Below are 144,179 nucleotides of genomic sequence, written 5' to 3'. Positions count from 1 at the left end.
GCGGTTCAAGAAGGCGGCTCACCACCACCTTCTCGAGGGCAATTAGGGATGGGCAATAAATGCCGGCCTTGCCAGCGACGCCCACATCCCGTGAACGAATAAAAAAAAAAAATTAAAAAAGAGAAAATGTATGTTAAAATATTATTGGGGTGAAATTCGACTTGGGCGGGGATGCAAGATTAGCGGTATTGCAACAACCGGCTGTCAGAGGGCTCGTCCAATACTCAGTCCTATTGACTTCAATGGCACGGAATATGGGGCAGGGAGAATAAATGATGGCAGATGCGATACCGCCCGTTTTGCATCCCCGCCCAAGTCGAATTCCACCCCATATATGTTTTCCTGTACATTCCACTGTGTTTTTTTTACTTTGTTAGTCATTTTTCCATATAAATCATCTTGTTCAAAATATCCCAAAAGGTCACTTCCTTCATGAACCTTTCTTGTTGGAGGAAGCAGAAAACCCAATGGAGCTATGTTTATTTTCATCATGATGTCTCGCTCAAGTGACCTGGTGATGCATTTTGAGACAAATAAACATATGCCTAATGAATTTTCAGAAACAAATATAAAAAAAAGTTTGCCAAACTGTGCCCCTTTAAATAATATCAGCGATCGAGGATGTCCCATTGGTGACAATGAGTTAACAAGTGTCGACTTAGGGGTGATCTGATTGAGAGTTATAAGATGATGAAGGGAGTAGATTGTGTTCCAGTTGACAATTTGTTCCAATTAAATGCTTTAAGGAGGACCAGGAGTCACCATTTTAAGCTGTACAAGGCCAGATCTAGGTTAGATGTCAGGAGATGTCTCTTTTCCCAGAGAATAGTGGACCTCTGGAACAGGCTGCTGGCTCGTGCATGGACGCCGATTCGCTGAATTCCTTCAAGCACGAGCTGGACTTGTTTCTGGCTGGGGCGGAGATCACCACTTAAAAAAGGTAGGTAATGTAACACATAGAATTATCAGGGCCAGAGTGATCTCCTGGTCTAGTTTTGATCGCCAAAGGGGTTGGAGAGGAATTTCCCAGATTTTTTATCCTCTAAATTGGCCTGGGTTTTTATCTAGTTTTTCACCTCTCCCAGGAGATCACACGGTGTGAGGTGGGGGATGTATATATTGTGATACACAAGGTATTACAATTGTGTGGGACAGGCTGGATGGACCAGAGGGTCTTTTCCTGTTCGTCATTGTTCGTATGTTCACATGTTATTAAACAACAAATAAAATCAAACAAATAAAAATCAATCCCTGCTAATAACTTGTGTGAGCAATCTCCAAACTCAATGGGTTAACCATTTTTAGTAAAAGCAGTTCCAAGTAATCTGGATGCATTAGAAAGTAAAACTCATCGATTTAAACATATAAATGCAATAAGCATACTTTACTGACAGTTACTGAAATCCTGGACAGCTGTTTAAATACAGCAGTAAAAGTAAGGTTCCAGCCCTAGATTCTTTTCATGTAGGCAAAGATCAAGGTAAGATTAACTTGTTTACTGTTCTGGAGACCCGCCTATTATGAACTGTTACACTGTTTTCAGTCAGCAATTCCAACATAATTCACACAACCTTATGAATAGTGGTTATGGTAGTAGACAAGTAAGCCAGATGGTTGCGAATTCAAATCTCACTATGGTAAATTATGAAATTGAGTTCAATAAATCTGGTAATTTGTGGGCTAGTACTGGGGAAGAAAGTGACTGTTTCAGTGTTTAAAAGCCCTAACTGGTTCACTTATAGAAAATAGGAGCAAGAGTAGGCCATTCGGTCCTTCAGGCCTGCTCTGCCATTCAAAATGATCATGGCTGATCGTCTAACTCAGTACCCTGTTCCCGCTTTTTCCCCATATCCCTTGATCCCTTTAGCATTAAGAAATATATCTATCTCCTTCTTGAATACATCTAATGACTTGGCCTCCACTGCCTTCTGTGGTAGAGAATTCCACAGGTTCATCACCTTCTGAGTGAAGAAATTTCTCCTCATTTCGGTTCTAAATGGCATACCCCGTTTCCTGAGACTGTGACCCCTCGTTCTGGACTCCCCAGCCATCGGGAACATCTTCCCTGCATCTAGTCTGTCTAGTCCTGTTAGAATTTTATATGTTTCGATGAGATCACCTCTCATTCTTCTAAACTCTAGTGAATATAGGCCCAGTCGACCCAATCTCTCCTCATACGTCAGTCCTGCCATCCCAGGAATCAGTCTGGTAAACCTTTGTTGCACTCCCTCCATGGCAAGGACATCCTTCCTCAGATAAGGAGACCAAAACTGCACACAATACTCCAGATGTGGTCTCACCAAGGCCCTGTATAACTGCAGTAAGACATCCCTGCTCCTGTCCTCAAATCCTCTTGCAATGAAGGCCAACATACCATTCACCTTCCTAACTGCTTGCTGCACCTGAATGCTCGCTTTCAGCGACTGGTGTACACGGACACCCAGGTCTCGTTGCACCTCCCCTTTTCCCAATCTACCACCATTCAGATAATAATCTGCCTTTCTGTTTTTACAACCAAAGTGGATAACCTCACATTTATCCACGTTATACTGCATCTGCCAGGTTCTTCCCCACTCACCCAACTTGTCTAAATCACATTGGAGCCTCTTTGCATCCTCCTCACAGCTCACATTCCACCCCAGCTTTGAGTTGTCTGCAAACTTGGAAATGTTACATTTAGATCCCTCATCCAAATCATTGATATATATTGTGAATAGCTGGGGCCCAAGCACTGATCCCTGCAGTACCCCACTAGTCACTGCCTGACACCCGGAAAAAGACCCGTTTATTCCTACTCTCTGTTTCCTGTCTGTCAACCAATTCCCATCCATGCCAGTATATTCCCCACAATCCCATGTGCTTTAATTTTGCACACTAACCTCTTGTGTGGGACCTTATCAAAGCCTTCTGAAAATCCAAATACACCACATCCACTGGTTCTTCCCTATCTATTTTACTAGTTACATCCTCAAAAAACTCCAGTAGATTTGTTAAGCATGATTTCCCTTTCATAAACCCATGCTGACTTTGTCCAATCTCGCTAATGCCTTCCAAGTGTTCTGTTATCACATCTTTTATAATAGACTCTAACATTTTCCCCGCTATGATGTTAGGCTAACTGGTCTGTAATTCCCTGTTTTTTCTCACCCTCCTTTTTTAAATAGTGGGGTTACATTTCCCACCCTCCAATCTGTAGGAACTGTTCCAGAGTCTATGGAATTTTGGAAGATGATCACCAATGCATCCACTATTTCCAGGGCGACTTCCTTTAGTACTCTGGGATGTAGATTATCAGGCCCTGGGGATTTGTCAGCCTTTAGCCCCATCAATTTCCCTAGCACAATTTTTTTACTAATACTGGTTTCCTTCAGTTCCTCCCTCTCACTAGACCCTTGGTTCCCTAACATTTCTGGGAGGTTATTTGTGTCCTCCTTTGTGAAGACAGAACCAAAGTATGTGTTTAATTGTTCTGCCATTTCTTTGTTCCCCATTATAATTTCCCCCATTTCTGACTGTAAGGGACCTACATTTGTAATTATATTCTTCAGGTGAAGAGAACATGCTATCCCACCTGATCAGCCTGCATGTGACTCCAGTTCCACACTACATTGGTTGACTTTTAATGCAATAAAAGATGCTTTGCCAGTATTGCCCACATCCCCAAAATATTTTTTTTTAAATGAGAGGAGTAGGTGGTGCTGATGTCCACTGACCACCAGTATGAACACCCTGTATCACCCATTCCTACAGTGACAAGCAGTAGAGATATATTCACCTTGGTGAGAGGGAGGGAAGTAGGGGAGGGGGTCATTTAGTTTCAGGAGGTAGCACTCGGCACCGAGCAGGAGTGAGGAGGAATTGCAGGAGATGCAAACTGTTGGCTTTAGGGCCAAGCTGTGGACTTTTTCAGCTGCTGTGTCCAGGGATACTGACCTCACAGGGCCTGTCAACAAACTCAACTCACAATCAGCATCTCATGGAGTCATTTGAGTGTGGTTCATGAAGCTTGTACAATTTGGGGGCATCCACAACTTGCATCTGTGTTGTGATGCATGATTGTCTGGTTGAGCTGAAGATCAACATGGAGAACGTGAATGCTTTAGAGTCCTCTGATGCAAAGACTCCACTAAAGAAGGTTTGAAGCTTCAGTATAGCTACCCTCAGGAATACTATATCTGGGGCCCTACAAACCTTGAACAGTCTGTGTTCTTTGGATTCACATGTTGGGGAATCAGATTGAGGCAGACATTATTCAAGGCTCCAATATTGCTGTCCACTGCTCTGTTCTCATACAGATCTCTCGCCACCCTGAGGGAGTTCCCAGCAGTAGAGGAATGGCAGGAGCTGGCACATATGGTGGGGAAGTTTGTGAAGGCAGCATCTGATCTGTGGCTCCTAGACACTCCATTCAAATAACTATTGATATATCACATAGTAGTTAAACTCAGGCAGCCACCACATCCATTCCTGTGTGTCTGTAGTTGCAGGGCTAGCTACTATCTCAGCACAGGGAAGTATTCGATCACCTCTACCTCTAGAGGCATGCACTGACACCCTGCCACCAGCCACCTCACTTTCTCCTCCCACTGGGGTGACTCCATGAAGGAACACATGGTTAGGAAGTAGAAGATAAACGCTAAATATTTTCACCAAGTAAGAGAAAATGCTCGTGAAACAGGCAAAAATGACGAATATAATATAACTTTAAGTAACTGTCAGGAAGCCTCCACGAAGTTTCTCTACCTTCCTTTCTCTAAAAACAGCAACATTGAAGAGAAACGGATACATTTTTGTCTAATTTTAATGGGTGGAAAATCCTGGGGTCGCTGCCGGCACTCCTATCATGCACATGTAGCGAGTGAAGATCTGCAAACCGAGGGTGCAAATTAGTAAAGTTACACCTTATATTTTGTTTGTGATGTATTTAAATAAGAATTCACCTTGTTTATTGCCATGTATTTAATCCCCAAGTGAGGGAAGAGAAATATTTGCTTCTGATGAAGCACAGCCCTTAGACCTCAAAGTAATTGCATTATAAATAATTTTTAATAATTGTTTTCCAGAATTTGACATTCATTTAGTTCATGTTATATTTCCTCATGCTGCTTGGAGGAGGATGCTTTGGGTTTCTTGGCACAGTTGCACATTCCATACCCCATGTTAAAAGGCCACTCTTTTCATATTGAGTCCTGGCTAATCTTGAATGGAATGAAAAATCACTAAGCCACCTGTTCTATTATTACAGTGTTTGGATAAATGCCTAGGTAAAGTATCTTTCCTTGATTTATAGGTACAATCACCTCAATCAAAAAAGATGTACTTCTTGTAACTTCTATTTTTATATTGCACTATTAAAAGAGAAAAGTCCATAGAAATGTTCTGTAATCTGACTATAGTTAAGCAACAGAACAATGTCATTTAACACACTTTGTTTAGGCTGTCTATCTGTTGTGGTACTTGCTAGAGGCCATTTATTTAATATCTGCTTTTACACACATAAAAAGTGAACAACTATTTAAAAGCACAAAGAAAAAAACACTTCAGGATTATTTATTCTGTTTGGATTATGTTATTTTGGTTGTAGTCTTACAAAAGTTTTTTACTTACTTTATCTGTCAACAGACCTTGTAATCTTTGATAGAAAATGTTACTGAATCTAAAATCAAAGGATCAAAATCAGTGGTGACATGGACAAGATCAGCTTCTATCTGCTCTTATCTCTGTTACTGAGCTTACTACACAAAAAGGAAACACAGGCAATGGGTTAGCATTACTGCTGATCTACCATATTAAACGGGCTGCCCCTTTCCCGGAGTCGTGGCATTAACTTGCTACCATTGGTAATCACTGAGATAGGAAAATCTCACACTTTGTAGTAAGATGACTTAACTACTGCCACCTGGGTGTAAACTTCCAACATCACTGCCACCACTTCTTTTTTGAGTTTGAGGGGGCAAAAAATGTGCTAATTAATATAACGCATGCCAGTATTGATACTGCACACCCCAAAATTCGTCAGTCCATTTTTTCACCTTTAATACATTTGAATTTTTATTTTGATGTGAAATGACTGCTTTTGAATTTTTCTTACTTCTCCATCTCCCTTTAAATGAAGTTCTCACATGCCTTGCATCCTCCCTGGGTGAAAGAGAATGCTGGAGATCTGCTTTTGTTTCTGTGCCAATGTCACTCTACAGGGTAGATCTTGACGTTGTGTGATAGTGTAAAATGGGTGATAGTAAGTCGGCAGCCCGATTTTTATTTCCATTGACTTCAATGCCAACTTGCTATCACCCGTTTTACACTATCGCACAAAGTCAAGATCTACCCCAATAAGTGGCCAGTAGGAGAAGCACAACAGTGGACCATGGTGACTTTTCCTTACAGTCTGTCTCTCTCTGAGGACCAAGTGGCTTCTAGATAACTCCATCTGGACTGGCACAGGCAATATTGTAAATCCTAATGTGTGGGGAACTGTGGGTGTGAAACTGCTTCCTATCGTTCCATTACACAACTGGGCTCAAGCTCCAAAGTGCTGTGCACTGCATCACCCCGTTTACCTGCAAATTTATTCTTTTTTGAAAGTTGAAAATCCTAGCTTCACTGCCTTCACACAGGAGGCAGGGATATTCAGGTGAGCTAGCATAGGGTAACTAGCATCTCCCTGTGAGTCAATATTTCAGGAAAGGAGGGGAGAAAATTGGAGAGGAATTGCAACTGGTAATGCATGTGCTTAAATTTCACCCAAAAAAACTTACTGGTCTCAGATGACTGAGCTCTCAGGACTGATTTTCCTGTGCTTTGTTCCCGGGGAATACTGAGCACAGGAAAAATGGACAGGGACCTATGACATCAGGGCCTGGAATCTCCTCTTCGTGGAAGAGTTCCAGCAGGGCAGAATGTCTGCCTGTCCCTCTGGATAAACCCCAATCATTTTTTCTGGTTTGGAGTTCATTCCATATGCACAACAGGCTCCCAGAGGGCTTTCTGCTGTCAAGAGGGAGCCTGCCATGGCGAGGGTGGTCTGCAGCACCAGAAGAGGTGGCGAGGGCCCTTAAAGAAGAAGAAGCTCAGAATCGAGGCTCCGATTGAAGGGCTTGGCTGAGACTGAAGCCTCAACAGGTAAGTGCTGGGCCCACCTTGAATGGAGAGGAGGCTGTTACAAGACTCTCTCCTTCCATTTAGGAAGTTTAGGCCTTTACCACTGCTACCTGGGCTGACCACCACCTTCCACCTGATGGCCGAGGAAGCGGCAGGCAGGAGGGAAATCCACTGGGGACCCAGGCCCTTTCCCCCGCTACCATTTACATGCAGTGGGTGGGGAAGGAGTGGCCTGTGGCTGCCCTATTGTGTGGGGGGACATCCCAGTTGAGGTGGTGAGGTGGTGATAGGCTTCACCGCCTGAATTTTCTATCATTCTTCACATAATCCCACTCAATTTCAAGTAATATGGAAGAGAATTCCCTGCTCGCTCTCCACCCACTCTATGTTCCCCCTGAATTTCAAGGCTTCTTCTGAGGGTTACCTGACAGATGGCTGCAGGCTAAAACCTGCTTGGTAATGGGGCATGAAGGGGTGTTGCCAGCCCTCCTGGTTCAATTTCCTCCCCTAACATTGAATGGGCATCCTTTTTTTAGGGGCACCCAGAAGAACTGTTCCTTGGGCCTTCCGATCGGAAGATAAGAGAGGGGCAGGCAGTGAAGTCATCAGGGTCCAAGGGAAGTCCCTTTCTTTCCCGCAGGCACAGGAATTGGTCCTGGAGGCCTTCCAGCTGCAGTGGCCATAAGTCCCTGATGCCAACGGCCATTCATGCCAGAGGCTGTGCCAGTGCTCGGGCAGCAGCATCTGATCTATGTAACTGACCTGAACCCGGAAAAAAAAGAAGATTCAGGTCATCACATAGTGCACTTCAGGAAAATGGGGCCTTTTATGTGTGGATCAGGAAACCTTAGATTGAAACTCCAATTTAATGGAAAGAGATGAGCTAATACTTAGTGGGTGAACTGTCATTCAGATAAGATGTTAAGGCAAGCTTGTAGTGAGAAAGCAAAGATTTGCAGGATACTAATTACAGAGCAAGGGGCAACTTTGCTGTCCCAATAAGACTCAGAGGTAAAGCATGGAATTACTTAGATTCTATATAAGGCCCCCGTGTAATGAAATGTGCAAACACATTGGGTTGGCCTGTTTCAATATCTTCAAGTGCACAATAAATAATGCTTTGCTACACTCTGTCTAAGAATATACAACTGTAACAAAACATTGCTGGAAACGGAAGAAAAAGGTCACCTTTACTCAACCTGATCATTTAGAATAAATCTGTTAAGTCACAATAATTTGCATAATTTACTTTCTGTATTTAAAGTGGTAAATTACATTTACAGTGACATTCTGTACACAATTTGTGTTTACCCACTGCTCAACATATTGTGCACTTACTTTCACATCAATCTAGGTATATAGTATCACACCCTGACATTAATAATAGTGCTGTGGTTGGCTTGTCCTGCTTTTATTAAAACCATTAAAATGGGTAATAAATAACACAGGTTAAAAAATCCAGGTCATTCAGGGTATGATTGAAGCCAATTGCAATGCAAAGTGTTTACTTTATAATAATGCTCAGAAGAGCATATTAACAGTTTGGAACAAGGTATGTATAACCATGTTAAACCTTTTGAATTAGAGGTAGATGCCCATATCTTTATGTTGTGTATGTTGTGATTGGTCTGTTTTGCAAAATTCCTTTGTGTGTTAGAGTTGTTGCACACATGCAAAGATCATGGCTTTGTGCGATAGTGTAAAACGGGTGATAACGAGTCAGTAAATGGAGTTGAGGTACAATGGAAATAAAAATTGGGAAAGATGTAAAACTGGCTGCCGACTCATTGTCACCCGTTTTACACTATTACACAAAGTCAAGATCTACCCCACTAAGTTGTGCTAAGGTATAGTAACTCGATGTGATAGCAGTAATGTAACATTTGCTAATTTTTGCTTACACCTCTAAATTGCTCCTGGGAGTAATCGAGATTGATATAGGGACACAGGGAATTAGTATTAATGATTCTTTAAGAGTTTGTTAAGCACCAATTAAAAATTAATGTACAGATGAATGAGTCGGCAGCAGCAGCTGCTGATTGTATTTCCAACACACGCTCGCTTGGGTGAATCATCTGGTATTTGTTGGGCTGAGTGCTCGCTCCTGCTCTGCAGCCTCAGCTTACCATTTCACTTTGTATGGGAGATCCGAGTAACAGACCAGGGTGACCTAAAACAATTTAACCTACAACCATTTTTGAAAGAGAGGATATCAATGTATGGGTAGCGAGATTGTTAAATTAAAAGGTAGTATAACGGGAGAGTGAGTGAAACGGAACATGTAACTGCACCATGTTATACCAGTCATCGCGTATAATACTGAATGTGTAATATGTGATTAACACATTGGGGCAGAAATCGCTCGCAAAATAATGGTGAGTTCAACAGCGCTCACTTGAGGAGCAATTTCTGGCGTTAGCACATGTGCAATGAAATGTGGAAATCTGGAGGTTGCTTCTACTGATTCGCCGGCGATATGACAGCTTTGAATTAAAGGAACATCGCACGCTGCAATCAGAGAATTCATTGAAAAAGTTCAAACTTGCTTATCTGCCCAGCTGGAAAGTAACTAATTACGCCACAAAACAGGTACACTTAAAAATAAGTCTTAATGGCTGCCAAACAACTAAAAATTAACTTTTAAAAATGAGGAGTCTTATTACTCCTTATTTTAATTTTTTTTACTTTTTCCTTTTGTCTCTTTTATTTAATTCAATATTTCTTACCCTCTCTTTTTTTCACTGTCTATAACTGTTTTTACAATGATTTTAATGTTGTACCTTTCACTTCCTGGTTTCCAAGCCTGCAGAGAGTTTTGCAGCGGGCCAAAAATGCTGCGATCTGATTGGTCGAGGGGAAAGCGTGATCCTCTCGCTTCTCCCTGGGCCCGAGCTTCGGTTGAACTGATGCTGGGCTCTTCTCCACTTCTTATTTGAGGTAAGTTAGTGAGTTAGTATAAATCTATGGAGCGGCGAGCAGTGTTGGTTCGCCGCTCCGAGCAATTTCTACCCCAATGCACTGTTGGGTTTGTCCCTGATTCTACATGTACTAGTGCATCTTGTTCTTTCTGCAATAGTACTCCTAAGTGAGGCAGTAGATATGGAAGTTTGATGAGGGGGGCCGTTGAAGACCTGTAGCTTGATTGTGACTTTACGTGTTGCAGGGCTTGACAGTCCTGCCCATGTGCCAGAAATAGCCTCTCTTATTCTGGCTGCTTGCTTTGGGTAGATTCTCCTGCCACTTGGTCAGAGTAGGTGCTGGCAAGCAACTGGTGGTAACTTGAGCATTACCTACCTTGTTCCAATGCTTCTCCCTGCACAGGCTTGCTCCTGCTGGAGGCTGATTCCTCTCAACATCCACTGATCTGGGAGAGCACAGGACACTGCGATGCCACAGATATGTGAATGCCATCCCTAATTGCTGTCTCAAATGTGTTACAAAGTAAATGCAAACAGTCTTTATTGCACCTTCGACCGTGGATCTCAATGTCTTGACAGCATCTCTCTGGTACTCACATGCTGTAGCTCCATCAAGGTTAAGAATGGGGATGTTCATGGAGCCTTCTCCTCCTGTTAGTTGCCCAATTATCCACCACCATTCTCTACTGGATGTGGCAGGACAATCGTGAGAGATGCTCCAATTGTGCCTGAGATCTTCCCTGCAGATAAAATACTGCTCAATGACAGTCTGCAGACCAAGAACCCTTGCTGCATGAAGTTGGCCAACTGGGTAACAACTTTTGCAAGTTCAGTTTGCAGTATTGTCTAGAAGGAGGCAAATGACTGGTGCATCCTTTTGTGTTCATGAAGTATCCTCTGTTTCACAGCTGGCCCTGTGAGATCGGAATCATGAACTGATTCAACAGGGACCATGGTGATGTGATGGCTAAGGCCTTCGTTGGCCCCACCTCTACCACTTCCATGCCTGTGACAAATGATTTATTCTGATTCCTCTTCTAAATGATTAAACCTTTCCAGAATGGGTGTATGTGCCAAATGCCTGCTTCAAGTGATGGTGACACTTGGTACTATGAGGTTAATTTCCACGGGGGTTCTCCCACTTGTCTGCATAATGTCTGTGGAAGAGCAGTGGTAATCCCGGAGAAACAGCATAAATGCCAAAGTTATAGTGGATCAGCAATAGAACCCCTGTAAAAATTCACCTCCACGTTGATTTTTGTTGGTGAAAGGGATCGACTTGCTGCTTCTGAAATTGTGAGACATCTATCTATTAAATCTAGTGGTCTTCAATTTCCATAGAGGTTCTCCCAATCTCCTGCCATAACTTTGGCAGAGATCAGTGAAACCCTTGGGAGAAATGGTGCGAATGGCTTAAAATGGGCTCTGTTTCTCTGGAGGTTCTGCTGATCAACTGCCAGAGTTACAGGAAGAGATTCAGATGACTCCAGATGACTAAAAATAAGGAAAGGCAACATGATAAGTACATATGCACGGTTAGGGATGTTGTTGCTGTATAGACAATACATGGCACACTTGACAGGGCACCACAGTCACTGATTTACACCATCTGAAGCACATTTGCAGAATAAAGGTAGGAATTTCTAATCATACAAAGGCTATTTCTAGCACATGGGCTGGACCGTCAAGCCCTGCAACATGTGGAGTTAGGGTGCCAGTGAAGTCACAATCATGGTTCTTCTCCACCAGCTTTCATATTACACACACTGTGTATGGCTTTCCACCCTATGAATTTCAATAGATCCTCCTCAAAGAGGGTGAGCAGTTTCACCTGCTGTATCCTACTATCTATTTGTCCTTGGTGCTTTCTGTTCTAAGCAACCTGCTTCTCACAGGAGAAAACCAATATTCACTGAATGAGAGAACATCTTGGACTGTATATATTTGTTTGGCCATAGCACAGTTTTATTGCATCATATATAGTGAACCTGGATATAAAGTACTTTGTCTACAGATTGTATGAGAGTTGACTGAGAGCATTAGCATTGTCCAATATTTCTGTGAATAATGACAGTCAGTCTTCAATCTTTCCAACTTGCATCTTTCCATGTTTTCATTTTTTGGCCTGCTCTAGAGTTCTCGACTACTTTCATTACTTCCCTGTGTGTTGCAATTCCAGACGTTGCTGGATTAATTTGGGTTAAGTGTATTTAAGCAAACATTTCTACCCTACTACTTATTTTCACTGACATAAATGGCTTCCCAAATGTTTTTATATATGTGTGTGTATATATATACACATACATATATAGAATCATAGAATGATACAACTCAGAAGGAGGCCATTTGGCCCATCGTGCCTATGCCGGCTCTTTGATTGAGCTATCCATTTAGTCCCATTGCCCAGCTCTTTCCCCATAGCCCTGCAAATTTTTCCCCTTCAAGTATTAATCCAATTACCTTTTCAAAGTTATTATTGAATCTGTTTCCACCACTCTTTCAGGCAGTGCATTCCAGATCATAACAATTCGCTGCATAACTTTTTTTATATATGTGGCCTACCTTCCTATATTGCAGTTTATATTTACTCTTGAACACCTTCATTGTTCACTGTAGCACTTCAATGAGGTCAGGTATCTTTCCCTGGATTCTCCCTAAGAGCGATAGGTTTTCATGCCTACTTTATCCTCTGGCTCCTGGCACCATACAGAGCACTTCTCTCAGTGCTCTAATGCTGTCCACAATTAGCCACTCATCTAAAAACTGTGGTTTGTGCTTTCTGAGCTCTCCCTGCATTTTATCCAGGAATTGTGCACTCCACAGCTGGATTGGCCCACCATGCATTATTTGTACAGTTTAAAAGGCCATTTCACGACAGGCGATTTGGATCAGCTCTCTCACCAAAGCAAGACTTTTTTGGAATGTTAAAGCAACATATTTAAGGTATTTAGAAATATTTCCTGCAAAATGACAAATGATTGTTTGCCCTTTTAATAACATTTTACCAGTAACTGGCATAGTAAATGAAGTATATTGATCTATTATCTTAAAGATCGGATGTGTGATGTAAGGTTAATTAAGTGTAAGGAAGAAACAGCTACACAGATTTACTATTCCACACCCAAAGAAACAGTTGAGAGCCACAGAATCCAATATGCCAGCCAACATTCTTTATTACTCTGCGGGTTTAATACTCCAGGTTGATTGTATAGTATTATACAGTTTAAGGTAAGGATTGTGCAGTTGGTCACAATTACAATCATATCAATCACTTAAAATAAGACGAAAACCTTCCATTGCCAACAATTACATTCAAGAGGCTCTGCAGGCTCACATGATGGAATACCAACAGTTTAAATTCTGCATTCTGCAAATAAATAATTGACTAAGTTTTATCAATACTAATATTAACCTTTTCCTTAACTACAGCAAATTAGATCATGTTCTACACAATTCACTGCAATTGTATTAAAACACATTCCCTACTATAAGTCTGCACAATGGATATTTTATGGAGACTTTATTTTATAAGCAGTTTTACAAAGAAATATTCAGCAAGAGTTACATCGAAACTACAGCACAGAAACAGGCCATTCGGCCCAACTGGTCTATGCCGGCATTTATGCTCCACATAAGCCTCCTCCCTCCTGCTTCATCTAACCCTATCAGCATAACCTTCAATTCCTTTCTCCCTCATGTGCTTATCTAGCTTCCCCTTAAATACATCTATGCTATTTGCCTCAACTACTCCTTGTGGTAGTACGTTCCACATTCTTACCAGGGTAAAGATGTTTCTCCTGAATTCCCTATTTGGATTTATTAGCGACTATTTTATATTTATGATCTCTAGTTTTGGACTCCGCCGACAAGTGGCAACATTTTCACTTAGTGATAACTAGATTTCTCTAACTTCTGTTGTTAAATTCTGTTGCGTACAAAACGTGCTGTTGGATAGCATTCACTGACTGTGCATTCTTACATCTTTCTTTATTGTTAAATGTTTTGCATGTTGGTGCAGTCTTAAGCATAAACTGATTTGATAACATGTAAACAACAGCACAATTACAGGCTATTTTGAAATGGACTGTGGTGATGCATGTATCGTTTTTAATGCATGATAGATTACCATTTGTAATTAAGTACGGGTTGTTTGGTCTGCAAACCGTCTTGCTATACTTCCATTCCTTGAAGACATTCTTACATTTAGATTGTCAGGAATCAGATGATCCTTCTGCGCCACCAGATCTAAAACTCAATATTTTAGTGCATTTTCTTTAGCCACGTACATGAGGCATTGCTTAACATGTCGGCATAGAAACTAATGTCAATACAGTACAAGTATTATTGCACACATACATTGGGCTATTTTCTCCCTTTTCACATGCATGCCATCATTATTTAAAGGGATGCTCTCAATTGTATCAAATTTGGACATGTCTAATTTGGGTTGTCTCAGAATTTCTTAATTGGCATCGCCTCACAGCATAATGAAGACCCTTGAAGTTATATAGTTCAAACATAGAATTATTCCTAGAAAGCCTGAGTTGTTGTTGTTTGGGCGCACAGGTACAATGCGGAATACACCACCAAGGTTTAGCTCACCATTAGGCTATTCTTGAGAATAGTGATCTTACTGTCTTTCAGCATGATAGAAACAAAGAATGTTGTGAATTGCTGTCAATAGCTCTTAGGTACTGAAAGGATGCCCCAACTGAGAAGGTTCGAGTCTTTTTACCTGGCACCCATCATAAGTCTAGGTTTCCAGGAACTCTAGGGTAAATTTTGTCAGTCATTTGATCTCATCTTAGTTCTTGGAGTGTCCTATCACATGATATCTACTATAAACAAAAATGGACCAACAGTCAGCAAACCTGTAACTTCCCTAACGGAGAACAGTAGAAATCGTACCATTATTAATTCACAATGCTTAACGAATAACAAGCATGTGGAAAATATTCTAATGTTGTCATATCTCATAATTAGAGCAATTTTGACTGGATAAATTTTCTCATGAGTGTCCAAACTAGGGATGGGCAATAAATGCTGGCCTTGTCAACGACATCCATTTCTTGAGAATGAATTATAAAAAAACACAGACAAGACATAATTTTTAATTTATCTTTATTTATATAGTCATTTATCATTGCATTGTAAGAGTGATATAAAAAAATTCCAGCACTGAAAATCAGTTATAAGACGGTGACTTTCAGAGTTAAATAGAATGTATAGCTGAAAGGTCTTTCTGTAAACAAACTTTTCTGATGAAGTCAACATAGCCCAACGGTTGCACTCATTGCTAATACATGGTTTGTGTCATCACACCCAGAAGCACAACAACACACACAAACACCAGTGACAGATAATTCAATAGAAATATCAATTCACCGTGGCATTTTTTAAATCCAAAAACAAAACAATAAAATAGCTCAAGGTAAATGTTTTTTCAACCAGCTCTTGCAAATAAACCACACACTTTCACCATCCACAAAGCCAGGAACTTATGTCAGAGTATATTTTAATTCATAAACTCTTACTGATACATGAGCATGAACTATAAGAATTAAGGAGGCATATACCGTGCAAAGGATAATAGTGTAGCATAGGGGGCTGCCTATATGAGTAAAAATTTTGTATATTGTGGTACTGAACCATACACATCAGGAAGGTCCCAGGTTTGATCCCTAGTTTGTGTGGAATTAGGTGATTTCAGCCAGGGTGGCACTGGGCTGTGACAATTGGCTTCCTTGACCCTGGGCAAAGGAGGGGAATATGAGCTATGTTTCCTGCTCCTGATCACTATCCAGCATCTCCTGCTGGAAAATACCTATGTGTGGATATCAGGTTAAACAGGATTGGACTTGGCTACGATACCACCATGATTCAATAGACTGCCAACACTCACTTGCTAGCCTCACTTGACCAAGGTACCAGCACCTGAGGAACCATATCTCACTGTTAGTCACCGTCTTCAGGAGATAAGACACAAAGGAAGAAAATTAGAAAAATTAGGAAAGTTAGGCCTGTACACTATTAAAAGCCACATCAGGTAACAGTAGATACAAAAAACTATCCGCAAGGGCACAATTCCAGCAGTCACACCAGGATCATGCCCTCAGATAAACCTAACTGCTGACTCTGCTGTAATTCCCAGAAACTTAGAAGCTGACCGGCCCGGCAGGTGGTGGATCCCCCTAGAGAGCAGAGGATCATGGCCCTGTTGGCCCCCCTGAAAAAAATCAAACTGGTACACCTCATCTCAGTTGGTGTCCTGGCCTTCAAACTTATGCTGGGTCCCACTGCGGCCAAAGAAGCTGGAAACTCTCAGCGTGGGGATTTCCCACCTTGGCTCCAACCCCAGCTTTGTCTTCTGCCCCCTTTGCATCACTGGCTTTGTAAAGGTCTTTCGGAGGCTCTGTCCCTTCCAAGGCCAAGCGAGAGCTCCCAGCGCAAAAGAAAGAACTTGAATTTATATAGTCCCTCTCATGACCTCAGGACATCCCAAAGTGCTTTACAGCCAATTAGGTACTTTTTGAAGTGTAGTTACTTCTGTAATGTAGGAAACGTGGCCACCAATTAACGCACAGCAAGGTCCCACAAGCATCAATGAGATAATGACGAGATAACCTGTTTTAGTGATGTTGGTTGAGGGATAAATGTTGGCCAGGTTACTGGCGAGAAATCCCCTGCTGTTCTTCGAAATAGTGCCATGGGATCTTTTATGTCCACCTGAGTGCGTAGACAGGGCCGTGGTTTAATGTCTCATTTAAAAGATGGCATCTCCAACAGTGTAGCACTCCCTCAGTATTGCACTGGAGTGTCAGCCTAGATTATGTGCTCAAGTCTATGGAGTGGAACTTGAACCCACAACCTTCTGACTTAGAGGTGAGAGTGCATTCATTGAGATACCAAAATCCTGTACATTTGGGTCCTGGCAGTTCCACCAGACTCCTGTCAGCATCTGCAAGAAGGAGAGGATTGCTGCTGTGCATCAGTTTCCTAATCAAGTAGCAACAGTAGAAGCAGAGATCCCTGAAGTGTCAGGAGGATTTGTTGAAAACTTGTGTTTATCGTTTAAACAGACTTTAAAATAAATGGGGTCCATTTTAACCTATTCCGCCCGGCAGAAATCGCGATTTTCCCGCAGAAGCAGGTCTGCAGAGAGAAAAGGCCATTCAGGTAAGTCTAAAACTTTCGCCTGCCCCAGACTTCCCCACTTTCCCTCCCGAAACCCCCTCTCTCCACTTACCTGGAAGCAGGCAGGTGGCCCTGGGCCGCCCGGTCTTGGCCTACTGGCAGCCGCTCTGCACTCTCTTCACGAGCGTATCTGGCAGGAAGTGGACCGGGACATTTAAACGAGGCTCGGCGGTTAAAATCACATCTCCTCCTGCTGCCTCTAGTAGACTGGAAATTAACTCGCAGGTTTCCCACCAGAAGCCCAATCCGAGATAAAATACTCCCGAATATTTTTGTTGTGTTTAAATATAGATTTCCACTGCCCTCTGCTGGGCAATCTTGTATTTTTTTTAGGGAGATGCTCAGAGGGACAACAGAATTTGGGGATCTACAAAATGCAAATTTTGTTTCTATGGAGTCATCTGGCTGGTGCACAACATATGGAAATAACTGTCAAAATAACTGTCAAAACTTTTTAGTTTTTATATTATAACAACACAATCTTCAAGAAAAGACTAACAGGGAAAAACAAATCTTTGCATGTAAACAGATTACCAGCTTGGAAATGAAACAAAAAAAGTGTTTTGACTCTGTGAGAGGCTAACTGAGTGAGATGTTCACTGAGTGAGTTTTTGCTGAGAGGTGGTAAGGAATTGGGTTTGGCCTGAACAGGAGCTTGGCATTGGCACAGGACAGAGTAACCTGAATCTGTAAGACAGGTAACTGAGAGTTCTAATTAATCAAGGTTAGCATAGCAGACAAGTTAGGAGTATAGTAATGGCAGGATTTATGAGCTAGGCTAGTGATGTGTGCGACATACAAGATGTGGGATATCCTGCATCTGCAAAGCATCCAGGAGGAGTACATGACATGAAATGTCAGAGAGTTGTGTTGTAGGAAAAGAGGATCTCTGAACACAAGGGGAGGAAGACAAGTCTCTGGAAGATAAATTTCAATCCAGTTAGAGAAACAGAGGAAAGGAAGTGGGTGACCGTGCACAAGGAATAGGAAGAGACACCTAATAAATGACATAACAAAGAATAGGATGGAGGTCCTGTAGTTAGAGTCTGAAGAGTTAGGTTATAGATTGAAATGCAAGACCTCAAAGATAGCAATCTCAGAATTAACACTGGACAAGTTAGGGAGGAAGATATTAGATGCTTCAAAGTATGGCTAGACAGATCAGGTAGAAGGTAATGTTTCACGTTCCTAGGACACTGGGACAAGTTCTGAAGCAGGGGAAGCCCTGCAAGGAGGATGAGCTTCACCTTATTCAGACCAGTACCAACGTACTGAGGAGAGGGTAAATTAGGCAGCATTGGAGTATATAAACTAATAAAGTAGCGAGAAAGGGCAATCGGAGCAGACCTAGAAAGAGGGAATATAAAAAGTGATGGAGGTAATAAAGATTCGGAAGCCAGATGTTATACTACGTAACATGGACTTGCGGATGTTAATTCAAGTGCTGATTCAAAAGAGAAGGTTCGGTGGAAATATAATTCAAGTCTTCAAGATTCTTAAAGGAATAGATAAATTGAACTGTGATCATTTGTTTGAGTTTGCCACAAACTTTAGAACCAGAGTACATTGACTCAAGCTTAGAAAAGGGAAGATGCACATAGTTTGGGTTTAATTACTTTACACTTAGGGTGGTGAGTTTTCAGGACCTAAATCTTCTGTGCTAATTTTACAAGCTCTACCTTCATAATCCATAGGAATGGAGTGCCCGGGGAGGCAGTAGAGACAGATAGTGTGGAAAAATTAATGGAGAATTAGATAGATATTTGAAGGAGTGAGCAATTTAGGGATATTAGTTTTGGGGAATGGTAGATGGACTGCAGAATCTCTTCCAGTCCTGTACTTTCCTATGTTACTATCCTATGTTTCCAAACACAAATGGAAAAGTATTTTTCGAAAACAACTTTAAAATAAAGGGGGGAGAATTTATATACTGGTGCAATATCTTAGTACCATAGTTTGGTACAGTACTGAAGGAGGCTGTTTGGTCCATTGTGTCTGTGCCAGCTCTTTAAAAGAGCTATTCAATTAGTCCCATTCCCCTGCTCTTTCCCCATAGCCTCATAAATTTTTTCCCTTCAAATATTTATCCAATTCCATTTTGAAAGTTATTAATGAATCTGCTTCCACCACCCTTTCAGGCAGTGCATTCCAGATCATTACAACTTACTGCGTAAAAAAATGTTTCCTCATGTCGCCTCTGGTTCTTTTGTCAATCATCTTAAATCTGTGTCCTCTGGTTACCGACCCATCTGCCACTGGAAACAATTTCTCCTTATTTAATCTATCCAAACCGTTCATGATTTTGAACGCCTCTATCAAATCTCCCCTTAACCTTCTCTGCTCGAAGGAGAACAACTCCAGCTTCTCCAATCTCTCCACATAATTGAATTCCCTCATCCCTGGCACCATTCTAGTAAATCTCTTCTGCACCCTCTCATTGGCCTTCACATCCTTCCTAAAGTGTGGTGCCCAGAATTGAACACAATACTCCAGCTGAGGCCTAACCAGTGTTTTATAAAGGTTTAGCATTTCATGCTCACCTCATGAAGAATTCTCTTATTAGTGATTCCGTGTAATGTAATGGACTCTTTTACAATCCAGTACCATTAATTAGAGTCATAGAGTCATAGAGTTATACAGCACGGATAGAGGCCCTTCGGCCCATCGTGTCCGCGCCGGCCATCAAGCCCTGTCTAATCTAATCCCATATTCCAGCATTTCCTATCCTAATCCCATATTCAGCAAATGCTGAACATTTCTCACAAAATTAGAAAGCAAACTGTATTTTTCTTGAAGCTAATTATCATGACTCTCTAATATTTCTTTTTAGTAACATAACAAGTCTATAATATTGGGTAGAGTATAAAGCAGGAAATTAGAGGAGCATGTAACTCAGGTAATACAATAATCGTGGGGGACTTTAATCCTCATCTATACTGGGCAAACCAAATTGGCAAAAGTATTTTGGAGTACGAGTGCATGGAATGCATTTGAGACAGTTTTCTAGAACAATATGTCGAGGAACCAACTAGGGAACAGGCTATTTTAAATCTAGTATTGCTAATGAGACAGGGTTAATTAGTAATCTTATAGTTAAGGATCCTCTGTGGAGGAGTGATCATAATATGATAGAATTTCATATTGAGATAAGAGTGATGTAGTTAAGTCCGAAACTAGGGCTTAAATTTAAACAAAACCAATTACGTAGGCATGTGGGGCGAGTTGGCTAAGGCAGATTGGGAAATTAAATTAAAAGATAAGCGGGTAGATAAGCAATGGCTAACATTTAAAGAAAAAATTCATAATTCTGGATGAGTATACATTCCCTTGAGGAATAAATACTCCACGGGAAAAGTGGCTAACGAGAGAAGTTAAGGATAGTATTAGATTAAAAGAAGAGGCTTACAATGTTGCCAAAAAGAGTAGTAAGCCTGAGGATTGGGAGGATTTTAGAAATCAGCAAAGGATGACCAAGAAATTGATAAAGAGGGAGAAAATTGAATATGAGAGTAAACTAACAAGAAATATAAAAACAGATTGTAAGAACTTCTACGAGTTTGTAAAAAGGAAGAGATTAGTGAAGGTAAACGTGGGTCCCTTAGGGGCTGAGACAGGAGAAATTATAATGGGGAATAAGGAAATGACAGAGATGTTAAACAAATATTTTGTTTCTGTTTTCACAGTAGAAGATACAAAAAGCATACCGGAAATAATGGGGAACCAAGGGTCTAATGAGAGTGAGGAACTTAAAATAATTAAGATTAGTAAAGAAAAAGTACTGAAGAAAATAATGGGGCTAAAAGCCAACAAATCCCCTGGACCTGATGGCCCACATCCTAGGATTTTAAAAGAGGTGGCTGCAGAGATAGTGGATGCATTGGTTTTGATCTTCCAGAATTCCCAAGATTCTAGGATGGTCCCCGTGGATTGGAAGGTAGCAAATGTTACCCTGCTATTCAAGAAAGGACAGAGAGAGAAAACAGGGAACTATAGACCAGTATTCTGACATCAGTAGTATGGAAAATGCTAGACATAGTAACAGGGCACTTAGAAAATCATAATATGATTAGGCAGAGTCAACACGGATTTATGAAAGGTAAATCGTGTTTGACCTTTTTTAAGGGTGTAGCTAGCAAGGTAGATAAGGGATGTAGTATATTTGGATTTTCAAAAGGCATTCGAAAAGGTGCCACACAAGAGGTTGGTCACATAAGGTTAGGGTTCATGGGATTGGGGCTAGTTTATTAGCATGGATCGAGGATTGGTTAATGGACAGAAAACAGACAGTAGGAATAAACGGGCCATTTTCGGGTTGGCAGGTTGTAACGAGTGGGTTGCTGCAAGGATCAGTGCTTGGGCCTCAGCTGTTTACAATATATATCGATGACTTAGATGAGGGGACCGAGTGTAATGTATCCAAGTTTGCTGATGATACAAAGCTAGGTGGGAAAGTAAGCTCTGAGGAGGATGCAAAGAGGCTGCAAAGGGATATAGACAGGTTAAGTGAGTGGGCAAGAAGGTGGCAGATGGAGTATAATGTGGGGAAATGTGGGCTGTTCCCCTTGGCTGGACAGTCAAGAACTAGGGTTATAGTCTCAAGATAAGTGATCGGCCATTTAGGACTGAGATGAGGAAAAATTTCTTCACTCAGAATCTTTGGAATTCTCTAGCTAGATGGCTGTGGATGCTCAGTCGTTGAATATATGATCGACAGATTTTTGGACACTAAGGGAATCAAGGGATATGGGGAGAGGGCGAGAAAGTGGAGTTGAGATAGAAAATCAGCCATGATCTTATTGAATGGCAGAGCAGGCTCGAGGGGCCTTATGGCCTACTCCTGATCCTATTTCTTATGTTCTTATGAATCATAAAGGTAGAGCTTGTTAAATTAGCATAAAAGATTTAGGTCCTGAAAACTCATAATTCCCTTCCGACGCCATAACAACGGTGGGACGGGACTTACAAAGTACCCGAGATTGAAGTGCCTGACGTTACTGAATTCCCCAGTGTCACACAATTTGTATATTATTGGCTGGCACCCATGACAATATCAACATGACTGGGGCACCTACAGTGAAGTGGGGGGGGCGGTGGGGGTGGAATGGCCGAGTCAGGAAAATGCAACAGGCTGAAGGTCTGAGTGAAGACATGAAATCAGCTCCTTCTAGGAAGGCTGATTGCACTGTGGCAAAATCTACTTTTCCTGAGTAGAGAAGTAACGATAAATTTGTACAAAACATTGGCCAGGCCACAGTTAAGGTGTAGAGTGTAGCTTCACCAGGATGAAGCCAGGGATGGGGAAGTATAGTTATGGGGAGAGGCTTGAGATATTGGGACTATTTCCACTAGAGCAGAGAAGGCTAAGAGGAGATTTAATGGAGGTTTTTAAAATTATGAAAGGCTTTGAATAAGGTTGGGACATCAGTGACAAAGGATCATCAATTTTAAATTATCATTAAAAGGATGAGGAAAGAAATTAGGAGAAGTTTTTTTACACAGAGTGTTGTTGGAGCAGGGAATGCTTTGCCGCAGGGAATGGTTGCGGCAGAGCCTATAGCATCTTTTAAGGGAAAATTGGATAAACATTTGAAGCAGAAGAAGACATAGGGCTATGGGGAGAATGCGGGGCAGTGGGATTAGTTTTAGATTGCTGTGACAAAGAGCCAGCACAGATAAAATGTGCTGAATTGCTTCCTTCTGTAAATTGTTATGCTTCTATGGAGGATTCCAGGCCATTAAACTGGTCTGGAACACTATTATGGGCCCCACCTCCACCGCCGGGGGTACTGTACACCTGCCTCTTACAGGCATACAGTACATTGGGGACATTGAGGGCATCGGACGGAACCTCACGTAATGCCTTCCTCAACAGATAGTGAAATGTTAACTCCTGGAATGCTAATCAACTACAATAAAGAAACTTAACCTGCAACTTCAGGACTACAGAGCCTGGCTGAGAGGTCGCATAAAAATAAGTCCCGCCAGAAGGCATGTGTCCTTTGGTGGTGGATGGTTCTCTCCTCTAAATGTAAAGACAGAAGAAAGATGTGATTGATTTTCCTTGGGTTTGGTGCCATTATAATAGATTTGGTAATTTTTTCCCTGTGCTCTAGTGGCACTAATTAACTTAGTTTCCGTTAACCCATCTTACAATTACAATTCTGTGGAATGGTAATATCTACAATTATCTTACTTTAAACTTGTGCTATACCCAACATCCTTATATTATAGTTTATATTTTGGAGTTATTTTTAGGAGAAGGAGGAAGAAGCTATTTATAGACTGTTATAATGAGGAATTAGTATAGAATCATAGAATCATAGAATCATAGAAGTTTACAACATGGAAAAAGGCCCTTCGGCCCAACATGTCCATGTCGCCCAGTTTATACCACTACGCTAGTCCCAATTGCCTGCACTTGGCCCATATCCCTCTATACCCATCTTACCCATGTAACTGTCCAAATGCTTTTTAAAAGACAAAATTGTACCCGCCTCTACTACTGCCTCTGGCAGCTCGTTCCAGACACTCACCACCCTTTGAGTGAAAAAATTGCCCCTCTGGACCCTTTTGTATCTCTCCCCTCTCACCTTAAATCTATGTCCCCTTGTTATAGACTCCCCTACCTTTGGGAAAAGATTTTGACTATCTACCTTATCTATGCCCCTCATTATTTTATAGACTTGTATAAGATCACCCCTCAACCTCCTACTCTCCAGGGAAAAAAGTCCCAGTCTATCTAACCTCTCTCTATAAGTCAAACCATCAAGTCCCGGCAGCATCCTAGTAAATCTTTTCTGCACTCTTTCTAGTTTAATAATATCCTTTCTATAGTAGGGTGACCAGAACTGTCCACAGTATTCCAAGTGTGGCCTAACTAATGTCTTGTACAACTTCAACAAGACATCCCAACTCCTGTATTCAATGTTCTGACCAATGAAACCAAGCAAGCTGAATGCCTTCTTCACCACCCTATCCACCTGTGACTCCACTTTCAAGGAGCTATGAACCTGTACTCCTAGATCTCTTTGTTCTATAACTCTCCCCAACGCCTTACCATTAACGGAGTAGGTCCTGGCCCGATTCGATCTCCCAAAATGCATCACCTCACATTTATCTAAATTAAACTCCATCTGCCATTCATCGGCCCACTGGCCCAATTTATCAAGATCCCGTTGCAATCCTAGATAACCTTCTTCACTGTCCACGATGCCACCAATCTTGGTGTCATCTGCAAACTTACTAACCATGCCTCCTAAATTCTCATCCAAATCATTAATATAAATAACAAATAACAGCGGACCCAGCACCGATCCCTGAGGCACACCGCTGGTCACAGGCCTCCAATTTGAAAAACAACCCTCTACACCCACCCTCTGTCTTCTGTCGTCAAGCCAATGTTGTATCCAATTGGCTACCTCACCTTGGATCCCGTGAGATTTAACCTTATGTAACAACCTACCATGCGGTACCTTGTCAAAGGCTTTGCTAAAGTCCATGTAGACCACGTCTACTGCACAGCCCTCATCTATCTTCTTGGTTACCCCTTCAAAAAACTCAATCAAATTCGTGAGACATGATTTTCATCTCACAAAACCATGCTGACTGTTCCTAATCAGTCCCTGCCTCTCCAAACGCCCGTAGATCCTGTCTCTCAGAATACCCTCTAACAACTTACCCACTACAGATGTCAGGCACTGTAGTATACTGTATTAAGTTTTCAATTTTATTTATTGAATTACATTGATTTAAGTGCAGATGGTAGTTTAAGAACTAGGAAAATAAAGCACCAAGTTAATGAGTTCTGTTATAATGGTGTAAATTAACTGAAAGTGTGAATGATGTTTCAGCTAAGAAACCAAGACTAAACTGCCAGTCTTGTTATGTACATACATATCAGTGCATAACTCCGTTAATGTTCTGATGTGGTTGATAGTGTCTTTGGCTAGTCACGCTCGTATTTGTAAACTATAGTACCCTTTATGTTTTAAATGCCCTGGTTGATTCCTCTTATTTCTTGGCTTCTAAGCAAAGCTACTATTATACTCACAACTGCCGAATATAATGAACAATGGACAATGCAATTGAAGAATTAAGATTAAATGTTTAATTCCAAATACCTGACATAAATACAAGGAAATTCTGCAAAATTAAATTTACCCTTGAAAAGGGAAAGCATTTGGGAAGAGAAAAAAACCGTTGGAGTAAACAACATTTAATGGTAGTGCAATAATCACGAACTCCTATAATGTGTGTGCTTAAAAGCAACTTACTTCTAATTACTAATCCACGATGTTGTGTTTCAACTCTGACCAGTGTAAAGGAACGTTAAGTCAACTGTCTGCGTTAGGTGTCGAGTGGTGTCTGCACTCAGTCACCTGTAACTGAATTATCAACAAAAAAATGCGATTGTTCGGCAAATTTACAACGGGTTTTTATCCTTTTCATTGTTCTGTTTTTTTTTCCTGATAGGCGTGTTTGCTACCAAGAGGAGAACTGGCAGTTTGGACTGGTGCTGTGACAGCGCCAAGGATGCGGGATTGGCGCTCGATCGTTGCTTTTGAAAGCAGCAAACACATTCCTCGCTTTCCCGGTCCAGGGACCGCAGAAGCTGCAGTCCGCGCGGGGCGTCCTACCGTCTCCAGGGCAACCGTCCGCGCCAATTCCAGCCCGCGCTCCGGGGGCAGGAGAGAGAAAAAGCAAGGAGACTGAGAAACTCAGAAAGGGATAAGCACACTCAAAAATAGGAAAATAAACATTGACAAAAAAAACCCCGAGATTCAATAGATGGAAGGGCTGTTCAACAGAAAAGAATATTAGGGTTGAGGTCCTTTAGTAATGTGTTTTTGTTGTTGTTGCAGACTACAAACTGTCACTTGTGACACTGCAAATACTAATTAAAGGTAGTCCAGATATTAACCAACAACCAAGCAAAAGGATATATAATGTCAGACAACATTCTTTCAAACATAATCACCCCCACCCGCCCTTTCCTGGGCTATGTTCATAGAGGATCTTTAGAAACAAATTCCATGCTTACTAAATTTACCCTAAAGAATTACATTGTGGCGAGAATCTGACAAAACTCATAAAACCCACAAAGCATTGCAATTATCCCTTCCAATTTAAACCTACCGTACATATATGTATTTATGCTATTTTTTTGGAAGAGTACTCAAGTTCGCTTATTAACTTACTCTTTGCTCTCAATTATTTTAACTGCAGTGTAGTCCACATGGATTGTTTCGGACGTTCCCTCCCGACTAAACAAGTTTGCATTTTAATAGTTACTGGTCGAAATTATAACGAATATTTTAAAATATGCAATGTGTAATGCATTTCGTTTTGAAGTTTAACTTATTTGGAGTCATGTCTCATTTTATTATTACTATAACAATTATTACTATAACAAGTTTAGAGCTCCGGGCAATTCTAAGCAAATCACAGCAAGTGCTGTTAAGAAGAAACTATAGTTTGTGGTACGAAGTAGAAGATTAATTGGTACCAAGTTTATCAGCGGAAGGACAGTGCCCTCTCCTTTGTAGCCCACGCTGTTTCATAATGAAGTGCAGCATGACTTGTGAGAACGATAGGGGATTCCGTTGTTTTGCTTTAGGTGTGTAATATAATCCTTTGAGAGCAAATGTCCTGTTACAAATCTCCTCGTATCAGTAAGTGCTGCATTATTCTGTGATGTTCACTTCAAATTCTGTCAAAAACAAAGGTAGAGCTAGGAAAGTGTGTCTCTAATTACAGTTATAATAGATAGCAGTTACAGCATTTCCTATGCATTGAAAGGTTAATTCATATTGTACATTTTGATCGTGAATTTGATTGTGGTAAATAAATGAAAAAAGTGAGTTTCAACAACAAAACAAAATCAAACAAGCACATTCAGTGTAGAACAGCCCTCGTGTCCTTCCCGTGAGCCTTTTAATAGTGTGTAACTTGAAGGTGCTGGTCGGATTGGATGACAAAAGAGATAGTGAGTAAGATGAAAGGGAAAAAAGGGACATATGACAGATGTCAGGTTGATAACACAAGTGAGAACCAGGCAGATTATAGAAAGTTCAGAGGAGAAGTGAGAAAGGAAATAAGAGGGGCAAAGAGAGAGGATGAGAATAGACTGACGGCCAACATAAAAGGGAATCCAAAAGTCTTCTACCGGCTTGTAAACAGCAAAGGGGGAGTAAGAGGAGGGGTGGGGCCAATTAGGGTCCATCAAGGAGATTTACTCATGGAAGCAGAGTAGATGGCCGAGGTACTAAATGAGTACCTTGCATCTGTCTTTACCAAGGAAGAAGATGCTGCCAGAGTCTCAGTAAAGGAAGATAAAGGAAGATAGTTGAGATACTGGATGGGCTAAAACTTGATAAAGAAGAGGTACTTGAAAGGCTAGCTGTACTTAAAGTAGATAAGTCACCCGGTCCGGATGGGATGCATCCTAGGTTGCTGAGGGAAGTAAGGGTAGAAATTGCAGAGGTATTGGCTATAATCTTCCAAACATCCAAACACGGGGGTGGTGCCAGAGGACTGGAGAATTGCAAATGTTACACCCTTGTTCAAAACAGGATGTATGGATAAACCCAGCAACAATAGGCCAGTCAGTTTAACCTCAGTGGTGGAGAAATGATAATCCGGGACAGAATTAACAGTCACTTGGATGAATGTGGATTGATTAGGGAAAGCCAGCACAGATTTGTTAAAGCCAAATTGTGTTTAACTAACTTGATAAAGTTTTATGATGAGGTAACAGAGAGGGTAGATGAAGGCAATACAGTTGATGTATATATGGACTTTCAAAAGGCTTTTGATAAAGTGCCGCATGGTAGGCTTATCATCAAGATTGCGGCTCATGGAATCAAGGGGGCAGTAGCAACATGGACACAGAATTGGCTAAGTGACAGGAAACAGAGAGTAATGATGAATGGTTGTTTTTCGGACTGGAGGGAGGAACAGTCGTGTTCCCCAGGGGTCAGTGCTGGGACCATTGCTTTTCTTGATATATATTAATGACTTGGGTGTACAGAGCACAATTTCAAAATTTGAAGATGACACAAAACTTGGAAGGGTAGTAAACAGTGAGGAGGATAGTGATAGACTTCAAGAGGATATAGACAGGCTGGTGGCATGGGCGGACACGTAGCAGATGAAACTTAACGCAGAAAAATGCAAAGTGATAAATTTCGGTAGGAAGAACGAGGAGAGGCAATATAAATTAGAGAGCACAACTCTAAAAGGGGTACAGGAACAGAGAGATCTGGGGTATATGTGCACAAATCAATGAAGTTGGCAGGTAGGTTGAGAAAGCGGTTAAAAAAGCATATGGGATCCTGGGCTTTATAAATAGAGGCATAGAGTACATAAGTATGGAAGTCATGATGAACCTTTATAAAACACTGGTTCGGCCACAACTGGAGTATTGTGTTCAGTTCTGGGCACCGCACTTTAGGAAAGATGTGAAGGCCATAGAGAGGGTGCAGAAGAGATTTACTAGAATGATTCCAGGGATGAGGGGCTTTAGTTACGAGAATAGACTGGAGAAGCTGGGGTTGTTCGCCTTGGAACAGAGACAGTTGTGAGGAGATTTGATAAACGTATTCAAAATCATGAAGAGTCTAGACAGAGTAGATAGAGAGGACATAGATTTAAGGTGATTGGCAAAAGAACCAAAGGTGACATGAGGAAAAACCTTTTAACGCAGCGAGTGGTTAGGATCTGGAATGCACTGTCCGAGAGGGTGGTGGAGGCAGATTTAATCATGGCCTTCAAAAGGGAACTGGATAAGTACTTGAAAGGAAAACATTTGCAGGGCTACAGGGATAGGGCGGAGGAGTGGGACTAGCTGGATTGCTCTTGCATAGAGCTGGCACGGCCTCGATGGACCGAATTGCCTCCTTCCGTGCTGTAACCTTTCTATCATTCTATGATTCCATGACATGAGCTTGCTGCTTTTGTCCTGCTTGGTAGTGGAGGTTGCAGTGATGGGAGGTACTATCAAAGTGAGCTTGGTGAGTTGCTGTTTCCTATAGATAGTATACACTGCAGGCACAGTGTGCTGAAGATGGAGGAGGTGTATATCGAGTCCAAAGGTAGGGGGACAGATCAAGTGAACTTCTCTGTCCTGGAGGGTGTCGAGTTTTTTGAGTGTTGTTGCAACTAAAAATGCACGCAGTTTGGGTTAACAATACTAATATAATTCCCTGAAAATATGAGTGCAGATAGACAAAGCTATAAAAAATGAGTTTTATAAATAGGGTTGTAATGATGAATAGAAGTAATGATGAATTTATGCAAAACATTGGTTAGGCCACATATAGAACATAGAGTACTGTGTGCATTTTTAGGTGCCCCATTATTGAAAGGACATTAAAACCATGGAGCGCATCCAGAGTAGATACACCAGGACGATGCCAGAGATCGGAGACTATAGTTATAAGGAGAGACTTGACATAATGGGACTATTTCTCTGGAGCAGACAGGAATTGGAGACAATTTACCAGAGGTTTTTAAAATTATGAAGAATTTTATCAAAGTGAGTAGAAAAAAGATTGTGGAGTCAATGACGAGGAGTCATCAATTTAAAATTATTACTAAGAGAATGAGGAGAGAGGTTAGGAGCAATTTCTTTACACAGAGGGTTGGACTGCTTTGTCACAGGGAATGGTTGAGGCAAAGACCATTTCTTCTTTAAGGGAAAGTTGGATAAATATTTGAAGCAGAGGAAGATTCAAAGATACAGGGAGAGAATGGGGCAGTGGAATTAGTTTTGTGTTACTCCAGCGGAGAACTGGCCAAATGACCTCCTTCTGTGCTGCAAACTTCTATGGTTCTGTTGACCATTTGGAGGTGATTTTTGACTTCCATCTGAAACGGGCACAAAGTCAGTGGAGCAGCTGTGCCACCTGCCTGAAGCTGGCATCAGGAGGCCCGAACTATTTTTCAGTTTAGGTGCCATTTGAATGCAACCAGTGAACTGCAAGTGCTCTGCTGAAGCTCGCCAGATGTGGGAGAGTGGGAAATTGTCTGGCTCCCATGCTGAGCCGGCTGGTAGATCAGGCCTGGAAGGGGTGTGGGGGAGGGGGGAATCCCAGGGGATCCTTAGCCCTAACCCTGATCCTAACCTGGTGGCCTTACAAAAATAAAAATTAAAAATTTCTTTGGCCGATTTTGTCTGGCTTCTAGCTAGTTAGGCCTCTTGATGACTGGTACAAATGGGCGGAGTTTGCATGGCACATGCTCTGCCCCATTGTACCTGAAAATTGCATTTAAGTTCATACATCCGGCATAAGACCCTTATTTGCCTATTTAAGAAGCCTCCTGCCAGAAACAGGCATGTGGGCTGCTTGCTTGCACATTTACAGACCCTGCTGACCATTGTATCAGGCAGGCTTTATGCATCAATGGGGTGGCCAAGGTACCCCCCTCCCCCCCCACTTTTCAATTGCCAGCTGCCTGTTTATCAGGCAAGAAATCCTCATATCCCAGATCCTTCTTTTGTATCCAGGAAGAGATTATATTATTTCTGCGGCTATTGGCAGTTGGAGTCCTGAACCTGGCTCCAGCTCTCCGTGGGCTCATTTGAACTTTTACTGCCGGGTGAAAAATAGGTGATAGTGAACCGGCAGTCTGTTTAACACTTCCCCCAATGTTCTTTTTCATTGAAATCAATGGAAAAGAAACTCAGGTGAGATATAAAATGGGCTGCTGATTCACAATCATCTGTTTTTCACCCGGCAATAAAAGTTAAAATTACCCTCCATGGGTGAGATGAAAATGAGGGAGTAAGAGATAGACAGAAATAAATAGAGGGACATAGAAACAGAGAGAGAGACAGAGACAAAAAAGAAAGCCATACAAAAAGATAATGAAACTGCGTGAGGGCCACATAGACAGATATGGAAAATATTTGCAATATAATTTTTAAGTGCATGTACTGTGGGTGGAAGGGAGATTACGGGCCCGATTTTAGCACCGGGTTTCAGGTGCGTTCTCCGCGGGGGGGCCTCGAAAATCCCGATATCCAGGTGCGTGACCGGATCGCGCCTCGATCCCGCCCACTTCCAGGTTCTGCGCTGACGTGCGGGGGTGCGTGGGCAGCCCCCGCTGGTGGGAATCCCGCAGGCAATTAAAGCCAGCGGGATGCCACTTGAGTGTATTTACTTTGCTTGTTCAGGTCATTAAATGACCTGATTCAGCTGTCTTATTAGGACGTGTGGGATTTTACCTTCAACTCAGACTGTTTCACATACTGGGGGAAACAGTCTCACTCCAAACGGACGTGTTGCAGCCAGCAGCCTGTGGCAGCTGCCAAGGTGCACTCCACAGGGGGGAGGGGGGACCCTTCATCGACGCAGGAGGCCACTCCGTCACATAGGGCAACGCCTGCCCTCCACAACCCCCCTCCAAGCCAGAAGATACACAGCCCCAGTGTGAGGCTACACCTACCTACCGTGCACAACCCCTCAGACCAACACCTGCCAGATGGGGGCCGCTTCGACATCCTCGGAGGACGAACAGCATCACCAGCCTCAGCAGCCTCGCAGTCCACGCCGTCCGCCTCAGCGACGTGGAGCCCCCCAACACGGTGCTGTGGCACACCCACCTGCACAGCAGGAGGGAGGGCAACCGCAGAGAGAGATGCGTCGCAGGAGGCACTACCCTCCGCACAGGGTCTACAGACCGAGGCTCAGCTTCATGGACCTCTCCGAGGAGCAGTGCATACGGAGGCTCAGAGTCACTCGCCAGGTAGTCGCCGACATCTGCAGCCTCCTTAATGACGAGCTGCTCCCGGATGGACCAAGCAGCATCTTCCTACCCGTCGCCGTCAAAGTCACCACTGCCCTCAACTTCTTCGCATCCGGATCCTTCCATGGTGCCACCGGGGACATCGCCGGGGTCTGTCAGTCCTCCGCACACAAGTGCATAAGGCAGGTCACCGATGGGTTGTTCCATAGGGCCTCGCACTACATCAACTTCGCCATGGACGAGCGCAGCCAGATGGAGAGGGCGGTTGGATTCCATGCTATGGCTGGCTTCCCAAGGGTGCAGGGTGTAATCGACTGCACCCACATCGCCATACGGGCACCTCCGCATGAGCCAGGGCTGTTCATCAACAGGAAGGGGTATCACTCCATGAATGCCCAGCTCATCTGTGACCACCGCCAGAGATTCCTACACGTGTGCGCCAGATACCCCGGCAGCTGCCACGATGCCTTCATCCTCAGGGAGTCCACCGTCCCGCCCCTCTTCCACGCACCCAACACCGGCAACGGCTGGCTCCTCGGCGACAAGGGGTATCCCCTGCACACGTGGCTCATGACACCTCTGAGGAACCCCATCACCGAGCCGCAGCATCGATACAATGACAGCCACATTGCTACCAGGTCTACAATTGAGCAGGCCATAGGGGTGCTCAAGATGCGCTTCAGGTGCCTTGATCGTTCTGGGGGCGCGCTCCAATACACGCCATTCAGAGTGGGACGAATCATAGTTGTCTGCTGTGCCCTGCATAACATGGCCCAACAGAGAGGGGTGCCGCTGGAGGAGGCCCCATCCACACCCGCCACCCACATTGAGGACGACGATGAGGAGGAGGAGGAGGAGGAGGAGGAGGTGGAGGAGGAGGGGGAGGAGGAGGACGCGCGAGATGATGATGAACGACCCATGGGCCGAACACCGGCTCACCGGGATGCTCGCCAGGCCAGGGAGGCACTCATATGTCAACGGTTCTCCTAGAGTCAGACAGTCTGAGGCGTTCACATCTCATCACGTGCACATACGAGGGGCCATACCATCCCCCCCCGCAGAAGAGTGGTGCCAGTACTCCTGCACCCACAGTAGTGTGCCAAATGGGCGGCAGCAGGTGTTCGTCGTCATGATGGACCTCACGGAACAGACCTATTGCACAAGCCGCAGAAGAATGGACGAGAGGTGGCAGGAGTGGTGAGAACGATTGCGTTTAATATGTACATAGTGAACGACTATAAACAAAAAGATTACAAATTAACAGACACCCTAGTGCATTCCCTTTGTGCTTATAACGCCCTTGGGTTACGTTTACGGGTACCCCTACGTGGTGCTACCCCTGTGACTCCAGCAGAGGTAGTGGCAGGTTGCTCGTCTTGGTGCCCTGACCGGGTAAATGCTTTCGGCCGACGCCCCCTGGGTTTCGGTGCCCGTGAGGGCACCTCCACAGACTGCTCCTCCTGCACCTGTGCAGGGGCAGACTCGGCCACCTGGAGAGGAGGCACCATTGCGGGTACTGTTTGAGAGGGGAGCAACGGGTGGGATGTGGGGGCACCTTGAGTAGCATCCCCGCTTCCATGTCCCCATTCACCATCATCCCTCTCGTGGCCTCGGCCCACATCACCCCTTCCACCTTGCTGGACAACAGTTTGGATGGAATGTGTGAGGCCTTGCAAGGCCACCCCTAGTGTATCCGTCAGCCTGTTTATGTTGGCGGAATGTTGCTTACCCTGAATCCGTACAGCCGTTGTCAGGGCCTGCATGGACTCGATGTGGAGCTGTGCGTGTCGCTCGAGGGAGGCTAGCCTGTCCTCCACCGCAGACGTTCCCGCACCTACCCGCGACACTATGTCGCCGATACCCTCCTGTACCTGTGCCACCAATGCCCGCATGCAGGAGTTGGACTCCTCCATCACCTGCGTGATCGTGGACAATGCACGTGGCACCTCTGCCAGTACCTCGGCAATGTGCTGGTGCCCCTCGACGATGCTCCTTTTGACTGGTGGCCCCCTGGGTTCAGCATCTGGGTCCGGCTGAGCAGAGCCTGGAGATGAGTGCACCCACCGACGCGGACCCTCCGCGGCTGCCCCTGCCACCAGGGTCTGCTCATGCTCACACGTGCGCGGTGAATCACCATGTGCAACCCCAACTAGTTGGCGAGGGGGACCCACCGAGGTGCGTGTCTCTGCGCTGGTGGATGGTTGGCTCATATGTGACGATGCACCCTCAGAGACCGGCATGTCCTCTGAGGAATCGCCCTCCTCACACACAGTGCTCGCAGACGGCCCTGCAAGAGAACAGAGGGCAATATCAGGCATGTGCACAAACGTTGCGGTGCGGCAGATGCCAGGTGATGCTAAGGTCATTCGCGATCATGAGTGGTGAGTGTCAGCTTTTCCTTACCGGCCGTTTCTGCAGCGCCAGACTCACCATCCGCCACGGAGAGGCAATGTTGCGTTCCGCTGATGTCGAGCGCCTCCACCTCTGCATCCGTAAGTTCCAGCACGTGCGGCGGGCCCCCTCCAGTGCGGGCCCTTTCTCGGTCGTTCTTGCATCTCTTCTCCTGTCAAGGCAAAACACAGATGCGTGAGTGAGTGCAGATTGCATAGTGAGACGCCTCAAGCATCGGTGTGGGTGGGTTGAGCGTGGGGCAGATGGATGGGAGGATGCGTGTGGCTCATGCCCATCCCATTGCATGGGGATTGGGGTGTGTGGTAGTGTTCGAGTGGGGACAGGGACGGTGGGTACTTGCGGGCACGGCGAGGATGGTGAGTGAGTGTCTGTGAGGATTGCTGCGGCAGCACTGTGGTGGCTGTGCAGAAGGGGTTGTGATGTGTTTGGCGTGATGTTGGAGACGGGTTGTGGGAGGGTGCGTTAGTGTACTCACTTTGCCGGACCTAGTGAGGTCATTGAATTGCTTTCGGCACTGCTCCCATGTCCTGGTGGTGTTGGCCCTGCTGCTGACCTCCGCCGCCACCTCTGCCCATGTCTTCCTGGTGACGGAGCCAGGGCACTTGCGTCCGTCCGCCGGGAACAGCGTGTCCCTCCTCCTCCTCACACCCTCCAGAAGCAGCTGCAGCGCGCAGTCGGAGAACCGTGACGTAGCCTTGCCCCTGGGGTGCGCCATGCTGTGATGCCTCTTGCTTGCAGCAGGAGGGGCTTTGGGGGACTGCCCCTTTAAATAGAGCTCGCAATATTGTTATTGTTTTAGAAGTGATCTAATATAATCTAATCCATGTAATATTTTAAAAGATCTGTTTTTCAACTAATTTTATTGTTTCAGGAATATGTAGGTCACTTACAAATTGTGTATTTCACTCAAGACACATAGACAGCCACAGTTGTTTGTTGCCCATATAATCTTACTGTTCAACGTTATTTTCTACAGTTCAATTCAATTTTTTATTATATGTTCCACTTTTGAATGACTAAAAATGATTTCCACTATTGTGTTCAACAGTCTTGAAGTGCTAGTGTTGTAGGTAAGAAACATCTGTCTGGAAGAGAAATGGAATAGTTAATTGGCATGTGAATTAGACAGTGTAATTACTAAGTGATACGGCAGCACTAGATATGGTACCATATGGCGGTGGCATCTGCTGTATTAAATAAGGAAAGCACCAGCAGGTTTTATAATTCACTATACTATTTTTTTCTGGAGTTGTATAGTTTTCTTTCTAATTTTCAACAGTTTCAAAGGGAATAACAACAACTGAACTACGTCTAATTAAAAGGTCCAGCAATTGTAGACTATTAAGAAAGGCTTATGCAGTACACTGTATAGTGGTTCCATTGAAAATATATATGATTTTTAATTGTATTAGAACCAAAGTTTATTTGCATCGGATGGGGCAATTTTAAGTATCTCCTATCCTGCGTATATTCCTGAAAATGGCATTGTCACTTATCGGCCTGTTACAACTGGCCATCAAATCCAGAGTTTAACCATGTAGAAAATTGTTTGATTGATGAGTTCTTCAAGCAGCTTTAGATAATTTGTAAATAGAATTAACATACACACTGTTAAACTAAAAATATAGTTATTACATTCTTTAAACAGCAACCCTTTAGTTACTACTCCATAAATGTTGTACATATTTTAAAATAGCAAACAGAATAAGTTAAATATTGCAAACATTGTAAATATGGGCAGAGAGGAGATATGAGGGTAGAAATTTGTTATGGTCCACTTTTGGGTACATATTGACGGCATGCTTCCAGCGTGTGCTTGAACCAGGAGGCCCGAAAGCTAGCCCAAAATTGAGCCTCGGGTTTCATTTTAATAATTGCGGTGAGCTGCCAGCATATGTTGCACCTCCAGAGGCAACTCGCCCATTTGGCTCAAACCAATTTGGGCCAACTGCCTCACTGGCAGCGGCCCTAAAGTAAGCCCTGTAAGAGGTGGGGGAGGAAGAAGAACGATAGGAGGTGATCACAGGCCGGCAGTGGGCCCTCAGGCTTGCTGTGAGCTGTGAGGAGCCTGCTTCACTCAGCTTTGATCTTTGTATTACAGGAAAGAAGTCAAATTATTGGGGGAATCCAGAGTTGAGCTACAAGACTGATTCCTGTACTCAGAGGGCTGAGTTATGAGGAGAGATTCCTTATCCAGATATTTTATTGTCTAGAGAACAGAAAGATGACAGGGAACTCAATAGAGAACTTTGAGATTTCCAAAGATGTGGAGAAGTTGGATCCAGAAAGGTTCTTCTAACAGGAGTACAATTCAAGGATTAGGGGACACAGTTAGGAGTACTAACGTTCAGTGCATCAAAGGGAATTAGAAAATTTAGGCAATGATTTTAGAAAGAGGGTATTAGAATTGTGGAACAGATTACTAGTCAGTGTGGTGGAACAGTAAAAAAGGATTGGATGAACTCCTATTAGGAAAGGGGATACAGAGGTATTAGTTCCAGAATCAAGTGAAGGAAATTGAAGGGTCATTTGGAAGGATAGGCCAGTTGAACCAATAACCTTCTCCTGCCTAAAACATTACTATGTTATAAATATTTTAATTATTAGTAATGTTTTATATTTATTTTATTATAATATTGTAGCATAGATAATTATAATTTTCTATATATAGCTTGGAAATAAATGAAAGACTCTCATTTACCTGTAATATTTCTCTGGTTACTTGGCTAAAGAAATTTTGTTTTATCGCTTCATCACCATTTCATTTACAGTTTTGAAATGTGAATGTTGTCTGTTTGTCATCCTAAGCACTATGTAATTGGGAATATCAGTGTGAGAATTGTACGTGGAACATTTTAAAGACTGACTCATTTTGTACTGGAAAGAGTGGCTGAATGCCACCTGTCTCACGGCACAATGGGCATCATAGCAGATTTTTACAAATTCTGCAACTAATGACCATAACGAACTTAGGCTGTAAGATAAAATAGAGTGATCATTTGTGATAAATACTGCATGCAATAGTAGCTACATAATAATAAAGACTGATGAGTATTGTATTTAAAATAAAATGGGTGAATCTCCTTTTGAGATTCAGACTTATTCAGAATGTTGCATGGTTGCCTACAAAGACTAAAGGGGAACATAAATTGAAATGACTTGCTGGGACGCATGAAATCCAAACCAATCTGGACTGAAATTAGTCAATTAAACCTGTAGAATATATTTTCTATATAATGTATTTTCTAATTTATGGAATTTCTATAAACTTCAACATGAATTTACCCAAAAGCACGATACTGCAACTTCTGCTTAGATAAATAATAGTTATTGTATACCTTTAATTTTTTTGTCATCTAGATGTGACACATGTGGAAATTCAACACCATATTTAAGTCTCAAACAAGCCATTGAGAAATCTGTTTCTGTTACAGATAGAATTTCTATTTGTCAATATAAAGTGCACATGCTCTTCCTGTAGGGACACACTCCACTATTTAAATCCACTACTGAGTTAAAACAATAGAATACAAGTCAGAAGTAAGTTTTGATCAATTTGTATAGTGCTCTGGTCGGCCAGACTACAACTTGAGTACTGTGTCCAGTTCTGGTCACTGGATCAGAATTTACATCAATGACTTGGATTCAGAAACTCAATTTAAATTTGTCAAATTTGTTTGGTGTCATCTGCAAATTTGACTACTTTGCATTGAGTTTTTGAATCCAAGTCATCAATGTGAATTAGAAACAGTAGTGCTTGTAACACTGAGCCCTGGGGCACCCCACACATTACCCCCCCCCCCACTCACACATAACTCTTCTAATGAGTACTCACTGTTTTCTATCCATCAGCCAATTTGGTATCCATTCCTAGGGTTTATCCTGAAACATTACAGGTTTGAGCTCTTTGAAAAAGGTCTTGAAAACTGCCTACGACAGTTACTTTTTCAAAAAGCTCAAGTCACAAAGTCTGGACCAGAACAAGCAAGACAATCAAACGGTTCATCCATAGTCTCAAAGGCTTAAGTTATGAGGACAGAAAAAAGCTTGGCTTTTCAGCCTGGAAAGGAGGCATCTAAAGGAGAATTTTACAGAGATACACACGATAGTTAAGGGAGTGGAGAGGGTAGATCCGGAATATTATTTTAAATTCAATTGTGGGAGTAGGACAAGGGAACACAAGTTCAGGCTAATGAAAAGTAAATTTAGGGCTGATATCAGGAAATTCTTCTTCATGCAAATAGTGACCAAGGTATGGAATAGACTTCCAGATAGAGGAGTGGAGGCGAATATCCGGGGATCTTTCAACAAACAATTGAATGCTGAAATGGGAAGAATTTAGTACCTTTCTGGGTAGATGAATTAAGATATGTCGATGGCCTTCATTGTCCTTAACTACCTTGTGAAATAAGTGATCAGGGTTGTTCAGCTAGAAATACCACAGTGCCACCAAGCGAGAATTACCTGTCAGGAAGGCAGGGTTGGGTGGAATTGCAGCCGTAACTAACCATTTGACGTCCCATGACAGATTGTACTTATTACTCAGTTTGTAAACAGTAATCAAGAATCTACGTCTGTTAGTTTCTTAAACTGTTATTGTATTTCTAGAAAGAATCCCATTAGAATAATATTAGGTAACACATCAGCACCACCAGATCCTTTATCTATACTTAACCGTTTAATGACGAGGAACAAGTGAACAGAAATGACATAAATTGTACTTAATTCTGAGTTTAGGTTATATGAGGTTAAATACTTTGGAATAAGTGACAGTCGTAAACAACCCAACCAGTAACCCATACCGGCAGATTTCCACATGTTATTTTATACTTCAACTGTTGCATCGAAACCTCCAGAGGACGTACCGGCAATATTCCGTTCGGCGAGACCCAAAAAGTAGATTGACCCAGCAAACATTTGAAAATGTTTTACTTTGAATAGCTCTTCAATTTTCATTTTGCATTCAGTGTCACAATGCGATAAACAATTTCCCTGTTAATATATTTATAAATCCCTGGATTAAATTATGTTAAATCAAGATGACCCCGTCTTTATAATTCTTCTTTCTGTGTTCCCACGAATCTCCATTTGAGTTGACCTTTGTTTGCTATTAATTTAGACCATTCTGGGTCTGTTCGAATGTAATCACGTTGCACAAGCTGCATTTAAAAAATGTAAACTTTATACGATAAGCAGAACAATAAATGGAAATGTTATTTGTATTAATGCTTGCGCGCCCCCTACAGCAGTGATTTTGATATTTAACAGGCGCGGGACCTCTGCAAATGCTAATACACTTCTAGGGTGCTTGTCTTAATTTTTAAAGACAGTGTCGGTCACCTAAAATAACATAGTGCTATCATAGGAGGAAAAGTGTTCATTAGTATACAACAATAACAATAAATAAAAATAACTGACTGGTAAATCAACAGATACAGAAAGCTGCCGATAGGACAGACAGAAATACAACGACAACAAGGTCGCTTGGTATCTCTTTGGAGATCTTCCAGGGTCAGAGGACCCCGACAGTGATTCAGTTGAACAGCATAAGTGATCAACAAGTTGGCCAAGTGAATTCAAAGGAATTGCTAATATTATAGAAATGCGATGATATTAATGTCATTTATGAAACTAAAAAGTACATAAATCACATCATATGTTTTTGATATCCATTGTGTGCGGGACAGTAGGACTCAGGAATTAGCGTAGTGTACTTGTTATACTGAGTTTTTTTTAAAGGATAGGCCCCCTTAAAATACAGTTAACTCCACTGAACTTGAGAAATAAAATCAATAATTAGGCCATGATCTCGATAGCAAAGTACGACTGCACAACGAACGTGAGGACTGGAAAACGCAGTCCATTTTACTAGGAAAGAATATAACCTGAGTAAAACTCGGTACATGAACCTAAAGAACATGGGCAGCTAAATGGGCTGAATGGTCATTATTGTTTCTGCATTCATGTTCTTATGTTTACTAAGTCTCTTCAGTAATAAGGCAAACAGTCCAATAATGAAAAGATATCACTGGGACAGTTTGTTCAACAACAATTAAAAATTCACAGTTTTTGAAAGCAGCATATGCATAGCCGGTGTGTGAGGCTCCTCCCCACCCCCTTTAGAGTGCATTTTTAAAATTGGCCCTACAGAGTAAATTAAGGAGAAGGAAAGAGATCCAGGTCTTTAAAATGATGAGAAGAATGGATAATATAAGAAAGATTTGCAGTTATATAGTGTTTTGACACATATCTCATGGCTTCATATACATTTGAAGTGCAGTGACTTTTTATGTAAGGAAACATGGTAGTTATTTTATGCACAGCAAGCTCCCACAAATAGCAAATAGACATATGACCACTTAATGTGTTCTTGTTGGTATTGGTTGAGGACGCAATGTTACTAGGGCACCAGGAGAGCATTGTGCTCTTCTTCAATCGTGTGTGTCATGGTTGTGCATGGCCATGCATGCTAAATGTTCAAAGGGTTTTAAGGTTACTTGGCAGTGTTGGGGGGTGGGAGCAACTGTAATACACTTGCAAGTTCCGGGGACACACTTTGTAGCATGGATACCCGGGACAGATACTGCTGGATATCTTTACTTTGGCACATTTCCTTAACCTCCCATTTTCTTCCACATTTGGAACCAGGTCCTCTGGATATTGCAGAGGGCAATCACCCTGTATAGCTCAACTTTCTAGAAAAGGTGTTCTCTAGTGATAACCAACGCAACCTTCCTTTTTCTCACTGATGCAGCAGTACCTCAAGGAAAATATCTGGCAATGCTCTCATGCACTGTCTGGAATCCTTCAGTGTGCAACAATAGTGTAAAGCGTTAATCCCCTTTCCTTCTGTTTATTATCAACTGGGAGCCAACTAAATGGCGGCTAAAGCTCTTTAAATAGCTACAACAGCACTCTAAGTTCCATGCTCAGTTGTGCGAGCTCCAGCGGGCAGCCCATTGCTACTGACTGCACAAACAGGACGTTTTACCTAATGATGCAATAAGTACTCAAGCAATCTAAAACTAATCCCATTGCCCGTTGCCCTCCTCAGAGTCCCAGTATCTGGGGTCTTCCTCATACCTATAGTTTCCCATCTCTGGCTACATCCTGGTAAATCTACGCTGTATGTTCTCTATTGCTTTAATGTCCTTTCTATAATGGGGTTCCCAAAATTGCAAACAGCACTCTAAAGGTGGCCTGCACTGCAACTTTCCATCAAAATGAGGTGCATGCGCAATGCTCGCAGCAGCAGGCAGAATTATTTAGTAATTTAGCAAGATTGAAAAGACAAATCAAGGTTGTGTAAGGCGTATGTGGCTTGGCTCCCTTGAGTCGGGTCCTTTGGTGACTACATGATTCACAGTTCCATAAGATGGACCTGCTGTATACTTGTGTGCATTTTCTGCTTTTATTTCAGATTTCCAGAATTTGCATTTTTGTCTTTTTATCATTATATAATTGCCAGAAATTTCAAAGGCAATCACTGGGAATATTAGGCTGGCTCAGAAACCGGGCTGCCAGTAACTAACTATAGTGAGCCTGACGAAGGAGCAAAGCTCCGAAAGCTTGTGATTTCAAATAAAGCTGTTGGACTATAACCTGGTGTTGTGCGACTCCTTACATTTAACTATAGTGATTAAGTAATTAAGAAATGGAATAATTGAAACAGAGGAGGATTGATATTTTTTCTTAAACAAAGAATTAAAAACTACTGCAAGCCATTCAGCTTTGGAAGGTTATGTACAGTGTACTGACAAGCTTGTCTCAAACAGAATTACAACGTTCCATGTGTTGCTCCAATCAGCTCCAGTTGTGGTCACTGACTGTGCAGAGTTAGTCTCTGGTGAACTATTAAAAAATCTGGCGCCCCAGGAACTCGGCTTCGCGCTCATCCCCCAATCCCCATTTAATTTAATCATATATTAGTCCAAAGCAACTAGAATTATGTATCTAAAGTTGCAGTGATCGCACCTTTATTCAATTCTAATTACTGTCAACTGAAACTCAATGCAATGCAATAATATAAACGTATCGTGTGTAATGGGGAAGCGGCACTGAATCGCATGGCTAGTATTTACTGTACTAACATTAATAAAATATATTGTTGGTCTTCAGTGCAACCTGTGACACCAGAACATTGTTCATAGCTCGAATTATCTAAATTCGTTACCATGAAAAATTAATAAAAACGTTTTCCTTAACATCCATTTTCTATTTTCAGTTTTAAACGTGCTCAATAAACACATTAAAACAAAATTCAACCCAGGATATTGTACAGAAATTATTATTTGCACTCACATTTCCGCTCCTGAAAAAAAGTTTATTTTCTTTTTCAGCCCAAACTTTTTCAGCCCAAGTCGTAAGTAATGTTTGAAAAACGTTTATTGCCTTTGAATGAAAAATACTATCAGACTTTAGTTTTAGTAAAGTCCTGTCACCTTGTCATTTTGTGTCTTTATAGGAGCAGACTGTCAGTAATAGTTGAGCTCGTGTTTTGGGAGGTGAGTTAAAACTATTGATGAATGCTCCTTTTTTCTTCTAAAAACGATTATATTATTTGTGCGTGGGATATACAATAGTAATAGTTTTATTCTGGTTGTATGAGGGATTTATTAATTGCATGAATTTAAGTTCAAGAAGCTTGAGTAACTGTATTTTGGGGTTTATTTATCACTATTTCAATAATTATTTCCTACTTCCTATATTCAGTATATTGATACATTTAATCAATCTTGTTTAAAATTATCTGATACTTTTTTTCCTCCCATTCCGTCCCTCTTCCCGCCTTAAACGGCCCTCTGTTCCTGTCAGTTATTTTTGTTTCTGTTTCTGATCCCCGCCATTCCTCTGTTGCCAGTGGCGGGCCCGCAACTCTCTCACCGGTCAGATCAGGGCGCATTTCCACACCTGATCCCGCGGCTTTCGCTGAGGGAAACCCTTCGGCCTACGTCACAACACAGGGGGCGTTTCCCGCTTTTCCACCTATCAGGTGAGAGGCGAGGTGTTTCCCGCTCGCCCGGGCGCTCGAACAAGCTTTAAAAACAAAAGCTGAGAAACAGTGAGACTCAAAGAAGGAACTGATCCAGCGCTCAGTGTAGACAAGTACTTCTAGAATCAGTCAGTGACAGCATGGTACTTGGTTATACTGGAAAGAAAAGGGGAGACAGAAGGAACCTGCTTTGAGATAAATTGCAAGGATTGCCTTTCTGTTGCTCTGTTTTATTGTAGTAGCTTAACCCTAGTTAACTTTCCTGTGTTGGAGAATGGAGTGGGAATTAGAAAGATTTTTTTCCCGTAAAACCAAGACGGGAGAGGAGATGCAATGGGTAAGTGTCACTTAGATTTAACTCGATTGACACATGGTAATGACTAGGGGATGAATATTTAGGAGTCTGGGTTGAACGTGAAGATGGGAGTTCAGGTGAGCGAACAGAATTTTTTTAAAAGGTAGGTATCAAAGAAAGTAATAGGCTGCAGTTAATAGGACTGTAGCCAGTGACATTCTTTTCTCAGACTTACACATTCATTTACAGATTGGAGTAAGAAATCGAATTTACTACAGTATGTGAGTAAATACTCCGGTTTAAAACTACAGAAAGAAGCAAGTTACTGAATGGGAAAAGAAACGTTGTCTATTTGTGGTCTAGGCTGTGCAAAGTACACAAAAGAAACCAGTTTTTGAGTAAATTAATTCCATTTTATTTCTTAGGAGAAAATAATGAAGAAACTTGCCAATGAAACAAAGTGGAGTTCACAGCAATACGTACACCGACTGTTTAAGGTATCTTTTTATAATGTGAAACGTCGTATCCATATCTTCAGAACTGGGGCTGAAAATTATTGCTTAAACAAGTTGGCAGTAAAAACAAATTCAGAATACAGACAGACTGAGATATTTTATTGGTAATCAATTGCATTGCATCACTGGATCAGTTTGTAAGGATTGAATCACAATTGTTAATCCTTCAACCTGGATGCAGCAACTACATGAAGCCCCAAGGCCATTCATACCTGCCGTTAAACCTGCCACTAGAAAGATAAATGAAACAAATGCTGAATGAAATTGCCATTGTTAACTCTTCAGTTTATATATATATTATTAAAAATGAATGTATGCCAATGATCCAAGGGAGCAATCTCAGTTTGAAGCTCAGTTGAGTTAGAAACTGCTTCAGCTTTACTTATGGTGTGAATGACATTATGCCTTGTTATCACCCTCTGGTATCTATTATCCTCTGCTTATTATAAGCCAGCATGGATTGATATTAACTAACCGACCACTTAAAAAATGGAATATTGCAAGTAGATGAGTTAAATTTGTAACATAGAGTGGCTAAAAATACAACATTTGTGAAGCACTTAACCCAGTTCTTAAGAAGATGTAGAGATGTCAGATTTATAATGAAATAAAAGAAAAGAAAGATGAGAAGGATGTGGCAGTCAGGCAGTGTACTGCTAGCTGGCTGTTGTGTCTGACAGGTCAGCAGCTGCTAGCTACATTCCACACTGCTGCATCTGAGAGCACTAAATCATCTACGGTCTTCAACGGCACACTGACTGCTCGACCTTTGTGCTTAAATACAATTAGGTAGATTATTATTCAGAGACTTTAGGTAGCATTCTGACCACAATACAATTCAAAGGAAATCTTTATACATTTCGTCCCAGTGACCATCTATTGACTTCAAATTCAGTATGTTACCATTTCTGAAATTGATTACATATAGGATGTTCTGGCCTGTATATATTGCATAAAAACATTTCCAAGGTAATTACATAAATTTAAATAAGTGAACAGTGCTACTAACCACTATAGATCGAAGAAAGGCTGACTAAAGGGATAGGAACCTGTAAAATAAAATCAGTGGACTTATAGCCAGGGATTCAAACAATTTTTATTTCGGTGAATTTGATCCTATCAAGAGGAATGGAACATTTTTTGGCACCTTATGTGAACATTAAACACACAGGGGAGTGGGTAGGTATAGCATAGGTTAGATGCAGGACAAAGTTCCTTTTACACTCCCCCTACAATGCCCCTTAAAGTCAGTCTCAGTAGCACATCTACTGGATCGAATGATCAATTTCCCATATCAGCCATGGCCTTTCTGAGTGAGATTGTTAATTCAATACCAATTAGTCCTGCGTTATGTTCCGTTTTGCGCTGTGGAGCTGAATTGAGACTACTCAGCCTCATTTCACTGTTGGTGCTTTTACGTTCTACCTTGCCACTTTTGCTGTATCCTTTTTTGCACAACTCAATGCCACAAATACAGTATGAATGGGCAAATGTACATTGGATTGATAGTGAGACCACTTTTTCCAGGTTATTTCACTATCAGCAGAATGATGTGCATTTTCCTATTTTATTTTGCAAGTACTGACAGTCAGAGGTCAGTGACCAGGCCTCCATGCATGAATAGGATATATATGTACAGAGCTCCTGTAACTAACACCAGATTGAGTAAGCAGTGAAAATGCAGATCTGTATTTGTATCGCTGTGAAAATCGAGTTAAGATTGCACCCTTTGGCGCAGTACAAAAGTAGAAACCTGATAGCTGTCTGTGAAAGGAGACTTTCATACCTAATGGACAGGATTCAATCTGGTGTGAGATATGAAAGGGCCATGCTCTAACCCACTGCCCCATTCTGTCACCCAGTTAAAATACAATTTAAATATATTCTCCAATTAGAACCTAACATTTTGACTAGGGCCTCATTCACCAACACAAAAATGAGGCATCAACTGAGGTATAACAAGTAAGTTCCACAAAGTAAATTCTTTGATGACAATGGATGCTTCACGTAACTGCTTTATGGAAAAATTAGATCAAAATATTCAATATTTTATATAAGGCCTGAGAGAGACTGCTAATTACTTAAGTGCAGTTTTGTGCTGTGAAACCATTCAATATCTCAAGATCTCAATTTTCTGGTTTTATTGATGACTTCAGAACCACATTTGAAACCTGATTGCAGCCCAGTTCTTAACGTTTTCCAACAAAACTGATTTTCCTACATAATTATCATCCTATTGCATCCTAAAATTGCACTAGGGAAACAAGTCATAATTTTATGCCATGGATTTTTTAAAGCTGAATTTTACAATCCTCTCCTAAGTTACCTCCCCTGAACCCATGCTATCTTCCTTGGAAGGTATTGTCCAACCTGTCGACATCTCCACAGATACCATCAAAGCCCATACTATAAGAGACTGCTTACATGATCTAATACATTATATATGCACATACATATCTAGACTGAGAACTATTCTACTAATTCGCTTTCCTGTCATCAATATATAAGTACAGTTTATTAATCTGGTCCAACACTAGCCTTCATGCTAGTTAGAAGAATATTATCATGACAGAGTATTTTTGATACGAATCTCTGAAATATAGCATCTTTCAACTGGAATATTTATCCTTGAGTCAGGTAGGCAGTGTATTGTTAGCTGGCTGCTTATTGTTTGGACAGCAGCCGCTAAGTACTCCGCCACCTGCCGCATGGTCAGTGCTTCTGTTGTTTCAAGACAAGGGAAGGAAACCACCAGATGAACAAATGGTGCTTTATATTTTTTGTGCATGGTGGTAGGGCAGTGTAACGTTAGCTGGTTGTATCTATCTGTGACACCGGTTAGCTTACTGCTGCCCTCCTACCGCGCATGCTTATTCTACCATCATTCCTTGGAGGCAGCTACATTTGAAAATTCAATTGCATTGAAATTGTTCTGTGTGATATTAGTGAACATGTTAGCATGGAATTCTATCATTGGCTACTTTCAATGATTAGTGGCTTCACTAAAATAACATATGAAGGAGTTTCATACATTGCATTAGTGTGTTCATTACTAATCTCTCTCAGTGGAATTCCAACTTAAATGAGATTTCAGAGGCAAATCTGTATGTATGACCCAGTGAAATATGTGTCCTCCCTGCTGCTGGTCTAAAACAAAGTGTCTGGTTTACATTGATGTGGTTTCTGGCTGTTGGAGACCCATGCTACAGGAGCCAGTATGGTAGTTTAGTAAAGATTTTCAGTCAAGAGTTTGATAACTGCTGTAGAACTAAATTAAGAGAAATAGTTTAAATTGTCTCCTCTTTTATTCACTGTTTTTTGTATAAAGTCTCTGTGCCTCTTGTCAGCTGAATGCCTGTTAGCAGATGTCTGCCATTGACAGATATCCAGCTAAAGAGCAAACTACTTACAGTACTTAACACAATAACATTTGTGTGCAAGGGCTTTATCAAGAGCAATGAATGAGAGGTAATCAGGAGTATGTGTGTTGATTAGGCAGTGTAATGTTAGCTGGCTGCAAAACAGGAATCAGCAGCTACATGCACTACCATATTAGCTCATGATCTCACAGCAACAAAAACAATTATATTTATATAGCATCTTTAACATAGGAGAATGGTCCAAGGTGCTTCATGAGCTGCTGTTGCATTGCTCTCCGGGTCTCAAGGAATAAGTTAACTAAGTCACTCTCCTACATATAATTTTGTAATGTGCAGTTGGTTTCCTGGTAAGCTGGCTGCATTATGTGGGACCAACATCCTGTGCATGCACAGGGCTGACCATTACATTTTCCCAGTGTGCATGTGTATAATAGTGAGGATATGATTTTGCATCATGATGCCACAACAAAGATAACGTCAAACTTTGTGCATGATGACGTCATGACAATCCCTGCCGAAATCCACTGTTGCGGTGCAGCAGCTTGTTTATTAGGCCCACTAAGGCCAGTGGAAACCAGAAAGACCCAGTGAAATATGTGTCCTCCCTGCTGCTGGTCTAAAACAAAGTGTCTGGTTTACATTGATGTGGTTTCTGGCTGTTGGAGACCCATGCTACAGGAGCCAGCAACTGAACATTGGTTGGACTTAAGACCTGAGCAGGAATAGAAGGGGGAGGTTAGGGAAAATGGTGAAAAGCACAGTTTTAACATAAGAGTTAAATTTTAATAAGGTTTTTTGAAGGTAGGGAGAGATAGCAAGACTAATGGGTTTAGAGAAGGAGTTCCAGAATGCGGGACAAAATGGCTGAAGGTTCTACCACTAATGGTAAAGCAGAAATTAGGAGAGTGTGCAGTAGACCAAAACTGGAAGAAAAATGAATGAGGGAAGGAGGTTGCAGATACCAGAAGGAGAAAGACTGTGAAGAGATTTGGAGATTTTGAACAGGAGAAGATGTGGGCAGTGGAGGTCTTGATAAAATGAATTTATGTTAGGTGAAATTCCGGAGGCCAGTGATGGGGGTATCGGAAAAGTTGAGTCTAGATGTACCATAGGTGTGGATAAGGGTTTCAGTGACAGTGGGGTTGAGGAAGGGGAGGAGACGGGTGGTGTATTGGAGGTGGAAATAAGCAGTCTTGATGACAGTCTGGGTGGGGATAGAAGCTCAGCACAAGGTTGAGCAAGATGCTATGGTTGCATACTGAGCTTAAGCGACATTGGTGAAGAGGAATGAGATCATGGACTAGGATGTGGTGCTTCAGCTGGAGGGTGAAGAGGATGACTTGGTCTTGCCACTGTTCAGCTTCCAGAAACTCTGGCTCACCCACAAGTTGATGTTGGACAGACAGTCTTATAGCATGGCGATAGCTGTGGAATCAATTTTGTTATAGGAGAGTGCAACATAATAGTACACACCTCCTACCAGTGTAGTAGCAAGTGTGCAATGTAGGCACACACCAAGGGAAACATTTAAATCAATGTTACTGCTCAAAACATAAAAAAGCATCCAAAATAAAGTATGTTTATTGACTTTTTGCAGAGATTATATACAAAGCTCTTGTATTGTAGTCACATTGAGATACACACAAATATACCATTACCCCAAACTGAATCATGCACAACAGGACTGCCACAGAGAGTTTTTCTTTAGATCAAATATTTGACCCTTTAATAAACTGGAGATGTGTTGCCCTTCATGGTTCTTGACCTATTTTTATATCATCACAGCTATTATAACACAAGCATTAGGAATACTGAAATGTCAATCACTATTACTGTCATTGAACAGAAGTGGTGAAAGCTCCAGAACTTACACCACATCTATAGCAAAAGCAAAATACTGCGGATGCTGGAAATCTGAAATAAAAACAGAAAATGCTGGAAATACTCAGCAGTCAGGCAGCATCTGTGGAGAAAGAAACAGAATTAACATTTTAGGTCGATGACCTTTCGTCAGAACTGGAAGAAGTTAAAGACTTGCTTAAAGACTGTTAATTTTTAGCTTCTTCCAGTTCTGACGAAAGGTCATCGACCTGAAATGTTAACTCTGTTTCTTTCTCCACCGATGCTGCCTGACTTGCTGAGTATTTCCAGCATTTTCTGTTTTTATTACAGCACATCTATCCATAGGTTTCACTCACCAGAACTAAATCTCTCACATTTTAAAAAAACATATTAATAAGTCTTTCAAAATTCAATATGGTAATAAGTACGTAACATAGCCACAGTAATTTCTCTGATGTGCGGAAATCATAGAAAGGACAATGCTGTCTTTAGAAAGGAACTAACAGTGGTGACATATACTAGACACATAAGACACATATTAGAACTATTTTGTGAGTAGCATAAAATACTGTGCATCCTTACCTGTACTGTGTGTAATGTTTCTGTGAATTGGTCCAGGGGTCAGAATGTACAATCCCAAGGAAGTTTGGAATACAATTGTTCCATTTCAGCTATTTCAAAGAGTGGTCCATAAGAAGCATCTGATTGAAATGTGCTAGTTATTTAAACTTCTGGAAAATTTAATTAGGGAGTAATTTCTCACTGAAAGTCATGATCCTGTGGACTGGAATGGTGTGTGCATGATGCACTTAGTGAAAAAGACAAGGAAGCCACAAGGTCAGATCATTCTAGAGTGAGTTCCTTAATGTGAAGTGTAGAAATACCATTGGGCATCTGTACCAGCCACAGGCTGGAATTCTAGTCAGTTTTGATTGTAGTAATCTTAATCCATTGCATTTTAAACGATGATGTATCACGTATAGTGCTGTCTGTACTCTAATGAGGAATTATTGTAAGCTATTGTGTAATTTGTTGAAGAGATTCACCGATATTTGAAAGTCACACAATCACCATAATACAAGACCTTGATCCTAAAAGTATCCAGCATTAGTTATTAAAGGTTCTAAATGTATGTATCAGGCCAGTCATGTTATAATTACTAAAGGATAGCCCGAACTATTCCATGAAACACAACCAGATCACACCATCCCATTAAGTAGAAGATAATAATATACCAGTCGACAAGCAAAACACAGTTACTCCCAAAATAAACTGTATGTAGCTTCAATAGTTTATGAAATTGTTCCTTCCTGGTTCACAGCAGTTTGGAATACCACACAACAGAGTGTTTTGTGTGATACTGGAATGTCTGTTCACTTCAAAACTTTTATATTTATTCTTTTATATGAATGTGACTTTCAGATGTTTGAATTTCAATATGACTGTAACAATATTGACATAAACTAATCCAAAGAATTAAATAGATGATACTCTGGCAAGTGTAACTGCCGATCTGTGATATTTAAATCCATACAGTGTGTAAAATCAAAATAATTTAGTTCTGCAGAATGTTTTTCGGTATTTTTCTTAAAATTCCCATCCTTAGGTTTCAGACTAAAAGCCTTTGGGGGAAAAATTGGTTAAGGGTCCGTTCTGGGCGATGTTAGCGCGACACCCTGTGCTCCACGGACCTGGGCAGGCAAGACGCAAGTTTGGTCTCCAGGGAGCACTCACCTGCAATCAGCGTTCCTTTCCAGGCCTTGCACGTGGAATGAATGCAATTCACACTTTCCACCACCAGAGGGAGCTCCATCTCTTAAAGGGAAGATGTTTCTTGGAAATCTCTTAAAGGTAGCCTGTATCTGTTATTTGCTGAAAATAACATCTACTGTCTGCATGGAGTCTGAACAGAGATCAGACATCGCACACGTAAAACATAGATGCAGATCCCATCCCTATGTTTCAACACAGGTGAGTTATGTTAAAACATTGAATAAAGGTTGCGCATTACTAAATCCCACATCCACCAATCTGCCCACCAGACCTCACCGATCTGCCAATCTGAGTTGGTATGCCTGCGAGAGTGCATGCACCAAGGTTCTCTGCTGATGCACTAGAGACCTTGGGTGCAAGAGGAGGTCGGAAGGAGGGACATCCTATATCCACAGTGGGGGGGGGGGGGGGGGTGCAAGAGGCCCTCCAGACATATACTCAAAAGACAGTGGGAGATGAAGTCAATGCCAGGCACACAGCATCATGAACATAGATGCAGTGCAGGAAGAAGTTCAATGCTTTGACACGAGAGGTCAAGATGAGTGAGGTCAACTGTCAAGTGGTGTCTCCTACCAACTGCTTCATGCACTACACCCCCCATACCCCACATACCAATAAACTCTTTCCATCAGTACTCAACTCTTCCCATCAGATGATTCCTCCCGCCCTTACACATTACCACTGTTTCAAGCCGCCCACCCACAACTCACAGGCCACACACACTGGCAGCTATTCATCCATGACGGGCACATCATCCAGGCACACACCCCACTTTCTTGCAGGAGAAGGTGGGGCATGTCAAGAGGCAGCAAGAGGCAGTGGTATTTAGCCCCTCGAGCCTGTTCCACCATTCAGTGAGATCATGGTGGACCTGTGACCTAACTCCATATACCCGCCTTAGCCCCATATGCCTTAATACCCTTGGTTCACAGAAATCTATCAATCTCAGATTTAACATTCACAAATGTGCTAGCATCAACTGTCGTCTGCACAAGAGCATTCCAAACGTCTCCCACCCTTTGCGTGTAGAAGCATTTCCTAATTTCATTCCTGCACGTCCTGGCTCTAAACGTTAGGCTATGTCCCCGTGTCCTAGTATTGAAGTCTAGGAGACCTCCAAAAACAGTTACAAATGTCTCGGCAGCCAGAGGCAATAATCCAGCCACTAACCTGTAAATCCTGCATGGTCCCTTTAAATAGCACCGGTGGGGAGGTCCTCCAGGCACTCTAAGACACGTTCAGATGGTCGGGGTTAAGAATGTGCGTTGAGTTGAGCGTTAAGTCCCAAAATGGTGTCTATCACTTTAAATCAGCGTTGCACACTGATTGAAGCCATTTTCTCCTTACTTTACATGATTCCAGTGTTCGTCATCTGCGCCTGCGCAAACTCCTATACCAAGATGGCATCTGGCGCACATCACGCAGGAAACGTGCGTGAGCATCCAAGACGCCATCTTGGATGTCGGAGAGGCCGTGTAGCGCTGAAACAGCAGGCGCTACACGGCCCAATTTAGCGCCCATGATGTTTCTGCCTCAATACAGAATGATCCTTGTAATCAATCACATTCTAACTTTGTTTTGCTAGATGCCTAAAGCATTTAATGGAATATCAAAAATTCATAACTGATATGGATCTGCATTTCGTTGGCTTTCACTGCAAATTAGCAAAGTTCTGTGAAACCTGTGAAACATTTTTAATTTGCATATCAAGTGAATTTGTTTAAAATGCTTGTTTTGTTTTTACATTTAGCAGACCTCAATTCCCTAGCAATTTTCAAACTTTTGAGAGTTAGCATATGTCTATCAATATTTAAATAATTAAGTTTTGTTTCTGACTACAGTATCTATTGCGAGTACCCATCAGTTTTCTCCTTTCACATTTCTCCTCTTCTACATCCATCGTGTCAATCATGGATAAGGACATCTCTGATCACTTCCTTGTATCCCTCTCCACCCACACCCCGCTTCCCCCTCCCAATCCCACTTCCTTCTGTGCTTGCCCTTGGAAAAAACTCTTTCCCAAGTCACTTACAAATTCCCAACTGCCTAGCCTTTGGTCCTCCATTCACCACATTTCTGCAGCTACCAATCTGCTCAATCACACCCTCACCTCCATCTTTGATGTCCTTTTCCCCATTAAAACCATTACTCTCTCTCACCCTTGTCATTTCCCCTGGTACGGCTCTCATCTCCACTCCCTTAAGTCCAAGGGACGCAGACTTGAATGTTATGGCGGACCACTGGTTTAGCCATTCATCGCCAGATCTGGCTGGACCACATAAAGCACTATCGGGTCCTGCTCTCCTCTTCCAAAACTGTTCACTATTCCAGGATCATCCTGGAATGCAAAGATAACCTCCAGCTTCCCTTCACTACAAACTGTCTTCTTAAACCTCTCTCCCCTTCCTCCTCCACCATCACCTCAAACAACAAGTGCGAGCAGCTCATGGACAACTTTGTCACTAAGATTGAGACCATCTGTTCAGCTGCCTCTGTCGCTTCCCTCCCTTCCCCTAGCCCACCAAGCTGAACTTCCACTACAGATCCCCCCCTGTCCTAGCCCTGAACTTGCATTTTTCTGTAGTTTCTCTCCTATCTCCCCTCAGGCCCTCTCCGAGCTCATCATAACCATGAGACCCACCTCCTGCTCCCTCAACCTATTCCCACCAAACTGATGACCACTTAACTTCCCTTCCTGGCCCCCATGTTAGCTAATATTGTAAATGGTTCTCTCTCCTTGGGTACTGCCCCTCTCCCCTTCAAATCATAAGAAAAAGGACGATACAAGCATTATGATGAGAAAAAGTGCTCGCATTGAGATAGTGCCATAGGACTAGAAGGAGCGCATTTAAAGATTTCTTTTACAGAATCGCAATATCACTATTTGAATACTGAAAGAAACGTATCTGAAGTTGAAGATTTTCTTTAGGTGCACATACTGTCAGTCCTGGGACTGGCATTAAAAAGTATTGGACCACCCACAGAAATGAGTACAAACTAGCATTTAATCAGTAACCATGCAGAATGAATCAGATGACCTGAATTAAGAAGTGTAGCCATCTGCGCTACGGCAGGTAGCACATCTGCTCCAGTGCAAATATTTCCAATAGTCAACATAATGACTCAGAATCTGAGTTTTTGCAAAATTGATTTTGTCTGATCCAGGAGCTGAGTTTATAGACAAAACACTCCAAAACCCTTTAAATAAAAGGCATATAATGCATTTACATATGTGAGACCAGCAAGGTGTTCATTTTAAATCACATCTGATTTATATTACTGTAAATACATTGCAAACCAATTGTAATTGGAAAAGATAATCTGTTCATTCTTAGTGGTTGTTTTATCTTACACCATAAACAATTTAAATCGATTTTACGATTACCACAGCGTGTGATTGTACGTGCAATAGTAGTTCACAATGACCTGCAATGCTGCATTGGTATATTTCAGAAATATTATGAGACAAATATATATCTAGCAAAGCAGGTCATGTAAAGACAGTTTTTAGTTCACTATAAAATGATGACTTCATTCTATTGTAACTAAAAGCTGGAAACATTTGGAAGTAATTGTATGAAAGGCTGGTCACTTGACTAGAGAGTTTTAGGTTTGAATATTCAATACCAGATCCCACAATACCTCCATGTGATTGGATATTTCAGATCTAAGGGAGGGTTCACTGCCAAGTTAAACTGCAACAGTGTGTATGAGCTTTAAGAATGATGATTCTTTTTGAAATACAAAACAAGAGGGAGCTGTCAGACACTGCTGTTGTTTCAAAATTCATCTCTCTTTTTCAGTATAATATTTGCCACTAAGTCTGATACTTGTTGCTTGATGGCTGCCATGGGCTCTTCAGTTCGCCAGACCTTTATCACCTGGCCCTTTGGGTTAATCAGATATTTCCAAAAGTTCCATCGGGGCTCCATCTTTGTAGTGTCTAAAGTTTAAAAAAAAAACACACAAATAAATGTGCTTGCTAATGGAGGTAATGCATGAATAGTTAGTTTTTGAGGTATGAAGGCATGGACCAGGAGGCAAATTTCTGAGGTCAACACAAAATTGGCTAAACCAGAGAAAGCAAAGAAACAGTGTTGAAAAGGCAGGGGGTCATTAGCAGGGTGCCACAGCGATCAGTGCTGTGGCCATTGCTGCTTGCAGTATATATAAATGATTTGAAGAAGGTGACGGAAACAAAGCTAAGTTTGTGGATGACACCAAATTGGGAGGGGGGGGCAGTGTTTCAAACAATAGGGAGGAGGCAAGCCAAATACAGAGGGATCTGGGTGGGTTGGGTAGGAAGCTGATGAGTGGGAAATGGTACCTACTGTGGACAAACATAAGGTAATGAGACTATGGAAGAGAAATAAACAGTGAGAATATAAACCAAATGGCTCTAGGCTATACAACACAATACAGGAGAGGGATCTGTGGAGGGGTATTTGTGGAGATCCCTGAGCACATGAGACAGTCTAGCCAGTGAGGTTGTTGAGGCATATAGAATAAAAGATTTAAGGGAGAATTGGACAGATATTTGAGGAAGTGGAGATGGACTGTAGAGTTAATTCTGATCCTGTATTCTCAAAATGACTATTCCATGCATTCCATTTTAATGACAATTTCTTTTATGTCTGTATTTTTGCTGTTCCAATGCGTTTAAGTGCAGAAAAATTAAGAATAGCCCTTGTGATACAATGTAGAGTATGTAATAAGCAAACGTTAATCAGCTTTTTATCTCTCTTAAATTCTGCTTTCAATATTCAATTGCTAACACAATTTAGCAATGTGCAAACTACCACGGTATATTTTGATCTCTATCATCCTCAATAGCAGCAGTGCATGATTCATGGGAAACACTATTATACTAGGGACAGTATTAATGTGCTGCTGGAAATATCGCAATGATATTGTTTTTGAAGCAGTGCACTGGACTACATCCAGTGTTGCAAATACCTTACCTCAGCAGTTCATCATGAGTACTATGTCAATAGAAAGGTGACTTATCCATATCTGGCCCCAGTACACCAAAAGTCTCCACCGTGCCAGGTGCAGTCGCTCGAGTTTGGGGAGGTAGTGTCCTTTTAAATTTTCAGTGCACTAAGTAATTTTCTTTCCACCGTTCAATTGTAATACTGACATACAAATATGTAAGTGAGCTGACAATTAATTTAAATTATTACAGACAACTTGAATGTAGACTCTAAGAGTTCATTTACACAACACTATTGTCACTGTGAGATGGTTTGTTTACAGTGACAATAAACCTGTAGTGCTGATCTAAATCAGTTGTAAACAATTTTACAACACCCAGTTATAGTCCAACAAATTTATTTTAAATTCCACAAGCTTTCGGAGGCTTCCTCCTTCCTCAGGTGAACGGTGTCAACCCCAGTCCATCACCGGCATCTCCACATCAGATCCAAATCAGGGGAGAAGTGTGAGACTCCCTCAAGAATTTGGGTTTTAAAATTGTGTGAAATGTAACTCCAGGCCGATGTCAAACTGGGTTTAAAATGTGCCGAGTGGGTTCTTTGGCCATCCTAGGTAGTTCATAAACCTACCTAAAATTAATTTAAATGATTAGATATTGTGGATGCTGTCAGCTGTCTCCTTAAACAGTTCGGTGCCTATTTTACGAATGCGTGCTATCAGCGAGTAGCCTCACCTTCTGGCCGTCCAACTCGGGAAATTGTGGGGGCCCTGCTCACGATTTTCTGTTCGTTAAAATCAATGGATGGAAAATCATGGGCAGCAAGCCCAAAACTTCCCAATGTGCACCACTGACAGACAAGATTCCCACTGGTAATGTACATTCATAAAATTGGCCCCTTAAACTTTAGTTGCTGGGAGAAGAGGTTTGCATATGCACGAGAAGTGTAAACCAGTAGTGCCTGGTTTGAACCGATGGCTGCAGTATAAGTACATTGTCAGGTAATGAGTTTTGTCTTAATTGTTTAATTAAAAGTTTAAATAATGTCATTGGTCAAATGCTCAAACTGAACAAATTTGACAACAATGTTAAAGAGTAGACAAGCAGTAAGGGGATCTCCATAGTCTATATTATCCAGCACATCTGTCCAGCAAACGACATCATTTAAGTAATGAATTAAGTGTAGCAAAAAAAACTTATTACCTAAGTCTTACTTAGGGTAAGTGCTTATAATTCCTTGTATTGCCTTATATTACTGCTTTCATTATACACCTTTGTACTGCCAAGCTTTTTAGTATCCCAGCACTGAAGAATAACACCGCAAATGCCAGTCTCCACACCTCAATAGAAAATATACTTAAGAGGTGCTCCTGCATCAGTTTTTCCTTGCAGTAGTGGTGGCCATATATTTTGTTAGGATGTAGAGTTGCCAAAGCAGTTGCTTTATGGAGAACTGGTGGATGGCAGAAGAAAGCAGGGCGGACAACATAAGTTATAGAACTTCTATAAGAACACACTAAAAATTCACTTGAAGTAGTACAACATGGTCTTCGACAATTGTGAAACCCTGGCCACTGACAGATGGCAATGGCGTGCTGAAGTGAGAGAATGAGTGAAGGGCTTTGAACTGCTATGCCGTGCCAATGTGGAGGCAAGATGTGAGAGACAGAAGGATCGGCAACATCAGAGGAATCAACAGGAGAACCCCTCATGGGAACATGGTTATGTGGGGCTTGTGATAGACAATGTCGGTAATGTATCGGCCCACCTAGTCATCAAAATACGCGTCCACGTGAAATTAGGCTTCAGTGTTGGCAGCGAGATCCTCCAGTACAAGGGTCACACAATCTACTACCTAGTGGGCCCATAGCCAATGTGAAGCTGGCCTTTTACTTACTTCTTCTAAAAGTAAAAAAAAATTGTCTGGCTTCTGTAATCCTATACTATTTCCACACACGCCCGGCTAGCTCAGTCGGTAGAGCACGTGACTCTTAATCTCAGCGTTGTGCATTTGAGCCTCACGTTGGGCAGTTTGTGTTTATTAAGGAAAGGCATACTAATTCCACTGATTGAAAAGTAGTAGAGAGATCAACAAAAATAGGAGGGCAGTACATAACATTCCGTACGTGAATTTGTTGGGGGAGGGCAATTCAAAGACAAAAACATGTTTCTGCATTTAGCATCCTTGAATGAAATTCAATAGTTTCAGCAATTGTACATTACATCAGCATTGAAATAGACAAAGTAATGTTTAGCCCTCTTTAGTGTAAATTATATTTATTCTATGGGATTTCTGTCCAAGGCTGAATTGTAAAAGGTCACATCTGGAAGCATTAAATCCTTAGTGAGAGTCTCAGTATATTTCATAGACATATACCATGGCCTGTAATAGTTTAGTTCAGTTTATGTCATATATGGTTACATTGGTCTCCATGTTTTTTGGTTGTGTTTTATGGAGGTAACATCGTAATTTCGACTAAAAAATAGTTTCACAGTGACAACTGCCGAACCACCCTGCTGTCACATCATCTTATTTTCCAGCGAAGATTATTTTTTATCCTTTTAATGACCTACCTAACACGTGGTATAAATAGAGTAGACAATAAGCAGATATAGGAAATTACTGTATTTCTCATTTATTATCCTGACCACAGTTTGCTCAGAATTTTTTTGTTGTTGAGTTGGATCAGCTCACTCATGGAATATAAGTCCTATATCATGGCCCACCAATGCTTATCCTCTATTAGTTTTACAGCATTCTTGTGTAAGAATTAAAGTGGTACATAAAGGATTTATTTACTGATTTAACATTGTTCTGAAATCAAATCATACTGTGGATGTGCCAATATGGGAGTTATTTTAATCATGGAAGAGATCTAACTTTCCCACAGATGGATTTTACATGAGTCTTCCCTCCCAAATTAACTGTTAAAAATATTAATCAAGATGCTGAAGAAAGTTTGATTTATTTAATGATAAATAGTAAAGAGAAAACAAAATTCAAAGATGCCAATTATTTCAAAAGCCACTGTTCACTGGGGGTCTTCCATTTGTTAAGATATTTTGCAAGTGGCGTTTAATATTTTGCAGGGCAAATACAACTTAGTCCAGAATGGACTGTAACATACAACTGGTTTAGTCAGTTACATAAATTAAAATTAAACTGTAGTACTTTCTGACACATTTTCATCAAAAATATTAAAATAAAAAATTACTGTCAGCGATGTTCCTCTATAAATACCAAATCTGCTAGTTCCAAATTCCTCATTTCACTATTTTAACAGAGAGGTTAACCCATTTAAAATAAATGGGCCAAGAAGAAAAACAACAACTTGCATTTATATAGCACCTTTAACGTAGTAAAAACATCTCAAGGCACTTCACAGAACTGTTATCAGACAAAATTTGACACCGAGCCACATAAAGAGATATCAGGACAGGTGACCAAAAGCTTGGTCAAAGGGGTAGGTTTTAAGGAGTGACTTAAAGGAGGAGAGAGAGGTAGAGAGGTTTAGGGAGGGAATTCCAGAACTTAGGGCCTAGACAGTGGAAGGCACGGCCACCAATGGTGGCCTTTAACAACTCGCCTTGTAATGTGGAAAAACACCCCAAGGAGCTTCAAAAGTGTGAGGAAAACAGACACCAAATCAAAGCAGACATTAGGCAGTGAAGAGATAGTACTGGGTGTCAACAGCGTACATGTGGAGGTTGAACACAAGTCTGTCGATGATGTCTCCAAAAGGCAGCATTTAGATGAGCAAGAGGAGGAGGCCAAGGAGGGGTCTTTGGAGAACGCTCAAGGTGAGAGTGCTGAGAGGTAACCATTTTTAGAGATGCTCTGACTAGAATCGGATAGTAAGACTGGAACCAAATGACAGCAGTCACATACAGCTGGACATCAAAGAAAAGGTGTTGGAGGAGGATGGTGTGGTCCACCGTATTAAAGACTGTGGAGAGACCATGGTGGTTAAGGAGGGATAGTGCAGCTTGGTCACAGTTACGGAGGATATCATTTGTCACTTTGGTTAGGGCAGTTTTGGGAGGGTTGGAAATCTGATTGGCGGGATTCAAACAAGGAGGAATGGGCACAAATCTGGGAGGCAATAATAAGTTCAAGGACCTTGGACAGGAAAGAGAGGTTGGAAATGGGAGAAGGCAGAGGGGATCGAGGGTGGTTTTTCTGAGGAGAGGTGTGGCAATGGTAGTTTTGAAAGGGGGAGGCAATACCTGAAGAGATGTAACCATAAGAACATAAGAAATAGGAGCACGAGAAGGCCACACAGCCCCTCGAGCCTGCTCCATCATTCAATAAGATGATGGCTGATCTACGGCCTCAACTCCATTTTTCTGCCCAATCCTCATATCCCTTGATTCCCCATAGAGTCCAAAAATCTATCTATCTCAACCTTGAATATATTCAACGACTCAGCATCCACAGCCCTCTGCAGTAAAGAATTCCAAAGATTCACAACCTTCTGAGTGGTAACCATTTGCTATACCAGCTAGCATGGGGGCCAGGAAGGAAAATTGGGTGGTCAGGGGTTTAATAGAAATGGAGGCAAGGGAGCAGGAGGTAGGTTTTATGGATGACATGTGCTTGGAGTTGGCGGAGGGTGATTGGGGGAAAATAACAACATTTATATAGTGCCTTTAATGTAGTAAAGCATCCCAAGGTGCTTCACTGGAGCATTATCAAACAAAATTTGACACAGGGCCACATAAGGAGATATTAGGACAGGTGACCTAAAGCTTGGTCAAAGAGGTAGGTTTTAAGGAGTATCTTTCAGGAGAGAGACAGGGAGTTTAGGGAGGGAATTCCCTAAACTCCCTGGCGGCCTAGGCAGTTGAATGCACGGCCGCCAATGGTGAAGCGATTAAAATTCGCAAGAGGCCAAAATTGGAGGAGTGCAGAGATCTCGGAGGGTTGTAGGGCTGGAGGAGGTTACAGAGATAGGGAGGGGCGAGGCCATGGAGGGATTTGAAAACAAGGGTAAGAAATTTAAAATCGAAGCGTTGCCGGACTGGGAGCCAATGTAGGTCAGCGAGCACATGGGTGAAGGGAGAACGGGACTTGGTGCGAGTTAGGATACGGGCAGCAGAGTTTTGGATGAGCTCAAGTTTATGGAGGGTGGAAAGTGGGAGGCCGACCAGGAGAACATTGGAATAGTCAAGTCAAGAGGTAACAAGGCATGGATGAGGGTTTCAGCAGCAGATGAGCTGAAGTTGGGGCGGAGACGGGCGATGGTATGGAGCTGGAAGTAGGCGGTCTTGGTGATGGAGCAGATATGGGGTCGGAAGCTCATCTCAGGGACAAATAGGATGCCAAAGTTGCGAACGGTCTGGTTCAGTCTCAGACAGTTGCCAGGGAGAGGGATGGAGTCGGTGGCTAGGGAACGGAGTTTGTGGTGTGGACTGAAAACAGTCTTCCGAATATTTAGTTGGAGGAAATTTCTGCTCATCCAGCATTGGATGTCGAACAATCAACTTGACAAATCAGAGGCAGTGGAGGGTCGAGTGAGATGGTGGCGAGGTAGAGCTGGGTGTCGTCAGTGTACATGTGGAACTTGACGTCGTGTTTTCGGATGATGTCGCCGAGGAGCAGCAGGTAGATAGAAATAGGAGGTGGCCAAGGATAGATCCTTGGGGGACTCCAAAGGTAACGATGCGGGAATGGGAAGAGAAGCCATTCCAGATGATTCCCTGGCTACGACTGTATAGATAGGAATGGAACCAGGCAAGCGCAGTCCCACCTAACTGGATGACGGAGGAGGGGCGTTGGAAGAGGATGGTGTGGTCAACCTTGTCAAAGGCTGTAGATAGGTCGAGAAGGTTGAGGAGGGGTAGTTAACCACAGTCAGTCACATAGGATGTCATTTGTGACTTTGATAAGGGCCATTTCAGTGTTGTGGCAGGAACAGAAACTTGTTTGGAGGGGTTCAAACATGGAGTTCAAAAACAGAGAGATAAGAGTGCAGAGCTAGAGTGGTAAGGAGCCTGGGGGAGATTGGCTTAGAGGGCAAAGGGAAGCAGCAGAGACAGTTGATCAGATGGTCAAATAGATTTGGTTGCTCAACACTTTTTGGAATATACACAGGGGTTTTGCACTGCAACGCCCGTAAATACAAAAGACATTAAAAATAGTTTAACTGCAGTGGAAGTTTCAGATCATCACTGGTGAAGAGATAGGTAAAGGAAAGGTATAATTAAAACATTTCTTCCTTTAAACTCTTAACCATGCAACATAAATATAGACACACAAGTTAAGACAAGATTTGGTACGGGAAAATAAAACGATCAAAGTTATCTCACCTATGAGATATCGGAATGCAGGCTCGCTCTCGTTCCCTAACACTTTGATCTTGCCGAAAATGGGGAAGGTAACTCCGTAACTTGTTTTCGAGAAGCTGTCGATATGGGAGTTAGTGCCGGGCTCGGATTTTCCGAACTGGTTACAGGGGAATGCCAGCACGTTGAAGTGCATGGGCCCTAGTTCTCTCTGCAGCTCCTGCAGGCCCCGGTAATTTTTCTCTGTGTGCTCGCAGTTACTCGCCACGTTTACAACCAGAGAAGCCTGTATAACACAGAAAACACTCACTACTGTTGCAAAAAACCGGCCAACACGTTAACAACAATATCCGCGGCCAATGCTCGGTAATCAATCCTAAAGGAGAATGGGATAATTTTAACTAGTTCAAAAGAAAAGATAACCCGTATTAACAAAGTAAAAGTTAACGGGTGGGACGAAGATGAAATGCAGACATTAATTTCATTCATACAATCATGCATACTGTAAACATACAATCATAAAATAGAAGCAAATACCTACAGATTTACACACTGTCCTATAAACGATTAACGTGCAGTAACTCGTTCAAAAATGCAAAGAAGCCAGGGTTCTGATGCAACTCACTTTGCCTCTGTATTTTTCCAGGGAGACGGGCTTCCCTCTGGAATTCAAGACTTGGAAAGAATAGAAGTCTTTGTTTTTGTGCTTAAACAGTTTAAACTGCAGCACGCATAACGCGGTAATGCAGACCACAATGCATGTGAAGACCGCGAAGATTCGGGCTTTAGGCGTCCAGGATTTCAGTGTGAAAGCGGACACTGACTCCATTGTGCTGAGAGACAGAGAGGAATTGGGCTGGACTGTAAATGAAATGGTGGAGGGGAGGGAATAGCATACATGGCGAATTGGGATGTTCAGCTACAATTCTCTAATCTATCAACCCATGGCTGGCGTCCAGCACCGCTGAGACTTTTAACAACACTTGCTTTAAGGTTCCCATGGGTAATTTTTTTTGAAAGAAATCAACTGAAATATATATCCAAACTGAGCCTTACCTATTGGTACAATTCATGCAAAATAGTATGCAGTGTAGTTACAATTGTAATCTTTTACTTTATTCAATTTGTTGGACCTTTTCTAGCTTCATTTACGGGGGCACAAAATAGTCAATTACATTCTTGTCTATATTTCATCAATTCTGTTTCAAATCATGGAAGTTTGATACAATAGCTGCTGTAATTTGGGTGCATACATTCTTTTTCTACTTCAGTACATTGTTCTATTTTCGTTCATGATTGACAGAGACCGACAGTTGAGTTTCTGGCAGCCACCCCAAATTTCCAACATTGCTCAGCTGCAGGACCATCTCCAACACTTGGTATTCCCACTCATGCCTTCTTGAGCATTGAAGAAGATGCACTATGTTATGCACTGGTTATTAAGAATTGACGTTAATTGGGTTTGTCTCATCTTATTTTAGATGACTCTTATATAAAATTTGTTGTGGGTTGTATAGATTTTGGTCAGCTGGAGGAGCAAATTTTTTGAAATACTGCCATTGCTCTGGCATGCTTAAGGGAAGTCAAGAAGAGGGTGATTTTGACTTTGGATGATAGTGTAAAACAGGAGAGATCGATTCAGCCACCCATAATACATCTCTCCCAATTTTCATTTTCATGTTTGAACTCCTCCAATCAGGTTTCCGCCCCTGTCAGTACTGAAACGGCCCTTATCAAAGTCGCAAATGACATCCTATGTGACTGTGACCGTGGTAAACTATCCCTCCTCATCCTTCGCGACCTGTCTGCGGTCTTTGACACGGTTGACCACACCATCCTCCCCCAACGTCTCTCCTCCGTTGTCAAGCTGAGTGGGACTGCCCTCGCCTGGTTCCATTCCTATATATTCAGTCATAGCCATAGAATCACTTGCAATGGCTTCTCTTCCTGCTCGTGCACTGTTACCTCTGGAGTCCCCCAAGGATCTATCCTTGGCCCCCTCCTATTTCTCATCTACATGCTGCCCCTCAGCGACGTCATCCGAAAGCACAAAGTCAGGTTCCACATGTACGCTGACGACACCTAGCTCTACCTCACCACCACCTCACTCTGCCTCCACTGCCTCTGATTTCTCACGCTGCTTGTCCGACATCCAGTATTGGATGAATAGAAATTTCCTCCAGTTAAATATTGGGAAGAACAAAGCCATTGCCTTTGGTCCCCGCCACAAACTCCATTCCCTAGCCACTAACTCCATCCCTCTCCCTGGCCACTGTCTGAGGCTGAACCAGGCCAGTCTCAACCTTGGCATCCTGTTTGACCCTGAGCTGAACTTCCAACTCCATATCCACTCCATTACCAAGACCGCCTACTTCCACCTCTGTAACATCGCTTGTCTATGTCATCTGCTGCTGAAACCCTCATCCATGCCTTTGATATCTCTAGACTCGTATTTAAAGGCTATCCTGGCTGGCCTCCCACCTTCAACCTCCATAAACTTGAGCTCATCCAAAACTCTGCTGCACGTATCCTAACTCGCACCAAGTCCCGTTCACCCATTCACCCCTGTGCTCACTGACATTGGCTTCCGGTCCATCAACTCCTCTATTTTAAATTTCTCATCCTTGTTTTCAAATCCCTCCATGGCCTCGCCCCTGCCTAACTCTGTAACCTCCTCCAGCCCTACAACTCTCTGAGATCTCTGCGCTCCTCCAATTCTTGCCTCTTGCACATCCCCGATTTTCATCAACCCACCATTGGCAGGAGTGCCTTCAGCTGTCTAGTCCCTAAGCTCTGAAATTCCCTCCCTAAACCTCTCCGCCTCTCTACCTCTCCCTCCTCCTTTAAGACACACCTTAAAACCTACCTCTTTGTCACCTATCCTAATATCTCCCTATGAGGCCCTGTGTCAAATTTTGTTTGATAATGCTCCAGTGAAGCGCCTGGGGTCGTTTTACTACATTAAAGGAGCTACATTAAAGGAGCTAGCAAGTTGTTGTTGTTCCAGTGCCTTTTAATATAGCATTTACCAGGACCTATGGTTCTGTTAGAGGTCACATGGTGTATCGCTGCCATTTGTTTGCAATTCTCAGAATGCTTTCTAAAGACTCTTACTATTGTAGGCTTCCATCTTAACCAGAACTGCCTACATCTATTCGTCTTTTTAACACATTCTCTCTCCTGGTTTGCAGGTGGCAGAAAGAGGAAAGCAGACTGCTTCTCAGTTTAAAACCAATACAACTGGGAACAGGATGAAGTGGGAGCTGCCAAGCCCGGTCGCCAGTAGCAGTCCTGTTGTTGCACGGTGGCAGCACTTACACAGGAGAGAATGCAGAAGTGCAGCTGCTGCAAATGGAGCTCCAGTAGTGACAGTAATAGAGGCAGGAGGGAGAACTAGGACTGGGGCAGTGACAGGGAGTGGGGCAGTGACAGGGAGTGGGACAGTGACAGGGAGTGGGGCAGTGACAGGGAGTGGGGCAGTGACAGGGAGTGGGACAGTGACAAGGACTGGGGCAGTGACAGGGAGTGGGGCAGTGACAGGGAGTGGGACAGTGACAGGGAGTGGGGCAGTGACAGGGAGTGGGGCAGTGACAGGGAGTGGGACAGTGACAGGGAGTGGGACAGTGACAAGGACTGGGGCAGTGACAGGGAGTGGGGCAGTGACAGGGAGTGGGACAGTGACAGGGAGTGGGTCAGTGACAGGGAGTGGGGCAGTGACAGGGAGTGGGACAGTGACAGGGAGTGGATCAGTGACAGGGAGTGGGGCAGTGACAGGGAGTGGGACAGTGACAGGGAGTGGATCAGTGACAGGGAGTGGGGCAGTGACAGGGAGTGGGACAGTGACAGGGAGTGGATCAGTGACAGGGAGTGGGGCAGTGACAGGGAGTGGGGCAGTGACAGGGAGTGGGACAGTGACAGGGAGTGGATCAGTGACAGGGAGTGGGGCAGTGACAGGGAGTGGGACAGTGACAGGGAGTGGATCAGTGACAGGGAGTGGGGTAGTGACAGGGAGTGGGACAGTGACAGGGAGTGGATCAGTGACAGGGAGTGGGGCAGTGACAGGGACTGGGACAGTGACAGGGACTGGGGCAGTAACAGGGACTGGGGCAGTGACAGGGACTGGGGCAGTGATGGTAACAAGTGCACAAGCTGAGGCTAAAGCAGTGACATTAACAGAGACACCAGCAAGAAATAGATATGGGACCGGAGTAGAAGTAGTGATAATGATACAGGCGGAAGAAAGGACTGGGGCAGTGATAGTGGCAGCAGCTGGAGGTGGAACTGGGGCAGGAGCAGAGAATGAAACTGGATCTGTGACTGTTACTGGTTCTGTGGTAAGGACAGTAACAGGGCCAGGAGCAGAGACTGGGCCTGGGATTGAGGCAGTGACAGAGATAGAGACAGGTACGGAGGATTTAGCCAAACTGGAACTCCCTACAACCAAGAACATGGGCTTCCAGTCAGCATGTCCAGGGCACTGTGAGACTCCAGGTATGTGTGTTTTGTAATACTTTAACAAAATAAATATTATATCACTAAAAAGAAATGAAAAACAGGAATAAAAGTGAGCCAACTTTTGTGTGCAGTAGAGGGGACTGTTTCCCAATTTATCTAAGTTTATATTTCAATATAAGAAAAACTGTAAATCTAGCATGCATTTTTTGTCTGTCAAACCATATTTCTGTCACATTTAATTATAGTCAAAGTCCTAGGTAAATGTTCTGTGCCGGTTGATTGGCTCATATGAAAATTTCTTCCAGTTCATTGGGTCAGATGGGAGCTGGTATATCAGTGGAGACCGGCACACTGAGCTGGTTGAGGCCTACGGCCTCCACAGGGCAGATATGGACCCACTGGCGAATGGCCTATACCTCCGAAGAAAAGGATTTAAAAAAAATTGGACAGATCTGCCCCCTTACTAAACCGGGATAACGGGGGTCCTGGACAACCCCCCCACCCACACCTAAGGGCAGTTGTTCACCGTAGATGCCTTCGAAGTGGTGCTTGTGCCCACCTGCACCATGATAATGGGGTGCCCTCTCACTGACCCTGCAAACTCTGGCAGGCACCAGTGGGCGTCATCCTAGTGTAAGCATCGGCATCGCAAACCATGGATTCTGACATCAGGGAAGAGTTAAGGGTGTATAAGCAACTTCCAACCTAAAGAGAAATTTTCCCAGCAAAATAAAAAAAACTCCAATCAACCTCCTGATGTGCCAGTTTAACAACCAAAGTGACTTATGGCCTTGAAGGTCTAGGCCATATTACTCAGTTCTCCCTTAGCAGCAGAATAATACTTTGTGCATTACATAGTCCTTATGGAACTCTGATGTGCCACACGCAAATCGGGTAGAAGAACAGCAATATGTATCTTAACAAAATATAGAAAGGAACAGATTCTCCCTATAATATAATTACTACATTTTTTTCTCTCTTCTTGTACTTTTTTGTAGTATTAATATAATTTACCATTAATCATGGCTGTTTATTTTAAATAAGCAATAAACACCAGTAAATTAATGAAAAAAGAGAAGAATGATGTAGAGGCACTACTCTATACCAAAAGCATTCGATCCCCATGCACACACAGTCCCCAGAATTCCTTGAGTTGTGATCCCGGTAGTTATGCCAGGATTGCACCTGCCAATGACCTCCAGCATGGACCTTGCTGGAGTTTGTGGGGTCAACAGGAGGGTGCCTCATTTGCATGGGCCCAGGTGGATGCAAGCCCCACATTGAGAACATCTCCCATGCCTGTCTGGCAAAAGCCCCTTTTGGAATCTCTTTGGGATTGATTGCCATTTGCCTTTGAACTTTCAGCTGCATTATAGTTCCAGAATGGAACCTGCATCTACTTTCAGCAGACATAGATCCTATTGGGCCTGTCAGGAGTGCAGCTGATGAATTCCCTACCTGGAAATATCCTCCAGACGCACCCACAAAGTGCTGGCTAAATGTGGTTGAAGCAGGCAGAAGAGTCGCCTGACCCCAATTCACAATTACCTGCAACTTTATTATTGGGGTGGAAACTTTGCAGATTCAGGTTCCACCCCATTTCTGACCCACCGACCCCGTCGGAATTACCCGATAATTGTACAATTTAAATTCCGCTGTTTCTCCCTAACATATTTTCTTTTCCTTATCACTAAGGTAACTTTATCACCAGAACTTGTGTGAGATCCACAAGAACCAAAGGAAAAAAATGCACTGAGAGATCCATATCCCGAGTTTGTATTGAGTTGGCTGATTTCAGATGGGCAGTAATAGGGCTGTTACAATTGTTCTCAACATCCTTGGGCTCCCCAGCTGTTTGCTATCCAGCACTGACCCCTACTGGCAGCCTGTCGTGTGGGTGTCAGGTGAAGTTGGCTGTGACCGAATAGCCTCCCATCTGTCACCGTCGAGGCTCATACCTAAACAATGGCCACATAGACGAGATATTGGAGGATGCCTGAAGAGCCATGTCCCATCAAATATTCAGTGCTTTCAAGAGAGCTGGCAAAGGGGGAAAATTGGCAAGAAAACAAAGACATGCGGAAGTCTATATGTGTTGTAAACAATATCAAACTTTAGCGTGTTCCAAAGCAATAATAAGTCTCAGGTTCACGATCACGGTTTCTGATATTATCCCTCAGGGCCTTGAAACATTCTCTGGACTGTGTGTTCTACACGTTAAAGCTGGATTCTTAATGTTTACAGAATGAAATAATCCCAAAGAGAATTAATGTTAGTGAAACTTTTGCTATAAAGCTGCAGCTAGGTGGTGCAATAACATAGCATATATGTATTGACTGTTATTTTCAAACAATCAACCATGGAATATCATTTGATAAACTTGAAATAATTCAGTTATTAATCCTTCAGATTAGATGTCACCTGACATCCACACAACAGGCTTCCAACACTGAGGGCGAGTGGACATCCATCCATTGGTTCACAGTGGGCGTCATGGCAATCACAGTCAACAAAACTAATGGTTCCAGCTATTTCCCATTCCACTCTTTCTTATGTTCTTATTTAAAACAACGCACAGGAAAAATAATCGCTGTATAATTACCATTTTTTAAAGAAAAGTTTAAAATAAACAATCAAACTGTAACATTGCTTAAAGCTGTCTTACAATTAAAGAAGCTGTATATAGTGATATATGCTGTTCGGAACCTTGTTTTTTAGTCCATCATTTTGCCACATTATTTTAAAAGCAAACAATATGCACAACTGCATGTACTTGTCATTATGTACAGCTCTTTTTAATCTTTAGGGCAGTTTTAAGCAATGTCCAGTATTTACAGTCTGTATTATTTATTTTAAACATTTCTTTAAGAAATGAAGTTTATGCTCATCAACATAAGGGATGTTCGTGGAATACATTCCCATTTCAGACACCCAGACTCAGCATCAAGCACTCACAGGTTAGGTATAACATGATAAAACTCCCTTTACTCTGCCCCATTAATGTGCATTAGCCCCAACCTCAGAGAGTAGCCTGTACTGGACTCTAAGGGAATCAAGGGTGATGGGGATCGAGCGGGAAAGTGGAGTTGAGGTTGAAGATCAGCCATGATCTTAATAAATGGCGGAGCAGGCTCGAGAGGCCATATGGCCTACTCCTGCTCCTATTTCTTATGTTCTTATACTGTATAGTGTATACTCAGATTGCCAAGTTAGTACCTAAATAGGGCCAGGTTGTACTGTTAGCCCATGTTCACTTGCAACAATCCCAGCTCCTTTCATGTAGGACCAGACAGAATGGGCTTCCATCCCACTTATCCCATCTGGATTTAATCCAGATTCCAGAGGCCAATGTGCAATTCACTGCACTGCCCTGTCCTCCCTTAGCCTTATTTTTCAGGTCATTATTATACGAAAAGCTTTGGGGATAAACAACATACATCCGTAGATATGATTATGATTTTTTGTTTTCATTTGTACAACATTAACCAGATGCTATTATCTACCTGTCATAGTTTGTAAATGTGTTCACAGCTGTGCTTACTAACTCTTTTTGCTTTTATTGTTGTCCAAAATGACAGAGACTACTAACAGGAAGAGAGTATCTGCAACAACTTTTACTGATTACTGCCGCCCTGATCGTAAGCAGTCACACCAAAACTCTGCCAACCACCTTTTAAACAGCCAGAAAGAAAGCCGCCTTGCAACAAAACAGGTAGGCAAATGCAGAGTACCTTGCAAAGTAATACAGCCATATTGATGATGTGATGTCAGGTATTATTTTAGCAAATATCTACCATCTCGCTTTAATTCAGGCAGTACTTTTTTAAAACTACATGATAGCTTATAAAACTAACAATTATTAAAGACCATAATAAAAAATATTTTGCTTTTGGGATACACATTATGATTTAGCAATCCAGGTGCAAAGCTTCGGATGACAGGACGTTGTACTGGCAGTTCTGGTGCAGAGGTCAGTGTACTTGATTCGTGGCTCACCTGATTTACTTTCCAATAAAATTGAAACCATTAGACTAATATCTTTGTTAAAATAGCAGAGAGAGGAATTTATTGTAATCACATTAAGTGTTAGCATGATACTTAAATTGCCTTCGTCCAGTAATTTATAGGCTATTGTGCATGTATTATAAGTGCATATTACTAAAACTAATATTCACTATAATGTTTTAATATATTTTAAAATAGAAACCCCAGAGAGTGATATCTTCCAGCTTAAACAAGTCCAGAATTGTGCTTATCAGTGGAAAATGTAGCCATACTTCTAAAGGTAAAGTGATGCCATTAATTATCTGTTTGCTTCCAATGTACTGAATTTATACTTTAAAGTGAAGATATATTGTTGTTGTGGCCGATATATAGTCTAGGTCAGAATCCGTCCTAGAAAAGTTTACTGATACAGGGGTACTGGCTGGCTGTGATAGTATACCAAATTAGACAATTTTTGGTTGACAAATTTAGGCATTTTTAGCTTCATGCCCTGTGCAGTTTACAGACTTTTATTTTCTTCCCCCAATCCTCTACTTGTTTCTGATTTTATTCTGTTGCCCCTTATCTATGATTGGTGCTGATTCATGCTGCAGTTTGATTCCACATGTTGATGGCTCCTGGTACATCTTTCAAGTGGCTGCTCATCACATGTGAATCTGGACAGTGAATGCTGGTGGATTTTTGACTGTGGAGAACTTAATAACCAAGCTTATCTCAGACTTTCAACTTGTATGATTCCAGCAGAGTTGCTGCATAGAGATGAAAAGAACTATGGGCAATTTCCCCATTCCACCAGAGGGATATTGATTGCATCATAATTACATAGAATTACAAAGAATGTACAGCACAGAAACAGGCCACTCAGCCCAAAAGATCCATGCCAGTGTTTATGCTCCACAATAACCTCCTCCCACCCTACTTCATCTAACCCTATCAGCATATCCTTCCATTCCTTTCTCCCTCATGTGTTTATCTAATTTCCCCTTTAATGCATCTATGCATTTGGAACTCCCTACCTAACAGCACTATGGGAGAACCTTCACCACATGGACTGCAGCGGTTCAAGAAGGCGGCAAGGGCAATTAGGGATGGGCGATAAACGCTGGCCTTGCCAGCGATGCTCACATCCCATGAACAAATTTTTAAAAAGTTGCTTCAAATACTCCTTGTGATAGCAAGTTCCACATTCTAACACCCTTTGGGTAAAGAAATTTCTCCTGAATTCCCTATTGGATTTATTAGTGACTATCTTATATTTATGGCCCCTAGTTCTGGTCTCCCCCAGAAGTGGAAACATCGTCTCTATGTCTACCCTCCCAAACCCTTTCATAATCTTAAAGACCTTCATCAGGTACCCCTCAGTTCTCTCTTTTCTACAGAAAAGAGCCCCAGCCTGTTCAATCTTTCCTGATAGGTATAACCTACTAGTTCTGGTATCATCCTAGTCAATCTTTTCTGCATATTTTCCAGTGCCTCTATATCCTTTTCATAATATGGAGACCAGAGCTGTTCACAGTACTCCAAGTGTGGTCTGACCAAGGTTCTATACAAGTTTAACATAATTTCCCTGCTTTTCAAATCTATCCCTCTAGAAATGAACCCCAGTGCTTTTGATTGGAAGGTAGCAAATATAACACTGCTATTCAAGAAAGGAGGGAGAGAAAACAGGGAACTACAGGCCAGTTATCCTGACATCAGTCGTCGGGAAAATGCTGGAATCCATTATTAAGGACGTGGTAAGGGGGCACTTAGAAAGTCATAATATGATTAGGCAGAGTCAACATGGTATTATAAAAGGGAAATCGTGTTTGACAAATCTATTAGAGTTTTATGAGGATATAACTAGCAGGGTAGATAAAGGGAACCAGTGGATGTAGTATGTTTGAATTTTCAAAAGGCATTCGATAAGGTGCCACACAAAAGGTTGTTACACAAGATTAGGGTTCATGGGATTAGGGGTAATATATTAGCATGGATAGAGGATTGGTTAATGGACAGAAACAGAGAGTAGGAATAAACGGGTCATTTTCAGGTTGGCAGGCTGTAACTAGTGGGGTGCTGCAAGGATCAGTGCTTGGGCCTCAGCTATTTACAATCTATATTAATGACTTAGATAAAGGGATCAAGTGTAATGTATCCAAGTTTGCTGACAATACAAAGCTAGGTGGGAAAGTAAGCTGTGAGGAGGACACAAAGAGTCTGCAAAGGGATATAGACAGGTTAAGTGAGTGGGCAAGAAGGTGGCAGATGGAGTATAATGTGAGAAAATGTGAGGTTATTCACTTTGGTAGGGAGAATAGAAAAACAGAATATTTTTTAAACGGTGAAAAACTATTAAATGTTGGTGTTCAGAGGGATTTGGGTCTCCTTATCCATGAAGCACAGAAAGTCAACATGCAGGTACAGCAAGCAATTAGGAAGGCAAGTGATATGTTAGCCTTTATTGCAAGGGGTTGGGAGTACAAGAGTAAAGAAGCCTTGCTGCAACAGGCCTTTGGTGAGACCTGGAGTACTGTGTACAGTTTTGGTCTCCTTACCTAAGGAAGGATATAGTTGCCTTAGAGGTGGTGCAAAGAAGGTTCACTAGATTGATTCCTGGGATGAGAGGGTTGTCCTATGAGGAGAGATTGAGTAGAATGGGCCCATACTTTCTGGAGTTCAGAAGAATGAGAGGGCTTTACAGGGTAGATGCTGAGAGGCTGTTTTCCCTGGCTGGAGAGACTGGAACTAGGGGGCATAATCTCAGGATAAGGGATTGGCAATTTAGGACAGAGATGAGGAGAAATTTCTTCATTCAGAGGGTTGTGAATCTTTGGAATCCTCTACCTCAGAGGGCTGTGGATGCTCAGTTGTTGAGTATATTCAAGGCTGAGATCGATAGATTTTTGGACCCTAAGGGAATCAAGGAATATGGGGATCAGGCGGGAAAGTGGAGTTGAGGTTGAAGATCAGCCATGATCTTATTGGATGGCTAAGCAGACCTCTTTCTCAATCCTTTTTCCAATGAATTTTTATATACATGTAATAGTGCTTCTGCTATCTCTTCCCTAACTTCTTTTAATATGCGTGGATGCAATCCATCCGGACCAGAGGTTTTATCCTCTCTAAGTTTGATTAGATTATCTATTATCTCCCCTGTTTCTATCTTAAATGATTTATATCTTTTTGATCTCCTCTTCTAATGTCATGCCCACTATGTTAGGCCCCCAAGGTAAATAATGAGGCAAACTAATTGTTTAATATTTCTGCCATTTTGCTGTCATTACCTGTGAGTTTATCATGTGTATCCTTTAGTGGCTGAATCCTGATTTTTCTTTTGCTATTTCTTTTGCTATTCCTTGTGGTTTCTCTTTGCCTTCCTAATTGTTTTTTTAAACTTCTTTCTTAACCTTTTTATACACCCTTTTGTCATCCTCTCCTTCGTTGTCTATGTACATAGTGTTAGCCTTTTCTGTTTTATCAATTTTGTCCTTATTTCTTTATTCATTTATGGTGTAGCATTACCGGCTAGTCTGTTCTTGCTTTTTAGTGGGATACATTTCTCCTGGACTCTATTGATCACTGTTTTATATGTTTCCCACTGCTGTTCTATTTCTTTGTTTGTCAGTAAGTTTTTCCAGGTTATTTTCCCTAGTTCTAATCTCATCCCCCTAAAATCAGCTTTTGTTCAATTTATTACTTTGGTCTTTGTCTTACTTAGTGTTCTTCTCAATCTTTATCTTAAATCTTATTAGGTTGTGATCGCTATTGCCTAGATGTTCCCCTACACTTACTTCTCATCTCTTCTGGTTCATTTCCCATTACTAGATCCAGCAGTGCTTCCTCTCTTTTTGGGCTTTTAACATACTGGGTAAGAAAGGAGTCCTGCACACACTGTAAAAACTCCATTCCCTGTACCCCTTTACTTACCCTTTCCTGCCAGTTTATTTGGGGGTAGTTAAAATCTCCCATGAGTATTATTCCATGTACTTTATTCATTTCACATATTTGGTTACATATTTCTTCTTCCACCTCCTTTCCACTATTAGGTGTTTTTTTAATTCATTCATAGGATGTGGTTGTCGCTGACAAGGATAGCATTTATTGCCCATCCCTAATTGCCCTTGAGAAGGTAGTGGTGAGCCGCCTTCTTGAACCGCTGGAGTCCATGTGATGAAGGTTCTCCTACAGTGCTGTTAGGTAGGGAGTTCCAGGATTTTGACCCAGCGACGATGAAGTCAGGATGTTGTGTGACTTGGAGGGAACGTGCAGGTGGTGTTGTTCCCATGTGCCTGCTGCCCTTGTCCTTCTAGGTGGTAGAGGATATGATGTGGAGATGCCGTTCACATCGTTCACCTGACGAAGGAGGAAGCCTCCGAAAGCTTGTGAATTTAAAATAAAATTGCTGGACTATAACTTGGTGTTGTAAAATTGTTTACAGTAGAGGATATGGGTTTGGGAGGTGCTGTAGAAGCATGTGTTGCTGCAGTGCATCTTTTAGTTGGTACATACTGCAGTCACGGTGCGCCGGTGGTGGAGGGAGTGAATGTTTAAGGTGGTGGATGGGGTGCCAATTAAGCGGGCTGCTTTGTCCTGGATGGTGTCGAGCTTCTTGAGTGTTGTTGGAGCTGCACTCATCCAGGTAAGTGGAGAGTATTCCATCACACTCCTGACTTGTGCCTTGTGGATGGTGGAAAGGCTTTGGGGAGTCAGGAGGTGAGTCACTCGCTGCAGAATATCCAGCCACAGTATTTATGTCATAGAGTCATAGAGTCATAGAGAGTCATAGAGTCATACAGCACGGATAGAGGCCCTTCGGCCCATCGTGTCCGCGCCGGCCATCAGCCCTGTCTACTCTAATCCCATATTCCAGCATTTGGTCCGTAGCCTTGTATGCTATGGCATTTCAAGTGCTCATCCAAATGCTTCTTGAATGTTGTGAGGATTCCTGCCTCCACAACCCTTTCAGGCAGTGAGTTCCAGACTCCAACCACCCTCTGGGTGAAAAAGTTCTTTCTCAAATCCCCTCTAAACCTCCCGCCTTTTACCTTGAATCTATGTCCCCTTGTTATAGAACCCTCAACGAAGGGAAAAAGCTCCTTAGTATCCATCCTATCTGTGCCCCTCATAATTTTGTACACCTCAATCATGTCCCCCCTCAGCCTCCTCTGCTCCAAGGAAAACAAACCCAATCTTCCCAGTCTCTCTTCATAGCTGAAGCGCTCCAGCCCTGGTAACATCCTGGTGAATCTCCTCTGCACCCTCTCCAAAGCGATCACATCCTTCCTGTAGTGTGGCGACCAGAACTGCACACAGTACTCGAGCTGTGGCCTAACCAGTGTTTTATACAGCTCCATCATAACCTCCTTGCTCTTATATTCTATGCCTCGGCTAATAAAGGCAAGTATCCCATATGCCTTCTTTACCACCTTATCTACCTGATAAGGTGGTAAAGAAGGCATATGTGGCAGGTCCAGTTAAATTTCTGGTCAATGGTGACCCTCAGGATGTTGATGGTGGGGAGTTCGGCATTGGTAATGCCGTTGAATGTCAAGGGGAGGTAGTTAGACTCTCTCTTGTTGGAGATAGTCATTGCCAGGCACTTGTGTGGCGCGAATGTTAATTCCACTTATCAGCCCAAGACTGGGTGTTGTCCAGGTCTTGCTGAATGTGGGAACGGACTGCTTTGTTATCTGAGGGGTTGTGAATGGAGCTGAACAGTGTGCAATCATTAGCGAACATCCCCACTTCTGACCTTCTGATGGAGGGAAGGTCATTGATGAAGCAGCTGAAGATGGTTGGGCCTAGGACACTGCCCTGAGGAACACCTGCAACAATGTCCTGTGGCTGAGATGATTGGCCTCCAACAACCACTACCATCTTCCTTTGTGCTAGGTATGACTCCAGCCAATGGAGACTTTTCCCCCGATTCCCATTGACTTCAATTTTACTAGGGCTCCTTGGTGCCACACTCGGTCAAATGCTGCCTTGATGTCAAGGGCAGTCACTCTCACCTCACCTCTGGAATTCAGCTCTTTTGTCCATGTTTGGACCAAGGCTGTAATGAAGTCAGGAGCCAAGTGGTCCTGGTGGAACCCAAACTGAGCATCGGTGAGCAGGTCATTGGTGAGTAAGTGCTGCTTGATAGCACTGTCGACGACACCTTCCATCACTTTGCTGATGATTGAGAGTAGATTGATGGGGTGGTAATTGGCCGGATTGGATTTGTCCTGCTTTTTGTGGCCAGGACATACCTGGGCAATTTTCTACTTTGTTGGGTAAATGCCAATGTTGTAGCTGTACTGGAACAGTTTGGCTGGAGACGCAGCTAGTTCTGGAGCACAAGTCTTCAGCACTACAGCTGGGATGTTGTCGGGGCCCATAACCTTTGCTGTGTCCAGTGCACTCAGCAGTTTCTTGGTATCACGTGGAGTGAATCGAATTGTCTGAAGACTGGCTTCTGTGATGGTGGCAATATCGGGAGGAGGCCGAGATGGATCATCCGCTCAGCACTTCTGGCTGAAGATGGTTGCAAATGCTTCAGCCTTGTCTTTTGCACTCACGTGCTGGGCTCTGCCATCATTGAGGATGGGGATGTTCACGGAACCTCCTCCTGCCGTTATGTGTTTAATTGTCCACCACCATTCACAACTGGATGTGGCGGGACTGGTTGTGGAATCGCTTAGCTCTGTCTATAGCATGTTGCTTCTGCTGTTTAGCATGCATGTAGTCCTGAGTTGTAGCTTCACCAGGTTGGCACCTCATTTTTAGGTACACCGGTGCTGTTCCTGGCATGCTCTTCTACACTCCTCATTGAACCAGAGTTTATCCCCTGGCCTGTTGGTAATGGTAGAGGGAGGGATATGCCGGGCCATGAGGTTACAGATTGTGGTGGAATACAATTCTGATGCTGCTGATGGCCCACAGGCACCCCTAAAGTGCTAGCTAAATGTAATTGGAGCAGCCAGAAGAAGCAGAAGAAGAAGCAGAAGAAGAGCTGCATCAATCCCATAAAAGAGCAGGGGGAGAGAAAACGCTGGAAAATTTAAAATTAAATTAAACACTAACTTGCCTGAGCAGAAAAATTGGTCTAAGAAAAAAAACAATAAGGCTGTGGAGCTCTCAGAGAAAGTTCACAAATTCACTCCCCATGCCACTGGGTGGCAAGATTGTGCAATGACAGTGTGACAAGTTTACATAGGCAAATTCCATATTAAATGTAGAGACAGGAAATCATGATGGGAAAAATTTGGCAACAAAACTGTGACCAAAGTGTGACAACAGGAAGTTAACAGTGTAGACAGGAAATGCACACAGACTTAAGATTTCTACAATATTTTAGATATAGATAAATCTAAAATTATTTTTGGCGTCAAATGCTGAATTACAGTAGACTTCAAACTGTTCAGAAATGCACCAAATAAGTACCAAAAATCCTCGATGGAGCATTGACTCAGAACTATCTAGGAATTAAATTTTACGCCATTGTAACTACTTCTTTTCATATGTCATAAGTGAGGCCATTGTGATTTCAGTTCTCATAGCAAAATAAACTGAAGGTGGTCCCAAAACACTAATAAAACTCCTGAGATCCAATGTATTAAAAGGAATTTAACTTATTCAGTCCCCTAGAAGCTGAGATCTTGGTTATAGAGCCATAGAGGTTTACAGCACAGAAGGAGGTCATTCAACCCATCATGTCTGTGCTACCTCTTTGCTAACGCAATCCAAAACTAACCCCACTGCCCTGCTCTCTCCCCATAGCCCTGTATGTTCCTCTGCTTCAAATATTTATCCAAATTTCCTTTAAAAGATGCAATGGTTTCTGCCTCAACGATTCCCTATGGAAAAGCATTCCATGATCTACCGACCCTTTGTGTAAAGAAATGGCTCCTAATCGCTCTCCTTATTCTCTCAGTGATAATTTTAAATGGATGATTCCTTGTCACTGACCCCAATCAGAGGAAATACAATTCCTCTATTCATTCTATGATTCTATGATTCTATTAAGAATCTACATAATTTTAAAAACCTCTCTTAAATCTCCTCTTAGCCTTCAAAGTCACAAATGACATCCTATGTGACTGTGACCATCGTAAACCAACCCTCTTCATCCTTCTTGACCTGTCTGCAGCCATTGACACGGCTGACCACACTATCCTCCTCCAACGCTTCTCCTCCGTTGTCCAGTTGGGTTGCACTGCGCCCACCTGTTTCCATTCCTATCTATCCAGTCATAGCTAGAGAATCACCTGCAATGGCTTCTCTTTCTGCTCCTGCACCATTTTGTCTGGAGTCCCCCAAGGATCTATCCTTGGCCCACTCCTATTTCTCATCTACACGCTGTCCCTTGACGACATCATCCAAAAAAACGTCAGGTTCCAAATGTACACTGATGACACCCAGCTCTACCTCACAACCACTTCCCTCGCCTCCTCCACTGTCTCCGATTTGTCATACTGCTTGTCCGACATCCAGTACTGGATGAGCAATAATTTCCTTCAAATAAATAATAAGAAGACCGAAGCCATTGTCTTCGGTCCCCGCCACAAACTCTGTTCCCTAGCCACCGACTCCATTCCTCTCCCTGGTCACTGTCTGAGGCTGAACCGGACCCTGAGATGAGCAGGGTCAAATAGGATGCCAAAATCTGCTGCTGAAACCCTCATCCACGCCTTTGTTACCTCTAGATTTGACTATTCTAAAGCTCTCCTGACTGGCCTCCCATCTTCCACCCGCCATATACTTGAGCTCATTCAAAACTCTGCTGCCCGTATCCTAACTTGCACCAAGTTCATCCATCACCCCTGTGTTCGCTGACCTACATTGGCCCCCGGTCCGGGAATGCCTTGATTTTAAAATTCTCATCTTTGTTTTCAAACCTCTCCATGGCCTCGCCCCTCCCTATCGCTGTAGCCTCCTCCAGCTCTATAACTATCTGAGATCTCTGCGCTCCTCCAATTCTTGCCTTTTGCGCATCCCTGATTTTAATCGCTCCACCATTGGCGGCCGTGCCTTCAGCTGCCTAGGCCCTAAGCTCTGGAATTCCTTCCCTAAACCTCTATGCCTCTTTACCTCTCTCTCCTCCTTTAAGACCTACTCTTTAAAACCTACCTCTTTGACCAAGCTTGTTCTAATGCCTCCTTATGTGGCTCAATGTCAAATTTTATTTGATAATTGCTCCTGTGAAGCGCCTTGGGACATTTTACTACGTTAAAGGCGCTATATAAATGCAAGCTGTTGTTGTTTTTCATCCACGGTGTTGAATGTCTTTCCATTAAGCATATACTTCTATTCATTGTGTGCTCTCTGAAAATGTATTATCTCACACTTATCCATATTAAATGGCATCCGCCACCTGTCTCCCTGTTCCTGTAACCCATCTATGTCTTCCTGGAGTATTTTACAGTTCCCCCTCACTGCTGGCCACATCTCTTACTTTTGTGTTGTCACCAAATTTTGAGATTGTGTTCCCTGCACCCAAGTCCAAGTCATTTATATATACATATAACAAAAATAAACCCAGCACTGACCCTTAGGTATACTACATCCAACCCTTTTCTAGTCTGAGCAACATCCATTTATCCCTAACTTTTTGATTCCTGTCTGTCAACCAACTTTCTATCCATGGTGCTATATTTCTTGTACCATATGCCTGAATTTTTCTAACAAGCCTCTTGTGAGACACCTTACTGAATGCCTTCTGAAAATCCATATACACTACAGCTACTGCATTCCCATTATCTATCCAATCGGTCACTTCTTCGAAAAACTCATACATTTCTAAATGCTTACTAATTTGATCTCAAATTATGGATTCTAAAAATTTGCCCGTAGCTGACATTAGACTAACTTATCTATAATTATTGGGTTTGCCTTTGTATCCCTCCTTGAATAAGGATGTTACATCAACTATTCTCTAGTCTCACAGCACAATTTGCATATTTAAGGAGGATTGGAAAATGTGTGACCAGAGCCTCTGCTGTCTTCTCTCTGACTTCTTTCAACAAGCTGTGGTGCAGGCTATCAGGTCCCGGTGACTGATCTACTCTAAGTTCTGCTAATTATTTCAGAACCAATTCCTTTTCTACAGTTATCTCTAACAATTGTTCCATATTCTCCTCTTGTACACCTTTATTCTCACTGCTACCAACATTTGTAAAAATGAATGCAAATTAGTTATTTAATATCTCCGCCATGCCTTCATCCTCCACAATTCGACTCCTTCCTTCATCACTGAGTGGACCTACCCTCTCTTTACCAATTTTTTTTTATACTTATAAAAAACCCTTACTCTTTCCTTTTATATTTTATACTAGTTGTTTTTTTCTATTCCCTTTTTGTCCTTTTTAATCTCATATTCTTTTTCTTAGTTTTCTCAGTTAATTTTTTTGTATCCCATGTTCTTCTACAACAGTGTGTTTATCTTTCACTACCTCAGAACCTCTTTCTTTTCTCCTTGGATAATATTTTCTCAGTATTGTTTACAGCTAAGTCTGCTGCTTCTATCCCAATAGTTTTATTATTCCTGCTCTCCCTCTCTACTCGAAAACCTAGGGGGATAAAAATTAGATCGGGCCCATTTTTGGGCACTAATAGCATGATCCGCTATTAACCCGCGCCCATGGTCCCTACGCAGGCAGCACGTGAATTTTGAGCTGTCTGCTACTTACCATGATATCTCCGTGCAGCCGGTGCTGCTGAGAGACTGCATGGAGAATGAGGAAGTCGGAAATGGGGTGTGCTCAGCGCACGTCATCAGCAGCCTGCACCTCTTAAAGGTACAGCTGCACATTTTAAATGGGACGTGCACAGCCCACTAGGAGGAGGGAAAGATGGCCGCAAGGATGGCAGGACTGGAGCAAGAGAGGGCCCTATGCTTCTCCAATGATGCACTGCAGGCCCTGGTGGAAGGGGTGGACGAAAGGAGGGCCAATATGTACCTGCAGGGTGGCAGGAGACCCTCCAGACTGCAGCTCCACAGGCATTGGCAGGCTGTGGCGCAGGAAGTGAATGCCAGGAGCAAGGCACCACGCACGTGGGTGTAGTGCCGAAAGAAATTTAATGATTTGACATGAGTGGTCAAGGTGAGTGAATGCAAGTGTCAAGTGGCATCTCCTATCCAACTGTACCCTTGCTCCACGCATCACACCACCTGTCACCCACCCACCAATAAACACCGCCCAACCGTATGCAATGCTGCACTCGGCACGCTACATCTCACTCGCACATAGTATCACATTTGCAAGCCACACAACCACCACTCACAGGTCACACACTTTGGCAGCTATTCGATCACAACAGGCACATCACCCACACACCTTACACGATACTCACTGACACACTGTCCTCTGTCTTGCAGGAGAAGGTGGCGCATAAAAGCCGGCAGCAGGAGGGACCTGATGGTGGACGGAGACACTTACATGTCCTCACCCCCCTAGAGGGGATTGTGCTCTGGATCATAGGGCGACCCGTCTCTGCAGCCGTGACAACATGCCATGCTGGTGGTCCCATGAAGGGGGTCTCTGTATATCTAATGCTCCTTCTCCTTTCTCACATCTCCCTCCTCCCATAATCTTTTCTGACTCACATGTTGCAGATGGTGTCAGCACTCACGTCTCACTTGCTTCTCTCCCCGCTCCACGACCCAACCTGTTTCCCTTTGTCATTATAGATACCCAAGAACATGTGGCAGCACCCTCCGAGGAGGAGGAGGACACTGAAGCCACACTGTCACTCGATCTGATACTTGCATCCACCAGCTCAGAGACTGACACTACGTGTCCTTTAGAGGCTAGGTTAAATGGGAGATCTGCAACTTGTGAGACACCGAGCACAAGTGCGCAGGAGCCGGGGCGGGGGGAACGGATACCACAGGAGCCAACTCGCCGGAGGGCGAGGTCACTGACTAGTTCTGCTGCAGAGGAGTCAGATGAGGACTTTGATGGGCCAGGCTACAGAAGACGGCTGATGGGCATACACCAACAAATGCTTGGGCACTGGAAAGCCTTCCAGAAAGCCTGTGTACAATGAGAAGGGGCATGGAGGAGTCCAGCTCCAACTTGGCACAGGGCTTTGCGCAGAGCTTGGAGCCCATCCTTTTCAACACGGAACGGGTGGTCACCTCCATCAGCGTACCTATGGACCCCACCATGATGCAGCTTCTGATGGCCGATGTCGTGACTTCCATTGCAGCACAAACTGACGTCATCAAAGGTCTGCAAGCTACGGTTGCTGCTCAGACTGCTGCTATGGAAGCTCAGACTGCTGCTATCATGGCTCTGGGGACCACTGTGGAACGGGGCTTCCAGAGCGTCACAGCACTCCAGCAATCCGTTCTCCAGCTGATCACCAGGATTGTGGAGGCGCCGCCCCGGGGGAGTGGCAGTGGCGCTATGGCAGTCAGACCTGCTGTCCTCTCTCAAGACGACAGCATTCCTGCTCCCGCCGCTGCCACTCCGCCAGTGGCCCTGTTGTTGCTGCAGCCCGTGCTGAGATGGTGGAGTCTGAAGCTGGGCCCTCCCAGCCCAGAGCTGCTCAAGGTCAACCACCAAGGCCATCTGCACACTCCTCCATTGAAGGCCAGCAGCCTCCCACCACCCATGGGGGGAAGCACCTTGTAGGAGCACTAGGAAGACACACGAACAACAGGCACTAAGGCAATGCACAAGGATGAATAGTTCTGTTCTGATTCCATAATTTAATTTATTCATTGATAAATGTGACTTTGAGTTTGCATTTGGTGGATGGTTTTTATTTGTGCGATGAGCTGAGAGGGACACCAATGTGTCTTGTGGGAGCAGAAAGGTGAGTTAGTTGATATTATTGATAGCGGGCACAGATCAGGCGAGCTCGCAGAGCCCTTGCAGGCAAGGCGTGTGGTCCCTGTTGCACCCTTGAATCTTACTCCATTTCCTCTTCCGGCTCCTCCCCCTCCTCCTCCTCAGCCTCTTCCTCCTCAGCCTTCTCCTCCTCCAATTCTGGCTCAGGGTCTTCTCCGCTCATTGATGGCTGATCCCTCATGATGGCGAGGTTGTGCAGCATGCAGCCACTACCACGAATCTGCCCACCTGCTTAGCGGAGTAGGGCTCCTTCAGACCGGTCCAGGCAGTGGAAGCGTTGTTTGAGGAGGCCTGTGGTGTGCTCCACGATGTTGCGTGTGGCAGCATGGGTCTCATTATAGGCCTGCTGTGCACGTGTGCGTGGGTTGCTGGACCGGAGTCATGAGCCATGACATGAGGGGATAGCCCTTGTCGCCCAGTAGCCGACCTTTGACTTGCCTGGGCGGGTGAAAGATAGCTGGCACATTGGAATGCCGCATGACGAAGGCGTCGTGACTGCTCCCAGGGTAGTGGGCATTGACCTCCATGATTCGATGTGTGTGGTCGGACACCAGTTCAGGGAGTGAAAGCCCTTTCGTTTGACTGAGTTGATATGCGGGGCGCGCAGTGCAATGTACGTGCAGTCAGTGGCACCCTGCACCATGGGGAAGCCAGCAATGCGGGCGAACCCCCGTGCTCGCTCATTCTGCTTGTTTCTGTCAAGAAGGAAAGTGATGAACCTGTTCCTCATCTGGTACCGTGTGTCTGTGATCTCCCTTATGCAGCAGTGCACTGCATACTGCGAGATGTTGCACATGTCGCCAACAGAAGTCTGAAATATCCTGAGCCATAGAAATTCAGCGCCATGGTGACCTTCACAGCCGCAGGCAATGCTGTCTTTGCCCTGCTCTGAGGCTGCAGTTGTGGCTGCACTAGTTGACAGATCCCGGTCACGGCTTCCTTGGTGAACCTCAGGCGTCGGATGCAATCCCCCTCGGTCATGTTGAGGTAAGAGAATTGGTCCCGGAAGGCCCTCATTGGATATGGCCTCCTGCTCAGTGCCCTGCGCCTCCTCCTCCTCCCTCGCCTCGCAGCTTGACCTGCTGTGTGTGGCTTCTCTGCTTGCTCCCAGTCGTGCGGGAGCCCTGGCAGACCACCCATGGTTGCCAGGAATGTTGCTCAACCATGGTTGTAATTTTCGAACCGTAAGGCAGTATCTGCCAAGCCACTCTCAAATGTACTCTAAGAACTCTCAGTTAATTTAGGGAGCTTCAAAAATACTTCCTATTCCACCAGCAGCCAGAAGCAATAATCCAGCCTAACCTGTAAATCCTGCATGGTCCCTTTAAATAGCACTGGCGGGGGGGGGGGGTCCTCCAGTCACTCTAAACACATTTAGGTGTGCGTGGTTAAGACTGTGTGTTGAGTTGAGCGTTAAGGTCCAAAATGGTATCTATCACTTTAAATCAGTGTTGCAAACTGATTGCATGCATTTTCTCCTTACTTTACGTGTTTCCAGCATTCGGTATTTGCGCATGCACTAACTCCTATATCAAGATGGCGAGTGCCACATATCACGCTGTAAACGTGTGTGCGCAGCCAAGATGCCATCTTGGATGTTCATGAGGCTGCGTAGCGCCAAAACAACGGGTGCTACACGACCCAATTTAGCGCCCCTAGACTTTCCACCTCCTACTGTATTAGTTTAAATCATCTCCCACTGCTCTATTTACTCTCTCCACAATGACATTGGTGCAATTTTGGTTCAGATGAAGGCTGGCCCTTCAGTATTGCCTTCCTTGTTCCAGAAATAATCCTAATTCACCAAGAAAAGGCATTTATTCATTGTTCAGGTATGGTTTTCAGTTTTACGTTTTTGAGCTGTCAGTTTTTTTTGAAGCTGTTCATTAGTTTTAATGAGTTTTCTAGATTGGCACGAGAGCTTCTTTTGATGATAATTGGTGCATGGGAGGGGGAAGGGGACGGAGTGGAATGGAAAAAAGTAGCAACAGAATGAAAATAATCTTTATACAATCTTCTGCAGGATCTTTAAGACCATTGTTCAAGTTGTATCGTTTCCGTTCACAGCCTGTTGAGAATTTGTGTGGTATGATTTGTATCAGTCATGTGGTCATTTCTACTATATACTATAGCTACTCCCTGAGGCAAAGTATTGACCACAGGATTAAAAACCTTGTTGTCTGTATCAGTTTTTTCACACAAGAGTTGAATAAAATATTTTTAGAATTGCTTGCTAAATTGTTAAAGGTTACAAAATACAAACTTTACTACAAATGTAAACTTTAGTTATCAAAATGTTCTATTTTTATTTCTTTAAAGTCCATTTTCTGTGCTTGTTTAACTATTTAAAGAGGTAATTGCTGTTGACAAGCATACCATGTCATGTGCAATTTTGGTCTCCTTATTTAAGAAAGGACATAATTACTTTGGAGGCAGTTCAGGGAAGGTTCACTGATTCCTGGGATGAGGGGGTTATCTTGTGAGGAAAGATTGGACAAGTTGGGCCTGTGTACATTGGAGTTTAGAAGAATGAGAGGTGATCTTATTGAAACATATAAGATCCTGAGGGGACTAGAAGGGGTAGATGCTGAGAGGATGTTTCCCCTTGTGGGAGAGACTAGAACTAGGGGCCACAATTTAAAAATAAGGGGTCTCCCATTTAAGACGGAGATGAGGAGAAATTTTTTCTCTCAGAGTGTCGTGAGTCTGTGGAACTCCCTTCCCCAGACAGCGGTGGAGGCAGGGTCATTGAATATTTTTAAGGCTGAGTTAGATTCCTGATTAACAAGGGAGTCAAAAGTTATAATAGGTCGATGGGAAAGTAGGGTTGAGGTCACAATCAGATCAGCCATGATCTTATCAAATGGCAGAGCAGACTCAAGGGGCCGAATGGCATACCTCTGCTCTTAATTCGTATGTTTATATGTAGGTATGTACACAGGCTAAAAAATGGTGGACTAAACTTTTTACTGGTTCCAGCAATAAAAATGATTTAAACAGTTTTAAAATCTAGACCTTAAAGTGTATAGTTTTTAATTTTACACCGATCGAGAAATCAAGGAGCAGTGCTATTGCCCATAACCCAGGATATTACCAAGATTCTGGCCTCTATAGATAAGCATCCTAGGGTGTCAGACATCCTGGTATATCAGAGCGGGGAGGAAGGAGGGAAAGGTGAAGCATAGCCCTCTCCCAAGCTCAGGACTAGTATCCTCCTACTTGTTCCCTTTTGTTCTTAGTGTTAGCCTTAGCACAGTGGTAGCTGAGTCAAAAGTTATGGATTCAAGCCCACTCTAGGATTTGAGCACATAATCCAGGCGGGTATTTCAGTATAGTATTGAGAGAGTGCTGCACTGTCAGAGTTACTGGCTTTCAAATGAGATGTTAAACTAAGACCCTGTCTGTCTGCTCAGGTGGATATAAAAGATCCCATAGCACTATTCGAAGAAGAGCAGGGATTGATGTCCTTCCTCTCAACCAACATAACTTTTAAAGCAGATTATCTGGTCGTTTATCTCATTGCTATTTGTGGGAGCGTGCTGTGCGCAAGCTGGCTGCTACATTTCCCTATATTGCAACAGTAACTGTACTTCATTGGCTGTGAAGTGCATTGGAACATCCTGAAGACATGAAAGGCGCTATATAAGTGCAAGTTTTTTTCTTCTGCTTTCATTCTCACTTCTACACAGGTGTACACAAATTTAAAATGATCACCCTTGTGTTCAAATCCCTCCATGGCCTCACCCCTCCCTATTTCTGTAACTTCCTCTAGCCCTACAAGCCTCTGAGATCTCTGCGTTCCTCCAATTCTGGCCTCTTGTGCATTCCCGATTTCCTTTGCCCCACTATTAGCGGCCATGCCTTCACTTGTCTAGGCCCTAATCTCTGGAATTCCCTCCTTAAACCTCTCTGTCTCTCTACCTCTCTCTCCTCCTTTAAGACGCTGCTCAAAACTTACCTCTTTGGCCAAGTTTTTGGTCACCTATCCTAATATCTCCTTATGTGGCTCGGTGTCAAATTTTGTTTGATAACCCTCCTGTGATGTGCTGTGGGATGTTTTAGTTTGTTAAAGGCGCTATATAAGTGCAAGTTGTTGTTGTTTTTGAGCATTAGAATGAGAAAGGAGTGTAAATACGTAATACCAAATCTCCACCTGGTTTGTGCATGACACACAGGAGGAAAAAAAATTGATAAGGCCTATTATTGGGTGCGGGTAGCACGATCTGCTATTAGCCTGCACCCAATAGGCCCTGTGCAGGCAGGATGAAAACTTCGTCCGGCCTCAGTACTCACCGTCAAACAGCGTTGAAATCTTGGCCTGCCACGATGATTGAAGTAAATGCGCACTTTCCACCAGCAGGGGGAGCCCCAATCTCTTAAAGGGAAGATGTCGCTTAAAATCTCTTAAAGGTGGCCGGTACCTGTTGCTAAAAATACCAAATATTCTGCTGTCTGCACGGAGTCAGAATGGAGATCAGACATCGGACACGTAAAACACAGTTGCAGGTCCCGTCCCTATGTTTACAAACTGATGGGTTACGTTAAAATATTGAATAATGGTTGCGCACTACTAAATCCCACATCCTCTAATCTGCATGCCAGACCTCACCAATCTGCTGATCTGAGTTTGTACCAGGCCTGCGAGAGTGCGTGTACCAAGGTTCCCTGCTGATGTACTACAAGCCTTGGTGCAAAAGGCTTTCCAGACATATGCCCAAAAGGCAGTGGGAGGCAGCGGGGGACGAAGTCAATGCCAGGCGCACAGCACCACGAACATGGATGCAGTGCAGGAAGAAGTTCAATGCTTTGACATGAGTGATCAAGGTGAGTGAGGTCAATTGTCAAGTGGCTGTCTCCTACCAATGCACTGCTAGCAGCATCCACTGCTCCACGCACTACACTTCCCAATCACCCGCATACCAACAAATTCTTTCTATCAGTACATAACTCTTCCAATCAGATGCTTCTTCTCACCCATACACATTACCACTGTTGCAAGCCAAAACTCACAGGCCACACACACTGGCAGCTATTCAACCATGACAGTCACATCACCCAGACACACGTCCTGCTTTCTTACAGGAGAAGGTGGCGCATAACTGGAGGCAGCAAGTGGCAGTGGCATTTAGCCCCTCAAGCCTGTTCCGCCATTCAGTGAGATCATGGTAGATCTGTGACCTAATTCCATATACCTGCCTTAGCCCCATATCCCTTAATACCCTTGGTTCACAGAAATCTATCAATCTCAGATTTAGAATTCACAATTGATCTAGCATCAGCTGCCATTTGCAGAAGAGCATTCTAAACTTCTCCCACCCTTTGCATGTAGAAGCGTTTCCTAACTTCACTCCTGCACATCCTGGCTCTAAATGTTAGGCTATGTTCCTGCGTCATAGTATTCAAGTATAGGAGACCTCCAAAAACAGTTACAAATGCATCAGCAGCCAGAAGCAATAATCTAGCCACTAGATCCTGTAAATACTGCATGATCACTTTAAATAGCACTGGCGGGGGATTTTCAGGCACTCTAAGACATGCTCAGACTGTGCGTTGAGTTGAGCGTTAGACACCATTTTGGGACTTATCGCTTTAAATCAGCATTGCACACAGATTGTATCCATTTTCTCCTTACTTTACATGTATCTGGTGTTCGGTATTTGTGCATGCGCTAGTACCTATACCAAGATGGTGTCTGGCGTACGTCACGCTGGAAACGTGCATGTGTAGCCAAGACACCATCTTGTCACTTCAGAAGGCCACATAGCGCCGAAACAACAGGCGCTACAAGGCCCAATTTCTAGTCCACAGTTCCAGAGGACAGGAGCCAGGCCAAGGAAGCTTAGCACTTGAAATAGGCAGGAACTTAATTATAATATTTAATATGTGGGAGAGCTGTTCTGATTCCTCCCGCATTGTTTTGCTGTATCTACACCATGTCTATGGCAACGTTGTAACTGGACATCCTGGGTTTCTAGACATTGAGTAGCACATTTAAACCGCCAAATAAAAGAAGTTTCTTTTGCATTATTGAGACATATCTGGCCCAGTTTCTAAAATTTTTTTTTTTCTCCTGGCTCTTAGGTTCTTATGATCCTTTCTGCCAATTGTTTTTTTTTGTCTTTGGTACAATAATAGCCATCAATGGTAATTTCCCAATTGGGAATTCCCCTATGTAAGTACATGCTGGGAAGAAGATAAGGAGAATGGAAAGGATGCCAGGTAGTTCAAGATGCACGAGAGGTGGTCTGTGCTCACCTGCATATCCACATCTGTAGACAGAGGTGGTCAGGCAATTAGTGCATGCAGAGACTCCAACTCTCAAGGCAGATGCGATCAACCATAGTTGTAGTCATTCTTGTACCTATCTCACAAGATTGTGGATAAGTGCCTTCAAAGGGTCTGGGTCACTACACAGCCAGATAAAGAGCTGTGGCATCTATTGTAAGGACACTTGTTAACATGGACCACAGGACTAGCACAGACGGTGACAGAACCAGTCAGCTTTGGTCTCAAGCCTGCTGTTACAAGTTTAGAGTCTTGCCTTAGATACTTTCTCAGGTTCAGTGGTGTCAGTCACTCCCATGAGCAGATCTCACGCTTCTTACATGCTGGAGTTGACTCACACTGCCGAATATCTATTTATATGGTAGTGTAACCCAGGGATGTAACAGTGCATCCCCTTGACATACACACTGGAAATCATGTCTTTCACATGTACCCTTATTTGTGCTTTTTCAATCTTTTTGAAGGCAGACTGAAGAAAGGACTTGGCAAGATGAGGCCAGATATAAATCATTAAGCTGCTTTTAATCATAGCATGTGAACATACAGCGCAACAGTTATGATCACATTCATTTAATTCAATCAGTACAACTTGTCTTCACATAAATATGGAAAATAATTAATTTGCTGCATGTTAGCGGATTTTTCCCGTTACTGTCGCAACAAAAGGGTTGTTAATTCTTCAACAATAACTTCCGCTTGTGATTTGGGCACGAGTGGTTATTAAACAACAAGCTTTAATATCTATTGATTCACAACAGTATTACAACTGTCTTCAGATTACATTTAATGACAAGCAATCAATACAACTTGGTTTCCTGGATTCAAGATGATCAGACATGATCTCCATGGACTACCTGTGGCTATGGATTTCCGACTGCCCTCTCAAGAGCTCTAACCTTTGGGACGGAGCATGCCCTATCTTTGTACTATTCAGCTGCATGTATGCACCTCTGCTTTTATCTCCTGGTTGTAAATCTTCCCGTCAGGCTGACGCCACGTTAGCAACCCAAAAGATCTGTTTTACATTGTGTAACTAATCACCTCAACCTGCATCTCTGTTGTTACAAGCTGTTTGTTCCTTTGAGGAATATGCACCCCTTTTCCTTATCCGTGTTTTTGACCTCGAGTGTCTTGTTTCGCTCCATGACTCTCACTGCCTCAACATTTTCTCAATGCTATCAGTTCTGTGAAATGTTGGTTCCTTGGTCACCACATATCTTGCTTTGGTGTAGAACACCTTCTGACGTTATAGTATGTCTCTGTAATTCTTACTTGTGTAAGCAATCTCTGAATGTTATCTATTCTATGGAAAGTCGGCCTCATACTCCCCACTGTTTAGCCCGTAAGTTGTCCTTGTTCTCACAGAGATGCTAAGCCACGCCTCCCATCAACACTGCCCTCTTGCTAAATGTCTAAGGCGCTATGCGCGACGGGATACTTGACCATGCTTGTTTTTAAACCATATTCTTACATTAAACTTCCTAACATCTGTGGGTTTTCTTACTTGACTTAAGCAGATAGTGTAATTCTGTGACAGGTTCCCTTGTGAAGTAGAGGTGCTGGAAACCAGTCTTCTCTGAGGTGCTCAGGTAGGTATGTAAATAAGGGGTCTCGAGTAAAAATGGGTATGTACATATTGCCTCAGGTATAATTGCACATGCCTTTTTTGTCTTTGTATCAAATCATCTTCCTCATCCAGATCATGCAGTGTGATTGGAATCCCAAATGAATCACAAGAATTTTGTTTGCTGCAAGTGAAAATGTATCTGCAAACAAGGCTTGGAATGAAGGAAATGGAGTGATAATTAAATGTCCTGCAATCAGAAAATTTGGCATATGCCGCAACAAGTATTAATGCAAAATGGGATGAAACTAATCCATAATAAATGAAAAAATTAAACCTTTCAACCAACTGTGAAAACTCCAAAACAGTTTTAAAAAGCCGACTGCTACAAGCCAGCCCTACCAAACACTAATTTATATCAGTGAGGTGTGATATGGGGGAAGAGCCAATGAGAAATTCATGAAATCCAATCTGGGAATCATTAACACAATTTTCAAAGCTATAATGAGACTTGCACTGGTCAACAATGGCCCTCAAAAAACTGAAACCCTTTATTTTGCAAAATACGGCATGGTGTGCATCGGGCACATGGGCAGCCATGCCCAATTCCCCAATGGGCACTGATGGCCAGTGAGACGCTGCCCTGTCCACAGAGCTTCAAAAAATTTTCCCTACAGTCTGATTCAAAGTAGACACACACATACACACAAACTTCCAGCAAGGTAAAATATTTCCAATTAATTTTACTGTGATGCACTTCTGTGCCAATTATTGGTCAGTATTTTTGACTAGATTGGGTGCCTGATAAGAAAGGAGTTACAAGTCCTATCTAACAATTTTGAAATTCCTGTTCTTTGTTTCAGGGTACAAGAACAATCTAGGTGATGCTTTTCTTCATGGTAAATGTGATGGCACAAAAAGCAAAAGGTGTATACCTTTAATCCCTATGAAAGTCTTAGATGCTCCAGGTCTGAAGGATGATTACTGTAAGTATTGTTGTCCATTTATGGGTTTTACAAGCATTGTTATCTGACCTGTGTTTAAAACAAATGTTATGATATTTGATTGCTTTAGGAAACATATATTTCTGAGACTGCATTTTGTACATCCCAAGCCTCATTCACACCAGTTTTAGGACTAAATTGAAAGTAGAAAATGACTGCACTATTCTCCCTGAGGTTTGTTAATTTTCTTTCTAAAAGTCTGAAATACAAGAGTAAAAGGACCAATTCTTCAATAGCTCAGCTTTTATCAATAGTATTGTGAAGAGTGCCAAATCCAATAGCAATACTAACACATATTGATATTGTTGGAAAAGATGAATGAGAATGCAACAATAGTATTACTGAGGAAGTTACATAAAGGTATATTACAACACTTAGGTGTGTGCCTTGTGTCAGATAGCAATAGGGTAGGGAGACGCTACTGGCTTTTGAGGCCCATTTTTAGCTCAGAAAAGTGGTTTCCAATTCCTTCAGCAGTTTTCCTGGCCTGTAGAGAGAATTAAAGCAGGAAATTGTTGCTTGATCACAAAATTCTTTGCTCAGTCTCCTTGATGAGATGGTCTCTCTGCCATTGTCTACCCTGATATCAGTGCTAGCAACCACAAAGTCACAAATGTGATGTGTTATTATCTTGGAGCATATTCCAATTTATTCTGTATGGTACAAAATCATAGAATCATAGAATGGTTATAGCACAGAGGAGGCCAATTGACCCATCGAGCCATGCCAGCTCTTTGTAAGAGCAATCCAGTTAGTCCCATTTCCCTGCTCTTTCCATGTAGCCCTGCAAATTTTTTCCCTTCATGTATTTATCCAATTCCTTTTTGAAAGCTACGATTGAATCTGCTTCCATCACCCTTTCAGACAGTGCATTCCATAAAAAACAACAAGCTGCAGTGCACTCTGAGGCAGTACGGCATTTCAGTTCATGATGTTGTCTCAACTTCCTCAATGTTTGACTGCCAAACTGCAGGTTGTGTGTTTATTTTTTTTTGAGTAACACATTGAGTGACCGGCCTGGTAGCTGTAACATGTTGGGATCTTGACCAGAAGACACAAATTTGAATCCCGGTTTTAGCTGTCATTCACATTCTAGCTTTCCTTAAAAATCTGTTTTAGCCAGGTTATCTAGTGAAGGAGGGAAAATGGGACAGGGAAAGATCCATACTACACTGTTGACAGAAGCATCTCAGCAATTAGCCTAAGGAGCCGCATTGTTCTAACACATTGCTGGAGATGCCTGTGTGCTAAACCTCACTGTAATGAAGATAATTTGGATGAAATTTGCTGAAGTTGGGGTGAAGGAAGTAACTGAGTGAAAGTATTTTTTTTAAATGTTTGAACACAGTTGTGGAAGGAATTAATTTGGATTTTGACTTATTTTAGCTACTGTATTATTTTAGCTACAGACACCTAATTAACTGACACTAAGGCCCTGAATTTCCAAATGGTTTCCCCTAGTTTCCCGCTGTAACTCTGGTGGAATCCAGCATAACTCAGGTTAAGCTGGGTCTCTGCTGTTTTGCCAGGGGTACTGCCAGTCTCCTGCAGGAGTAACAGTGGGAGATCAGGAGAGCCCCTGTGAAATTTCAGGGCATAATAGTTGCTGAGAAAACAGCTCTAAGCACCAGCCTATAAAATCCATGTAAATCTAAGTAATTTCTTTGTCATAACTGTGCTGTCTGTATCCTATCCCACACCAAGTCATGCTCACCCATCACCCTTTTTCTGGCAAAACTGCATTGTTTCCAGTCTCCTAGCATCTCAAATTTAAAATTCTCATTCTTGAGTTTAAGTCCTTCTATGGCCTCAACCCTCCTTATCTATGTAATCTCTTCCAACCCTACAACCCTCCCCACGCCCCCACAAATTCTTTGTTCCTTTGACTCTGGCCTCTTGAGCACTCTCCTTTCTCCCTATCATTGGCAGCTATACTTTCTGCTGCCTGGGGCCCACTTTCTGGAATTCCCTCCCTAAACCCCTCTGCCTTTCCATCTCCCTCTCCTCCTTTAACACCCTCCTTAAAACCTACCTCTTTTGACCAAGCTTTTGATCACCCCCGCCAATCTTTCCTTCTTTGGCTCATTTTCCTCAAGCCTCTGTGAAGCACCTTGGGACTTTTTCTATGTTAAAGGCACTATATAAAATGCAGGTTGTTGTTACACCATTCTGCATTATATCTTCTAGATCTTAATTTGGTTGACTGGAATGCTGCAAATCTTGTAGCCATTGCTCTTTCCAATGCAGTGTATATTTGGCACCCAGAGACAGGAGTGCATGAGGCCATAAATGTGGAATTAGGTTACATCTCATCAGTCGCCTGGATTAAGGATAGAAACAATCTTGCAATAGGAACCAGTGCTGCTGATGTGCAGGTAACAATTAGTTATTGTCATTTCAGTTTGAGTTTAGTGAGCGAGAAGATTGTAGAAGCCATTTATGTTTGTATTAATCAGAATTTCAACATGCTTAAAGTGTCACATATAATAAATTTTGGCTTTAAGAAATAAGCAAAAGATATTAACAACAATGATTGTGTGTATAATTGTAGACATGTAATGTAACAATTTTCTGCTGTTTTTGCTTTTGGCTGAATAGATTTTATTAGTGCTAGGTTTCTGACATGAGAACAGATTATTTTTCATTATGAATTGCACTATAATGGGGCTGTAAATTCTCAGCCCTGCTCCGGCGAGGGAAGTGTGGTGGAGCAGGTGCTGGTTACCTCGGTGACTGACCCCACCAGAGTAATTATGATTAGTAGAAGATAACCTAACTAACATACAAACAGAGTACACCTATGCCACTGTTGGCGCCTGCCAGAGGAGTGGGGTAGGTTGGAGGGGGAAGTGACACTGGAAAGCTGCTTGCTCGGCATCTGGTGGAAAAAATTAAATTCCTGCCCAATCAGCTGCCTTTCTAAGGGGACTGATATTAATATAGCTTTTTTTTATTCGTTCATGGGATGTGGGCGTCGCTGGCAAAGCCAGTATTTATTGCCCATCCCTAATTGCCCTTGAGAAGGTGGTGGTGAGCCATCTTCTTGAACTGCTGCAGTCCTTGTGGTGAAGGTTCTACCACAGTGCTGTTAGGAAGGGAGTTCCAGGTGACAATGAAGGAACGGTGATATATTTCCAAGTCGGGATGGTGTGTGACTTCGAGGGGAACATGCAGGTGGTGTTGTTCCCATGTTCCTGCTGCCCTTGTCCTTCTAGGTGGTAGAGGTCGTGGGTTTGGGAGGTGCTGTCGAAGAAGCCTTGGCGAGTTGCTGCAGTCATCCTATGGATGGTACACACTGCAGCCATGGTGCGCTGGTGGTGAAGGGAGTGAATGTTTAGGGTGGTGGATGGGATGCCAATCAGGCGGGCTGCTTTGTCCTGGATGGTATCGAGCTTCTTGAGTGTTGTTGGAGCAGCACTCATCCAAGCAAGTGGAGAGTATTCCATCACCCTCCTGACTTGTGCCTTGTAGATGGTGGAAAGGCTTTGGGGAGTCAAGAGGTGAGTCACTCACCGCAGAATATCCAGCCTCTGACCTGCTCTTGTAGCCACGGTATTTATGTGGCTGGTCCAGTTAAGTTTCTGGTCAATGGTGACCCCCAGGATGTTGATGGTAGGGGATTCGGCGATGGTAATATCAAGGGGAGGTGGCTAGACTCTCTCTTGTTGGAGATGGTCATTGCCTGGCACTTGTCTGGTGCGAATGTTACTTGCCACTTATCAGCCCAAGCCTGGATGTTGTCCAGGTCTTGCTGCATGCGGGCATGGACTGCTTCATTATTTGAGGGGTTGCGAATGGAACTGAACACTATGCAATCATCAGCGAACATCCCCATTTCTGACCTTATGATGGAGGGAAGGTCATTGATGAAGCAGCTGAAGATGGTTGGGCCAGGACACTGCTGAGGAACTCCTGCAGCGATGTCCTGGGGTTGGGATGATTGGCCTCCAACAACCACTACCATCTTCCTTTGTGCTAGGTATGACTCCAGCCGCTGGAGAGTTTTCCCCCTGATTCACATTGACTTCAATTTTACTAGGGCTCCTTGGTGCCACATTCGGTCAAATGCTGCCTTGATGTCAAGGGCAGTCACTCTCACCTCACCTCTGGAATTCAGCTGTTTTGTCCATGTTTGGACCAAGGCTGTAATGAGGTCTGGAGCCGAGTGGTCCGGGTGGAACTCAAACTGAGTATCGGTGAGCAGGTTATTGATGAGTAAGTGCCGCTGGATAGCACTGTCGACGACATCTTCCATCACTTTGCTGATGATTGAGAGTAGACTGATAGGGTGGTAATTGGCTGGATTGGATTTGTCCTGCTTTTTGTGGACAGGACATACCTGGGCAATTTTCCAGATATCAGTGTCAGTTTCAGCTGTCAGTGTACATGTGGTCAAGGCTATGCCCCAGGCCTGGATCTCCAGGTGGGCCCCATCTCTGCCCCTCCAAGGACCTGTTTGACGGGTTCATTCTGGTGTCTAGGTCACTCAGTGGCATGGAGGCCAGACCTGAAGAAATTCCTGGAGTGAGAATCTTTTGACATCAGAAACCATTTTTGGGATGGACAAAAGCTGCCCCAAGCCAGGCCACTTTGCAGATTTTCAATGGACATGATTCTGAGTGGAGACCAGCTGTCCCCAGGTCCCATCAGATATCCTGCCTACATCAGGCCTCCTCCCCTCAACTTGTAGCATAGGAGTGCAGTTGGGGCCACAGAAATTTGATCTCAATGTATGCATATTTTATGCAAAACCAGTGGCTCTCTCTTAGCTACTAATGGATGGGCTGTGGGTGGAGCTCTGCTGGGGATGGGTGTTGGGGTGGCAGCCTAGATGGGAAGGCTGCTTAAAAGTAGTGGAGAGATTCAGTCATAGAATCGTAGAACCTTGCAGCACAGAAGGAACCTATTTGGGCCACTGTTCCTGTCCTAGTTGAACTGGGTTTGGGAATGGAGAAAGTGACTACCCATGGCCACCACAAAGCTGCTGATACTGTGGTGTTGGGATGGGCAGAGGGGCAGATGTGTGAGCAGTCGGGAGTGGTGGGGTCAGGTGTGGAACAGGAGAACGTGGGCCTTGGGGAGTAGAAGCAGACTAGGGAGTGATTGATCACAGGTGGGGGGAATGGAGAGCAATATGGCTGAATTTAAGTGATATTCTGAAATTGATTCTAAATATACGTGGTTATCACAGACCAATCAGCAACGCTGCCAGGATCCTGCAATCATACAGTTTCACAAAATTGTTAAATATGTAAATAATTTGTTAGCTGCTGTTGGAACAAACTTTGGACACAATCTAAAAGAATGTTCATTTCCTCTTTACTACTGCATACATACATGTCACCTGCGCACATACAAAACTGTTGGGTTTTTTATTCAGCCAACCCACAAGCAGCCTGTAGTCAAAAGAAGAGAGATTGAGTGGAGTTTTACTGTGCTTTGGACTGTATGCAGCCCAAGGATAAGTGGTCTGTTAATAAATACTGATGCCAACTTTAATCAATTTCCCAGTAGGGAAAATGGCAAATGGGCTCCCATGTACGTCATAGGGCCTTGATTTGCATATTAAAAGGGACCTGACTCAGGTGGGCACTCTGGTCGGCCAGCGGTAGGCCAAGGGAAGATTGAGGTGACACCAGTGATGGCGGGAATGGGACGGTAAGTCATTCCCCACCATTTTCGGGGTGCTACCAGCCTGTTTCTACCGGGTGAGAGGCCTCAAAATCTTCCCTGTGGAAGATATTATTTGAATATTGTAATGAAACTGCTACCTCCTTCCAGCGCCTGCCCCCAGGCCCAGCAGAAATATGCGTATTGCTCAATTGGGACGGAGACCAGGCATTGCAGGTCTCCACCTCTTTTTCTGGTCCATTATGTCCTGTGAGCTGGCACACACATGACGTAACCAACTCCAAAACTGGTCCCTTTGTTTCCTTCAAAATTAATATTTACTTCAGATAGCATGATGCTATGACAGTAAACTAGCAAAAAAAAGCAGACTGTAGGAGCTTCTACAAGTATGTAGAAAGGAAGAGATTAGCAAAAGTAAATGTGGGTCCCTTAGAGGCAGAGACAGGAGAAATTATAATGGGGAATAAGGAAATGGCAGAGACATTAAACAAATATTTTGTATCTGTCGTCACAGTAGAAGACACAAAAAACATACTGGAAATAATGGGGAACCTAGGGTCTAATGTGAATGAGGAACTTAAAGCAATTAAGATTAGTAAAGAAAACATAGTGGAGAAATTAATGGGACTAAAAGCCAACAATTCCCCTGGCCGATGGCCTACATCCTAGGGTTTTAAAAGAGGTGGCTGTTGAGATAGTGGATGCATTGGTTTTGATCTTCCAGAATTCCCTAGATTCTAGAACGGTCCCCGTGGATTGGAGGATAGCAAATGTAACCCCACTATTCAAGAAAGGAGGGAGAGAGAAGACAGGGAACTATAGACCAGTTAGCCTGACATCAGTAGTTGGGCAAATGCTAGAATCTAGATTCACTAGATTGGTTCCTGGGATGAGAGGATTGTCCTATGAGGAGAGATTGAGTAGAATGGGCCTATATTCTCTGGAGTTTAGAAGAATGAGAGGTGATCTCATTGAAACATATAAAATTCTTAGAGGGCTTGACAGGGTAGATGCTGAGAGGCTGTTTCCCCTGGCTGGAGAGTCTAGAACAAGGGGGTCATAGTCTCAAGGTAAGGGGTCGGCCATTTAGGATGAGGAAAAATGTCTTCACTCAGAGGGTTGTGAATCATTGGAATTCTCTACCCCAGAGGGCTGTGGATGCTCAGTCGTTGAGTATATTCAAGACTGAGATCGATAGATTTTTGGACACTAAGGATATCAAGGGCTATGGGGATAGGACGGGAAGGTGGAATTGAGGTCGAAGATCAGCCATGATCTTATTGAATGGCAGAGCAGGCTCGAGGGACAATATGGCCTACTCATGCTCCTATTTCTAATGTTCTTATGCAATCTTTCCTTAGCTTGCTAATTAGCAATTCAGGAAGGATGAATATTGTTTGAAGACAGTTCAGACTTAGGCGTAAAGCCTCCGTGGTTGAATAGCCTGCTAACACTCACTGTCTGGGTTCACACATGACAAATGGATAGTGCTGCTGGAATGCATGGAGCCATACTGCAGTTATCAGCCATAGTCTTTAGAAGAGGAGAAAAGGAAATATTATATCTGCCAATATATATTTTGAATGGAAATGCTTAGGCCATTGTAAAGAGGATAAATTTTGTTTACAAATTTTTCTCACAAGAAATGTTTTTTTTAAATCCAAGCTGTGGGATGTTGAGACTAAGAAGAAATTGCGAAATATGCATAGCCATAGCTCAATGGTTGGAGCTCTGAGCTGGAATGACTACATTCTTAGCAGGTATGTCTGCAGTTGTTTGGTTGCACAATCACCATGTAAACATATATACTCACATGTTCCAATCACCATGTAAACATATATACTCCCATGTTTCAATCACCATGTAAACATATATACTCACATGTTCCAATCACCATGTAAACATATATACTCACACAATTCAATGACCATGTAAACATATATACTCACATGTTCCAATCACCATGTAAACATATATACTCACATGTTCCAATCACCATGTAAACATATATACTCACACAATTCAATGACCATGTAAACATATATGCTCACATGTTTCAATCACCATGGAAACATATATACTCACATGTTCCAACCACCATGTAAACATATATACTCACACAATTCAATGACCATGTAAACATATATACTCACATGTTTCAATCACCATGGAAACATATATACTCACATGTTCCAATCACCATGTAAACATATATACTCACATGTTCCAACCACCATGTAAACATATATACTCACACAATTCAATGACCATGTAAACATATATACTCACATGTTTCAATCACCATGGAAACATATATACTCCCATGTTTCAATCACCATGTAAACATATATACTCACATGTTTCAATCACCATGGAAACATATACACTCACACAGGATCGGGATCGAGTAATCCAACCCCATCCCGACCCCATTCCCGGCCATTCAAATTTTTACTGCCCCAAATCAGGCCACCGGCAAAGCTCCGCTAAAGTCAGGTGGGGGCCTAGATAACATTCAAAAGTGATCTTAATGTCGAGTCAGGGGGAGGCACGCATGGTGTGAAACCCGATAGCTGGCGCTGACTGGCCGGAAGAGACCCAGGTAAGTGTTTGCCAACTTTGTCTGTTTTTAAGCTCCTTTTGGGCCAGGAGGAGCACGAGTGCTGCCCCCAAGCCTCACAAGGAAGCCTTCAGCTTCCCCCTCTCCCAATCGCAGCTCCGATGTTGCTGACCCCCACCTCCCGATAGCAGCCTGGTGCCCTCCCCACCCCCCACCCCCCCCACCACTGACAGGCCGGGGACTGTCCCCATGGTCCTGCCAATAATATCTGCTCCCACCCGCCAGCCAGGCTCTTAATCCGGCCGATGTCGGGCAGGAGTCTGCACAAGATTATTTAAATGAAGTCCTGTCATTAAGATTGGCAGAGCTACCACGTCCCTGGACTCTTCGCCCGCTACCGGGCTCCCTATTAATATCGAGGATGTTTTTCAACACATTTGAAAAGTGTAATTACATTTTCCCAGCTCTTCTTTGGATATCTTGTTTTGTACAAATCTTATTGATTTGTGTTATCATTTTCACTTGAAAGGAAAGATTATCTCGGCGGTCATCCTCTATCGAGATAATAGCAAGGATGCTGGACCTTCGATGATTAAACCTAAAAAGCCTAAACCTTTTTTCATTTCAGAAACATAAAGCTCAGACTGAAAATCCCTGCTAGGTCAAATAGCCAATCATCCCTAGTTGTGGTAGCAACATTATCCATGGGCATGGGGTCAGTTTCCACATGTATGATGGAAACATTCATCTCTAACTCTCTGCAACATCCCTCAACTCCATGACCATCTACGTGTTCTCAGAATGCTTATTTGATATGAAGTGGTGGGTAATCCAGCTGAACATTAGGAAGACAAGAGCCATCTTATTTGGTTCCATGAAAAACTCAAAATCCTTGCCACCAGCAACACCCCTACCCCGGATCTTTGTTCAGGGTGAACAAGACAGTTTACAACCTGTGTGTCTTGTTCAACCCTGTACTGAGTTTCGTATCCCATATCCTATCCATCACTAAGACTGCGTACTTGCATCTCCAAAAAAAGAAAGACTTGCAGATATATAGTGCATTTCACCACATCAGGGCATCCCAAAATGCTTTACAGCCAAGTAAGTACTTTTGAAGTGTAGTCACTGTTATACCATAAGAAACGTGGCAGCCAATTTGCACACAGCAAGGTCCCACGAACAACAAAGGGGTAATGAGTAGGTAATCTGTTTTTTAGTGATGTTGGTTGAGGGATAAATATTGGCCAGGACCCCTGCTCTTCTTCGAAATAGTGCCATGGGATATTTTATGTCTACCTGAGAGGGCAGATGGGCCCTCGGTTTAATGGTTCATCCAAAAGACGGCACCTTCTGACTCAAAGGCGAGAGTGCTACCACTGAGCCACAGCTGACTTGACCAATGCCCTCCTCACTGGCCTTGTGAGCTCCACCCTAAACAAACTCCAACTTGTCCAAAACTCCAGTGCCCACATCATATTCTACACCAAATCCTGCTCGCTAGCCTCCATTGGCTTCTCGTCAATGATCGCATCACCCTTCTCTAATTTCTTTCAATGTATGTCAGTCTGTAATGTCCAGTTCTCTGACTCCAACTTCCTTTGCACCCTCCTTCCCCTTCCTCTGTTACACCTTAAGTGGCAGAGCACTCAGCCAATATGGGCCTACTTAATGAAAATCCCTCCAGAAACCCTTCTCCTTGCTACCTCTCTCTCCCCCCTAGTACATCTTTAATTTGTAGATCTACTTCTCAAGTGCCATGGAATGGATTTTAGTAGAACTAGCAAATAAGCTGATTGTGGCAGTTTGGAAATCTTGGCACATCACTGTTGCTTTTCTCTGTGGTGCTGTTTAATGTTGGGATTTCTCAATTAAAATGGGAAAATTGAGGACTAAGGTTGTAGTCTGTGTCACTGTTTGTAGGATTGGGTTTCACAGGAAATTCTATTTGCCTGATTGCACTGTAATTACATCGGGCAGACAGCACTGATATTTGATAGGCAATGTTAAAGCACTGTTAACAGGTGTAAGAGAAGCATTATACAAGCTTTCTATATAATACTGCATACCTTGTTAGAAAAAGTATTATATAGGCTTTACCTGTGAACAATGCTTTCTGTTCTCTGTATATTAGAATCAACAGGTTTTTGCTCACCTTGTGTAAATGATGCACGATTGAGTAATGAGCATCCTGTGTCATTCTTATCACATGTGCATAAGATGGGTAAAGGGAGTTGGCCATAGTTTAAGAATACAGGATGCTTTAGGATAAACATGGTGTCCTTGATAAGTCGGAGACAACTAATCATGTGACAGGCAATAATGTCAGGTATTCAGTTACCTGGAATGTAAAGGGAGTGAAACGGATGGCAGCTCCGTGAGACAGAGAGAATGATTGATGGGAGGCTTCATGTTTGAACACAGCCCCAGTAGAACGTATATAAACAGAATTAAATCGTATTTGTTGGAACATTCTTAGAGGGAGGCTGGACCGCTGAACTGTAATTTCAAGGACCATCAAGAAGTGCACCTTGTACGGTGATGAACATTGTCAGGCTGTATCCCAGCGTCTTATAATTGTACTCTTGTATTTTAACATCTTTGCTACTTATTATAACGTCTTAATAAAGCTATTATACTTTGGAACAAAACACCTCCTAGTCTTTTTGGTTAAAGACCAAATCAGTAAATAGAGCACTTACAGCGGGTATGTTATATTCAATTCAATTCACATCATAAGATACAAATCTGACTCCATGGGGCTGATTTTCATCCCATCCCCTCCCCTGTCTTCAGGCAGGAACGGGGAAGTAACATGAGCCCACCGGCCTGCCCGATTGAAGGGTCAATTTAAAATCGATCCCCATCTTTCAACCACTTACACTTTTATAGAATCATAGAATGTTTACAGCACGGAAGGAGGCCATTCGGCCCATCGACTCCGTGCTGGTTCTATGCAAGAGCAATACAGCTAGTCCCACTCCCCCGCCCTATCCCCGTAGCCCTGCAATTTTTTTTCCTTTCCAGTACTTATCGAGTTCCCTTTTGAAGGCCATGATTGAATCTTCCTCCACCATCCCCTCGGGCAGTGCATTCAGATCCTAACCACTCGCTGTGTAAAAAAGTTTTTCTTCATGTCACCTCTGGTCCTTTTGCCAATCACCTTAAATCTATGTTCTCTGGTTCTTGACCCTTCTGACAATGGGAAGAGTTTCTCTCTATCTACTCTGTCTAGACCCTTTATGATTTTGAATACCTCTATCACATCTCCTCTCAACCTTCTCTGTTCCAAGGAGAACAACCCCAGCTTCTCCAGTCTATCCACGTAACTAAAGTCTCTCATCCCTGGAATCATCCTAGTAAATCTCTTCTGTACCCTCTGTAAGGCCTTCACATCTTTCCTAAAGTGCGGTGCTCAGAACTGGACACAATACTCCAGTTGTGGCCGAACCAGTGTTTTAGAAAGGTTCATCATGACTTCCTTGCTTTTGTACTCTATGCATCTATTTATAAATTGTAAACAATTTTACAACACCAAGTTATAGTCCAACAAATTTATTTTAAATTCCACAAGCTTTCGGAGGCTTCCTCCTTCGTCAGGTGAACGGTGTGGAAATGAAATTTTCGAATCCTTCGCATTTGAAAATCACAGAACAATGCCTGGTGATTACTGCCCGTTGCCAAGGCAATCACAGTGAGCAGACAGAAAGGTGTCACCTAAAAGGCCACCGAATATACAAACCCCCCAACAAAAAGAGAGAGAGAGAGAAGGAAGACAGTCAATGACCCGTTATATTAAAAACAGATAACATTTGTTCGCTGGTGGGGTTACGTGTAGTGTGACATGAACCCAAGATCCCGGTTGAGGCCGTCCTCATGGGTGCGGAACTTGGCTATCAATTTCTGCTCGACGATTTTGCGTTGTCTTGTGTCTCGAAGTAGGCCCATCTGCCACGTGTCCGCCCATGCCACCAGCCTGTCTATAGCTTCTTGAAGTCTATCATTATCCTCCTCAATGTTCACTACTCTTCCAAGTTTTGTGTCATCTGCAAATTTTGAAATTGTGCCCTGCACACCCAAGTCCAAGTCATTAATATATATCAAGAAAAGCAGTGGTCCCAGCACCGACCCCTGGGGAACACCACTGTACACCTCCCTCCAGTCTGAAAAACAACCATTCACCACTACTCTCTGCTCCTGTTACTTAGCCAATTCTGAATCCATGTTGCTACTGCTCCTTTTATTTCATGGGCTTCAATCTTGATGACGAGCCTACTATGCGGGACTTTATCAAATGCCTTTTGTTGCCAAAGCCAGGGTAGATTATGGTCGGCAACATGGTCGATATGTTGATAGGGTGAGATGAAGTAAGGTGGGAGGAGGCTCATGTGAAACATAAACACCGGCATAGGCCTATTGGGCCAGGTGGCCCGTTTCTGTGCTGTAAATACTATGTAATACTATATAATACATTGAGCTATCCATCAGATGCAAGGGATATGTCAGACTGAACAAAAAATCAAGGGGTTTAAATCTAAATCTTAACATTTGTGGTTCAAACTCTGGCTTTAAAATTATATTTAGAACTGGTGGATTTACTGTTTAGTAAAATTAATTTGCACCATTTACACTATGAATTTTGATGTGGAAACATAAAACAAATTTTGAGATGCATTGTAAATGGGATTTCACATTCCTTAAATAACTGCTGAAATTTACTGATGTAGTCATGAAAATGTTGGTGTTTCATGATATTTATATATATTTTCATCTATTTATGTTCTGCAGTGGCTCCCGATTTGGATCTATTCACCACCATGATGTAAGAATTGCACGACACCATGTCGGCACACTCTGTGGTCACAACTCTCAAGTATGTAGCCTCAAATGGTCAACAGATGGTGGGCTCCTTGCTAGTGGTGGCAATGATGGTCTACTGAATATCTGGCTCAATGACCCAGGAGCCAGTGTTAACAGTAAACCAGATATGATCATTAACAATCATCAGTCAGCTGTAAAGGTGAATGTTGATTAACTGTGTACAATGTTGTTAATACATATTTCCTGCCTTATGCTACCAATAAGAATTGTTCAAAACTTTAATTAACATAAATTGTTCTGAAGGGTTTTGGTGGTATAATGATTTAGCTCAACAACTTTTTGGCACTGGGACTCGGGATCAAATCCACCCAAGCTGATAGGCTGAACGTCTCATCTGCTTATTCTCTGTAAGTGTTCTACGTAAAATGAGTTTGGACAGTCTTAATCCAATTCCTAGTGGGGCTGAGCCTCCAGGACTATACTGTCCATAATTTGGCCGCAATTAGTGATCTCACTCGGAGAGGCTATAAGGATAGCTACTAAAAGATGATGGAAAAATGGCACACTTTTGTCGGAGGTGAGTTATTCTTCTTGGGTTGACTAAAGGCATATTGTTGGGGCAGATGAGAGGGAACTTTATTCTGTAAATAATCTATGCTGCACTTCACTTGACAATGCTTGATGCTGAAACTAGATGCCCAAGTAGGAGAGTGTTCCTTACTTAATATTCCTTACATTGATGAATGCAAAACTCATTTAAGATAGTTTTGAAAATGTCTAGTCTTGTATTTTATTCTTCCCTTCCTACTTCTTGAATAAGTTGAGGGGCTGGCAACACTGTCAGTGTTGCTTTAGGGGACAAGATTATTTAAAACAAAATTAAATAGTTTCTTGAAAAAAGGAATATTAAAAGTTATAGGGAGCTCATGTAAAGACTGATGCAGACTTGATGGGTTAACTGACCTTTATCTGTGGTTCTAACGTTCTACAATTCTAAGACACTGAGAAGTGACAGAACCTCGTCCACAAGAAGCAATCATGTGTTGGTTGCTCAGAGCTAGATTTTCCATTGAATATTTTGAGTAAACCACAGACTGGGCCACTGTTTGGCATTTTCTGTTGTTTTAAATAAAGTGGGCTGGAAATTACACAGGTGTTTTCCCCGTCTGCTGCCATAACTTCACCAAGGTCTGGGGGTTCCGCTGGTTTCCTACTAAAGCTATGGCAGGAGATGGGAGAACTCCTGTGGAATTTGCAGGCCATTAAGTCAAATACCACGTCATATTAGCTGTCCTCTTTATCGGACATTCAGTTAATAGTGAGCACTCTATTTTCAAATGGTCTGGAAATTGTATTGATGGAGAATATGACTTTTAGTGCAAGGTACTTGTAGCAATAAATTTCATACTGGCAACATTAAGCCCATCCTGTTAACCTGCACAAAACCCCAGGCCTTTTCAAAAACAGAATTATAATACTATTTTTTTCACCTTCCGGTTCTCTTCCCTTATTCCAATCTCCCGAGGGTGGTGGCTCATACTTGGATACAGTTCAATTGGTGCCGCTTCTGAGACCTCGCTCATATATGGCCACTCTTTTTAGGTGTACCCTGATAGTGTTTGTTGGTAGGACACTGAGCCATAGGGATTAATCATAGCCATGCCATGTCCTGTTCTCTCCTGATATAATGCACAAACATTTTCAGCAGTGATCTCTGAATAACAGTCAGGAATTGAAACCTGGCCAATAATTCTTTCCCTCCCTAAGACCAGGAACACCAAAGTCAATTGCAATGTCCCCATTGTACCAGCTGAGCTAATTTAACTCAGTACAGATTAGGGTTCAAATGTGGGGTTTTTCTGGTATTTATGGCTAGTGGAGTGTGAAAGGCCAGGGGAAGATGGGGTTTACTCTCGGCGGGAATGGTTCAGAGACAAATAATTACATTTTCATTTATTTCTTTTACTGTATTTTGAGTTTAAATTCATTTACTTCCATACTAGGAACTGTTTAATCTTGTTTATTTGGCGCCTTCACTTTGGGCTGACCTGAGCCGGTCATAGTTTAATCAATTGGTTAAATAGGTGGTGAGATTAACTGTTCTCTGATTGTCTGTTTTTCCTGTGGCAGTTGGGCTATTGAGTAAGTTAAGTATAAATTTGAGCTGAGTAGCAAGAGATCAGCTGTTAGAAACCAGTGGAGTGCAAAAGGCCAGGAGTGTGTGAAGTTTGGCCTCAGTGAGAGTTCGACCCCAGATGGAGTTCGGCCCCAGATGGAGTTCGGGCCCAGATGGAGTTCGGGCCCAGATGGAGTTCGGACCCAGATGGAGTTCGGACCCAGATGGAGTTCGGCCGCAGATGGAGTTCGGCCCCAGATGGAGTTCGAGCCCAGATGGAGTTCGGCCCCAGATGGAGTTCGGCCGCAGATGGAGTTCGGGCCCAGATGGAGTTCGGCCCAGATGGAGTTCGGCCCCAGATGGAGTTCGGCCCCAGATGGAGTTCAGGCCCTAGATGGAGTTCGGCCCTTGATGGAGTTCGGCCCCAGATGGAGTTCGGACCCAGATGGAGTTCGGCCGCAGATGGAGTTCGGCCCCAGATGGAGTTCGGCCCTTGATGGAGTTCGGGCCCAGATGGAGTTCGATCCTAGATGGAGTTCGGACCCAGATGGAGTTCGGACCCAGATGGCGTTCGAGCCCCGATGGTGTTCGGCCCTAGATGGAGTTCAGCCTTGAGGTGTAGTTGGACCATATTCTCAATCATATTCTTGAGAATGCGGTCACCTAAGAGCCCGAGGTCGATGGTTCACGACAAAGATATAACATAGAAAGGGAATGAAAGCAGCCCAATTTTTCAATTCTTTCTTCTGATATTTATACCACATGGTGCCTTTGTCTAACGAGTCCTCAGAAGGGGTGGGGGTGGTTCATTCTTTAAAATAATTTATCATTTGGGATATTTTACCATAGGTATTCAAAGATCTTAATGCTGGCCAATAGAAAAATTGCTAGGGGAAACTGTAGGGAGAGACATCAGACCAGGGGAAATTATGGACTAAACTGAAAAAAAGCATGGAATATAGACACCTCCCTGCTGAAAATATGATTCCATCCATGCAAGCAGAAGGACATTCTAGAAAATTGCTTCATCTACTGGTGCCAGGTTAACCCATTGCAAAATTACGTGGTTTAAAAGTACCGTTGACACAAAAATCCAGGACAAAGTTCTGATAATATTAATATATGTTTGTATTTTAAATTATTGCAGAAAAACATAGTGTGGATGGGTAAGAAAATAAATGTTTTTATTTAACAATAATTGAATTTCCTTTTCAATAGGCCATGAACTGGTGCCCTTGGCAATCTGGAATTCTTGCTGTTGGGGGAGGAATGAAAGATGGACATTTGCGTATATGGGACACAAAGAGTGGGAGCTGCATTCGAGACGTAGATACAAAATCACAAGTAAGACAATCAGATAACTTGCAACAGGGCCACACGTTAATGTGTTAACTTTGTTATTAGGTTTTGTGATTGGGAGAATGTAAAGTGTTGTTCATCAATTTTGCCCCAATGTAACAAAATAACTAGAACACATGGCAGAATTTTATTTATGGACAGCCAGGAGCCTGTGCCTCTTAATGCATTTCCCTCCAGAGAGTTTGAACTTTCTATGTTATATTCTGAGTTAGAAAGGTTCTGGGTTCTTCTGGTTTGGTGACATGCCCTGCTGCCTTGTCTGGCTGCTTGGTGCAGAAGGTCCTGCTGTAGACATTCTTGAGAAGTATCATAAAAAGATTGATGAAATGTGCAGTGAAGTAGTCTGCTGCTGAGGTGTGCAAACTGAACTCTCTTTTTAAAGGCTGCAGTAAATTTCCATGCACTCCAGCAGCTTATCCCCATTTTACACAGGATTTATGCCAATCACTAGTTAAATGATCTGATCTGGGAAACAGAATACCTCTCCTGACCACTGCAGGACAAAAAATGTTTCCATTGCCTTAACAGCAGCTGACCGCCCCGTGTGGAAATTCTTCCGCTTTGTTTTCATATATCACAGGCCTATATGCAGGGCTGCTTTTGAGTCATCAGCTTTTTTGAAGCTATTGGTCAAGTTTGGTAGATCTTGAGGTTTACACATATGCGACTGTGTCTAACTTCTATGACATGTAAGGTTGACCATGTGTATGAGAAACAATACTGAAAATTGCCTTACTTACAGCTAGAGCCTGTTGTGTGTATATATAAATGAACTGGCGGTTTTTCGTGACCACATAAAAGGCTGAGTTGAAATACTTATTTAGAAACTCCTGGCTCCACTTCTCCTAATTGTTCTATTTTAGATACGCCTCAATATTAATAAAAACTCTCTAATGATGTAATCATTTATTACAATGATGCTGACAATATTAATGAATACCTAGAATATTTTCTGTCAAGCTATGGCATCAGATAATCTTCAAACAAAATGCCCAATTCCATGGTGGGGCACTCAGATTGACCCCTTGCCAGCAGCACATGGTCTGTTGAACTCCCAATTGCATAGAAGAAAACTTAAGTGCCTGAGGCAGTGCTATGTGTGTGCACCTTCTCATTAGCCCCTACAGAATTATGCAAACTGTTGAAAAATAGTCCCGTGCCAAATTCCTCGTGTTGATTTGCAGTGCAGTTCTTGATTCGCTGAGCCAAACTGTTCCGTGAAGAACTTCAAAAATAATTGTTGTTATCGGGATTTGGACGACATTTGCAAGGCCACAGTTAATACCCATCCCTAGTTGCCCTGAGAAGGCGGTGTTGGGCCTTTTGTGTTGATGGTGATTCCACAGTTTGCGGCTAGAATGCTACATTTTATGAGATGTGCATTTTGACTGCTTTTTTTTGACAAACTAGGGGCATTGGAGTTAATGTATGATTTTCCTGCTGCTTGCTGTTGGTATCTTTTGATTCAGCACTCCTTTGGTGCATACCTCCCACAGCAGAATTCCTGCTGCCACCAGTTGATCCCAGCAGCTGCAAGCAATGCTGATCATGGGCATTCCAATGGGCCTGCCAAAGGCTGTGTTGGATTTGGAAGAGGAAGAGGAATTCCTGCAGAGGGAGGAGAGGCAGGTGCACAATCATGGCAGACACCTGGCACCCACCCGCAGCTGACCCAGGAATAACATCATATGATTACATCATACGGTGCAGGAACAACTACGGCATGTTGGAAGAGACCTGCCTTCACTGCCTATGATTCAGCAAGGAGGCAGTTACCAAGTTATGCCATCTATGGGAGTGTGACCTTGAACAGTTGTGGTTAAAGTCATCAGCACACTTATGCTAAGGGCTGAATTCAAGTCACTTCTGCTGATATAAGTTAGATAGGTCAAGTGCACATGCACTTATGTACCAAACAGGAACTACAGCCCTTGTTTGCCGACAGCATCAAATTTGTCACTTTTTCAGTGGAATGGAGGGTACAGCTGGAGAGGGCGCAGCACTTCTATGAAGTTGTTGGGTTCCCATAAGTGCAGGTTGGGGAGAGGCACGAGAATTTTTTTCTTGCTGGTCCTGTGCGGTTACTGTCTGAGCGATGGATTGCACTGAGGTTGATGCAAATTGTTTTAAAATACTTTTGTGGCTGTTTGACAGGCAGCATGGAGGCTGCCTGAACCTCCAAGGTCTGCCCCAGCAAAATTCAACCTCCATTTCGGCAGGACTCACCAGGGAACCTGCTTGCAATTTTCAAATGACCCGGAGGACTGAAAATTGGCCTGGATCAGGGGCATATCTCTGTGGCAGGTGAAAGCTCCTCCCCCCCCATCCCAGAGATGTGTCCCAATGACAGAAAGGTGAAAAATCCAGGCTGTCATTTAAAATACAAAACACTCAATGCTGATACGAATAATTTTTGTTTTTTCAGATTTGTTCATTGCTCTGGTTATCGCAGTACAAGGAGTTAATAACTGGCCATGGTTTTCCCAAAAATCAGGTCTCTGTTTGGAACTACCCAACGCTTATAAAGTCAGCTGACCTCAAAGGTACGACTTGGCTATCTCATAGATTGCATGAAGATATAAATACATCAAGAACCACTTTGAACAGATTTTTTTGGCCTCTCAGCAGCATGTGGGGTGGTTAGGCGAGATATTTCAAATCCTTGCCCATGGTAAAGTATCTTGCTACTGCAGAAGCGTATCTTGTAAAATCATAAGCAATTTTCCATCCATTGAAATGGCTGGCGATGGGCAAGGACCCGAACATGTTCCCTTTTAATTTTATATTTGGTTAAAAAGTCTTCAAATATGTTAAATTACCTTTCCATATTTCAACCCTTAGAATTTAAAATATTTGGGCCTTGAAAAGGCATGGGCCTCCCAGAGCATCCCTCCTGAAACTGGTCACAACTCCGGTGGGAGTGCAGTGGAAGGCCTGGAAAATCGGCCAGGACCCAGATACACCAGGTCCCAGCCTGTGCACATTTTTTCCAGGGGAATGTGTCTGGGGTGGAGCCTCTACCCCTTCTGTATCCCTCTCATCACACTGTAGTCCAGAGTAATTATCACAGTACTGACATCATCCACTCAGCCTGCAGTTACTGGCTACTAAAAGTCACTGACTTTCATGCAGAATTGATGAAAGGTTGCTACTGTATGACATGTGATACTGCTGCACAGTTATTAAAATAATGTTTTTAAACCTTTTATTTTTTTTTGGCCTTCAAAATTACTTTGAAATAAACATTTTAATTAACTTTTAATAAATTGTCCGTGGCATTGCCCATATTCTTATTATATAAAAGATGGTGATAGGGAAAGAGACTTCAGAGACTTGCTCCATGGAACGACCCAGTGACTAGAGCCTACAACTACACTGTGATTATTGACATAACAAAATTGAATGGGAAATGTTGACATAGAAATTTGCAGTGGGAAATATTTTTAAAAAGTGTGACCAAAAGAAGTAAGGTTTGTAGATAGGAAGTCAGCAATCCATGGAAGATTTTTAATATATAGATTACAGCCCTGAAATTCCTACCTTTTGACGTACAGAATTCATGTAATATAGGTGGTTGGGGAATTTGGGGCACGACACAGTTACGCTGGATCTCCTTTTTTCTCTGTTGAAGTTTCCACAGGAAGTGGGGGCAGATGTTGTTTTGCAGGATAGCAGCGTGGCTGGACCTGATCCTGGTGGATATACGATCCATTGTCATTTCAAAGGTTGGTTTCCCTACAGCAATCGATCATGAAACAATTGATTGGTGTTAGGGAAACAGCAAGTTCAAAATTGGAACTTTACAAACGTTTTTCAAGATGTCTGGCTGTCACAACTGCAAAAAAATACTGCAGCAATTTCCCTTCTCCCTCCTCTCCCCCACTGGCATGAGCACCTTAGTGCTCTGAAAGGATACAGATGTCCTCTCAAAATATGCTAATGGCCCTGACCCCAGGATATGGGAACGGCTCAGAAGCACATCCAGGGAGCAGGTGGAAGTTCTGCCCCAAAAGCCCTCTGGAGGAATTTCAGGGCTCATATTACTAATGCTGATGATTGCTGCAAGTGCATTTTCTCTTTAGTAAATTGCCTAGAACTAGCGCAGATGGTAATTCAGACAGAAAAGGACAATTACTTGTGATTCCTTTAAGGCCACCCCTCCCTTAGAAGGTATATATTATCATAATATAAATGTTATACCCAGATTAACTGGTTAGAAGTACTACTGTTATGCATTGTTTGGCTATCGGTAGAAGTGGATTTACTGAATAAATGATTATGGTTAGTTGAGATCCGCGCCATGAGTCAAATAGTTGTATAGCAGGTAAAACCAGACTGGAGCAAAAGTTGTGACTGGGGCTTGTTTGCTAATGACTTTCTTTGCACTGCTCTGTGGACATCTCTGCCCCGGATGTGATTAGTTATACCTCAAACTGAAAAGCGCTGAAACGTACTTCTTGACTTTACTAATAATGGACATGTAAGTTGTGTCTCACATTAATGCTGAAAATTATATTGCATATTGATTGCATAGTGATACAATCTAGGCTTCAGCTACTTTCAGGACAGTTGAGTCACTGAACCATAAAGGTAATTACCTATCTGATGGTCATATGTATCCTGCATATACTGTAGGAGTATAGCCTCGCTTGATAGATTCTAGGAAAGGCATTTGATGTGCATACAAATGCCCAGGTTGTTTATGTTGCAGTCAACTATTCCCATAGAATCATAGTCTAATACTTTACATTTAACCATTTCATTTATCATTTTCTGCTAATTGCACAACCAGTCTAAATCCCTTTGCATTATTGGTGCTATTCTCACTGGGCAATTCTTAGGGATACACATTACCATCTATTATCTTTGCTTGTCCTAAGATTATATGGCATCTTAGGTTTTATAAATGAGAGCACAGAATCATAGAATTCTACAGCAGAGAAAGAAACCAGGGAAAGATTTGGCCCATCGCACCTGTGCCCGGCTCTCTGAAAGAACGATCCACTTACTCCTATTCCACTGCCCTCTCCCCTTATCTTTCTAAGTTTTCCTTTTACAGATATTTATTTACTTCCCTTTCAAAAGCTATTCTGCTTCTGCTTCTAACCATTGTTTCTGGTCGGACATTCCATTTCCTAACAACCCTCTGCATAAAAACAAATGTTGTTTTGCTGATGATCAAAAATGTAAGGCCTCTTGTTACCAACTCAATAATGAGTGGAAATAGTTTTTCCTGATTTCCTTTCTCAAAATCCTTCATAATTTTGAACAACTCTACCAGATCTCCTCTTAACTTTCTCTGTTCTGACCTGTTTTGACCTGATGCTAAACCGAAACTAACAAACCAATTGACATTAATTCCCCTCCCCGCAAAAATAAAGTATTGGACCTGTGGGGATGGATGGGTGAGATTGTGTTGTTCGGACAATGCACATCTCTAGAAGAATGAAGAAGACCTTACGAGAGAGATAATCTGTTTCTTCATTCCGCCTCCATCATAGACTGTAGCAACACACCGAGGCGGTACAAATTTGGGAATGAGAAGGTCTTGCATAGCCATCATAATACTAGATGTCAGCACCAATCAACTAAATAGTTGTTATATGCTGCAGTTAAATCTAGACACTAATGTTAATAAATCTATGAGATTGCTCCATGTGACAGTCAATTGGGACCTGATTAAAAATGCCAGGATACAGAAATGAAACAGATAGATTGTCCTTTAAACTGTCACTGCATTTATTTCTGCAAGATATTGGAGTGTAAACATCAAGGCAGCATTTGACCGAGTGTGGCACCAAGGAGCCATAGTAAAACTGAAGTCAATGGGAATCAGGGGGAAAACTCTCCAGTAGCTGGAGGCATACCTAGCACAAAGGAAGGTGGTAGTGGTTGTTGGGGGCCAATCATCTCAGCCCCAGGACATTGCTGCAAGAGTTCCTCAGGGCAGTGTCCTAGGCCCAACCATCTTCAGCTGCTTCATCAATGACCTTCTCTCCATCATAAGGTCAGAAATGGGGATGTTCGCTGACAATTGCACAGTGTTCAGTTCCATTCGCAACCCCTCAGATAAAGAAGTAGTCCGTGCTCGCATGCAGCAAGACCTGGACAACATCCAGGCTTGGGCTGATAAGTGGCAAGTAACATTCGTGCCAGACAAGTGCCAGGTAATGACCATCTCCAACAAGAGAGAGTCTAACCACCTCCCCTTGACAGTCAACTGCATTACCATCACCGAATCCCCCACCATCAACATTCTGGGGGTCACCGTTGACCAGAAACTTAACTGGACCAGCCACATAAATACTGTGGCTACAAGAGCAGGTCAGAGGCTGGGTATTCTGTGGCGAGTGACTCACCTCCTGACTCCCCAAAGCCTTTCCACCATCTACAAGGCGCAAGTCAGGAGTGTGATAGAATACTCTCCACTTGCTTGGATGAGTGCAGCTCTAACAACACTCAAGAAGCTCGACACCATCCAGGACAAAGCAGCCCGCTTGATTGGCATCCCATCCACCACCGTAAACATTCACTCCCCTCACCACTGCGCACCATGGCTGCAGTGTGTAACATCCACAGGATGCACTGCAGCAACTCGCCAAGGCTTCTTCGACAGCACCTCTCAAATCCATGACCTCTACCACCTAGAAGGACAAGGGCAGCAGGCACATGGGAACAACACCACCTGCACGTTCCCCTCCAAGTCACACACCATCCCGACTTGGAAATATATCGCTGTTCCTTCATTGTCGCTGGGTCAAAATCTTGGAACTCCCTACCTAACTGCAATGTGGGAGAACCTTCACCACACGGACTGTAGCGGTTCAAGGTGGCGGCTCACCAGCACCTTCTCAAGGGCAATTAGGAATGGGCAATAAATGCTGACCTTGCCAGCAACACCCACATCCCATGAACGAATAAAAAAACAGTATGCATTCAACCATTCATCATGTGCCCACGTGCCTTGGTTAAAAGAAAGACTTACATTTATATAGCACCTTTCTCAACCTGAGGTCATCCCAAAGCACTTTACAATCAATGAATAACTTTTGAAGTATAGTCACTATTGGAATGTAGGAAATGCAGCAGTTAATTTATGCACAGCAAGGTGATAATGACCAGGTAATCTGTTTTTTAGTGATGTTAGTTGAGGGATAAATATAGGCCAGGCCACCGGGGAGAACACCTCTGCTCCTCTTTGAAATAGTGTCATGGGATCTTTTACGTCCACCCGAGAGGGCAGGCGGGACCACGGGTTAACATCTCATCCAAAAGACAGCACCTCTGACACTCCCTCAGTACTGCACTGAAGCGTTAGCCTAGATTTTATACTCAAGTCTCTGGAGCGGGGACTTGAACCCACAACCTTCTGACTCAGGGGCAAGAGTACTACGTACTGAACCACAGCCAACACCTGTTGGGAGTATTCCTGTTTCTGGATCAGAAAGTAGCATGTTCAAGCTCCATACCAGGGTTTGAGCACATAATCTAGGCTGACTCTCCGATGCAATACCAAAGGAGTGCTGCATTGTCAGATGTGCTGTCTTTTGGGTTGAGATGTTAAACTGAGATCTCAGCTGCTGGTCCTGGTGGACACCAAAGATCCCACCAGTTGAAGACAGTAGAAAGTTTTCCTGGTGCCCTGACCGACATACTTCCCTGCCAAAGAAAAAATACATTCACTGGTCACCCAGCTCTTGAAGTCAATGGAACTGAATCTCAGGCGGGGCGTATATTGGAAGAAATGTTGAAGTGGAGGCTTTGATTTTTAAAAAGAATTCCTTGACTGGGCCCTTCTCCCTCCTTTTCTCCCCATTCCCCCTCTTTGCCTCCCTTCCCTGACACCTCCATCCCTAGGAAAACCTAGCATTGCTCTACGGTCAGTTAGCAGCTGCTGGCGGCTATAATTCTGGTTACCGCCTCCCCAATTCCACTAATACCTCATGAGCTGTCACCAGGACTGCCAGAAAAATATTCAAGTAAGCTGATCTTTGCATTAGTTTTAGAGGTCAGCTTATTTGTGCGCAGGTATATAGTGCCGTATTTTGTTAACAAAACTAAGAAAATAATATGCCCTGTGATGGAAGAAAAATAAAATTGTTGGACAAAACCTACAAATCTGTTCATAGCTATATTTATAGGAAATCAATATGTTTTCATCTAAGCAGCTTGCTGTAATTCAGTTTGATAACAATCAAATGGCTATTAAAAGAAAGAACATTCAGAGGTTTTAGAAAATTAACACTGCATATTTTAATCACACTGTGGTTTTCACAGGCCAAGTGGTCTTTTAGCTGCAATACATACTGCACTGCCAAACCAGTGCAACATTTTAATTAGCCTGTTTTGTACCTCAACTATCTTCACAGTGGGTCAGTCCCGAGAAAAGATAATAAGAGTAGCAAAATAAACTTGATTAATTTTACATTTCTATTGTGGAAGGTAAATTTATCTCCATGGAGCTCCTCTGTATTACTTGCTGCTCTTTGGGTACTAGGTAGGTAGTCATAAGAGGACAGTTGAATGAAGAAGTTAGAACCTCTATTTGTGTTACTCTATGGAGTGATCTCCATCATGAGATAACTTGCTAAATTCCTCATACCCTCCCATGCCACTGACTTAGCAGCCTGTCAAAGTGGCCTGTCTCTATTGCTCTGGCATTGTCACTTATGCCAGTCTGTCACAATTTTAACTTTGCATCCTTCCCAGAGACGTTAAAATGGGGTCTCTTTTGCCTGTTCGGGTGAATGTTAAAGATCCTATGGCAATATTTGAAGAAGACTCGGGGAGCTCCAGTATCCTGGCCAATATTCCTCCATCAACCATTACAATAAAGACACAGATTTCTAAAATTAAATTAATTCACACCATTGTTGTTTGTGAGGCGCTGCTACCACAGAATGGCTGTTGTATTTGCCTACATAACAACAATCATTGCACTCCAAAAGCAATTCATTATGTGAAGTGGTGTGTTACATGATGCAAGTGTTTTTAATTTCTCACCCCAGGCCACCACAGTCTGTTTCCCCTCATGCTACAACATCCTGACTCTCAGCTGGCTCAATCATAAGACACAAGGGGGTAAATTTTGACTTTGTGCGACAGTGTAAAATGGGTGAAAGTGAATCAGCAGCCTGTTTTACATCTCTCCCAATTTCTATTTCCAATGAAATCAATAAAAATCAAGAGAGATGTAAAACGGGCTCCCGATTCGCTATCACCCGTTTTACACTATCGCACAAATTCTAAGTTTACCCCAAAGATAGAAAGTCTGGCAGCACATCTATAAGTGTAGTGGGACGGGACTTCCTCCTGCTGCTTTGTCTGTGCTATGATCCTGTCCAAAATCCTGGAGATGTGGTTATTTGCATATTAGGGACCAGTGCCCACACCAGTAGTGGCACTACATGGGTTTCTACCCCGTGGAAGTTCTGGTATTTTGGAGCTCTGAGGGGGACACCACATGACAGTCTGGCTGAAGACTCACAGCTTCCCAGAAATGCTTGTTTGTTGCTCCCTTGCTGTGGGGCCCTCCAGGATCAATTACAGTTTAAGTTCATCTTAATGGTGCCCACATCCGGCCCAGTACTGCTGGCCATAAAAGGAGCAAATCCGGTGGGATTTCTGTGAGAGGCTGCCAGCCCTTCCCCAACCCAACCCTGGCGCCAAGTCGGCTGCATTCATGGAAATCAGGTCTACATGCGACCAAACCAGTGATCCTTAAAGCAACCCCTGCAGGCCATCACCAAAAAGGTAAATTTATAAAAAATACTTATTGAATGTGGGACCTAGTAAATTTCACGGGCTTCTGCCAGCCATCCCCCCCAACCTCCCCCGCTCTGCTCGCGACCTTAACTTCCCTCCTAATTTTGACCTCGACCTCCGTCCTGCTCGTGACCTTGACCCTCCTGCCGATCGCAACTCTCTCCCGGTCGCCCTCCCTTCCAATTTCCCTCTTCTCCTGGTCGCCCCCCTCCTGATCGCCTCCTTGTCCCGGTCACCCCCCTTCCTCTCTCTCTAAGTCACTCCCCTCCTCCCCCAACACCTACTTGAGGGCTGCTGCCAGTGATGCATAGATAGAATTTGGATAGAATATAAAAACAGGGAGGTATTGCTGCAGTTATATAAGGTATTGGTGAGACCGCACCTGGAATACTGCATACAGTTTTGGTGTTCATACTTAAGAAAAGACATACTTGCTCTCGAGGCAGTACAAAGAAGGTTCACTCGGTTAATCCCGGGGATGAGGGGGCGGACATATGAGGAGAGGTTGAGTAGATTGGGACTCTACTCATTGGAGTTCAGAAGAATGAGAGGCGATCTTATTGAAACATATAAGATTGTGAAGGGGCTTGATTGGGTGGATGCGGTAAGGATGTTCCCAAGGATGGGTGAAACTAGAACGAGGGGGCATAATCTTAGAATAAGGGGCTGCTCTTTCAAAACTGAGATGAGGAGAAACTTCTTCACTCAGAGGGTAGTAGGTCTGTGGAATTTGCTGCCCCAGGAAGCTGTGGAAGCTACATCATTAAATAAATTTAAAACAGAAATAGACAGTTTCCTAGAAGTAAAGGGAATTAGGGGTTACGGGGAGCGGGCAGGAAATTGGACATGAATTTAGATTTGAGGTTAGGATCAGATCAGCCATGATCTTATTGAATGGCGGAGCAGGCTTGAGGGGCCGATTGGCCTACTCCTGCTCCTATTTCTTATGTTCTTATGCAGCAGCCCTAAATTCAAATGCTCTTCGTTGGCGAGCTGCCTAGGGATGCCCAGGTGTTCACAACTTGCTGGCCTGATGTAAATGGGGCCCAATATCGGGTGTGGCCACGAGCCTACCTGTTCTGGCACAAAGATCGATAATTGGTCTAATCGTTTAATTGTAATGAACTTTAATATTATAAATGGAATCCTGTGCTGAGTTCAGTTCCATGTTATGCACTGTGCAGTTCACATCAACGCAAAACGTTTTTAGTTTCACAGCAAAATAAATTGCACAGTGTAATTCGGGTACAAAATGAGCCGAAGCACAGTTAGGCATGAGGTGTGAGATCATCACCAGGCGATAGTCTCACAGTGACTCCATTTCACACCTGATGCAATATGACTGCAAGCCTGCCCAAAATAAAAACTGAAAATCTGAAATAAAAATAGAAAATGCTGGGAACACACAGCACGTCAGTCAACATTTGTAAAGAGAAAAGACAGGTTAATGTTTTTGGCATAGACCCTTCATTAGAACTGAAGACTAAAAGATAACCAGACATTTTAGTTAGTTTGGAAAAGTAGAAGGAAAAAAGGGCAAAGTGTCCGAGCTTGTGGTGCAGACCTGTTTCTCTTTCTCTCCAGGACTATCAAGCCCAATATATTTTGTGAGCATTTCCTGCTTTCATTTCAGATCTCTGCCTTTTCTCTCCTTTTTGTTTGTATGGTACTCTTTTGGGTTTTTTTATCCTCCTAAATATTTGCATGTTCTTTTGTTCCTTTAATGTCTCACCTTGATCTTTTATATCTTGATCTTTTATGTCATCTAGCAGTTTTCTGTCATTCATCCCATTAACTCCCTCTATGGTTAGAATGCCTGTTGTTTCTCCCCTTTCCCTCATTTGTCTTGATTTTTTTCAACCTCCTAATATGTTTGCTTCTAGTTTTCAGTTATGATAAAGGGTGTACCCCTGAAACATTAGCTTGTTCTTTTTGTGTATTTCCAGCATTTTCTGTTGTTATCCTTCATGGTCCTTTTGGACTACCTGAGACCTTTAAAACTTAATTTTTAATGTTTAAAATATCACCAGAGAGCCAACCGGACAGTTATTTTAATTAGCACTTGAATGCTAGTGAACAGAGGTCTATATGTACATGCAAGCACACCATACTGGTACTTATATCGGGTTCGCTATATCGTGATTTATGCTGATCTATAGAACTCACTCATGGAATAAAGATGGTGTCATTTTTTAGGGGTTTTATATTACACATTCTCTTTTTGCAGGTCACAGAGGGAGAGTTCTGCATCTGGCATTAAGTCCTGATGGCAATGTAGTATTTTCAGCAGCGGCTGATGAAACTGTTCGTTTATGGAGCTGTCTTACTGCCAGTGAACAGAAGATGAAAAGCTCCTGGGAAACAAAGCAGACTTTATAATACAAACCATCCGACTTGAGGGTTCACAATACTGACTGTGGAAGACCAAGTACTAGTTAGTAGAAATAAAAAACCATGTTTTGAGGTACTAGAATAGACATTATTGTTCAAAAAAAAAATCAAATGATATTTATGAAATCTGTCATCCCTGATTCTTTGGCATTCAATATCTGCTGTGATATGTCAGAGGGATTTATAAAAGTCATACTTATCAAGTGGGACATGCATACCACCAGATTACATCGTTGAATAGAAATGATTTTTGCATCATGATGCACAAGATGATAGAGCAGACACCAAGATGGATAAAGTGCTGACCCTTATATCTAATATCCAATAAAGACCATACCCTCCTCCTTCAGTAGGATACCACAGGCTGGATTTATTTACCGCTGGTGACATAGCTAGCTAAAGGCACCCGTGAATCCAGCGGTCACACGGATCCTCCGATTGAGGAGCACTGATCACAGTAGCTCTGCTTTTATTTCATTCATTCAATCAGATGAAAGATGCTTCCAAACCCTGCAAATAACAATGTCTGCACGCACAACCAAAAGTTTGAATGTAGTCCCCTTTTATGTGCCTATTTCTCTCCACTGTGCTTCCCTTTGGTGCTAGCATGTGTTACGTGACTTCTTAGATCTAACCTTGTGCTTCTCGTAGATACTACCAACCTGAGGCGGCAGGAATGCTTTGGGTGACTGGCTGTTGTGGCAGTAAAAGGGTCTATTGGAACCGAGCTGGTGCACGTCTCACAACAGTTAAGTCCTGAGATGGAGCTGCTGCACTTGTGGGTAGTGGACTCCTCCACTTAACCTGCCATCTGCAGCACATTGACTGACATGGTCCCAATACTTGCACATGCACATCATGCTCTGGCAGCATCCTTCTTTTAAAAGTTGGACCAGTGAGCTCTGGATCCCCAGGCTCTTCAGCTGAGGGGTGATGTATCCCAACTCTGCAATCAGCAATGTGTTCCACCTCATCTTCCATCCCAGCAGCTCCTGCTCACTTGTGCTCTATGTGTCACCTAATGCACTTACTTCCCTTTGCTCACTCTTTAATTCCCCCAATTGAATGTCTCTGACCTGGTGTCTGGGAGGAAGAAAGGGATTGATGGCATGTGCTGTAATGTGCTGGCATTGTAGGATGCTCTGGGGCCTGGCTTATCTTCATTGGACACATCTGTGACAAAAATGAAGCATTTTGTCTAGGTTTAGCTTGATAGTGGTTTTTTAATTCAGTCATAACAAATAACAGGGGTAAATTTCTTTAATATTTGGGTTTAGAGAACTGCATTGGTGGAATGCACTTGGAAAATTGAATCATATGTCCTTACAAAGCCCACCCAATTTTGCGACTAAGTTAATGCACAGAAAATCGAATGGGGTGCGTTTTTGGCATGTGATCTTCTGTGCCCAATTCATCCATATGTGCTCCACCCACAAATGCACCCTACCAACATATGCAGGGCCAAGAGGAGGTCACCACATTTAAAGATGCCTAGTGGCACCTGCACCACTAATTGCACATCTCAGGTGCCCACCAGACCAGGGAGGATGAAAGATGGGGGAGAGAGTATTTGCTCCTGAGACTCTTCTAGAAAGATTCTTTATAATGGGGCTGAAAAAACTTTTAACAACTTCAAAATCTTCAAGGGTCTAGGCCAAGTCCTGGGCCTGCACCCTCAGGTTGGCCCCACATCGGCTGGTATTTCTGCATTCACTCTGCGCACCGACCCACTGATGCCACCAGGCTGAGGACAAGGAAACTCCCAGTCCGGGAGTCACCTCCTCTGGCCTCGCCCTTCTAACATTGGTCTCCTTTTTGGGTGGGCGGGGGCTCCGCCCCAAGCAAGACCCCACAAAATGGTGGTGAACACCGAGTCCCATTGTACCCAGGTTTCAGACTAATTCCTAACCCTTCCACCACCGGCTAACTTGTCTTAAAGCAGGCGTGCACCAGACGGCTGTGGATTTTCACCCCCTCAGTCTGGGACCAGTTAGCGACAATACTTCGTAACATTAGAAGAAGAAAAGAGCAACTGTGTATATATAACACTTAATTATAAAATCTTAGTTCAGCCTAGAGATTTAAAACTATTTATTATTTTTTCCAATTGGAGAAGCTAGTATAACCTAACACCTTCTGTAAATATTTGTATCAGATTACTGTTATTTATTTGCTTGTTTATCTATTGTTCAATATATTTGTTTGGCAGTTAAAGCTTCTAGCAATGTCTGTTGTTAGTGTCACTCTATGGCTTTTGAAGAAAAGGAGCATGCTCTGAAGGCACAGGATATGTTAATTGTATCATGTGATTTATATCAATTAGTGTTAATTGTATTCAGGTGGTGTGTGTTAATTGGGGATTCTCTTGTATCCTTTTTATATGAGAGCTTATCTAGGGTGGGCTGTGGGTGTAATGTGAATAAAGGCTTGGAAGCAACTGAAGACTAGGCTCTAGTATTCTATCCTTCACCACCTGGCTATCCAATTTATAACAGGATAGACCCAGTAGCTAAAGAAATCTAAATAAGAGTTTTCTGTTTACTATCCTGTGCATGTTACCTGGATATCAAAGTCAATGAAGATACTCTTGAGGCTGTACAGAGCTAAGGCTTATCTATGAAAGTAGTCTAAAATATGGAAGCCAAAATATCTTGAGCAAGAAGGCCAGAAAGGACCCCAAAATGTAACAACATCTAGAGGAAAATAGGTTAGAATGGTTCCTTAGGAACAGTGGCCACATTTCACTTTTAGTAAAGGAGTGACATGGAGCTTCATGATATGGTTCACTGACGAATAAATACTTATCTTTTGTTGGCAGCCGTAGGAGCCACTGAAGAATTCTGAGCAAGTCAGGCCCGGCACCTGCTATGCTCATTGTACAATAAATTTATAGAGGGGTCCTTCAACAGGTGTTAGGCTCCTAATTAACACATGCAAGGGGCCTAAAGCCTGTTCTAGGCAGTTGCCTGGAAAATATGCAAAGCCACTTACACCAATATGGTGGCACTCGTGCGCAGGGTGCTACGCCCAGAAATTGACCCTTTTTGCCCCAGTTTTCTGCCCGGAAAAAGGGTGCAACATGGACCAATTTCTATCCCAAATGCATGTAAGGATGTTTGTGAAGCAACCCTTCCAGGTGAAGGCCGGTTTTGTTACGGGCACTGGGTTGCCTCCTGGGAATTGATGATAGCTATTAAAGTATTTTAACACAGTGAGGAGAAGGTCATTGTAATGTTAGAGGATGTGTGTTCTTATTACTAAGTTTATAAGTTACTCCTCAAAATAATAGGGTTCACAGCATTTATTGTTAATGTTCCTAGATTTATTAAGCATACAGTAACAACTATTATTGACAATAATTAAACATACACTTAACAGCAACACTTACAGCAAAACCTTGCGAGTTTTGGTGGGACATTCAAAACACGTTACAGTCCTGAGCTGTACCAGTATACTTGGCTGGCCAATCCTTAGAGAATTCCAAAAGTATCTGTTCCAACACCCACTTTTTATACCCTTTTCCCAATCCTGCTACGTGAGAATTCACATGTTCCATAGCATTACCTCATTTAATTCGCTTCTTCCCTTGTCCCTTATCAATAATGTTAGTTTTTTTAACAAGTTTCTTTTACACAAATCCCCTGCTTGGTTATCCTCCCTAGCTTTCTCAGGCAGGTGTTTATCTTTCAAGGCTGGAGTGAACAAAGACAGCTTGTTTGTCCGCTGCTGAATTTCATATCAGCTAAAGACTGTCCAAAACTTATCAGCTAAAGCTCTCTGACAGGAAAGTCTTCTAATTAATGTCTCCACTGTCCAAACTGAAACATTGCTTTTCACTGCATTTATAATTAATAAAATAAAGAAAGCCTGTCTTAGGATTAAATTTCCATCCTTTTAACAGAAACTCACTTAACAGGCAAAAGCTAAAAGTTAGTATTACTACAATATAAAGAGACTTCAAGAAAGTTTAATTAACCTTTTCCTTCCAGTAAGTCTCAAACATTCTTGGTACAGTGCATTCTTTAATTTGTTGCTCTTATCTTGCTTGACCTGACAAACTGATTATTTTTTTGTTGGAATTGGCACCAACTACCCTGGGCACCACTTCCATTAATGTGCTGCTGTTCTCCTGGGGGCTCTCCTTCTGTCAGTTTGAAAGAGGGGCCTCTCTTTTGAATTTGACCTCCTTTGACATCACTATCTGCAAAGTGAGAGACTCTGTGCTCTGTATCAGTCCTTTCTGATATTTGTCACCTGCATGCAAACAAAGTTTTGTGTTGTGGCCCCTTTAAGTCTCTACTAGCATTTAAATCCTGCAGCAAGCACACTATTTCGGACCTTGGGCTCAGCCACAAAATCCATACCCTCACTGCTGATTCCATCCTCCTCCATGGCCATTGTCTCAGGTTGAACAAGACTGTTTGTACTCTTGGCGTCCTATTTGGCCCCGAGTGGAGCTTCTGACCCTATGTCTTCTGCATCTTATAGGGGTTGCAATGAAGGATCACTGGATTGATTCCTGGGATGAGAGGGTTGTCCTATGAGGCGAGATTGAGTAGAATGAACCTAAATTCTCTGGAATTCGACTATTCCAATGCTCTCTTGGCTAGTCTTCCGTTCCACCGAAACTTTGCTGCCAATATCCTATCCCACACCAAATTCTACACAACCATCATCCCTGTGCGCCCCAAAGCCTCAAATTTAAAATTCTCATCCTCATGTTTTAAATCTTCACGGCCGTGCCCCTCACCATCTCTGTAACCTTCTCCAGCCCTGTAACCCTCCGAGATCTCTGCGTTCCTTCAATTCTTAATAGAGCATCCCCCACTCCCTTCACCCCTCTTAATATTCCTTCTTTGGCTCGGCGTTGATTTTTGTCTGATTGGCCTTCTGTGGGACTTCTTTTACATTAAAGGCACTATATAAGTGCAATTGTTGCTGTTGAACTGTTGTAACTAAGAGATACTAAAAGGATGGAGGTGTCATTTGTCACGTGGTTGATTTGTGGTTAGGTTCACATTGTAGGGGTATTGAACATGGGTTTATTTCACACCCAGTAATAGCGCATCAACTTCCCACCTATCAGTTGTAATAACAAAGATCATATGCAACAGCGAATTCCTTTAATATTTGTTAAAGATATACATAAATGCTAATCAACAAGAACTTTTATATTGCACCTTTAATGTAGAAAAACATCCCAGGGCGCTTCACAGAAGCATAATCAAATAAAAATTTATGCTGAGCCAAAGGAGATATCAGGAGGGGTGACTAAAAGCTTGGTCAAAGAGCTGGGTTTTAAGAAACGTTTTAAAGGAGGAGAGAGAAGAGGAGAGGTAGGGAGGTTTGGGAAGGGAATTCTAGAACACAGGGCATAGACAGTGGAAGGCACAGCCGCCAATAGTGGAGCGAAGGGTGGGGGGATGCACAAGAGGCGAGAATTGGTGGAACGCAGAGTTCTCGGTAGGTTGCAGGGCTGGAAGAAGGTTACAGAGATAGGGAGGGTCAAGGCCATGAAGGGATTAAAACACAAGGATACGAATTTTTAATTTGAAGCATTAGGCGACTGGGAGCCAATGTAGTTCAGTGAGCACAGGGGTGATGGGTAAGTGGGACTTGTTGTGGATTAGGATACAGGCAGCAGAGTTTTGCATTAGCGAAATTTGCAGAATGTGGAAGATGGGAGACCATTCAGAAGAGCTTTGGAATATTCGAGTCTGGAGGTGAAAAAGGAATTGATGAGAGTTTCAGCAGCAGATGGGCTGAGGCGGACGATGTCATGGAGGTGAAAGTAGGTGGTTTTTTGATGGAGAAGATGTGGTGTCAGAAGCTCAGCTCGGAGTTGAATTGGACGCTGAGGTTACGAACAGTCTGGTTAACCTGAGACAGTGGCCATGGACAGTGATGGAATCGGTGGCTGGTGAAGGGAGTTTGTGGCACGGGCTGAAGACAATAGCTTCAGTCTTCCCAATGTTCAACTGGACAGAATTGTGGCTTATCCAAGATTAGATTTTGGACAAGCAGTCTGACAACACAAAGGCAGTGGAGGGGACGAGAGAGGTGGTGGAGAGGTAGAACTGGGTGTCGTCAGCATATATCAAATAACATGAGTCCATTTCTGCCTTAACTTTGGAGAATGCCCAGAATGGATAATTTAGATATCTATCAGAATGAAAACTGGAATTTGTTATGAAGAGATGTGAGCACATTCTTGGTGGGAAAAATAGCCTCCATTTTGCATAGAAGTGAACAAGTGTGGCAGTGTGCCTTGGAAAGAACTAACAAGGATCAATGACTTTAAGGACTGGCAGGTCTCATCCATGCCTTTGTTACCTCAAGATTTGACTATTCCAATGCTCTCCTAGCTGGCCTCCTCCCATCTTCCTCCCTCCATAAACTTGAGCACATCCAAAACTCTGCTGCCCGTATTCTAACTCACACCAAGTCCCATTTACCCATCACCCCTGTGTTCACTGACCTACAATGGCTCCCGGTCTGGGAATGTCTCGCTTTTAAAAGTCTCATCCTTGTCTTCTAATCCCTCCATGGCCTCGACCCCCCCAATCTCTGTAACCTCCTCCAGCCCTACGAGTCTCTGAGATCTTGCGCTCCTCCAATTCTAGCCTCTTGCGCATCCCCGATTTTAATCGCTCCACCATTGGCGGCAGTGCCTTCAGCTGCCTAGGCCCTAAGCTCTCGAATTCCCTCCCTAAACCTCTCTGTCTCTCTACCTCTCTCTCCTCCTTTAAGACGCTCCTTAAAACCTATCTCTTTGACCAAGCTTTTGGTCTAGGACAAGGGGACATAACCTTAAAATCAGAGCCAGGCTATTAAGGAGAGAAGTTAGGAAATATTTCTTCATGCAAAGGGTGGTAGAAGTGTGGAACTATCTCCCACAAAAAGCAGTAGATGCCAGCTCAATTAGTGGGCAAATGCAGTTCGGATACAGATCAGCTGTGATCTCGTTGAATGGCAGAACAGGCTCGAGGGGCTGAATGGCCTACTCCTGTTCCTATGTTCCAAGTTGCTGTGGAAAAGCAGTTGACTCCTGAGATGTCCCTGTGGGTGTCTGGAAGCGTCCTGTGGCATAAAAGTTGTGGACAATGGTGACCTTCGCTGCCATTGGCTGTGCATTGCAAATGATTCACATTCCCTGCACTTTCTCTTGGACTGAACTGCACATCTGATTCACAGCCTGCCAGTTCCGCCTGAGCCTCTTCATCATAGAATCATGCAGTACAGGAGGAGGAGGCCATTTGGCCCATCATACCTGTGCTGGCTCTTTGAAAGAGTTAAGCATTTAGTCCCACTCCCCTGCTCTTTCCCCATAGCCCTGCAAATTTTTCCTTTTTAAGTACATATACAATTCCCTTTTGAAAGTGCAGTGCTCATGTACCACTGCTTAGTCATGCCCAGGCATGCTGACTTCTATAATACATGCCTGCTGTGCTCTCTGTGTCCCCCTGTGTTCTCCTCCTACTGCACTGCAAGTTACTTGGCAATAGCAGAACAGACTGTTAGGGGTTTTGTTTCCGGGGCTTATCGTAGGTCAGCCAGTTATGTTTTCCTGAGCTGCCCTGCCCGCTGTGCGGTTTCGAATCGCTTTCCCCTTCCTGATTCTGAGCTCAGGACTTATCGAGCGGTAATAAGGACAGACGAACAGACCAGTGGATTGGTGCAAGGAAAACCAATGTTTATTAATAAGAAAACTAAAACTACAAGGTAAACAGTATTATACAGAAGATAAAAGGAATCGCTATGGATGCAATACAGTCTTACACTTAACGGGGTGGAAGGAACGGACACATTGAGGAAAAATTCTAAAATCACAATTTTAGCAATACCCCTTTAACTCCCACTCTTACACCTAGCTAGGTTGTCTTGTGACGGCCAGAAAAAAAATAATGCTCACCAATGAAACAGATGAAAAGGCCTGGCCCCTGTGTCCTGCTGCTGCCGTCGACATGTAGTTGCGATGTTTACTGGACGGCCTTCCTTCTTGGTTGCTAGCAGGCAAGCAGGACGCTGGACCGAGGCGAATAGAAAGAGGGAGAGAGGTTCTGGGCCACCTCATTAGTTTGCTCCATTGTCCGATTTGGGCGCGAAAACGTAAGACGAAAGGGCCCTGATCTTGGCCCATTTACATTAATGGCCGGTATCTGTACTGATCTGTTCCATAACTGCTTTCCATTGTTCCGAACGTTCCTTAATGGGTTACCTTAGTCCTGGGATTATTCCTGCTCGAATTTTGATTGTGTAGGCCGGCAATGTTGATGGCTTGCCTCAGGGCGTGAATGCAACTGCATTGTTCAAAGAGCCCTGTCTGAAACACGGAGCCTGCCAAGCTGTCAGGGAATCCAATTTCAAATGCTGCAGGCCCTTGGCCATGTGTCTGACCGCAGCCATTTTGAGAGACCCTGGCTTTTTAAAACACAGTCACAACAGGGTTTCTTTAATAACTCCAATAAATCTTCGGGGGGGTGGGGGGGGGAACATGTGAAATTTTGCGAATCCCTTCAAGACCACTGTACTGTTCACTTCTGTCACTGCTGTGGTGATATTTGGAAACTTTCCCTGTCATTAAACTCCCTGTTTCCAGATCAAACTTGCAATAAAGTACTCACTTTTTAATTAATGTGCACAGTTGCGTAATTCTGCATGAATTTCACGATTGGAACGAGGCCTTAAAAACATTTTGGTGGCATATGAATCCCGAGAGCAGCACTAAACATGGAAAAATGGCTTTCTACCAACCTTTTATATCACATTTTATGTGAATTTCCACACCATTTTTGGCGGATGTGCAGTGTTGAATCGGGACGAGTACTTTTTCTGGCCAGCAAATTGGGACAGAAGCTGATTCCACCAGTTTCTGCCCCAAAATCAATCCCTGGAATTTCCTATTACGATTTGGTTCTTCCTTCGATCTGCCTCCTGAGGCCCAATTGAACTAATTACCAGGTGTACAGTTCAAATCGAATCCCATTTAATCATAGTTAAAAAAAACTGCCATCATCCAACTCAATTTAAAGATATGTTTTGACAAACTAGCAACAGTGATTCAGTCATCTCAAAGTATTTTTCAATGATTTAAAGAAAAATGCGAATGCAGGAAACTTTAAATAAAAACAGAAAATGCTGTAAATACACAGTTGGGATCTAAAAGAGAAAGATGAGTCACCCTTTTGGTTGGAAAACCTCATCTGAGTTGTTTGCAATGTTTCTCACCCTGTAAAATATCACTTGGTTAAATTGTCATACATTCTTTGGTAGAGAGTGGTTTTTCAAGCTTTCTGTAGATGAACATATCAGTGATAATGAAACCCACCAAACCCACCAAATCGGCCTTCATGAGTGAGCAATGCAGCAAGTGTGGTAAGAGATACAATTGCAACAATGCTGTTAACATCTTTTAATGACGTTTAAAAGTTTTCTTTAAACTTTTGTTATGATTTTTCTATACAACAATTTCCTATACAACAATTTCCCCATAACACAGATGAAGCCTATATACCTAAAAGCAAGTCAGCACTGACAGTAAAAGCTTCTACAAGTATATAAAAAGAAAGAGGGTAGCTAACGTAAACATTGGTCCCTTAGAGGATGAGACTGGGGAAATAATAATGGAAAAACAAGGAAATGGCAGAGGACTTGAACAGATATTTTGTATCTGTCCTCACAGTAGAAGACACTAATAACATACCAATAATAGTAGGAAATCAAGGGGCAAAGGGGAGGGAGGAACTGAAAACAATCACTATCACTAGAGAAAAAGTACTAGGTAAACTAATGGATCTAAAGGTTGACTAGTCCCCTGAATCTGATGGCTTGCATCCGAGGGTCTTAAAGGAAGTGGCTACAGAGATAGTGGATGCATTGGTTGTAATCTTCCAGAATTCACTAGATTCTGGAAAGGTCCCAGCAGATTGGAAAACTGCAAACATAACACCCCTATTCAAGAAGGGAGTGAGACAGAAAGCAGGTAACTATAGACCAGTTAGCCTAACATTTGTCATTGGGAAAATGCTAGAATCCATTATTAAGGAAGTAGTAGCAGGACATTTGGAGACTCATAATACAATTAAGGAGAGTCAACATGGTTTTATGAAGGGAAAATCGTGTCTGACAAATTTATTAGAGTTCTTTGAGGAAGTAACGGGCAGGGTGGATAAAGGGATAAGGGGGAACCAATGGATGCAGTATATTTGGATTTCCAAAAGGCATTCGATAAGGTGCCACATAAAAGGTTACTGCACAAGATAAGAGCTCATGGTGTTGGGGATAATACACTGGGCATGGATAGAGGATTGGCTAACTAAGAGAAAATAAAGAGTCGGGAAAAAAGGGTCATTTTCAAAATGGCAATCTGTAACTAATGTAAGGAATCTTACAACACCAGGTTATAGTCCAACTGTTTTATTTGAAAATCACAAGCTTTTGGAGGCTTTCTCCTTCGTCAGGTGAGCGAGTATCACCTGACGAAGGAGAAAGCCTCTGAAAGCTTGTGATTTTCAAATAAAACAGTTGGACTATAACCTGGTGTTGTAAGATTCCTTACATTTGTCAACCCCAGTCCATCACCGGCATCTCCACATCACAATCTGTAACTGGTGGGGCACCGCAGGGATCAGTGCTGGGGCCTCAACTATTTACAATATATATCAATGACTTGGATGAAAGAACAGAGTGTCTTGTGGCCAAATTTGCTGATGATACAAAGATAGGTGGAAAAGCAAGTTGCGAGGAGGACACAAAGGGCTCAATTTTAGGGGGTAATTGCAGGTGCGTTGGGGGCAGGGGGGCTCCAAAAATTGCGGAAATCCCGTTTGGGTTCAGAAGCCGTCTCCAACCCGCTGACGTCCGAGTTTCCCAGGGACCCACCTGTGTGCATGTAGGTGACCCGAAAAGTCACTGCCGGCAATTAAAGCCGGAGGGATGACAGTTAAAGAACCAAATGTTCCTCACTGAGGTACTTAAGGCACTTTAACTATGACAGAGAAAGTGATTAGATGGATTTTTAACTTACCTGGGTGGCTTGCCCACCACTTCTGACTCACGCCTGATAAAACCAGGCATGAAGGGCCGGATCAGGGAACAAGAAACTAAATAAATTAAAGAAGAAACCATAGACAGAGGTGAAAACACAAAATGAACCTACCTTTGCACTCTGCTCCAATGACCGATGACTCCCTCTCCGATGTCCCACTCTTCACGCCCCAATGTCCTCCCGATGTCCCACTCTTCACTCCCCCGATGTCCCACCTCCCGATGTCCCACTCTTCACTCCCCCGATGTCCCACCTCCCGATGTCCCACTCTTCACTCCCCCGATGTCCCACCTCCCGATGTCCCACTCTTCACTCCCCCGATGTCCCACCTCCCGATGTCCCACTCTTCACTCCCCCGATGTCCCACCTCCCGATGTCCCACTCTTCACTCCCCCGATGTCCTCCCGATGTCCCACTCTTCACTCCCCCGATATCCTCCCGATGTCCCACTCTTCACTCCCCCGATATCCTCCCGATGTCCCACTCTTCACTCCCCCGATATCCTCCCGATGTCCCACTCTTCACTCCCCCGATATCCTCCCGATGTCCCACTCTTCACTCCCCCGATATCCTCCCGATGTCCCACTCTTCACTCCCCCGATATCCTCCCGATGTCCCACTCTTCATCCCCCCCCGATGTCCCACTCTTCACCCCCGATGTCCTCCCGATGTCCCACTCTTCACGCCCCCCGATGTCCTCCCGATGTCCCACTCTTCACTCCCCCGATGTCCCACCTCCCGATGTCCCACTCTTCACGCCCCCCGATGTCCTCCCAATGTCCCACTCTTCATCCCACCCCCCCGATGTCCCACTCTTCACCCCCGATGTCCTCCCGATGTCCCACTCTTCACGCCCCCCGATGTCCTCCCAATCACCCACTCTTCACCACCCCGATGTCCCACTCTTCACCCCCCCGATGTCCCACTCTTCACCCCCCGATGTCCCACTCTTCACCACCCCGATGTCCCACTCTTCACCCCCCGATGTCCTCCCGATGTCCTACTCCTCACCCCCCCCCAATGTTCTCCCGATCTGCCTCCCTTCACCCCGCCCGATGTCCTCCCGATGTCCCACTCTTCACCCTCCCGATGTCCTCCCGATGTCCCACTCATCCCCCCCCCGATGTCCCACTCTTCACCCCCCCGATGTCCTCCCGATGTCCCACTCTTCACCCCCCCCCAATGTCCTCCCACTGTCCCACTCTTCACTCCCCCGATGTCCACCCGATGTCCCACTCTTCACCCCCCCCGATGTCCTTCCGATGTCCCACTCTTCACCCCCCCCCAATGTCCTCCCAATGTCCCACTCTTCATCCACCCGATGTCCCACTCTTCACCCACCCCATGTCCTCCCGATGTCCCACTCTTCACCCCCCCATGTCCTCCCGATGTCCCACTCTTCACCCCCCCATGTCCTCCCGATGTCCCACTCTTCACCCCCCCATGTCCTCCCGATGTCCCACTCTTCACCCCCCCATGTCCTCCCGATGTCCCACTCTTCACCCCCCCATGTCTTCCCGATGTCCCACTCTTCACCCCCCCATGCCCTCCCGATGTCCCACTCTTCACCCCCCCATGTCCTCCCGATGTCCCACTCTTCACCCCCCCATGTCCTCCCAATGTCCCACTCTTCACCCCCTCATGTCCTCCCGATGTCCCACTCTTCACCCCCCCATGTCCTCCCGATGTCCCACTCTTCACCCCCCCATGCCCTCCCGATGTCCCACTCTTCACTCCCCCATGTCCTCCCAATGTCCCACTCTTCACCCACCCGATGTCCACCCGATGTCCCACTCTTCACCCCCCGATGTCCTTCCAATGTCCCACTCTTCATCCACCCGATGTCCCACTCTTCACCCACCCGATGTCCACCCGATGTCCCACTTTTCACCCCCCCCATGTCCTCCCGATGTCCCACTCTTCACCCCCCGATGTCCTTCCAATGTCCCACTCTTCACCCACCCGATGTCCCACTCTTCATCCACCCGATGTCCCACTCTTCACCCCCCCCCGATGTCCCACTCTTCACGCCCCCCGATGTCCCACTCTTCACCCCCCCCCGATGTCCCACTCTTCATGCCCCCCGATGTCCTCCCAATCACCCACTCTTCACCACCCCGATGTCCCACTCTTCACCACCCCGATGTCCCACTCTTCACCCCCCAATGCCCTCCCAATGTCCCACTCTTCACCCCCCGATGTCCTTCCAATGTCCCACTCTTCACCCACCCGATGTCCCACTCTTCACCCACCCGATGTCCCACTCTTCACCCCACCGATGTCCCACTCTTCACCCACCCGATGTCCCACTCTTCACCCCCCCGATGTCCCACTCTTCACCCCCCCCGATGTCCTCCTGATGTCCCACTCTTCACCCCCCCCCCCCCGATGTCCTCCCAATCTTCCCCCGGTCTTCCTCTCTCCCCCCGATCTTCCACTCTCCACCCCACCCCTGATCTTCCCCTCTTCCCACTGATCATCCCTTCTCCCCACCGATCTACCTCTCTCCCCGATCTTCTATTCTCCCCCCGGATCTTCCACTCTCCCCCCCGCCCCGGTCATCCGTTCCAGCACCGGATGACGTCTCGCTCTTTCTCTTTCTCTCTCCCCCCCTGCCCCCCCTCGCGTTGTAGCTCCTGATGGCAGCCACCTGTCAATCAGGCTGGCTGCCGGGCGCGAAACCCAGAGAGCACATTAATCATCAGCAATCAACAGGCGATCACGTCGGTAACGGTAAGTTTTAGTTCATGCGGATTTACCACGCGCACCGTCACCCCCCCACCCCCCCCCACCCCGCTGCCAACCCGCCACTATTGCAAAATCAACCCCAAAGTGTCTGCAAAGGGATATTGACAGGTTAAGCGAACGGGCAAAAATTTGGCAGATGGAATATAATGTGGGAAAATGTGAAGTCATCCACTTTGGGAAAAATAAAAACGCAAAATATTATTTGAATGGAGAAATACTACAAAATACTGCGGTAGAGGGATTTGGGTATCCTCGTACATGAAACACAAAAAGTCAATATACAGGTGCAACAGGTAATCCGGAAGGCAAACTGAATATTGGCCTTCATTTCTAGGGGGATGGAGTATAAAGGCAGGGACGTCATGCTACAGCTGTGCAGGGTGCTGGTGAGACCACACCTGGATTACTGCGTACAGTTCTGGTGCCCTTATTTAAGGAAGGACATACTTGCATTGGAGGCAGTTCAGAGAAGGTTCAGTAGGTTGATGGAAGGGTTGTCTTATGAGGAAAGATTGAACAGGTTGGGTTGGAGTTTAGAAGAATGAGAGGAGATCTTATTGAAACGTAAAAGATTCTGAGGGGACTCGATAGGGTAGATGCTGAGAGGATGTTACTCTTCATGGGGGAATCTAAAACTAGGGGGCATATTCTCAGAATAAGGGGTCGTCTGTTTAAGATGGAAATGAGGAGGAATTTCTTCTCCCGGAGGGTCGTGAATCTTTGGAATTCTTTACCCCAAAAAGCTGTGGAGGCTGAGTCATTGAATACATTCAAGGCTGAGTTAGACAAATTTTTGATCAGCAAGGGAGTCAAAGGATATGGGGAAAAGGTGGGAAAGTGGAGTTGAGGTAAAAATCAGATCAGCCATGATCTCATTAAATGGTGGAGCAGGCTCGAAGGGCCAAATGGCCTACCCCTGCTCCTATCTCTTATGGTCTTAGGGTCACCCACAAGATCATTCCATTAAGGACCAAGCACCAGAGTTAAGATTTTTGTTTTCATTTTGATTGCAGTTGAAATATGGTTTATATATGTGTTCAGTTTTTAATCTTAATGTGTAGTTTCCTAAAAAAAAGTATAGATTTTTCACCTCAAGTATAGTCATAACGTTCAAGTTTTGACATTTGAGTGAATCCTAATGTGGCCAAGCAGTTAATGTAATACAGATTTGATTTTAGATGCAAGGTCTCATTATTCTAGCCACATAGTGTTCAGCAACAGCCAACTGGACAGCTCAGAAGGATTGTGATATATATATATATACCACACGTACTATTTTTACTCCACAAACAATGATCCTGCATTTCAACTTTCGTAGTACCTGCACTTTATAATCATTTAACATGTTAAGATTATTAGAATAAGAAACATTTAAAAATCCACAAAGCTTTCTTTTTTACTTGCAGTATTCTTTTTAAAACAAATATTTGTAATTATGTTTATGATTATTTTGGCACAAAAATACTGCCACTGTCCTCCAAAGATTTCTCATTAATAGCGATCAGGAGTAACATCAACATATATAGTATATAGTATAGAGTATACTATAGGAAATTAGAATTGTAGCAATTTTAGTAAAGTGGAAATCCTGAGATATTCATACAGTAATATAAGATTGACGATTCTATTACTGTATAGTTAGAATACAGTTTGCTGGATTTCTCTCCGCCCATTGGAGATGAGGGAGTGGCATGATTTCCTCATGTCACCCTGACCCCGTTATGACCCTGAGCCAGATTCCTGGCTTGAGGGGTCATGCCTATAGAGGGTGGATTCCTGGCGTGATCTTCACCACACAAAGGGAGCCTGCTGCTGCTGAGGAGGAGGATGCAGCAGTGCTCTAGTGGGACACCTGCTGCCCCACCATGAGGAGAGGGGTCTGATGTTAAAGGGGGCCAAAATGCCTCCTAGACCTGGGAAATTTTAAAATGAAAGTCGAGGCCTTCAGGAGGTAGTGTTTTGGGCCTTTAATGTGGGAGAGATAGCCACTACTAGGTCCAATTGATGAATTAACAGGCCAGATACCACTGCCCAAGAGGCTACCACCATTCCTCTCCTAGTGGTCCCTGGTTTGACAGTATCAATGGCAGAACGTAGGGAAATTGGACGGATTACTGGTCCCCGTCTTCCTGCCTTCATTTACATGCAGCAGATGCGGTGAAGGGATACCAGCTACCTTCCCTGCTGAGGTGGAAGGAGCATAATCTAGGTCAGTGTCGGCCTTCCCATTCAATTTTCCTTGATTTTCCTTCACTATGCTGCTCAATATTAAGGGGCATAGTGAAAGAAAATCCAGATGATAGTATTATATGTTTGTGCTAACACATCCTCCATATCCTGCTGGCACAGGCCACCTGCATTTTTCCTTTTGATGGCAATAGTTTCTTTACTTCCTGTTTATCATGATACTTCACTCACTTTTTTTTCCTTGGCAGGCTTCTCCCTTCCCATTCTCCTGAAGTAGTTGGCTCCTTGCTGAGATACAGTAACCCCCTGGTACTCGCCAGTTAGCCATTATTCACGTATGAGTCTTGACGATGTGTTTTGCAGGGCTATTTGACTGCAGGGAACATTTCTTCTGAATCCTATCCTGTTCTCAGCTGATGTCCACACATGCACACTTACAGCAGTGGTCACTGGATAGTGATCAGGAGCAGAAAGTTTTCCTTTCTCAACCCAAGGGACACTAAGGCTAATAATAACATGCAAGGTGGTCTGGGCGAGGTTTGTTAACTCAGCACAGACCAGGGATTAAATCTGGGACATTCCTGATTGGTGTGGCTCAGCTACATATATTTTAAACACACTGTTTTTATGTCTAAGGAAACTTTCCAAAGTAGTTTCTCCTTTTTTTGTTTCCCACTGATTAACATGCTTTAACAGGGAATTAGGGGTTACAGGGAGCAGGCAGGAAATTGGACATGAATTTAGATTTGAGGTTAGGATCAGATCAGCCATGATCGTATTGAATGGCGGAGCAGGCTCGAGGGGCCGATTGGCCTACTCCTGCTCCTATTTCTTATGTTCTTATGCTTCGAGCAGGTTCCATAGCTCTACTATTTCTGTGCTTCAGCTCATTCATAATCCTTTTTCCTATGACCAGAATTTATAACTTTTTGCTTCCTTTTATCTTTCTGGCGGAATACAGTCCTCAGTATCTCAAAGAATACATTTAGATAAACATTAATGGCACAGGCTGGTCTATGTTGACGGAGGCAATTCAGTGGCTCCTGCTGGAATGTGTTTCAAAAGGGCAGGGTAGGGTTTGTTTCCAAACAAGGGATCTGTATACAAATGCACATAATGTAAGGAATAAAACAAGCAAATTAGAAATGTAAATTCAGCTTAAAGGGTATGACGTAATGGCCATCACTGAGACCTGGGTATGACTTGGAGACAAACATTCCATGTTATAAGGACAGGGAAACTGGAAAAGGAGGAGGAGTAGCAATATTGATAAAATACAATATTACAGCATTAGAACGAGAGGATATTAGTAAGGGTGATCAAGCAGTAGAAACTGTCTGGGTGGAATTGAGGAATAATAAAAGATGCAAGACTTTGGTTGGAATTGTCTACAGACCTCCTGATAGCAGTGATGAAACAGCGGGAAGAATAAATATAGAGAACAGAGAAGCTTGTTACAAAAGCAGATTGGTTATAATTGGAGACTTTAATTTTCACATAGACAGGGAGAAGCAGAACAGCTCGAGTTCCAAAGACAGTGAATTTCTTGAGTGTATTCGAGACAGTTTTCTGGAAAATTATGTTATTGAACAGACAAGAGGACAGGCCATACTAAATTTTATGATGAGTAATGAGCCAGAATTAGTCAACAATCTAACGGTAAGGGAACACCTAGTTATCAGTTATCATAACTTGATTGAATTCGATATTAGGTTTGAGAGGGAGAAGGGTGAGTCACAAACCAAGTTTTTAAATTTAGGTAAAGTTGACTTTGAAGGGATGAGGCAGAAATTGACCACAGTAAACTGCTAACGAGTAAAACTACAGATGAACAGTGGGAGATGTTGAAAGAAGTATTTGGTACAATACAAGACCTGTACATACCCCTAATATGTATACCCCTAATAGGCAAGACCTCTGCTTGTGTAATTAAATAACCTTGATCAACAAAAGAGGTGAGAGACAGTAGAAAACTAAAAGAAATGGCTTACACAAATGCAAAGAACAGTGGAGATCCGGTGGACTGAAAACGATATAAAGAACAGCAAAGAGATACAAAGAAAGTAGTAAGAGCTGCAGAAAAGGCATATGAGAAAAAACTTGCGAGTGATAGCAAGGAAAACTAAAAGTTTTTACAAGTGTATTAAGAGAAAGAGGGTGGCTAAGGGTAATGTGGGGCTCTTACAGGTAGACACAGGTAATATTGTAATTGAAAATAAGGAAATAGCAGACTTGCTTTGTATTGGTCTTCACGGTAGAACCTGAAATGTTAACTCTGTTTCTTTCTCCAAAGATGCTGCCTCACTTGCTGAGCTTTTCCAGCATTTTCTGTTTTGACTGTTCTGACCACATATCTGCTCCACCACCAAGACCGCCTACTTCCACCTCTGGAACATCTCCTGTCTCCGCCCCTGCCTCAGCTCATCTGCTGCTGAAACCCTCATCCATGCCTTTGTTACCTCCAGACTAGACTATTCCAATACTCTTCTGGCCAGTCTCCCATCTTCCACCCTCCATAAACTTGAGCTCATCCAAACCTCTGCTGCCCGTATCCTAACTCGCACCAAGTCTCGTTCACCCATCACCCCAGTGCTCGCTGACCTAAATTGGCTCCCGGTTTGGGAACATCTCGATTTTAAAATTCTCATCCTTGTTTTCAAATCCATTCATGGCCTCACCCCTCCCAACTCTGTAGCCTCCTCCAGCTCTACAACCCTCTGAGATCTCTGCGCTCCTCCAATTCTAGCTTCTTGTGCATCCTTGATTTTAATTGCTCCACCATTGGCAGCCGAGCCTTCAGCTACCTAGGACCTAAGCTCTGGAATTTCCTCCCTAAACCTCTCTCCCTCTCTACCTCTCTCCCCTTGTTTAAGACATTCCTTAAAACCTACCTCTTTGACCAAGCTTTTGGTCGCCTCTCCTAATATCTCCTTATGTGGCCCGGTGTCAAATTTTGTTTGATAACGATCCTGTGAAGAGCCTTGAGACGTTTTACTACATTAAAAGTGCCATATCAACGCAAGTTGTTGTTGTTGCTGTTCTGCTTTCAGTTCTGGGCATTACAACAAAGGAAGGATATATTGGCCTTGGAAGGGGTGCAGTGCAGATTCGTCGGAATGGTACTGGGGCTAAAAGGATTAAATTATGAGACCATGTTGCCTACACTGGATTTATAGTCCCTTGAGTACAGGAGATTAAGGAATGATCTAATTGAGGTGTTTAGATGATTAAAGGATTCGAAAGGGTAGATAGAAAGAAACTATGGGAGAGTCCAGAACATGGGGGCATAACCTTAAAATTAGAGCCAGTTCATTCAGCGGTGATGTCAGGAAGCACTTCTTCACACAAGGGGTAGTGGAAATCTGGAACTCTCTCCTCCAAAAAGCTGTCAAGGCTAGGCCAATTGAAAATTTCACAAGTGATATTCATAGGTTTTTGTTAGGCAAGGGTATTAAGAGATATGGAGCAAAGTTATGTAAATAGGGTTGAGGTACAGATCAGCTGTGATCTAATTGAATGGTGGAACAGGCTTGAGGGGTTGAATGACCTACTCCTGCTCCTTTGTGCCTTGTGGAATTTGTGTGATGACTAGATGAGGCACAACTGTGATGGTACCCATAGTCAAATGCCTGATGATGTTCACTCTTTAAGTTTAAGCTTAAATATGAAGAATGGCCATGTGGGGGAGGTACTGCAAGTGAGGTACTGCTGGTGCCAGTGGAACTGCACCCCAGCAAGCAAGGGAGGCATAGCCCCGATTTTAACCCTGGCCACTCGGCAGAAGTAGTGCGGGTGGGGTTTTGAAATGACGGTCAGGTGGAACCCACTGCATTCCTGCAGTGTTCCCGCCCTCTGCGATTTTTATTTTCGGGAGCGAGGAAACCACCTGCCACATACAGGCAGGGGCCTCATAAACATTTTTTATTCATTCGTGGGATGTGGGCATCGCTGGCAAGGCCAGCATTTATTGCCCATCCCTAATTGCCCTTGAGAAGGTGGTGGTGAGCTGCCTTATTGAACTGCTGCAGATCGTGTGGTGAAGGTTCTCCCACAGTGCTGTTAGGTAGGGAGTTCCAGGATTTTGACCCAGCAATGATGAAGGAATGGCGATATATTTCCAAGTCAGGAGGGGAACGTGCAGGTGGTGGTGTTCCCATGCGCCTGCTGCTCTTGTCCTTCTAGGTGGTAGAGGTCGCAGGTTTGGGAGATGCTGTCGGAGAAGCCTTGGCGATTTGCTGCAGTGCATCTTGTAGATGGTACACACTGCAGCCACTGTGTGCCGGTGGTGGAGGGAGTGAATGTTTAAGGTGGTGGATGGGGTGCAAATCAAGCGGGCTGCTTTGTTCTGGATGGTGTCGAGCTTCTTGAGTGTTGTTGGAGCTGCACTCATCCAAGCAAGTGGAGAGTATTCCATCACCCTCCTGACTTGTGCCTTGTAGATGGTGGAAAGGCTGTGGGAGTCAGGAGGTGAGTCACTCGCCGCAGAATACCCAGCCTCTGACCTGCTCTTGTAGCCAAAGTATTTAAAATGTATGATATTAAAATGTTGGGATCCGATGATGTAATTTGGATGCCTATGTAATTTTAACTGAAATACACGATTCGCACACAGTCTCCGAGCTGCCAGCACAAGCAGCATTGTGGCAGAAGAGGTTCAAGTAATTATTAATATTTTAAAAATTTTGGTAAGGTTCCATGTGGCTCAGGAGGAGCAAGACTGCTCCTCCTGGCCAATAAGGAAACCTTGGGCTTCTGTCCTGGCCTTTTCCCCCTCCTTCCAGCCGTGAGCAGTCTGGTCGCCACCCCCTCCCACCCCCCACCTGACTTAACTTGTCGGGGACCGTTTCTGTCAGCCCCCGGCAGAGTCTGTTTCTCACCCCAATTCCCGCTCTCGCCTGCTGACGTTGACGTAATTCCTGCCAGCTTTGGACGGGAGACAGTTTAACGTTACTTAAATGAGGCTCGGGAATGAAAATGGTCTGATCCTCAAGCTGTGGGTGTTTCCTGCCTGCCCCGAGTTAAAATCAGGGGCTATAAGGGATAATTCTATGGGCTCGATATTACCAGGGCTGCGGGTTCGCGGCGGGGGGGCTATTGGGCGCGTGGGTAACGCGCCTGGTGAAATCAGTCTGCCCCGCGCGCGATCGCAGCCTAATTGGACCCACTTACCTGGTCTTCCGGGTTCCCCACTGCTGAGCTGTGTGTCGGGCGGGGGCTGCGCATGCGCAATAAGCTCTGTCAGCTGGAGGAGCTCTATTTAAAGGGGCAGTCCTCCACTGACCGATGCTGCAACAAATAGGAAAAATTACAGCATGGAGCAGCCCAGGGGGAAGGCTGCTGCCAGTTTAATGATGCCTCACTCCAGGTATCATTAGATGGGGTGAGGAGGAGAGGGAGAACGGAGATCTTCCCCCCGGCGGGTGGGAGGAAGCGGCTTGCCTCTGCCACCAGGAAGGCCTGGCTCGAGGTGGCAGAGGAGGTCACCTGCACCACCAACATATCGCCCACCTGCATACAGTGCAGGAGGCGCTGCAATGACCTAAGTAGGTCAGCCAAAGTGAGTACACTTACTCATTCCCCTACACTCCATCTGCCACATCACCGCCCCCACCCCACATCTCCTTCTGAACTGCCAACACTACTCTGTCACATCACCCCTCACACCCACTCAAAGCTCATCCTCATCTTACCTGCACTTACTCACCTCGCCAGTACTCATCCCGCCACTACGACTCATCCCAATCCTCATACAATCTCATGGCTCTATCTCATACTCACCCTCTCATGCATCTCTTTCATGGTCAGCCTCACTCAACCTGCCACTACCTGTGCTGCAGCCACAGGGCATGCATCACATATGTGCAGTACGAAGCATAAGGCAAATGTGTTGTGAGCATGAAGGGGATGCACAAGGGTGTTTGAAGGTTTGTCATGGTTTTGACTTATATTTAATTTCTGACCAACTCACATCACATATTATATTGGCACCACTACTGCCAAGTCTTTGCGAATCTTGTCTGGTTTGTGCAATAATGCCCTTTCCTGAGGATCACGATGAAGACCCACAACTGATGACACCCATTGTGTCACTGCAGAGTGGGTGTAGGTGTATTTGCAGGGCTCTTTTGTGCAGACGACTGAGAGACGTCGGCGATGTCCCTGATGGCACCCTGGAAGGATGCGGAGGAGAAGTTGTTGAGGGCAGTGGTGACTTTGACAGCGACAGGTAAGAAGATGGTGCTTGGGCCAGCCGGGAGCAGCTTGGCATGAAAGAGGCTGCAGATGTCCACGACTACATGTCGAGTGACTCTGAGCCTCTGTGAGCACTGCTGCTCAGAGAGGTCCAGGAAGCTGAGCCTCGGTCTGTGGACCCTGTGGCGAGGGTAGTGCCCCCTGCGACGCATCTCTCTCTGTGGTTGCCCTCCCTCCTGCTGTGCAGGTGGATGTGTCACAGCACTGTGTTGTGGAGCTCCACGTGTCAGAGGTGGACGGCTTGGCCGGTGAGGCTGGTGATGCTGTTCGCCCTCCAAGGAGGTCATGACTGCAGCTACGGTGGCCCCCATCCGGAAAATGTACATCTGAGGGGGTCAGCAAGGTAGGTACATGTCTCTGGACCCCAGGGTAAGTGTGCAAGTTGGTGAATTTGATTGTCAGGAGGAGGGTGGTGGAGGCCAAACTTTGTCCCAAGTGACAGAGTGGCCTCCTGCAATGAGTGAGGGTCTCCCCCCCACCTGTCAAATGGACCGTTGCAGCTGCCACAGGCTGACAGCTGCAACATGTCCATTTCAACTGGGAGTGTTTCCCCCAGTATGGGAAACAATCCAAGTTGTTTCTAAAATCCCACCTCTCCTGACATATTCCCTTAATCAGGTCTGTTAATGACCTGAAATGACAAGATAAATATTGTTAAGTGGCACCCCGCCGGCTTTAATTGCCTACCCCATTCCCCAGGCTCCTTATCTCCCCCCCTGCACGAGCCCTAATCCCCCCAAATCCCAGTCTCCCTTGTCCCCCGACCTCCCAGCCCTGATG

At 43.5% G+C, this 144,179-nt stretch overlaps 2 protein-coding genes across 2 annotated transcripts; one reads left to right on the top strand and one right to left on the bottom strand.

Moving 5' to 3' along the window:
* Positions 1-54,157: 54,157 nt before the first annotated feature.
* LOC137322809 (probable glutathione peroxidase 8-B) lies at positions 54,158-63,238 on the bottom strand. Its single transcript, XM_067985889.1, has 3 exons — positions 63,014-63,238; positions 62,413-62,674; positions 54,158-55,113 (listed from the first exon to the last, which is right to left on the bottom strand). Exons 1-3 carry the CDS (start codon positions 63,215-63,217, stop codon positions 54,950-54,952), a joined length of 630 nt encoding a protein of 209 aa, XP_067841990.1. The 5' UTR covers positions 63,218-63,238; the 3' UTR covers positions 54,158-54,949.
* A 7,176-nt stretch (positions 63,239-70,414) lies between these two features.
* On the top strand, positions 70,415-121,314 carry LOC137334492 (cell division cycle protein 20 homolog). Its single transcript, XM_067999600.1, has 9 exons — positions 70,415-70,555; positions 71,047-71,128; positions 92,382-92,504; positions 94,710-94,897; positions 99,819-99,913; positions 105,502-105,733; positions 108,869-108,994; positions 111,435-111,552; positions 121,002-121,314. The coding sequence occupies exons 1-9, from the start codon at positions 70,415-70,417 to the stop codon at positions 121,151-121,153; spliced, it is 1,257 nt and encodes a 418-aa protein (XP_067855701.1). The 3' UTR covers positions 121,154-121,314.
* The last annotated feature ends 22,865 nt before the right edge of the window (positions 121,315-144,179 follow it).

Source organism: Heptranchias perlo, chromosome 1, assembly GCF_035084215.1.
Source record: "Heptranchias perlo isolate sHepPer1 chromosome 1, sHepPer1.hap1, whole genome shotgun sequence".
Taxonomy (NCBI): domain Eukaryota; kingdom Metazoa; phylum Chordata; class Chondrichthyes; order Hexanchiformes; family Hexanchidae; genus Heptranchias; species Heptranchias perlo.
The sequence above is the reverse complement of the archived record's forward strand: the minus strand, read 5'-3'. Positions and strand labels throughout refer to the sequence as shown.

Coding starts and splice junctions, on each gene's coding strand:
- LOC137322809 (XM_067985889.1), bottom strand. CDS start 63,217: ATGGAGTCAGTGTCCGCTTTCACACTGAAATCCTGGACGCCTAAAGCC. Junction 62,675..63,013: donor TGGAAAAATACAGAGGCAAA/GTGAGTTGCATC, acceptor TGTGTTATACAG/GCTTCTCTGGTTGTAAACGT. Junction 55,114..62,412: donor TGCATTCCGATATCTCATAG/GTGAGATAACTT, acceptor TTTAAACTTTAG/ACACTACAAAGATGGAGCCC.
- LOC137334492 (XM_067999600.1), top strand. CDS start 70,415: ATGACAGAGACTACTAACAGGAAGAGAGTATCTGCAACAACTTTTACT. Junction 105,734..108,868: donor ATCATCAGTCAGCTGTAAAG/GTGAATGTTGAT, acceptor CCTTTTCAATAG/GCCATGAACTGGTGCCCTTG. Junction 111,553..121,001: donor AAAGTCAGCTGACCTCAAAG/GTACGACTTGGC, acceptor CTCTTTTTGCAG/GTCACAGAGGGAGAGTTCTG.